This window comes from Gavia stellata, chromosome 3 (assembly GCF_030936135.1).
Source record: "Gavia stellata isolate bGavSte3 chromosome 3, bGavSte3.hap2, whole genome shotgun sequence".
In the NCBI taxonomy this organism is placed as follows: domain Eukaryota; kingdom Metazoa; phylum Chordata; class Aves; order Gaviiformes; family Gaviidae; genus Gavia; species Gavia stellata.
In genome coordinates, this window is record NC_082596.1 from 15,059,828 (window position 1) to 15,173,500 (window position 113,673).

At 38.6% G+C, this 113,673-nt stretch overlaps 2 protein-coding genes across 2 annotated transcripts; both read left to right on the plus strand.

Moving 5' to 3' along the window:
* Positions 1 to 10,509: 10,509 nt before the first annotated feature.
* On the plus strand, positions 10,510 to 24,654 carry DSCC1 (DNA replication and sister chromatid cohesion 1). Its single transcript, XM_059815514.1, has 9 exons — positions 10,510 to 10,679; positions 12,437 to 12,605; positions 15,061 to 15,195; positions 18,148 to 18,238; positions 19,571 to 19,709; positions 20,711 to 20,763; positions 22,603 to 22,760; positions 23,286 to 23,434; positions 24,515 to 24,654. Exons 1-9 carry the CDS (start codon positions 10,510 to 10,512, stop codon positions 24,621 to 24,623), a joined length of 1,173 nt encoding a protein of 390 aa, XP_059671497.1. The 3' UTR covers positions 24,624 to 24,654.
* A 3,229-nt stretch (positions 24,655 to 27,883) lies between these two features.
* Positions 27,884 to 90,620, plus strand: TAF2 (TATA-box binding protein associated factor 2). The gene is made up of 25 exons (XM_059836194.1): positions 27,884 to 28,327; positions 29,840 to 29,894; positions 30,712 to 30,872; positions 39,532 to 39,650; positions 41,003 to 41,144; positions 41,489 to 41,720; positions 42,920 to 43,104; positions 43,679 to 43,792; positions 45,096 to 45,195; positions 47,494 to 47,579; positions 52,218 to 52,353; positions 53,822 to 53,976; positions 56,201 to 56,315; positions 56,416 to 56,525; positions 57,317 to 57,382; positions 59,380 to 59,632; positions 61,604 to 61,744; positions 63,147 to 63,257; positions 64,929 to 65,122; positions 65,702 to 65,841; positions 71,699 to 71,768; positions 73,334 to 73,443; positions 75,822 to 76,051; positions 79,319 to 79,424; positions 89,578 to 90,620. The coding sequence occupies exons 1-25, from the start codon at positions 28,275 to 28,277 to the stop codon at positions 89,841 to 89,843; spliced, it is 3,450 nt and encodes a 1,149-aa protein (XP_059692177.1). The 5' UTR covers positions 27,884 to 28,274; the 3' UTR covers positions 89,844 to 90,620.
* Positions 90,621 to 113,673: the final 23,053 nt, after the last annotated feature.

The window sequence follows — 113,673 nt, forward strand, 5'->3', positions numbered from 1 at the left end:
CCCTCCACTTATCCATTATACCTCGAATATTTTCTAATTCCTCTTATGTCATATATTCAGTAGTTTTGCAATAATGTCTAATTTTGAGCATCACAAAAATATTCACCTGTCAAAAAGCACCTGTAAACCTGGCAGAAACCTTAATCTTTGAAGATTTCTTATGTATTTCCAGTAGTTCTTTTTTGGTTTGTTTTCTTTTTATTTTATTCTGCATTTAACTGATAGCAATTACAAACTCATTCAGCCTGAGCTATGTCTACACCATATGTTTAGCCCAGGTTGTAGTCCAGGGCTTTTGTAGTATACAGCTTAGCGCACAGGCTGGGAGGCGTGAGTCGGCTGGGAAGTGTAACTAAGACCTGAAAAGGAACTGCTTTCTAAACCACATCTCAAGTGTGAAGACAACACCTACTAGCTAAGTGGTAAAAGCCAGCTTCTTAAGCTGTCCCCCAGCTATATCTGTGTTAATGCACTCTGATGTCTGGTTGCAAGATCAAAAAGTTTTGCTTAAACCGCTGTGGCTTGAACTGACGGTTTGACTCCGCACTGTAACCAGCCCTGAACTCTCAGGCACTTTTCTTTTCTCCTTTGGGAGGCAACACCTAAGAGCTGAGATTCAGTCTAAGACACTGTTCCTTACTAGTCCTTTGCTACGTATTCCCGCTTCTCAGCCCGAGTTTCTGTTGACTTGCTCTTTCCACACTCCGTGATGCTCCGTGATGGAGCACACTCTACCTTAGGTGATCTTGCTCTTCTGTGCCCTAGAGTAAGCACCACAGCCAGGGTTTGGGGTGGGGGGTGGGTGCGAGCATGCAGTGTGCACGTATCTGTGGATATGTGGTTCTGGTGGCAGGAACAGATGCAAACAGTTTGACAGGATGCCAAACAGCTGCTGCTGTGAGATACAGAATCATACTCCCCTATGACTGATGAGGCTTTTAATAAAGAAAAACAGTCTTTGTCAAACAGTACTCTCCAAAGCAGAGGTTTCAGCATTGTCTCCATCCTTAACCACATCACAGCCTGTTGTTAAGTGAGGCTGTGGGGCACACAGACATCCCGTGGCTGAGGAACACCCGCCAGCAAAGCTGCTCCTCCGGCTGACAGGTCTCTCTGGGGCACAGTCGGCGGGCATGCCACATCGCAGTTATGCCACCAGTGCTGTGAGACGTCAGAAACGCTACAAACTGATGGCATCACTCAGCTCCACTGGGATAATCACCACCAGCAGCTACTCTGGGTCACCTAAGTCCGGTCTGTTCATGTCTGTGAAATAAACTGTTTCCAGTATATATGTGTTTAATCACTCTGCCACCCTGTGGTCCTTTCAAGAATTTTAAGTATGAAAATGCCTGTTAGAAAATCGTTGTGAACTAATGCTCGACAAAAGAAAAGGACTGTTAAATGAAGGGAATAACCTTTAGACAATATAATCTTTGCACAGATTTACAAACACAAACATACTTGACTCCATCATTAATTTATCTCCCCAGTGAACACCAAAATAACTACCTAATCCAGTCAAAATGAAAAATCAAAGCCAGTAAAATACTAGATACGTCAATATTCTCTTTTATGAAAGTGCTTTGCAAGGAAGTGTTTGTCTGGGACCTCCCAGGTTCTCAAAATATTTACGGCTCTCTTGGAGTGCTGAAGCAATGAGATAAACTCAGTAGAACATGCTTCTAAAATAAATCAGATACTGCATGGTGCTGAGATATATCAAAATAATCGGATATGACCAGTCGCTTTATTGAACCAGACAGAAGGTGTTTTTGGTGCTAAAGAGAACCAGTATTCTTTATGGAGAAAGAGCTTTGCTGCAGCTCTGCATCAGGGAAAGTGGGTGCCAAAGGATCTGGTGGAAGGAGGCACTAACAGACGCAACTGGGATGAAGCAGAAACATAGCAAGGTTTTCTCATAAGAACAACTTCAGGTCTCTTGAAATACAGAACCCAGTAACAATATTGCCAAGGCTAAAGTCTGGTGGGAACACTGTCCTGCTCTGAATGTCTCAGCAGAAAAAAAGCATCTGAAAATCAGTCTGCAGTTGTTGCGTCTGGGAAGAAAACTTCACCAAGGTGAGTACATCCAGATAAGTGGGGTGAAATGAGGAGAAAAAGGGACAGGAAAGAGCTGTGAAGAGAAAAGGAATGGGGAGAAAAGAGTCCCACTAAGAACAGAAGTGGGACTTGAGCTGAAGAAAAGAGGGGGAAAGAATCAGGAAGGGAAGAGAAGAAGCTGGAAGGAAGACAGCAGCAGCAGAGCCAGGCTGAGGTAGGAGATGGAAGGAATAAACTGTCTTTGTGATGTCCCTCAGGGCTTTTCCCCTCTGTATTACACTGTCTTCACAGTGGGATGCTGCCTGTCTCCACAGCAAGCAGCAGAGAGACGAGACCTTTCGTCCCTGCCTGCATTGACTCCTCTCTCTGAAGAGGAGCCCTCCAAAGTGCCACTCTTAAAGATGTTAATATAGAAAACTGGCCTGGAAGCATCTCAGGAGACCCGCTTACTGCACATCTCCACCATGGAATAGGATCAGCCACACCTGTGCTTTTCCTATAACCCAATTTGCCAGACCCCAGTGCCCACTCCCCCAGCAATGGGACTTGCACGGAATTTTTAAATAAAGATTTCTAAGTTTCTTAATTGCCTTTGATGTTTCTCTCATTCAAATTGTTAAATCTGGGGGGAAAACTCATTTAGCTCTCCAAAGAAGGCTTGAAGGGCAGTATGTCCCCTCAAGCTTCATACAGCATCTCTTCTCAAGCAGTTCACGATGACAGCAGACTCATCTTCCACTTACTGAACAATTTTTGGGGAAAGGCAATTCTGTCAGGTAAGGTCCACGCCAAAACTGGTGACCCAGCTTCCAACACCTAGAGGGGAGAAGATGAGAGGACAAGGATCTCTCCTAACTGTGCAGGCAATGAAGTTATTTTCCGAGTTGAGAGTCACTGCAGATCAGAGAGGCCAAAACATCCGATGAATGGAAAGATACTTCTGTTGTCCCAGTTATAGCTTACCACATGATGTCAAATTGTTCAGCATCTCAAGACATTGATATCCCTTGTCATAGACTCACTACTAATCATTACTCACAGAGTTGTAAGAAAAAAATTCCAGCTACTCATTGACACAGTGATTACAATGGAAAAATGTTTGGCCTCATGACAAGCTCTAGTATTCAGCAGCAGGGGGAAAAAAATCCTACAGATGGTCAGGATCCACACAGAAAAAAAAAAATATAAAAAATATAATTGATACAGGAACATTCATCCTTTAGGCATAGGGCCTAGTAATACCCGATGAAGGGGGTAGATGGAAATCTTCAGGACAAAGTGTTTCTTGCAGAGATGTCTGCAGAGCTTTTTGTACTTTCACAGCAAGCAGATGGTTTGGGGCTAAAAAGGACATGGGACTAGAAGGACTCCTAGGTATATTGGGGAGCAGGATGGGAAGGGGATAGCCTGCTCATCTAACCTTTCAGCACCATGAGGAAAGTTGAGAATGACAAAATTGAGCTAACTGGTAATTCTTGGAAGGCTCCAGCCTGAGATTTCATTATTCAACATGACTGAGGGTGAGACTAAAAGGCCCTACAAGCAGAAACAAGAGAAACAACTAGAATTTAACAGAATCAGGTATTTGTTCTGCAGTTTACAGGTCATGCCAACACTGGGGTTTTTGGACAGAATTTTTATGATGTGCTCATTTGTATTGCTGTTTTAATTTTCCCCTGTGCAAGGCTTCTGCTCCTTTTGTTACGTGAGCTTTTCTTATATTGGCTTCTTCATGGTCCTCATTCAAGTTTTCATCCTGCTATTTTTCACTGTCATTTTCCTGCACCGCTCTACTCCTCCATTGTATACTCTTCAAAAATAGAATATTTGATGCATCTTACTGATTTTTTTATATTTTGCATAATATGGCTATGGTTTTCACATTAATTAATTAATCTAGTTATTTATTTTAGAGTCAAACAGATATTTGCTGGGATATACTTGTAACGCTTAGCCCCGCAATGTCTCAAAAAATAGTAATATATTAACTGCAAAAAAACTTTCTGAGGTTTCTACTATGCAGATACTAGTTAATCAAGAAGTGAGACAATATGTTAACTTGCCAAATGACACAGACTGATGTTTAGTATGTCACTATTAATAAGGTCTCCAGTAAAGTATTGCTGTTAATTTTGCCAACTAGCAAAATCAGCTGAGTCTGAATTACAATTTTTGCTGTGGTAGAAGCACTCTGGAGGTCTATCAGCAAATGTAGATGGAGGAAAAGACTTTCATGGTGTACTCATGCATTAAATGACATGCATGCCTGTCATATACTCTAAATCTAAAAGGGACTGTGTCCCTGTAATTAACATATTATTGAAAAAAAAGTCCTGCTCTTTCATGGCAATGTTAACAGAAATCATAGCACCTTCCCACACGGTGTTTACACTGCAAGGACATGCTCTGTAGCTAAGAATGTCCTGGCAGACTGGCTGAAACCAGGGAGAAGCTACGAATGTAGGCTGGGTACCAGCTTGTTCAGGTTCACCCCACCTTATCATGACTGACATCAGTGTCGTATGACTGATCCTCTGGCTTGTTTGCCATTACATATACTGTCCTTGTACAGAAATGACATAACAACAAAACAGATATCTAAGCATGAGTCGTCTCATAAGCATCGGGCATCTGGGTTCTTGTTTGTCACAACTGTATACTGTGAAATTCTCAAAGTCATTCCCTAATTGTGTTGATGGTGTTTGTGCCCCGGCTATTTTGGCATGTGCTCTCCAGCTTTGTGCTTGAGTGTTTCTTCTCCACTGTTTCCAGCACAGAACCAGTTTTATGTCAGTGAGATACTCCAAGCTATTGTATAGCTTACACAAATAGTTAGGTTTGGTTACAACTGTTTATTTTCTCCTAATTTGCATCTCCCTATTGGCCTATTACGAGTGACAAGACAGCACTTATCTGAGGTAACAATTCTACTAATTGGCTGAAATTCTTCCTGTTTGAGTCTTGGACTCATTATCTCCTGCTTTGTGGTGCTTTGCTGGCTGACATCATCAGGTATGATGGTTTTACTGGGATATGATAATACAAATTAATCAATGCCTGGAACATAGAATATGCAAGCTGCTGCTTTTCTATTTTAGCTATTCGTTAAAAAAAGTAAAAGAAAAAAGTCAAAACATGTCTAACTCAATAACCAGCTCCAATGGAGAGCAGAAGAGCGTGTGCTCTGGTGATTTAGAGCATCTGAGTTTATTTAGGGTCCTGAGCTATGACTGAAACCTGAACATTGTGATTAACAGAGATAAGCACATTTAACCTTTATGAATTTGTCTAACTCTTTTGTGGATCGCACTAATTTTGACTTCTATCACATCTCACAAATTCCACAATGTGTTGCATAGAAAGGTCTTCTCTCCTGTTTCAGCAGTATTCCCCAGTTCTTACATTTGAGACAGACTAGACAATCATTATTTAAGATATGTGTGCACCATGGATTTATACAATGGCACAATTGAACTAGAGCTCAATCTGGCCACAGTCGTAAGAGATAAAAAAAAAAGTTTTTACAAATATATTAACAACAAAAAGAGAGCTAAGGAGAATCTCCATCCTTTACTGGATGAGGAGGGGGAACATTGCCACCAAGGATGAGGAAAAGGCTGATGTACTTAATGCCTTCTTTGCCTCAGTCTTTAATAGCCAGACCAGGTATCCTCAGGGTATTCAGCTCCCTGAGCTGGAAGACAAGGATGGAGAGCAAAATAAACTCCCCATGGTCCAGGAGGAAGCAGTTAGTGACCTGCTATACCACCTGGACACTCACAAGTCTATGGGGCCTGATGGCATCCACCCAAGGGTACTGAGGGAGCTGGCGGAGGAGCTTGCCAAGCCACATTCCATCATTCATCAACAGTCCTGGTTAACAGGGGAGGTCCCAGATGACTGGAGGCTTGCCAACATGACGCCCATCTATAAGAAGGGCCAGAAGGAGGATCCGGGGAACTACAGGCGTGTCAGCCTGACCTTGGTGCTGGGGAATATTATGGAGAGGTTCATCTTGAGGTCTTATGAAGTCTTATGAGGAGCGGTTGAGAGAGCTGGGGTTGTTTAGCCTGAAGAAGAGAAGGCTGAGGGGAGACTTATTGCTCTCTACAACTACCTGAAAGGAGGTTGCAGTGAGGTGGATGTTGGTCTCTTCTCCCAAGTGACAAGTCATAGGACAAGAGGAAATGGCCTCAAGTTGTGTCAGGGGAGGTTTAGATTGGATATTAGGAAAATATTCTTTACTGAGAGAGTGGTCAAGCATTGGACCAGGCTGCCCAGGGAGGTGGTGGAGTCACCATCACTGGAGGTGTTCAAAAAACATGTAGACGTGGCACTTGGGGACATGGTTTAGTGGGCATGGTGGTGTTGGTTGATGGTTGGACTTGATGATCTTACAGGTCTTTTCCAACTTTAATGATTATGTGATTCTGTGATAATTATCTTTTTTATTTTGTTTTTTTTTCCCTCTTTCTTGTTTTCCTAGGATAGAAATGTAGCACATTCATTGTAGACAGTTATTCTCCCAGTGTCCAACAGGAGTCTGCGACATGCTGAAATGGCATTCAGAGCTCTTGTGCTCTAACTCCAGGCTCACCTAGTGGTCCCGCTGCCATGGTCACATTCTGTGTTGAAGCACAATGGGCACATCCTTTGACAGGTATTTCTAGACAATGAGAAACTGTCATTTAATGGGTGAAAATGTAACATACATGCTAATTTTAAATATTGCAGATGTCATTTCAGCTGAAAAAATAAATCTTTGAACAAAGTTTTGTGAGGCTTTAATTAAACTGAGCCTTTCTTGTGGAATAATCTCCAAGAACTGTAACTGTGAATTGTGTAATTATCACCAGGCTGATAATGTGTTGCGGTATTCAATTTTCCTGCTGTGCCAGTTTTTCCAGTGCTGGCTTTATTATCTTTTTATTTTCACAGCTATCTACGTTGTGCTTTGAAGGACATTCAGAAGTTTCTAGTGTGTACATCTTTCTTTGATATTTGAACAACCCATTTCATGTAGTCCAATTTTCTCACTACATTTTACTGTAGAGGTCCCAAGCACTTGAATTGAAATCACACCTGGGAAGTCATCTTCCTAACATGCTGCCTGATGACTAGAGCCTGACACTGGTAATGTGCACTGTTATAACATATGTCATGTTATCTCGCAGTTCATTGTTTTATGTCTTAGTTGTGGAGCTTTGGTGTTATTTGAACTTCCTTTCTTTGATTTGTCACAGCTGCCCTTCATTTATTTTGCTGTTCACATCCTTGATGTTTGAGTCCTGGGAAACATTACACAGGGCCAGGAACTTCAAAGGCAAGACTATAATAATCGTCAACAATCCATTTTCTGTTTTGCTAACTTCACTCAACGTTAGTCAACCAGATTCCGTTAACATTAATTTCCATTAACATTAGTCAATTGAAAAACTACAGCAAAGCTTATCTTGCTTGAAAGTTAACTTCATTCCTGCCTCCCCTCCCCAGCCCAGCTGAGGATGCAGGCTACTTAGTGGTTCAGTCTACTTCTCCCTTATACTGAGACCTGTTAAAAGAAAGAGGCGTACCTCTTAGCTGTATACTCACAGCAGTCACTTAAAACCTCGTATGTGCACCTTGGGGGACTGACTTCAGCTGGTGATCAGTTACGTTGGGATGGCTGAATTTATTGCTTCCTCAACTCTTTCTTCCATTTTGCTGCAGGAGAGTTTCACCCCTGCTTGTACCATGATGTTACATGCTCCTGAACCCTGACAGTTTCATCACACCAGCTCAAAGTGAAAATGGTACTCATTCATGCTACAGCAACTCCAGAGCAAATAAATAATCCCACAGCATCATTATAAAATAATTTCAGGATCCTACCAAGTTCCCTTACGATAGCATGCATTTCCTTATAAATTGACAGCAGCATTGATAGTTCAGCATGTCCTAATTTTCTCTGCAATCCAAATTCATTAAATGATTTATCTGTGTTTCAACAAACTAACTTCATGGGTTCCTACACAAACCAGGTTTTGTCAGTTAGGTCACTGCTCTAAAGCATTCTCAGTGAAAACAGAAGCATAATACAAGTTGTTTCCTGAGAATGAGCCATGTTTCCTATAGATTTATGTCCATTTTTTTGCTGACAGGCCAGTTGGCTGCTGCCTCTCAGAACGGATCAGAGCTGCTTTCCCCTAAGTAGGGGTTCCAAGATATTGTCCAGCCACTGATTTCCACAAAACGTCTAGGAACTTTACCTGCCAAATTTGCCTGAACTTGAACAGCAACTTCCAGAGTGTTAAGTGAGGGACAGGCAGAGAAAGATGGCATGCAGCACAAGCATATGTGTTTCAGCTCGTTAGTAAAAAAGACAAAAAGCATCTACAACCATAACTACTAGGATAAACAAAACTGGTTGGAAAAATTAATAACCAGTACAAATGTTCCTGACCAGAGATCAGCGCCAACTCCTGAATAACATTCAGTGATTTTCTTCCCATTGGGTTTCTGTTACGTAGCAGAGCTCTTAAGATACAACTCCATGAATTCGTGCCTTGGATTCAGTTCCTTGGCTAGATCAGAATCTCTTTTTTTATTCCAGAGAATGAAAAGGAGAAGGAAGAAGCAGGCATGCAAGGTCATTGGGAAATTGCACAAATTAAGGTATAAATTAAAACCAGCATAATTAAGCTGCTATTTAAACAGTTAGTAACTGTGTGAGCATTTATTTGGTAGAACAGTGATCTTCTGGTTTACCTTAGATGTGTGCAGGAACAGATTTACATTAAAGTAAAATGTAACAGTCTCAGATAAGGCTGTACACATATCAGTTTGCACCTATACATTAGTAGAAACTAGTCAAAGTCAGAGTGCCTCAGATTTCCTGTGTACACAATGACTGTACTTCCACCTTCCAATAACTGAAATAAAACATGAAAATATGATAGATGGCTGAGTCTTTGAACAAGCCACTGCACAGGTGATAGAGGTAACTCCCTCATTACTTCAGTCACAGTTTTCTCCAAGGCCACTTGCCTCGCTGGCACCACTCAGGGAAAGGACCTTCTGAAGGCAGAAGATGCCTGACTCAGTCACGTATAACAACAGTTGCTCTCTGCAGGGCTGGGTACTCAACTGAGCTAGCTCCATCCCACCGGCTCCTCCTTCTGGTTCCAACACCACCTCCTTCTCTGGGTCATTTGTTGCAGGCTTATACCAAGCACAGAGGGACTCTGCAAGCGGATATATGCAACTTAAGAGCACAGAGTAATTACTTGTAGCTAATGCACACAGCAGGCAGCTAGGACTAACATGCTACTAGGCTGAGTATTAATAAGCCCCACAGCAAGAACTCAGCGAGCGTTTGGGGAGCTAGCTGTCCTGGATGAGGCAGGGAAGAGACATCCTGTGCTGCTCCTTGCAGAGGACTGACTCCCAGTGGTGCTGAGCCACTGTCTCCTGGGCCTCTGCTTTCAGGGTTTTTTTTTGATTTAAGGATGTCAGCAGACTTCCTCTTGAATCTCTGACCTGCAGACTATTTCCATTGCAATAATCACGCTTGCCTGTGGTTTTTACTCATCTCTGTCATGGCTTTATCTCAAGCACTTCCTCACAGCTTCCTCAAGCAGACAGAGGCCAGGTCAGGCCACAGCGCGAAGCTGAGCTGGGCCCTGAGTCATGGGGAGACAAACCCTTCTGTGGGGGCTGTGCAATCCCTTTCCTAAGGGTTCATGTGGTGACAAGAGGCAGCAGACACTTGCCCTTGGTTAGACTATCCCCACAGCCGTTGTCACAGAAGGAGCGGGGTGGGTGACGCCAGTGGGTGCCCGCCTGCAGGTGCATTGCCCGGTGTCTTCCCACCCACAGCCAGGCCCCGTAATGGCGGTTCTGACCATCGGCTTCCCTCTCTCCACCCTTGCTCTCATGCTCTGGTGTCAAGGAAATACCTAGAAGGTGCTGCCTCGGTCAGACCTGGGCAGGGACTCCCATATCGGGCCTGGTTTTGTTGTATTTTATAGACGTATCTTATTTAGGGCATTTTGTGGATTTTTATGGCATTTTATTGGCATATGGAGAGATTTTATTGCAGCCCAGCCTAGCTCTGGTGCAGCCGGAGAGCAATCGGGAGGTTTGTCCCGGATCAGACCCGGCGGTGGAGCGGCATCCCTGCGAGCCGGGCCGGGCCTCGCCGGGCGGGAATCGGCTGCCGCTGAGGAGAGCGACTCCTCTCAGTGTAACCCCGAGGTGCTGCCGCCCGCCCCGCCGACCACGGCCGGACGCCTCGCAGGCAAACAGAGAATCAAAGCAGCCTGCGCGCGCCGACGGCGCCCGCCTCACCGGCGCCCGCCTCACCGCCTCCCGCGCCGTCCCGCCCCTTGCCGCGACCGCACCGCCTCGGCGGGGGCGGGGCATAGTGTGGCGCGGCTTTCGGAGTGGGTCGGTCCGGCGGGCGCCATGCGGAACCGCGCGGAGGTAGACGCTACGCTGCAGACGGCCAAACTGAACCCGGCGGAGCTGCTGCCGACCGTGCACTGCCTCAGCTTCGGTCCGCAGGCCGGCGCCGGCGAGTGCTGCCTGCTGCAGCTGGAGCCGGGCCTCTGCGCCGAACTGGAGGCGGGACGCAGGTACGGGCCGGTGGGGCGCCCCCTGGAGGGCAGGGGCGGGTGTCGCCAAGGTCTGGGCCTCATGGGGCCGCAGACGCGAGGCGCGGCCCGGACCACGGCGACACCCCTCCCACCGCCCTGCCGCCGCTTAGGGCCTGGCGGCCGTGGTGGCCGGGACGGCGAGCCGAGGCAGGCTGAGGGGTCGGGGCAGGGCAGGCCCGCCCCGCGGCGGGAGGCTGGAGTTTTCCACCCTTACGGCTCGCCGCGCTGTGGGTGGGGGAGTGGGAGGAGCGGCGCGGGATGGAGAGGGGGCAGGGCTGCTCCGCCCGGGGCTGCCTGCTGTCAGGCCTGCGCCGTCCCCTCGTTAGTGTCAAGCAGCTGACATGGCTCTTAAACGTGGCCTTTTCCAAACTCTTATTCTTCTCATACGGTTTGCATGAAAATGTGGCAGTCCTTTAAACCTGCCTCAGTTACATTGGAAACTGAAAACTACTAACACCCATATGAAGATTTGGGTTTGTTTTTTTTTTTCGTATGGAAAAGTTGCATCTGAGGAGACTATTAGCCAAAACTGAGGAGAGTTTCTTGCCAGGCATATAAAGATAGATGCCTAAAAATTTGTGTTTAGGAAAGGAGATTATGTCTTTAAAAGAATCGCTCTGGCTTCTGAGATTTTCTTGCTGGAACTCTTGAGGTCGGGTGGATGGCAGGGTTCCTACAAGTTAGACAGGACAGCGAAGGACATACAGTATTAGCATAGGCGTTTGGTAGGATGGTTACGTGGCATCTAACTCTGGACCAAGAACGGTTCCTAGATCAGCTTTTGATACTCTTTTAAAGTTTATTCCTTTGCTGCAATACCAGTGACATAATACAATTGTTTAAAATATACAACATTGGAACTCCCTCTAAAGAAAATCGTCCTCAGAGATATATGTTATTAAGCCTGTCCATAATCAGTGCAATATTTATAGAGTGTCATCGGTTAGAGGCCTGAATCACGCTGAGGACCACTTGGGGCACAACTGAGCTTTGTTCATGCATGCAAGCTTTTGGAAGCAAGATGAGCAGTTTGATTAAATTAAATCTGAGTACTTAATTTAGTGTAGCCTGGGAGGAACTGAATGTTCCCCTGTTGTGGTCCTGCTTCGCTGTTATCATATCCTTACTAAGAATCGATATAATCAACTATGTGAGCTGAAGAGGGGCGTTTGCATTGATTCTTTGTACTGCAGTGCTCTACAAGGCGGTTTCCTTTCCTGCTTGGAATTACTTGCAAGAAAACGTGTATATTTTTGAGAGGAAATTATATGAAGGATGCTGCACAACAGACACAATTTCTGTTTGCTTTCTTGTTTCACATGGTCGAGTTTCAGTCTTCATTAAAGAACAATTCTAGTTTTAATCTCATTTCTAAGATTAGTGAACAAGTTCAGCCTTTAAGCCTCACCTAGTCAGTGTTTTAGCGGGGCGTTGTGCGAAAAGGCAGGCAAGGAGGTTTGACTGTGGTATGCATAAAAGCCTTGAATACTTGTCTTCCAGAGTGGGAAAAATCAAAAAGGTGAGGAAAAAACATAGTGTTAAGATATTTTAGATCAACTGACAATTACATCTTTATATTTTGGTATAGTGTGACTGCTGCTGCCAAATAGAACTGCGGTTTATAACTTATTTACCACTATATAAATGTGAAAAAATATCAGACAAGGTTAATAGGTATTCATCCTGAAATAGAGATAAAAATACATCTTTATTTTTGTGCTAATTTTTTTTCCCAGCCTAGTAATCCGTGGTGAAAAGGATGAACAAGCAGTGTTGTGCAGCAAAGATAAAACTTACGACATGAAAATAGCAGATACCTCAAATATGCTGCTGTTTATTCCTGGTTGCAAAACTCCAGAACAGCTGAATGCAGATCAAGCATCTTGTAATATTATTCATTCACAGGTATGTCTCTCTGGGTTTTTGTTTGTTTGCTTTAATTCTCTACTTTTTTATTCTTTATAATTCCTTGTATTTTATCCAAGTTGTGTATGTGAAACCCGGCTGCGATTCAGTTGCCTAAACATAGGTTTCTAATGCCATTTTAGATGCCTTGTGGTATTGGTCTAGCTACGAGCTGCCACTGCAGAAGGACGTGAGTCTCCTGTAGGTTCTTTGTCTATTCAACAGCCCCAGGAGGATGTCTTTATAAATATGCTTTATACACAGGGGGCACACTATACCTTAGGGTGTTCAAAATGGCTCTAGGGCCCTTCTTTAGGCAACTGAACTTTATCCATAATGTATGATAATTATTGTTTCTAAGAAGTTAAAACTTTGGTATATTTTCAGTGAATAGTAATTACTTGTGGTAGGTATTAAAAGCTTTCAGAGAAAATCTGATTTCTCGGTGTTAGCAGCTATTTTTAAAATAAGCTGTTTGCAAATTGATTCTTAGGAGTGCTTTCCCCAAAAGGCAGATTATACCATGTCATGCCTGAATATTATGTTTTAAATACAGAAATATATTCAAAGGTGACTCTCTTTCAACTAGCATCTGGAAAGATTTGTTGGAGTGAATGATTTTAGAGTTCTCAGTTTAAAGAATTCATTGTTCTCTGCTCTTCTGAAGCATAGTTAATAAAATTCTACTAAAAATAGTTAGGCAAATATTATTACTAGGTCATTATTTGCTGTAATGGCTATAATGATGTCATTGAGGAGTAATCCTGCTTGTTCTTAGATGAACATAATAATCAAAACATCATAATTTCTTCCATGAAGTCAGCAGTTCAGCTAATAGAAAAAGTTAATTCAAGCTAAAGTAGATTAATGAGAAAGTAATATTCTTCCATATTCTTTTTTTGCTATGTTTAATGATCTCACTAGTCTGTTGAAGTCACACATGTCAACATAATAGAAATGTGATTTGCTTAGGAATTATTTTTAGAGTTTTATTTGTAAGAGCTCTCTTAATATTTTAAAAAACGTTACATGGTGTATTGACACTACAAATTGTGAAACATAGCAAAAGATCCTATGTTTACTCAGTATATTGGGACTTCACTGCCCTTCTCCTGCAGGCTTGGTGCTGCTCTTTGTAGCACTTGCAAGGCTAATACTCACTGCCAAAGCATCTGACATTTTATTCACCTCAGGCAGACCAGCCCCAGTTATGAGCTTTGGATTATAAATTAGAATTATTTATTTTCTTTTCTATGCAGAGTACCTTCTTGTTCATTACCAAATTGCTCAGAAAAGAACTTGGCGTGAAAAAAAAAAATCTAACAATTAGTGAAATGCTATTTGTCATGGAGGTAAAAAAAGCTTAGAAGTTTATCAGGAAATTAGTATTTACCCGAATTTTGTGCCAAGCAAGCTACAGAATAGTTAGATTAAAAACTGAGAGCTTTCTCTGTATTAGAATCTGGATAGGACTTCTTCTACATATAGGTGGTTTGCTTATAGTTGATTTAAATGGAACATTATTTTAAAGTTTTGGAGGGGGGGTTGTTTTTTTTTAATGGATGACCTTAAAAAAAAAAGTAGGCTGGTAAAGCATTTAGGGTATTTTAAAGTACTGTCTGGGGGCTTTTTCACAGAGGCTTTTTTACAAGGGGCTAGTGGTTAGGTCAAGAGTCATGAACCTGGAGCCTGTTCTGCCTCTTCCATTCTGTGCCCACTTCTGTTGGTTTGGTAAATGGCAGAAACAATGCTGAAAGGCCTCCGATACTCTTTCCTCTTCAAAGAATCTTCTAGGAAGTCCAAGCTGTACCCCCTGAAACACCTTAGTATTACTATGAAGGTAAAGTTTTATTAGATTAGTGTTGTTGAATCAATTACATCTGAGCTTCCTGTTACACGCTTTAAATTTGTGTGTTGAATCAGAGTAAGGAACAGAGATGTCTTGTTAGTTGTGTGCAGGTATAACTTACTGTCTCGTTAATGTCTGTTTTACTTGAGCTTAGTGATACGATGATTCATTAAGGTGTAAAAAGACCATGAAGTAGATCCCAAGCATTGGAAGAAGTGGGGAAGATAGAAACAGGATAATACAGGAGGGGTTTTATGGCAGTAATATAACTTAGTATTAAGAGGAAAAGAAATGTTGATGAGGAGTCTGCAGGAATATATCCCATGATTATATTCTATCATTTTCATGTAGAGGTGAGTTGTTCCCTTTGTCATATGCACTGTGAACATATTTTTATCAACCAACCGTGGGTTTTTATTCTTCATTGCCTGCAGTAAATTTTTTAATTGAAAATACTGCAATGATTGTTTCATGTTTAATTGCCCTATTAATAAAGTCTTGTTCTTAGTGACTAGATTAATACTTTTTGCTGATAATTTTTGGTAAACTTCTTTGAATCCAAATGGTAGATTAAAAAGTTTTAAGAGTCGCTGTTTTTTCTTGTAGATTGCTGGCTTCTCCAATAACTATTGGGAATTAAGGAGATGTCGACCTAAACTGAAGAAACTGAGGAAGCTTTTAATGGAAGATCCATATGAAGGGCCAGATAGTCAGAAAGATCAGACTTTGACATTTTCAAAGGTAAATCAGCTACGTAAATTACTTTCTTGTAATTGCTAAAAGGGCAAATTAAAGTGAAGATACATTCTTAACTAGAAAAATACCTTTGTTCCCATGTTTCACAGTGCTGCTTTGAGTTAATTTAAGCCTATTGTTCTAAACAAGTTGGTAATTACTAGCACTTCCACTGAGTAGCAGGTAAGCAACCTTTTTTTAGTAAAAAGAGGAAAAGGAAGGACACTGAAAGAGACTGGGGATTTCCCTTTTTATGTGGGGAGTTTCTTGAAGACAGTCTTCAGAACCTTTTGTAAATTCCTTGAGAATTATATGGCTACTAAAGTATAATGCAGCCTTTCCTCCTAAGGGACTGTCATGTATGACATGTCATGTATGAGCTAAGTGTAAGGTCACAGGACACCCATGTACAATTCACTTGCCAATCAGTAATTTATGATGACAAGAAGAAGCAGGGAGTTGCAGAGAATGATGAGGATTATATAAGGCAGAGAATAAGACTGACACTACAAGAAAGGAAAACACAAATAAAATCGTGTCCTGCTGCCCTTTTATGTTTCCAGGAAATCCAATTCAGGATCTAAATAGTCATGGAGAGACCTGGACTGTGCAGCATATGATCTCAGATAAAAGGCTTATAAAAATCTTGGAGTTTTGTTAGTTTGGTTGGTTTTCCTTTTGACTTTAAAAAACAGAATTGGTTGCTCCAAAGTATTTTACGCCGAGGCTTAGTTGAAGCTGATACTAACAAACCATCTGTGTATGCTTTCATGTACAAACATAGATGTTGCTTTTCTCCCTTGGAGAGAAATGCTGCCTCTCTCTGGATGATTAACAGTCTAATTTCTGATAAATTTCAGAATCTTTCCCCCAGCATTGCCTTTTCCTCCTTTCATTTTTCCTACCTACTCTGGTCTAGGCATAGAAGGGCATAACAGCAAAATAAGGAATGGCAGAGGGAAAAAGGCTTGAATTGTCCACAAATCATAAGCATTGACCAAAGCTAGCAACACAAAAAGATGTCATATGCAATAGTATTTACTGATAATATTAAATGAATTTTATAAAAACCTGTCATTGTCTCCCCAAACATTAGTGCCTAGTTTGAGGACTGGTCTCCCCCATTTGTTTTGAAAGAGAATGTTTCATGTATCAGCTTACTAGAGAACAACTAGATATACCTGGTAAACGTAGATGAATCTTAGCTATGCCACTGGTGGAACTTTAATCTGAAAGCTCTCCATAGGAAAGCTCTCTTTCCTATGGGACTAATTCTCACTGAAATTCCAAACAATACATGTATAGTAAAAATTTTTGCTGTGTTGTTTGCTTACACTTAATATTTATTGGGTGCTGGTGGCAAATAAGCCATCTTTAATCTGTTTGAAAACAAATTACTATGTTTTGGTAGCTTACTGTAAACTTTTCATGGTTTTTAGTTGTTTGTACTGTATCATACACAGAGAACTACAGGAAAGGAACCATAAGGAACTATAGCACTATAAGGAATTACTGTAAGGAAGCCTGATGCACAGTGATGTGATTTAGCAAGCTACAGGAAAACTTAGAAACAGGCTAGCGTACAGCTTGCTCAGGATGCACCAAATTAAAATCCTGGGTTTTACAGTGAGATGGCAAGGCATATTCAAATGATTGAATGCATCTGAGTTAATGTATTTAATATGTTTCTTATCCTTATCTGGAAATTGCTGGTATGGGCATGATGCAAGTCAACCCATTCCATTTTATGTTTGCAAGGGTGATGCAGCTGATAAAAGCATCATAGCTGAGAGCAGTGATTTCTTACAAAAGCTGTTGGAGTGCTAGCCAGGCCTTAGAAATGCCAAGGACTCCTGTGCTGAATGGCAGTATCTAACTCCCAAACACACTTGCATGCTGATCTGGGGATATTTTTGCTCTCAATTGCTAGCAGTGTTTAGAGTACTGTATAATATGGTCATCCTGTGCTGAAATACTGATGCGAGTTCAATGTGCTTAGCTTGATGATGTTTCAACATACTGTTTAATAGGAATGGCATAGCAGGAAGAGGAGACCTTTCTGTATTTATTAAATGCTTTTTTAACATGTGGATGTTCCAAACTTAGTGTTGTTCCATTTGTGTTCCCATAGGCTAATAGATCTCAAGTACTTAGTCGATTTTTTTTTCTTTTTTGATAGGAAATATGCTATAATCAACAAAACTTTAAAATCAGAGTGATTAAAAAGGGTGTAAGGTAGATAAAGGAATTGATGATGCCCTATTTCCTATGGATTTAAGTCTGGTGTTCCTTCCCTTTACTTTACTCCTCATGATACCTTTTGTTCCTCCCATACCTTCTAAATCTTTACCACAGTATCCACAGTACCCTGCCGTCTCACCAAGTAACTGCTCTGCAAGGAACTGTGCTGTGGCTGGGTCTGTGCTACATGTCTGCTAATTGGTTAGCAGACACCAAAACACAACACATAACTGTTAAGGTCAGGCTGGAGCAGGCTTTCCCTCAGTGGAGGTACTAAGGTGGAGTTCTGACTTCTATCCAAAAGTGATAAGTGATTTTTGTTTTGCCTTTTCTTTGAATCTCACAGATTAAAATATGTGATTTAAGAAAGACAGAACATACTTACTTTTCATTCTTGCTGTGATACTTTACTTACAATGCCTACTTGGGCTAGTTTGACATCCTGGGAATACAGCTATATTACTTATGCATGGCACAAATTGTTCCCTGTAGTTAGGACTGGTTTTTATACTGAATAACCCTTTGAGAAAATGTTGTAAGTTACAGGAAAAGTTTCAGAGAGTGTGGTAAACCTTAGAAAATTCAGAGTCTGGGGAAAAAAAATCAATCTTCTTTCTTTCTTTCATTATATCTTATAATGCATTTAGCATGCTTGCTGAAGCAAGGGAGGAGTAAGGATAACCTGTTTTATTTCCTTCTTTTTTTCCCTTGTTGAAGTATACAACAGAAGATTTGTTAAGTCTGATTCAAGCAAGTGAAGAAGAAATACTGAACCAATTGCAGATTCTAGATGCCTGCAAAATTGAAGGTATTTATCTCTAAAGAATGTTGTTGCCTATGAGGAAATAACCCTGCTTTTTTTCCCCAAAATGTCTGTCTCCTTTTTCTAAGGCCCATTCCACATCCTCTTCTTTCAAGGTGGAAGTTACTTCAAAGTACTAAGATCTGCTTCCATGTTTCCTATATCCTCTGCTGCTATGAATCTGATAAAAAAGATAAAGCTGAGCAGGCATCAACCAGTCTGGCTCTTCCCAGGGTAATTGCTTCTACAAATACTGGCATCAGAGTATCCCACCCATAGCATGAATATTTTTTTGTCTGGTTGCCCTCTTCATGGATGAGTGGGTACTGCTTTCTGCAGTTCTAGAGGCAAAAATAGCTGATCCTTAGGGAACCCCAGCCCTTTCACAGTCCTTTCTTCCTCCCAGACTGGGTTTATCTCAGAAGTCTTCCTACCATGCGAGGCGAGGCAAGGCTGGAGCAAGTGCCTCACCTTGGGGCAGCTCCTACTTATCCTGTACTTGGCCAAGCCCAGACCCTCACCTGGACGCCAGGTGACAGCAGTCCTAGAGTCATAGAATAATATAGGGCAGAACCGAGCTCTGGAGGTTATCAGATCCAAACCCCTCCTTTAGAACAGGGCCAACTTGGAGCTGGCAGCTCAGGGCCTCGGCTGGCCGGGTTCTGAACATTTCCAAGGATGGAGATTGCACAACCTCTGTCCCGGCTGTTCCAGTGTTTGACTATCTGCAAGGAGAAAACAATTCTAATACTCAGCTGGGATTTCCTTTGTTGCAACTTTTGCTTGTTGCCTCCTGTCCCATTGCTGAGCACCACTGGGAAGACTTCTGCTCCGTCTTCTCTATACTGTCACATTAGGTAGGTGAGGACAATCTCAGAAATTACTTTCCTTGTCATTTTCAGCTGCACAGCACCATTGTACCAGATCTGTCCTTTGTCACATCTGGATTTCTGTGAACTTGGCTGGACCTGAACTGCCACTTTGCAGGGCCAGTGCAGCCAGTTCTGTTCATGCAGTTCTGTGCCTGAATTAATTATTAGTTTTTCCAGTTCTGATTCATCTTGGGATGGGATTTGTAGTGTCTTTGTATCTGTGGCAGTTAATCTCCATAAACAGTTATGAATAATTGAGATAATTTTATTTCTTTCTCCTTTACATTTGCTCTTACTATTCTGTTCTTTTTCTCAATTTTAATCCTGAGAAGGACAGAATGCTGTCGCTGTACTTTGTAAAGGTGTTACCTAAATGTCCAGGCTCCTGTAATGTATCTTCAGGGGCATAGCATTATGGTGTTAATGTTTTCCTTCTAACACTGTTTTGTGGTTTTCTTTTTGGCAGGATATTGGAGAATTCTAGAATTTGACTATGAGATGAAACTCTTGAATCACGTGATTCAGCTAATAGACTCAGAGTCCTGGTCTTTAAGTAAGGTTCCTTTACGTACCTGCCTTGAGGAACTTGGATCTTTAGAGCCCACGTAAGCAATTATTTTTAGTACTTAAAATTGTCTACAGTCATTATTAACTATTACTAATTACAATCATTATTAATTATTTATTAGAATTACAGTCTTACAACTCTAGATTCCAGTTACCATGGTCTTAATGATACATTTTCTTTGGCTCTAAAATATACATGGGCATTAGTAGTTTAGACAGACAGGTTAGTAAACTGATTTTAGGGTCTATTGGTAGTATTTCCATTGATTCAATAGTAGAAACACTACAGCTGAACAGAAAATGATGGAAGTTGCATGTACTTAAGCCATAAATTGCTGGTCATCTTGAAATACTTGTTCTGAAGCTATAGCTAGCCAAAAATGTTTAATTTACCTCTTGCATAATGTCTGAGATGGTGGTATATTTTCTGGTAAAATACTGAATTCAGATCTTTAGACTTGAGTTTATTGTACTGCCATTTGGAATCATGAAATAATTTAAGATTACCATTCAAACAAAGTCTGAAGTTTACAATATGTAGTATTTTCCATTTATTTGGCTTTTAGCTCAAAAGGAAATCTTGCTTTAATATTAGTGTCTGCAGTTAGACTGTAATTTTATGCCAGAGGTTTAGAAAAATGCCTGCTCTTCAGTAAAGGATAATTAACTGCCCAATCCGTGACTTGCGTCACTTCTCATTGAGAAGTAACATTGCAAGAGTCTCTTTTCCTTATTCTCCTTATGCCTTTTAGTCTTTGCTAGTTATAACTAGTGGAAGAGACTTTTGGGGATGACATGCTGAATTAACTCCCATCTATCCTTTTTGTCCCCTTTTGTCCTCTTTTAACTTACTTCTAAGTTTTTATCAATTTATTCATTTCAGCCATGAAGATGTGTCCCATCCTCCATTCTCACTGATTTTTTTAATTCACCTGTTCCTTCATCTTACTCTTGGTAACTGTTTCTGTGTTTCTGTAATGTCCTAATGAACAGTTTTAAACCTTGATTTCTGATTTTTTTATTTTTTTTTTTTTTTCAGAGAGATGATAGAACATATTCTTTTAAGCTATGGAAGGAAATACATTGATGATGGTAAGTTTGGGAAAGCATGCAAATTTTAATTTTGCATAAAGGAAGTAGTTATTCATGAGTAAATGCAGCCTTTGTGAGAATGACCCAAACAAATGAATTTGCTACAATGCCAGTAAAAGGAGGGAGCAAACAGTGAGCTAAAAATCTGTAAAATTGATATAGAAAGTTTCATGGGAAAAAGGACTATTAAACTGTACAAGACACTAGGGAAAAATTGGGAACTATCAGAGGTACCAGCAGTGTGCCCAGGTGTCCAAGAAGGCCAATGGCATCCTGGCTTGCATCAGAAACAGCGTGGCCAGCAGGACTAGGGAAGTGATTGTCCCCCTGTAGTCGGCACTGTGAAGCCACACCTCGAATACTGTGTTCAGTTTTGGGCCCCTCACTACAAGAAGGACATTGAGGTGCTGGAAGGACATTGAGCATGTCTGGAGAAAAGCAACGAAGCTGGTGAGGGGTCTGGAGCACAAGTCGTATGAGGAGCGGCTGAGGGAGCTGGGGTTGTTCAGTCTGCAGAAGAGGAGGCTGAGGGGAGACGTTATTGCTCTCTACAACTACCTGAAACGGGGTTGCAGAGAGGTGGGTGTTGATCTCTTCTCCCAAGTGACAAGTCATAGGACAAGAGGAAATGGCCTCAAGTTGTGCCAGGGGAGGTTTAGATTGGATATTAGGAAAAATTTCTTCGCTGAAAGGGTTGTGAGACATTGGACCAGGCTGCCCAGGGAGGTGGTAGAGTCACCATCCCTGGAGGTATTTAAAAGACATGTGGATGAGGTGCTTAGGAACGTGGTTTAGTGGTGGACTTGGCAGTGTTAGGTTAATGGTTGGACTTGATGATCTTAGTCTTTTCCAACCTAAATGATTCTATGATTCTATAATTCTATGATTAGGTGTCTACAAGCCATAATTTTGTGAGTAAAGACAGATCACTTGTAAAATTTAGATGGTATCTCTCTTTAGATACTCTAAGAGGTCTCGGATATCATGTGGTTAAGCAATTAATTGTGCTATTGTGAACAGTCAGTGCCATGTAGATCTCCCTGAACTCAGCTTGCCTAAAGTAGACATCTGCCTTAGTTCCCCTGAACAGCACCACATGATTCATTTGATTGTATTTACTAAATCTGTATTGCACATCTCACATATAGTATTTCAGTGCCTTAATCTGAATCTGAATTCTTTCCCACAGTTGCTTTCATCTCACCTTTGGCTGAAGTAGGAGTTGCATTCAACCTTAAAGGACATGGGAAAATACGTGTAGTGACACAGATTGTCTTAGTATATTTAGGCAGGTTGCACAAGGCACAAGTTTGAATTGCAGGAAGTCCAGATGACTGAAAAAGTGGAAGTGTTTATGCTGATGTTGTTCAGAGAATTTTAGCCAAGTCAGTGTGAAAGAAAATAAATTCTCGTTACTCCCTTCGTCATCTTATATTATAAGGATGATTAAGGAAGTGAAAGCTTTGTTTAATTGTTCAACCAAAGACAGCAAACACTTTAATACAAGCCATTCAGAAATAGGAATGAAAGCTGTAGGAGAAACGGTGTTACTGTGAAAGGGGAAAAGATGGGGGGCAAATACATTTATTGATATGAATGAATACCATAGCTCTGACAGCACTGTAAACACACATAACATTCTGCTTAATTTGTTTTTGAGAATGAGAAGACACCATCATTTATCCAAAGTCATACCAAGTCAGGTTACTCCCTGAGGAAAATTAAAAACAGGATACATGGTTTGTAGAAGAGTTTAGAACAGAATGGATATACGAGGCTGTTCTCTGTTCTTTTATCAAAAAACAAGAACATAAGATACACTGTTCTTTTGTTTCTCAGCAGGGGAGGTTTACTTTGAAATGCATGAAGACAAAATATGCAGAGCTATAGCACAAATGCTTTTGCAAAATGCAGTTAAATTCAATCTATCAGAGTTTCAAGAAGTCTGGCAACAAAGCGTCCCTGAAGGGATGGCAACAAGGCTTGATCAGCTTAAGGTAAAACTTAAAGGAGTATGGATTCTTTCATGAGTAGGCTGTTAACTGACTTGTGTCACATGTAGATTTTATCGATTAAGGGGGATTGATTGTGTTATTTCTGTCAGCATCAGTAGTCTGGAATCATGACAATTCAGGTTTCTGTAAGTCTGGGATGTTTCACTGTTTGAAGAAAAGTTGCAGCTGTACAGTTAATACTTGTAAATGTAAGTAGAACAGAAGCTGAAGCTATTGTCAAGCAGACTGTAGTGACAGCCAGTAGAGTAGCAAGCACCGTGGAAATCCTTAAGCTCAAAGGAGACAGATGTTGGGACTTAATGAATTTCCCCCTCCCTCCTCGTCATAAAGGAAATTATAAATACTGCCTGTAAGACAACTGCCTTTAGGATACTTTTTCACTTTGCCTCTAGTAGTGCAGTTTTAGAAGGCTTTGGAGGTGCAAAGGACAACTTATATGGATTGCCAGAAAGAAGGAAGTGTAATTGTTTTGTCTTTACTTAACACTTTCTCTCTGCTGATCTACAGGGCTTGGCTCTTGTGGATAAAAGCTCAAGACCAGAGACCATCTTTCTGCTAAAAGTAGAAGACTTACCTGAAGATAATCAGGAAAGATTCAACAGCTTATTCAGCATACGTGAAAAGTGGACAGAAGTTGATATTACCCCTTATATACAGTAAGGATATATTTAAGTATATATAAAAAATATATTTAATATGTGTTTTTTAAAAAAGACACAGTGAAGTAGAAGAATTAGAATATAATTAGTATTACATTTTTCCCCTTTTGCATGGCTGACTTCTTATCAGCTATGATTGCCTCAAATACTGTACTTTCCACTTTAAATGAATACGAATTCCATATAAATAGAATCCCCGACCCTGGGAAGCTGATCCTACTGAATTTAAATGGGAGGTAACTCTGTCTTATTTGACTGAGGCAGATTTAACTCAAAGGATAAACCTCCTGACATTTATAATCAGTCTCCACATTTAGAACTCAAGAACTATAGAGCAATAGTGCTTCCTGTGCTGCATCCTTCGTTCTTTTGGTGGTTAACACTTACACTATCTGGAATGCCCAGCCAGGATACATGTGAGCAGATATAGATGGTAACCCAGAAGTAACTGCATCAAACCTTTATGAGTGGCTATAAATTTACTGTAATATTATTGAGTAGTTCAAAGCTAACTGTTTTGCTAGACTGAAAACCCTTTAGAGAACAACTATAATAGATACCAACCAACCCCACTAAAAAAAACCAAATCCTTGTTTCTGAAGTAAATCATAGAATCACTTAGGTTGGAAAAGACCTTTAAGATCATCAAGTCCAACTGTAAACCTAACACTGCCAAGTCCACCACCTCATCCACATGTCTTTTAAATACCTCCAGGGATGGTGACTCTACCACCTCCCTGGGCAGCCTGGTCCAGTGCTTGACAACCCCTTCAGTGAAGAAATTTTTCCTAATATCCAATCTAAACCTCCCCTGGCACAACTTGAGGCCATTTCCTTTCGTCCTATATAATATATAAAATAAAGTAGTTTTGCCTGTTGCTTATATGTCAAGGCCAGTTCTAAACTTTCGGTAATTTAAAGCATTATGTGACAGTTACAGTAGTTCATTGTTTTTGTTGTTGTTTTTCCTCCCAATACCCTAATCCAGTTTATTGCTATATTTACAAGTATTGTACAGATTCATTTTATATGACAGTATCTCTAATGCCAATGTCATCTGCTTTATTTCCTCTATAGAGACTTATGTGCAGAGAAGCAGACGGTTGGTGCTCTTCTGACAAAATATGCTCGCTCCTCAATGCAGAATGGTCTTAAAGTTTATAATTCTAGAAGACCCATCTTGTAACAAGTATTGTTTTAAGAACTGAGAATACTGAATGGAGTAACAGTGAATGTTGCTTCTTCCTGCCTTCTGGGGAAAGGAGGTGTTAACTGATATTATAGAGTGTTCTTGAGTTCAAGAAACTTAGCTTCTTGAATGAGTTTTGTTTTCTGCTCAGCTAAGTAGAACGTGAGGGCACTTGCCTCGTCTCAGAAACTATCGTGTCATCAGCCGCCCATGCCCGCCTTCCTCTGCCCACCTTCTTTTTTCCTTTGTGTCTGCAGTTATGCCAGGAGTCAAGCTACTTCTTGAATACACTTTAGCTGTCTATCCATAAACTGAAGTCTGACATGAAAAATTAAAACCTCCTTGATAATAATTGAATCAATTGAATTGACTTCAACAGACAAATGGAATGCTTAGTCTTTTGCCCATTAGTGAGCATTCTTAAAGATTAAGATTTCGTTGCAGTGTTGACAATGTGAATACTGCTGACCTCAACAAGCTCATGAACAAATTAATCCTGACTGAGACTACATGAATCTTCATTTTGGAAGGTGGTTCTTCTTGTGGTCATGTCTGAGTAACATTGGCACAAGCTCTTGACGCTTTTAACACTTGGCAGAATTGCCTTTTAAATATTACAAAAACAAATTGCAGTCAAGTGTGAAGATGTGAGAGAATAGTTGGACACTGTATTATGAACTTCTTACAAACTGCCATTAGAATGTAGCTGATGTAAAATCAATGTTTTACAGAAGACTTTGCTTTTTAAAGAGTACTTATAAAACTTTGTAATGCGATTTATTATTTTTTAAAAAAATCTTTGTTATGGCAAATAACTGCACGTAGAAACTGTGCCTTAAACTTAGGGTGGAATACTATTCTGTGTAGAGCAATGAAACAGATTTTTTTGATATTGCCATAAAGGGGAGTGCCTAAAATTGACATTTTGTAATCATTAAAAAGAATTGTTTGCATTTGTCTGTGAACCAGAGTTTAATATTAGACATTTTCCAGATTTTTTTAAAATTTAACAATTGTAGGGGTTTTTTATACAAAAAGCATTTGCTTCATCAAACTCAGATTTCAGGTATGAAAAGCCCTGGAACTGCTAGCATGCCCAATGTAGGGTGAGCAGGGAGAGGAAAGAAACCAGAAGTCAAATGTAACTCTTAAGATGGATGTGTACATCCTTGGAATTTTGTTCTAGATAAAAAGCTGAATAAAAACTACTTTCTGAGCTCTGCTTATTTTTGGCCACTGATGCAAGATCAATTCCCTGTGCTCCCCATGTCAGAAGCATACAGGTATGGTGTTTGACCCAGCTGTGTAGAGACTCAGCTGCCTTATAATGGCTCTCTGCCTGGAAGAACTGCCTTGTTCACTCTCTGGTTTCAACAGCTGTCGTCCTTTTGGTAACACCAGAAGGTTCCCTCTCAGAGACATCAATGGTGATATGAATGCCAAAGCCTTGCATCATAGAAGGTTCCTTAGTTGAAGTACACAAGACAATTAATAGTCTTGTAGTCTGTCATACAACAGTGTATATTTACATTGGGTTTTGTTTGTGAAACAAGTAAGAATTTAAGTATTGCATGCATAATGCTGCACCATAGTGCTGAGGTAATGATTCAGGTTTATCTAAATTATTTTTGCATGTGTAATCATCCTGCATGTTCCCAGTGCTTCTAATTAGTTTTGTCAGACACTGAAAATGAGATCATGCTTTCTAAATTTCAAGAACTGTTGATGCTGAAAGGGCTAGCTCCATTAGCTGCTTCGATGCAAGCAATTACTTTAACATAGAACAGATGAATCAAAACTTGCTTGTAATAGAACAAATCTAGGTTATGAAGAAACTTCACATGGTTCATGTTGTGTCCACCTGATACTGTACCTAAAGATACTCCACAGCACACTCAGGGTAGGAGGCAAGAGGTCATTACACCCAATCTGATTTTGTGGCTCTGTGCCATGTTTCCAGTAGTGTTGTTACTGTCTTAAATCCTTTTTTGTTTCAGAAGCGAAGACTGATGTGTTTTAGTATATTCCTGTGAGTTTGTGTTGGGGGTGCCCTTAAGCCTGGCCCTCGAGGAAGTTCAGGTACACGCAGTTCGTGCGTTCCGGTAGATTTAAGTGTTTGTCAGTCACTGGACCTTTACTAGTGCAAATGAGGTAGTGAGAGGCTCACCCGTGCGTAAGGGTCAGTAGTGGGCACAGCCAGAGATCTGAGTGAAGGCCCCCGGCAGCTTAGCGGCAGCAGCTGGGCGTGTTACCGTCCCCTCTGCAGCAGTTTAAGAGCCCCACGCGGAGCAGCTCGCTGCCCGCAGAGGCACAGCCACCATCACGGTGGCCGCCGGCCGCAGCCTGTGAGGCCTGAGCTGCGGCCTGCGCCGGGGCTGGTGCTCCCCTCTCCGAGGGAAAGCCCCACCAACAGCGAAGATATCAGCTGAGGGCACTACCGCACTCGAATTAAATCCCAGACTGTAAGTCAGAACCAGTTATTTTATGGACCTGAGCTTTGACGCTACTCGAGGTTTCCGGACCGAGTGGCAAGCGGAGAGGAACGGGGCCGCCGACGCTGGCGGTGGCAGGGGCGGGGCCGCCACCACCCCCTTCCTGAGGCCCCGCCCCCGCCGCGGCAGGGCATGCGCATGCGGAGTCGCGGCCTTCGTGCCCCGCGCGCCTGCCTGCTGCTACGCTGAAGGCCCCCAGGACGCATGCGCACGAGGACATGACCCGGCCCCGAATACGTCTTTTGCATTATTTTGGGGGGTTTCTTTTCTTTTTTTTTTTTTCTTTTGCCTATGGCCGCCTCTGACATAGGTACACCACCTTTCTGAAAAACAAGATTCCAAAAGGCTTTCCATCCTTAAAGAAATAAAGATCCGTTAAACGGCCTATGACCTTTCAACCGCCAGGGGTCAAAGGTTAGTAACAAAATGGCGGCCGCTGCTGAGGGGGAGAGCGTTGGCGGGGCCTGGCGGGCGTGCTGCTGAGGAGGAGCTTCGCGCGGCCTGGAGAGCTTGCACCGTGCCGGTGGGCCACCCCTGCCCTCCATGCCGGCCGATCCCAGCCGACTGCCCCGGACCAGAACGAGCCGCGGGAGTTCCCAGCCCAGCCGCCGCTCGGAGCAGCGCCCGCGTCCGCAGCGACGTTAAGGCTGGGCCGCGCGGGGCTCTGCGGCGCCGCCTGCGCTCCCCGCTCCTGGCCCACTCGCCCCCTGGCACCGCCTCTCCCACCTGTCAGCGGAGGGTGCTGCCCCAGCTGCGTGTCCCAGAAGTGGGGACCCCTCGCTGTGCCTGCCCAGCCTCCCCGGCCACGGCCTTCATGATTTAGTAGCTCCCATCTCCACTGCCCGTTGAGCCGGTTGATGTACGTGGCTTCCGCGGAAAGGAAACACGCAGCGTCTCTGAACTGGTATCGTACACCCTGTGGAGAGAGAGGTGGTGTGCTGCACTCGTAAAAGGTTGTGTAGAAAGACTGAATGTTGTTTGTGTTATAACTATGGTGCTTATTCGAGCTGAAGACTGTTGGGAGTCACAGATCCACTGGGGAGATGAGTGATCAAGTACGACCTGACACAGGGAAAAATCAAAGGACCCACCAAGCGAGGATGATGTTCATGCCAGTCTGACGGTCAGCAGTGTGTGTTTAGTGCTGCTGTTCAGGATGAATAGGAAGAAAGGAGACAAAGGATTTGAGAGCCCAAGACCATATAAATTATAAGTATCCAATTTTTTTAAAAGTTGTTATACTTGAGACCAATGCATATTTGAAACAGGCCACAGGCTGATCAGTAATTATATGCTTGAGAAGGTTGTAACTATTGCTTATGGTGTAGCTTGCACTCAGAAAATGTGTGTTGTAGGTGTATGTTTTATTGTGTAAATGGACTCACTCCTGGACAGTGAGTCTGTCAACCATGCAGTCTCATCTTATATTTACACTGTGCTCTTAAAACCATGGAGATCTCTCCGAACGATATCAGCACTACAGACCATGCTACCATGTTTCATTATTACTGCTGTGTGAAACCCTTTTGACTTAAGGGCTTTTTTGTACATTAAAAAAAGTGCTTGCATTTGCGGCAAGCAGCTTTGTTAAGCAAATTGTCATTTTTACACATTCATTATTTTGGTTGTAAGAAGGCTGTAAAGCAGTTGGTTTTGGATTTCAGTGGGTCTTTATGTATTTTCGTTTATACCTCCTTGATTTCTTTATAAATCTGTAACACAAATGTATTTCTAAATAGAATCACTCTTGTTATCATTTATATTTTAATGTGTAGGTAATGTTTGAATCCATTGTTGGATACTGGATGTTATTCTCTTGTAGGAATTTTTATTGAACTTGCTCAACTGAACCAAAGTCACTTTTTAATGCACAGGGTACATGAGTATGTGCATATAATGTGTGATGTGGCATAGAAGGTGAATTATTACAAAGTTGTATCTTGACTTGTGAATAGCACTACTGTGAAGTGTGATGAAGATGCCACCTACTACAGAAAAAATACAGAAATAACTTCTAAAGTTTTAAAAAAGTTGGAATTATTATTTTTTCTTCCATTTTTTAATTGAGTTGTATTCACTAGGAGTTCTAATACATCATTCAAAATTTAAGCAAATACATTTGACTTGTTTAAAATACCTATCTTGATTGCTATATAAACATTATTTAAAATAATACATTTTAATGACATACTAATTGTGAAAGCACATATTGTATCTTTTTTCATGTATAGTACCTGCTTACATAAATTTTTAATGAAAGTCAGCTCATCAGGTAAATTTTCCGCAGGTCTCTGATTGGAAATGTTACGGCTGTATCCTGTTTCTAATACCGCACATCACTAAAATGTTAGAACTTGATTCTATGCCATTAGCAATACTATATTTTTACATACTGTTACATGATGATCAAAAGCGGTGTTGTTATCTTCCTGTATTACTAGTAATATTTATACTGGTATGATACTATACTTTGATTTTATTGGAACTTTTCTGACCTAGTGTGCAACTTCTATTCATTATTTGTTTTGGACCATGTAAGAGATTTAGACCGTCATGAATTCTCCTTCTATAAATATATGCTATATGCAGTATTTATCTATAAATACATCCATCCATCATGTATGAACTTTCTATTTTTTTAAATCGGGGTTAAAATATTATTTTAAATGCTGGCGTTTGTGCAAAACCTTACTTATTTAAAATTATTTTTTTTTCCAGCACAACTCACCAGGTAGTTTGTATCAACAACATAAATTTTCAGAGAAAGTCTGTTGTAGTAAGTATTTTTTAATAAAACGTGAAAGTAGAAATTAAAAGTCTGGGTTTTCTTCATGCTTTTAGAGGAAACAACTGCACACACAAGCTAATAATGTTCTTAAGCTTCTTTATATTTTATACTTTCTAATCTGATGCCTCTCATGAGTCTGTGATTCCTTGAGATGCGTCGAATAAAATACCTTCTAATTGTGAACACTTCAATCTCTGTAAGGAAAAGCTTTCTAAAAGAAAGTCACTGCATTGTAAATAATATTACAAAGTGATTTGCGTTTCAAAATTGACCTTCAACACAGTGTTAGCTGATGTTAGGGATAGGGTTATAGAGTTTTCTAGCTTATATGTGAGTTCACTGTGGCTTTGAAGAGACTTCCACGATTTTAGGCCTGAAGTCATTGAGGCTTTTTGTGAATTTAGATATCTGCCTAAATGGATTCTGCTTAGGTTTTAAAAATCATTGCCTCAAGCTCAGATACCAAAGCCTAAAACAGTGATGGGAAACATAGTGATGCTAGTAACTTGAAATCTGGTCAATAGAGGCAGATCGTTTCCAGTAAAACAAGCATGATTGTCTGTCACTTTGAAGTTTTTTGTTTTGTTTTATTTCACAGCTGGGAAAATTCACCTCTTAAATGATATGAAAGAAAATGTATTCTAGACATCTAAAAAGGCAAACCAATTTCCTTTTTAAATAAAAAATTAACATGTTTTTACTTAAAATTTTCCTTTGCAAGGCATTAGTAAGAGTTTTCTTTATATATCTCTACTTTGTGAATGGGTAAAGATTTTACAGAAAGTTTTGATTTGTGTTTTCATAGGGTTATGTGGAACTGACAATATTTCCCACAGTTGCAAACCTGAATAGAATCAAACTGAACAGTAAACAGTGCCGGATTTACAGAGTAAGAGTCAACGATTTAGAAGCAGCTTTCATCTATAACGATCCAACGCTGGAGGTTTGTCACCATGAGTCAAAGCAGTAAGTGATGTGTTTAAAACTCTGCAGATGTAGTGTCTTCTGTTGCTGTTAAGCATGACCTATTTCATTGTACTGGCAAGTTTTACCTGGTGATTTCCTAATGGTAACATAAGTTTCAGATAGAAACAGTTAACTTTTGGTTTGGTGACTTAATTTTGGGAAAGTATTTTGGCAATAATTTTGACTCCTGCTATTCTGCTTTAGAATTTCTTTTACTGACATTTCTTTGTATTGTTTTGTAAAAGTATCAGAAACTTTTTAGTAAGTTCTTTATGGGAAAAAAGTGGTGGATGCCAGTAGTGTTCTCAGTGCTTTACGAAACTGTCCTTCTCATGTGTTTTTACCCTGGTGAGAAAATATCTTTGGCTAAAATGTTTTATCTTTTGTGGACTTCAGGTTTATCTGTGCCCAACTTTTACGCTCATTTATTTAAAGAAAATTTTGTTACATTATTGTGGCAATAGCATTTTGTTTATATTCTTGTAGAGAACATTTTGCAGTGGTGCAACTACATTCATATGAGAGTTCCACGTGAGAGGATTGCCCTTAGTTTTGGGGTTTGTGGGGTTTGGGTTTTGTTTGGGTTTTGTAGTTTTTTGTGGCTTCTTTTTTGTTAGTTTTTTATTCCAGTATAGTTGGTTAAATCAGTTTGGTTGCATCAGTATGATATTATGTAGACTAAAACTATTATGTTCTGATAATTTGTCCTGCAAAAATTGTCCTGATTTTTATGAAGTGTAATGTCAGACTGGATGATCATCTTTGCTCCTTCCTATTTTCAAACGTAAGAATATTCATATGGTATCAAAGTTCTTGGGAATATTTCCCATTTTCCTAATAAGATTTTGTTGGAATTGTTCCTGATTTTATTAAATATGTCCAGATAGCCTTATATATAATTAGCTTATTACTTTGAAACAAATAATAAGGCAAATCATGTGACTGTATCAGGTTAACTATTGGACTACTAAATTAAGATGCTTATTACTGTCCCTCAGCTATTCTCTTTGTTGGAGTGACTGTGTGGTGCTTAGTTGCCAGCTGGGCTTAAACCCCGACAGTTCCCTTGGACAGTGATTGCTCCGAGAGATGTGCTAGCTGAAAAGACAGAGAGGGCTCAGTAAGCAGCTTCAGAGGTGATATCACCTTGGTTAACTCATGTAGCTGATGAAGGCAGATAAGAACTAGCTAGACTTATTCTGAAGAAAACTGCAGGGAGTTCATACAGTCCTGCTAGTTAGATTTGTGAGGATAGTGGCATTCTCAAATGATGTAGCTAGATCTAGAAGACGTTGTCTACCCGTTGCCTTAACGACTACAGCCCTTGAGATGTTTCTTAGCCCGTCTCAGTTTTCAAGTTAAACCTGACTTAACTTCTCTGACTGTTGTATGAAAACTAGAGTATTAAAGGGAACTTCCATTGTTCAGTTATTGAGATTCGAGTGCTACTTTTTATCTTAAGTTATGCGTCCCTGGATTTGAACTGTTTGTTTATGGCAGACACTCTGTATTCCTTTGTTCATCACTTATGCAGGAGTTTCAATCATTCAGTTTGCAAATACAATGTTCATTTATTTATATAGGGCACTGAATTGGATATCAGAGTTCTGAAATTTTGTTTGAGTCCTTATACTGAACCACTTGAGTCTATTAATTCTGTAATTCCTATCTGGTTTGTGACTTGATTTTATTTTTTTGTTATTGTTACTATTGCTCAGTAAGTCAAAAATTCAGAGTCCTCATTGCGGGTATTGTAATTGTTCTGAGGAGCTAGAAAGTAAAGCTTTTGGTCTTTCCTAAGGAATCAAACTTTCATTATTTATTAGCATTGTAGATGAGGGTATAAGTCCTAGAATGTTATCTAAACTCAATTTGAAAGGAAAAGTTTCAAATTTATTCACAATCTGGTATTAAAGAGCATGTGGCTTCCCACGTGTTTTGGGGAAATGATATGGGAAGAGACTTTGGAAAAAATCTTGTATCTGTTTTTCGGTAAGAGAAGCACCATGAGCAAATGTTTTCACTACGTATTCTCTTTTGATTTTACTGAAATTTATGTTCGTGTTCTGACACCTGGCTTGGCTGAATTTACAGTTTGCTGAATTGTTAAAGAACTTGTAGTGAAAGTGCTATACATATTTAACAGCGGATGATACGAAATCACAGAGTCCTTTATGTTGGAAAGGACCTATTGAAGTCACCTAGTCCAATCCCGCCCTGCTCAAGAAGGGTAAGCTAGAGCAGGTTAGACAGGGCTGGGTCCATTTGGGTTTTGAGTATCTCCCAAGGATGGAAACTCTGCAGTCTCTCTGGGCAACCTGCTGCGGTGCTTGATGATCCTCACAGTAGAAGAGCATTTTCTTGTATTCAGATGGAATTTCATGTATTTTAACTTGTGTCCACTGACAGGACCAGAAGCAATGGGCACAAACTGAAACACAGGAGGTTCCCTCTGAACATCAGGAATGACCGCCAGAGGTCCCTGCCAACATTAACCATTCTGTGATTCTGTAATAACTGAATCCTAAATAACCTGGAAGATGTGAGAAAGGAGCAGCATTTAAAATTATCAGAGTGAGCACTTCATTATGTTAAGAAAGGGATCAGGAGAGAGAATTCTGTCATTTCGTGGAAGAAGTGAATTTCTTTGTTTAGCGTCCTAGTGGTATAGTGGAACATCATCCTTCTTTTTGTATTGTCCTGTTTAAGAGCAGTGAACAAAACTTGAGGACAATGCAAGCAAAGTGAAATAACTGTCTCACACAGGGCAGCAGTGGCCTGTGGTTTTCACCGCTGCAGGTTTTCACATTGCTGTTCGAACTTAATAGAAAGTCTCTGTATTTCATAATTCCTGTGTTATTCACAGTTACAAAAGACAGAGGTCACCAAATATTCTTAACGAAAACTAGTATGCCTCTTGTTTTTATCTCAGAAGTCAAAGGCTACATGGGTTGCAAAGTGTTAGATGAGATGTGTATTTTTTCCATTGAAATACCTGGTCACACTTGGGTATCTAGCATGATGGTAGTTAAGTTTTGATTAAATACAGCATCTCTGCTCTTAAGGTAGGATTACAAACAGAAATACTAGAAATCTAAAAACTCTAGCATTAGTACTTAAAAAAAAAAAATCCGTAAGTGGGTTTCCTGTGCCCTTCCTCACAAAGAACTGCTTCTAGAAGCAGCAGTGGTTTGTAGTAGTCTTTATATCTAATCAGTCCTTGCTCTGCTGGTCATCTCTTCCAAGTCCTTGTTTGTTATGACACGTTTAGTGATGATGTCCTTTGTACTCTTGCAGCTGAACTAGGTATACCAATTATTTTGAACAGGATACAGATTAGTCATCAGGTTTTATTTCTACTGTTACAGGGATAGTTAAGCTTTTGCACGGTTTTCTTCAGTAGTCTGTTGAACTAGTAAATCTTAATTTAAGATGGTTCTTGCCAAACTGTTTATTTAAAATAATTTGTTTTATATCTTTACTCTTTCCTGTGGTGTTTAGCAAATAAAAAATTAGTTCAAGTTTTAAGGTTTTATATACAAACATTTTCTTGGTTTTGACAATGCTTTTGGTTTTCTTAAATTTTAGTTTCTGAAAGAATACATAAAGTATGTACGAAAAGTTGTTAATTTAATGGACTCTTTCCTACCTTTTTTATCAAAGTTAAAATATTTTAAAGACTTCTTACTCCCTTAGTTAGCAATAGAATTCAATTTAAAATGGAAAATTCTGTATTTAAAGCCACCATAATTATTTCTTTGGGAAGACTTGCATCCGTGACTTGAGAGGTTATGTTTACTGATAGGAGGTGAAGGTCAAGTGAAGTGGTTAATTGTTTCTTGTTTATGTTCTGCAAATTTTGGCATGCAAGAAAATGTAGTTAAGAGAGGGTTGAGAAGATTAAAGAGAGCTTTATCAATGAAAAACAAGCAGCACCAGCTGAAATTGTTTCTGTCTCACCATGATGTTCTCTGCTACTTCTTCGGTGAGATCTTCTGTCATATCAGTGCTTTGTGTTCTAAATTTGAACATTCAACTTGTTTTCAGTTCAAGTAATACTTTTTGGTTTTATCATCTACTGATGCAAAAATCATTGACACGTGTCTCTGTCATTTCACATTTTCAGTGTTGCAGAAAGTGAAACAATTTTTTTTGGTCTCGTATATTGTCACTTCTGCTGAATGGCAAAAAAAACCTCACTAAAAAGGTAATTAAAAATCAGTGAATTTTGTAGGAAGTGTTAGAAACCTTTAATTAGTGCATTAAATATATTTTCAGCTTTGATACCATTGCTAGTTTATCCATCAGTCCCAAACCATGATTTCATGTAACAACTGAAAGAACTTTTAAAGTTTTATCTAGAAATAAAGTTGATCTTCCATCTTGTAATTTCTTTCTGAGACTTGAGGACATCATAGCTTTTTCATATTGGAATAGATGGATGAATTTACATAACACAGTCACTTCCTGCCTGACTGAGCAAGCATCTGAACGTGCTGTAAGGTATAAAACAATTCACATCGTTTTACCATGTGTACACAAGGTGGCAGAGAATCCCATTTTGCTTATACTTTTAAGGAAGAGTTTGAAATCTTGCAAAGACTGCAAATAGTGTTGGAGAATGTCTGTTTGGGTCTTGTCTTAGGGTTGCTGTTGTTGAGTGTTACAGCCACCTCTGTCCTCCTCATCTTCCCTCTTTTCTTTGTAAATTGTTGCTTTCTCGATTCTGTCAATATAAGGGAAGTGGGATTTATTTTTCTGGGCTATAGTATGTAGAAGTTCCACAGTGTGTATTCTGACTACTGAGACAACTGCTTGTAGCTCAGCCCCTTTTGTGTTAAAATGGGCAAAGGAGATCTCTGTTTTCTTAATCCTATGGGTAAGATTGTAAACTGTTAAATAGCTGCAGCAACAGTTTGGAGTTTTGATGCAGTGGTTTGAGGTGTGGTAAGTGAAGTTTGTGATGATCCTGCTGTTGCCTGGTTATGTGCTTCACATGTTTGTGGAATAACTATGGTGCAGTGTTGAGAAGCTATTGCAATTTATTGTTACTTCTATGTAAAGGAAGATATGTTTTTGTATAGCTAGGTAACGTGCATGTAATGCTTTCTTGTGCATAGGTACTCTATTCAGCGTAATTTTAACCTTCGGCAGCGTGTACCTGTTCATTCACCAGTTCAGCTTTTATTGAAACCTGTAGTTTTTAAACATCAATATGAAGATGTTTTGATATCCTCCAACTTCACTGTTGCTTTAGTTACAAGCAGCAGTAAGCTGTGAGAGAGAGCAATGTGGTAGCCTTCAAGGCATGTCTTACAATATTCTTTCTTCTGAGAAGTCAGTGATCAAGCGTTTAGCCTATGCACAAAATAGAAAAATTACTGGTGCACTGAGCATGTGTTGTTTTACTGCAATAAATAGCCTTCATTTCCACTGCTTTGATGCTTATCTGGTTGTAAATTCATGATAGACTTTGTTAGAAATGAACAGAGGTATAGAGAACTTTTGAAGAAAGAGATGGCAAAGCCCTTAAACTTGGGCAAGAACGAAAATTAGATTTTCCAGTGGGCCAAAGATTCAGATCATTGCCTTACTAATAAATTACCTATATGTGTACATATTATATATATATATATATAAAAATACACTATATATAATGTATGCTATATCGTATATTGTGGGGTTGGACTCCAAGTGCTAATTGTATCTGGGAAGCAAAGTAGAATAGTAAATGAATTGCAAGTAATGAAGAGTAATGACTTACATGTGGCTCAAAGAACTTATTTTGTGAAGTTGATGTTAGGTACTGTAGGAAGAAAGTGTTTTATAGACTACATGTTTGGGCTGTGTAACAGTTAAGTAGCACCGGTGCAGCTAGTAGCAAGAGATGCTATGGAAGGTTGACATGGAGGTATTTGGAATCAATTAGTAGCTTTAAAAAATAAGTCTCTGCAGGATTGTGTGTTTCCAGTCAGTCAACAAGCACGCACTTGGGCTGTAATTAAGAGTGTTTTGGGTGAGTTCTGATAATAAAATGTATCTGTACCAGGAAAAAACATGAATGCGTATTACTTTTTCATTGTCAATCTACACTTTGCATTAGGAAAATTTATCTTTGTTCCTTGGGCTGTAACTTTTGGCATGTGCTCTGTTTTTGTTAAAATGGCCATATACAGATTACTGAAAATAGTTCAACCTATGAAAAAAATTAATCTGTGGTACTAAGCCTTTAATGGATTCCTTTTACAATGAATCACCCATTTGAATTGGAACACTTCACAAAAATAGAAATATCAGAATAGACTGTTTTCCATAAAATGTTAAGCCCTGTGGAGTCTACCTTTCTTGGTATAAAATCATAACTTTTTCTTGTCTATGAACCCATTGATGTTTAAAATGTAACCACAAGCTCATCACGATCCTCAAACTTGGAACAAATTCTCACTGATGTATTGGAAAGTGATCCCCTATTAGTAACAGAGAATTTTCAGAACCAGTTTAGATTTAAATTAAAAACTTTGAGACTTAACAATCTAACAGAATGTTACTGTTGTTTTTTAAAGAGAGTTTTTTCAACGGTATTTGTTTGCCTTCCTAGGATGCCATTTGAAGACAGCTTACAGCAACATGGGTTGGGGTGGTTATGATCCCATTGACAGTCTCCCATGCCTCAGTAGCAGTACTTCTTTGACCCCTCAGTATGTCAGATCAGGGAGCTAAACCAACGGAAAGCTGTCTGCAAGAAAAAAGACTTTTTTTTTCCATTTGGCACTTTCAGCTGCATCACCGCAGGGTCAGATGAACAGTAGTCTCCTTAATGAGTGAGGGAGTAGGAATGTGTGGCTGAGACTAGGAGACAGCACATCAGCTGGAGTTTAAGTTGGTTTGAATTGTTCTGGAACCATAGCTAAAGTTATAGCATATTCCAGTGTACAAATTCAATCTTGTGCGTTTAAAACTTTTTGGCATTATAGCCTATCTTTAGGTACACTTTAGCTATGAAAAAGGAAAAAATGATTATGTATTAAAACTTGGGATTTGGGTGTTTCTATGCTCATATGCTCCCATTTACTATTCACGTCCTATTTTCAGAAGCTTCCAAGCAAAGTAGACGAGTTTACTGGTCCTAACATTCTCAGTCTTGGTAGTGGTGCCAGGGAATTTGTGTGCTATTATTGCCAAAGATCAAGAACTGCATGAAAATATGTTCTCAATATGTTTCAGTGTTTTAGCAAAGTTTTTTAGATGTGGAAAGCTAGGAATAATACAAGCATGGTGTTTGACATATCTAGACTTATAGGATGATCCTGGCATGGTTAATTACCCTTCATTCTTCCAAGTAAGGTACTGTAATTTGGGTTGAATGCTGTTTTCTCTGTGGGTGGTGAATAGAGAATGGTTAGATGAAAGTAAAATCCTGAAATGAGATCATGTCTGCTTTATATGTGGCCTTCAGATTCCATGCAAGAGTGGAGTCCACAGCCAGAAGTTAATTTACTCCATTGTGGTGCAGTAATGCTGCAGCTAGCTTTATGCTTGATTGCGGCTCTGCCCCTACAGTGGTTGGATTCTTCAGTAGTACACACCTAAATGCTCGGAATTCTGAAAAAAAAGGTGATCAGTAATTCAAACACTCTCTCTTCAGCTGTAGAATTGTGCAAGCTTTTGAAGAACTCTGTGTACCAGAGGATTAGAATTAAGAAAGGTATTGCTTCTGTGTTTTACGGTTTAAAAATCCATTTTGAAAAAGTATAAAAGCTGTAGTGTAAAACCAAGGTTATTTTTGAACTTGACTGGTCAGTCCTCCAATATCTGGACATAATCACATTAAATAATAAGAAGATAGCATCCTGCTCGTAACCGCTGTAACAGCAGATACATGCATGTTCCTGCTCATTTCAGTAGCAAACAGTTAATCTAAGCCATAAATGAAGTAATGGTATTACTTTGGAATGAAATGTGCAGTCAATTAGTAGCTTGAACAGCTCAAACCTGATTACAAAAATTTGTGTCTGCATCTTAAATAAACAAATGATGGTATCATTTTAAAAAAAAATTGTTTCTAGGGACTAAAAAGTGTAATACGGATTTTTGTGTTTTAGTGCATTGAAACCAAAACTCTAGCATCTAGTATTTTATGTGGTATTTATAGCATAAAATAAAACTATTTCTATTCATCAAGCTAAGAGAGGGGAAAACACCATTGCCCAGCTAAAATCTTACTACATTTGGGAAAGCAACATAAAAGCGAAACTGCAGTGTATGAGGAGGCAGATCTTCAAGACAGATCTTTAGAATAAACATACAAACTTAAACCAAAATTTTCCAAAACAAGGATTTTTAATTGCTATTCCAGTAAGTGTAAATACTACTCTTATTGGGAAGTAAAGAGCACTGAGCATTTATCATTTAATTTACTGGGGATTATTACTGCGTAAGTCTTTCTGATCATAGAACACTTCTGGAAGAACCTAGTTGTAAGTACTGGTTTTTGAAATGTAATCTTTACTCTTCCTTTTTCCCTTCACTCCTTTAAAAACACAACAAAATGCTTGGTTGAACATGCACCGTGAAATTCAGTATAGAAATCCTATAACTTCAAAAGTTGTTTCATGTAGTTCAGCATGTACTTTAAGAATTAACTGGGTATTTCTGACAGGAGGAATCTCAACTATTTTTCCAATGCCTATGCTGCTGCAGTCAGTGCTGTGGACCCAGATGCTGGAAATGGCGAACTCTGCATTAAGGTTCCCTCGGAACTGTGGAAACATGTTGATGGTAAAGTAAAGAGACCATACTGAAAGTTTAATTTAAGATGCCATAGAGTTGTTAGGTACGAGTTTGCATAAGAAGATGGTAGATTTAAATAAATAAAACCAGTATTACATTATGAAATGGTGATTACTGTTCCCTTTTTCCTCATCTGTATCTTCCCAGCTGAAGTCTGAAAAATACTTGCACACTTCTTAGTAATATGGACGAGTGGTTGCAAAGTTTCTCAGCAGCCTTTACAAACAAACTCTTGGACAGTCGTGAGCCCAGAAGTATACGTGAGGATGTGGGTGTAATGGAGTATTTTGGGTGCTAAATTATAACTATTTGAAGCTGCTTACAATACACATGAGCCAACAAAGAAAAGAATTTACAAGGCTATGCCTATATATGTGTTGTTTAAAAAGCTATATTAATTTTATTCCCATCTCAGTTTCAAGAATGGTTGATTTAAAACTGATCCGATAGTGAAAAGTAAACTACTTTCTAAACTGGTATACTAGATCCTGGAACAAGTAACTTTTTTGATGAATTACTCTCCAACATTGATTATTTTCTCACACGGGTTTTATTAGTGTCTTGTATTGGTTTTCTTATATGGTTTTATCCGTTTTTCTCATGGATTTGTGAGGCCTGTGAGAGAAAAAACAACTATATCATGAAACTGACTCACACAGTGTTGTCACATACACCTTAATGGGAAAGACACTTTTGTTTATTTTAATTTTTGTTAAGTTCCTGTTGTGTTACTTGCAAGCCTAGAAGGGAAAATACTCAATCAGGTATAATTTTTCTTTTCAAAGTTTGAATGCCAAAATATGGTGAGACTTGTTGGATAAATTTCACCATATGCCTGAATTTCTTTTCTTGCCAGTCTATTCATAGGTGAGATTTCTGTGAAACTAAACCAAAGCAAAGACATTTCAGTTACAGGAAAAGCTTTAACTATAATAAGAGGTTTTAAGAAACTGCAAATGACAATAACATGTCTTTTAAGAATATGCCTGTTACATGCAGTTTTTGTAGAAAATTGTTTCAGCAAGGTACAAATGAGATCATGGTTAGGGTACAAGCACTGTATAAAGATTCTTTCCTATTGGGAAGTTGGAAGATGAAATGTAACTGCAATTGCAGTTTTTATGAATTAATAAAGATTCTTATAAATTTATATCATATAAGTTAAGCTTAAGAGGTCTCAGTTTTGTAAGCTTTTGAGCTGTGCTTTGTAAGTGGACCTGGAAGTCCATGAGAATGAAGTAAACACATAATCTTGAAAGACCAAGAGTCCAAAGATTATTCTGAAATAACTTTCATGTAAATTGTATGTATTTACTCTAATTTTGATCTTGGTATGGCAGAGTTAAAAGTCCTGAAGGTGCATATAAACTTTTCTCTGGACCAGCCAAAAGGAGGCCTTCATTTTGTGGTACCCAACATGGAGGGCAGCATGGCAGAAAGAGGGGCTCATGTCTTTTCATGTGGTTATCAAAATTCTACGAGGTAAGAAAACTATCTTTGAATGTTAGACTGTGTTTCCTATTTAATCTGAAAGTGTAGGAAATACAAATCATCTTACAATACATCAACTTAATTTGTGCTTGAAAGAAGCTTACCAATGTGAAGTAGCATCTAGTGATTAATAATTAGGATTTCTAGTCTTTATAGCTCAGCAGGAGGTAATGGCAAAGAAACTTGTAGTGCTTCGTAAAATTGATGGTAGTAGGAGTCAGTATGTCAACATGCCAAGTATTTAAGAATATAGTTTGGAACTTGAGAGAAAAATCATCTGTGAAAAAGAGAAGTATAATTGTTAACCATTTTTCTTCCAATCCTAACTTCCCTAGATTTTGGTTTCCTTGTGTTGATTCATATTCTGAGTTGTGTACCTGGAAACTTGAGTATACTGTAGATGCTGCAATGGTGGCTGTTTCAAATGGTGATTTGGTGGAAACTGTATATACCCACGATATGAGAAAGAAGACTTTTCATTACATGCTGACTATTCCAACTGCAGCTTCTAACATCTCCTTGGCGATAGGACCTTTTGAAATCCTTGTTGATCCATACATGCATGAGGTAATAATCTTCATAGAGGCCTCTTTTTTTTTTGCAAAGAACTAGTGACTATTTTTATGTTGCAACCAGTATATGTTGGTCAAATATGGGTATGTCTAGATATGACCTCCATTAGTGCAGTTAAATGCTAAAACTTGTCTAGTAATGCCTGTATTTAAATTTATTTCCAAAGTAAAACCTTTGAATGAGCAATAATTCTATTTATGCCTGAATTTATGGGGCTCATTTAGTTGGAGTTGGTAACAGCATATTTTTCAAAATAGCTTTAAACCCATCCTGTTGCTGGTAGAAGAAGAAAATTATTGCTACACACTTGAGTAGTCTTCTGAACTAAATTTGACATTGAGTTTTCATTCTTAACAGATTGTTGCCATAACGTTGAAGTCCACCAGTTTATATTTACATCTGTAGTTTCAGCTTGGGTAAGGATGGACTTGGCAGGCAGATTAAGTTACCAGTTCAGCATAAAGACTGGGCTGTATATTCTTCTTTTGAAAGCACGATAGGAAAATACTGGCAAACATCAGATTTTAGTCTTCAGCAATGGTATTCTGTTGACTTTTACTGGTGGGACATACTCACTAGTAAAACATAATAGCTGTTAAAAAAAAATCAGTTGTTGATATTTGAAAAACTCAAACTGATAAATTTCTGTAGAGTTTGACTTCTGTAGAGCTGACTTGAAGTTACGTGTCATTCTCAACTTGGTTCCTGTGTCAGCGCTGAAGTCAGTGTCATTGGCTGCATCTTAAATTTGTGGCAGAAACAGTAATATCAAAGGTTACTTGTAGTTGTGGCTGTAACAAGTCTTCTAAACAGTAGCACTGCTTGACTGATTTGAAAATAGCTAATTCTTCACTGCATAAAAGGAAAATATTATCTCCAAAAGAGATTGGATTACTAAACTAAAGAAAAATGTCATGTGTTTTTAAATGGTAGACATCACTAGGTAGACATTGCTATTGTGCATTGACTGCTAAAAATTATTTTCCTGTTGTTGCTCTCACAATTAAGATGGACAGCCTGGTGCACTTTTCTGCCATGATAGTAATTATCACAGCTTGAAAATGCTTTTTTCTGTTAAATTTACAGCAGCTATATTTTTGTTGTGTTGTTGGGTTTTTTTCTGTTATGTAATATACCTGTTACTTACGGATTTAAATACATTTGTCAGTCTTGTACCAAATTTTCCTTTGTAGGTGACTCACTTTTGCTTACCACAACTTCTCCCGTTGCTCAAACATACCACATCATACCTTCATGAGGTGTTTGAATTTTATGAGGAGATTCTTACCTGCCGCTATCCGTACTCCTGTTTCAAGACTGTTTTTATAGATGAAGCTTATGTTGAAGTAGCCGCTTATGCATCCATGAGTATTTTCAGGTTAGTATTTGAGAAAAAAACACCTTCTAAATCCACAGGCTTAGAAGCTCTAGATCCAAAACTATTGAGAAATACATGAAGCTCTTATTATTTATATAGCCTGAGTTTTGGGCTCCTAGTTTGAAAAGGCTGGCTTTTGTTGACATTGCAGGCTTTTAACACCATTTCCAATTTTATCTGCTACAAAGATGTTGGATTTGTATCTTCTGTAAGAAAAAATTGGCAGTGGTTTTCTTTCTGAATTAGAAACATCATGCATGAAATATTTAAGATCAAATTAAGTGCATAAGTTTGATTACGTTTTATTTTTCTTCAGCTGGGATAGGGTACCAGGAATCCGAAAGAGTTTCAGCAGTTAAAACAAACTACTTCAGCTCTACACAGAGAGTTGTATATAGATGATAATAGCAGGAGATCTGCCTGGATTAAGGGTATTAAAAAAAGATGTTACTATCTCATTGGAAGACCAGTGAAAGAATTACTTTATTTGCTTTGGCTTTTAAAGCAAGGTCTCTATTTTGTTTCTTTGGAGCTTGTGCTCATATTGTGTTGTTTTCTTTTTGTGGGGGTCCAGCACAAATCTCTTACACAGCGCAATGATTATAGATGAAACTCCACTGACAAGGAGGTGCTTAGCACAGGCCCTGGCCCAGCAGTTCTTTGGGTGTTTTATATCCAGAATGTCCTGGTAAGTATTTTACCATTGTACTGTCTAGAAAATGAGGAAAATCTGGGAAACTCAAATTTTAATTTGCATGTTGCATTTTATCAGACGAGTAAGTGAAATAGTAACTATAGAAGAAAGCAAAAAAAGTGAAAAAGGAAGAATAATAAAATCAGCTCAATAAATGAAAATCCATGAGGTGGTGGTTTTTTTTGTTTGAGAGGGGAATGTGAGATATAAAGGTTCCAAAGACTGTAGAGGTTGAACATGTCTTCTCTCAGAAGTTGTTGCTACTGAATGTTGTAGTGTGCTTTGGCACCTGGAAATTTAGAGGAGAGACTCTTCCTTATAATCAGTAAATTTCTGTCAGATATTTTGGATGAAGAAGTGTAACCTGCATGGGAAGTACTTGTGGAGCACAGAACTAATAAATTACAAGAAGTTCAGGGCGGGGAATGCAGAAATTGGTGTCAAATGGGCAAACTCATTGGGGTGGTAAGCTGCATATAACTCCATCCCTCAGAAAATCTCCCCCAACTGGCTCTTGCAGTTCTGATGAGTGTTTATTTTAAAGCCATTTTGCATACACTTTATGTATCAGGTACAAGGAGCCCATTACTTTTTTCATGGCAAAAATGTATGTCCCAGAGTATCCTTGGCTTAAAAAAAAAAAAAAAAAAGAAACCAACATCTTCTTAAATTGGTGTTTGTACTATTATAATTTCTCTTGCTCTCTTCCTTATTTCTAGTCAATTTTTTCCTCCCTCATAACGACTCCCTTTGTTTGGGTCTTTATTTTATTCACTTCATCATACTCTGTATGTCATTCTTATGTTTAGAATTCTATTTCATGATCATTTTATAGTTTTTGTTCATATTTTTCTCTCTTAGAATGTAACTCTCAAGAGGTGTTCAAATGGGTGTTCACCAGATTGTGAAATAGGTATTTTGTCTACTTGCTGTTCAAATCTTTTGCATTGCATTGAGATGTTTATCAAGAAATTAAGCTAGTACAAATTAGCAGTTTTTTTAACTTCAGTGCCCATTTCCTCTGTTTTATTGTTACTGTTTCAGCTAAAATAGTTTGGTTTTATATTTTCATCTGGGCTTCTGTGGTAAAAGTTCAGTTTTCACTGGCTTTTCAGTTTCATCAGTTCCATCCAGGTGCCAAGTTACATAAATGGGTTCACAGCTCATCAGACTCCTATTGACTTAGAGAAGTTATATAACCTGCTGAAATTTGTGGCTATTTTGAGCTGGTCAAAAATACCACGCCTTACAAAATACCTTCTGAAGTGCTATAATTCATGCTTCTTTCTTATTATAGGTCAGATGAATGGGTGCTAAAGGGAATCTCTGGTTATATTTATGGCCTTTGGATGAAAAAAACCTTTGGTGTTAATGAGTATCGCCACTGGATTAAACAGGTAACAACATAATAGTAGTATTTTCTATATCTTTCAGACATTTTACATAAAAGAAGGTGCTATATAAAACCAGAATATAATATAGTTTTGCACTGCAATCTAAAGAAATGTTTAGTAGTGACAAAACTTAGAGCTAAAATATTTTTACCAATTGCTGCAAGGAAAAGCACTGAACATATTAACCAAAATATGTTCCTGTGACTGCCTTATGAATAATAATTTTCATTGTCTCTCTCTGCAATTAGTTTTCCTCTTTTTGTTTGGGCTTTTGCACAAAAACAGAAAGAAAAAGTCAAAAAAGATTGTACTACTTTAAACACTTAGAATAGAATATGGGGTTCATAAGGAGATATATTTGGTGAATTTGTTATACTGTGATGGTCATCCATATAGCTCGGAAGGGCTCCAGTGTTAGCTTGGATCAATAGTGGATAAGGTATCTTTTAGTATCATTTAAGTCCTAAATGAAATAATGAAACAGCAAAAAATCCCTGTTGAAGGGATTTCCTTTCTTGGAAAAGAAATTTCTGTCTATACCTTACATTTTCAAATGTAATGCTCTGAGAGAGGTGCTTGCTAGTGATAGCAGCAGTGACTTTTCATTCTTTGTCAGTAACATTCATTCACAGAAAGAGGTATATCTTCTTCTTCCTCACATCCCACCCTCTTACCCTTCCTCTTCCAAAAACTAGATTACTAACCTCATGGGCTCCATTTACATCCCTTGCTCACATGGGGACTCAATACCATATCCTTATGTCGTGGTTTAAGCCCAGCTGGCAACTAAGCACCACACAGCCGCTCACTCACTCCCCCCAGGTGGGGTGGGGGAGAGAACCAGAAGAGTAAAGGTGAGAAAACTCGTGGGCTGAGATAAAAACAGTTTAATAGGTAGAGCAAAAAAAACACCGCGCGGAGAAGCAAAGCGAAAGAAGGAATTAATTCACCACTTCCCGTCGGCAGGCAGGTGTTCAGCTATCTGCAGGGAAGCAGGGCTCTATCACGCGTAGCGGTTGCTCGGGAAGACAAACGCCGTTACTCCGAATGTCCCCCCCTTCCTTCTTCCTCCCCCAGCTTTATATACTGAGCATGACATCACATGGTATGGAATATCCCTTTGGTCAGTTGGGGTCAGCTGTCCCGGCTGTGTCCCCTCCCAACTTCCCGTGCACCCCCAGCCCACTCGCTGGTGGGGTGGGGTGAGGAGCAGAAAAGGCCTTGGTGCTGTGTGAGCCCTGCTCAGCAGTAACTAAAACATTCCTGCTTTATCAACATTGTTTCCAGCCCAAATCCAAAACACAGCCCCATACAATCCAAAACACAGCCCCATACTAGCTGCTATGAAGAAAGTTAACCCCATCCCAGCCAAAACCAGCACACCTTATCTGCCTAATGTACATTCAGCTCACCAGTCGTGTGCTGTCTCTGCTAAAGGGTGCTACAGAGAACAGCAGAACTGGATGAAAGTCTACCTGAGAGTTCACTGCTACGTGCAGTAGGAGTTGCTTCTGGATATTAGTTGCTCATGTTCTTCCCTATGAGTTAGTTAATTGCTTCCACGTAGAACCAAGAGGTGCTGCTGTGACAGACTCCAGTTCTGCCCTTACTGCTTTGAATGTGTTATCAATATATGAAAGTGTGTAAGTTGATACGAGGTAATAAATAACAATACATATCAACATTTGGAAACTCCTTGACTAACATTGGGTTGCAGACAGACATCAATTCACTCTCCCTATGCTCAAGCTGACCCGATCTGATTCAAAAGCCATGTTGACTGGTGGGTGATAGTAAGCCTGTGCAAACATCCTGCCTTGAAGTGTGCTTGTTCACATGGGCACAGCACCACACAAATTCAAACTCATGTTCCAGTTCAGGGCCAGCTTCTGTCTGGCTTGTGCATGGGTCAAGGTGAGTTTCTATGTGCTGCAGTCTACTGTGTAGGTATACCCAGTATTACTTTTCACTGCAAAGAGATGGTGATCACCTTTATTTCTTTTGGTCAGAGACAACTTATTTATTGAACAGTAATAATCTTTAGATCTATTGTAGTTAAATATTGTTATGGGTTGACCCACAATCCATACCCATAACAAGTATTAACTGCTAATTTCTACTGGTTTATTATTGTTTGCTACGCTGAGGAACATCCCTGATTTTAAAATGCTCTTTGTGTTTGTAAACAAGTTTAATTAGGAGGTATGGCTTGAACAATGATATGAAAAGCTTTCCTGTCATCTTTAAATGATTTCTCTACTTTTCAAAATTATGTTTGCTTACATATGTTGTACTTTCTAGGAGTTAGATCAAATAGTGGCATATGAGCTGAAGACTGGTGGAGTTTTACTGCATCCAATATTCGGAGGAGGAAAAGAAAAAGACAAGTATGTTTATTTAAGCCGCAAGTCATTACAGGGTATGTTTTTACGGGGCCATTAATATATGCCTTGGGTGTGTTGTGTAGCACAAGACCAAAGGCTGAAGAACTTCAGCTGCGCAAGGCATGTATTACCAGTCTCATAAAGTACATCTTGAGGATATTGTATCATTGTTGTTTTGTTTTTCTTCACTTTAAATTTGAGCGGGAATTAAGTTTAATGATACTACTTTTTAGTAAGAGGATGAGAGAGAATATGGAGCCAGAATTTTGACCTGAGCTATTTCTGGAGTGGTTGGTAATCTTTAGGCTTTTTACAGTATCATCAGTTTTCTTTTTCTTTGCTCTTTTTCTTTCTACTCTCAGTTACTGCCTTGCAATCTTGTACTGAGATTTCCTATCAGTGGGAAAAAAAAAAAAGTATTAGATCAGTCATCTGTGAAGTACCATTGGTAACAGTGAACGGGCCAAGTTTGTATTTTCCCAATAACTGTAGCTTCAGTATTGCTAGCTTAGGAACTTTCCCTTTACCTCTTTTGTGATACTCCTCTACTACCCACTGAGTAGTGCTAACCACTGGAAGTAGAGAAGTATTACTAGAAGTTGATCCAGGTTTAAATGACAACCTTTTGCTGGGTTTTTCTTTTCTAATCTAGTTATTACACAGTCTCACAAAGAGTTGCTCTTTGGAAACTCATGAGCAGCGTGTGCAAAACTGTGAGGTTGAGCATGTGCAGGTGGAGCGGGAGAATATGTGAATTTCTTAAGTCTTTACTGCAGCAGAAGCCCCTGTATTATGAAAATACAACTTAAATTGTCTGCAGTAGTGGTTCTCTTGCTTTTGAGTGTGTGCAAATCCAGGTTTTGTTCATTTAAAATTAAAACTCTGGTTTTAGAACTGAATGAAGTATAAAAATAACTCATTTAAAATTTGAATAGTGATCTTTTTTGAGAGATGAAAAAAGAAGAAAGTGTTTTCTGAAATCAGGCATAGGACATATTGGCTAGTTTCCCAGCCAGGCGAATCCTCAACAACTACTGTGTATTCTGGATGTTTACAATCACAGATGCAGCTTGTGTATGTGTATGCACGCCAAGCCGTTACTCAGTTTTGCTTGCCTGCTCATGATGGATTTCGATTTATTTCACTGTCCTGTTCTTTGTGGTAGTGAAGCAGACCAAGTACCTAGATGCTTTTGTTAAACATACCTCTGAAAAGCAAGTTACAGCTAGCTGCAGTAATTTGAGGCATCCTGTTGGCGATGATGTCTTTTTTTTTTTTTTTTTAAGGAATTTGGGGTACTGAATTAGGTCTTGGCAGACTTTTTAATTGGCAGCATTACAATTTGGCAACATACTCTCCTATACAGAGAAGCTAAATTCAGATTAATAGGATCAGATGAAACTAGAGAAAAGGGCACATTTTAAAAAAAGGAAATTCACTAAAAGAAAAGTGTCTTCATAACTGTTAATTTTATTAGTTTTATTGCATTTATTCTAGATTTGGACACAAATAATTGACAAAATCCTGTTCTAATGCTCTTAAATGTATGTTTCCTCTATGTGATGTATCACTGTTAGACGCTATGTTTCTACGGCTATTTCACTACTTCATTGTATTACAGCTTGTTAATAATAATCATAACATCACTTAAATATAAATTACAACTTGCTGTTTCTTGTAGGTTGCAAAGTTGCAAAGTTCCCTTGTATGCAAATTAAGTATATGTTTGTGACTCTGGGAAATGATTTGTATTTAGGGAGGTATTTTCATAATGATGTCTAGAACATTTCTCTCCAATATAGTTTTTGCATTTCTTTGTTCTGGTTGTTATATGGTTTCCTGCCAAGCATATTTGCATTACAGCAGTCCCAATTAATAATGTGAAGAAAAAAATAGGTTAATTAGTAATCTCATTTTTCAACTAAATTAGAAGTAGAACATGGAAAGAAATCATTGGGGAAAAAACACTTTCAGACACATGAATTAATTTCTGTGCAAAACACAGGTCATGCAGATTCTTCCTGTTTATGTCTGGTGAAACACAAACACTGCTCTCCAGAGTACTTATTTTTGAAAGAAAAAAATCCCAGATCTTGGGAAAATGAAAGAAAGGAAACTGCAGGTTAACTACTGTATGGATGAAAGCTTCAAAGCAAAACTTTGTTTGTTATGGTTTCATTTTGTGTTCTCCCCTCTCAGATTTTGGTTCTCTTCAGTCTTTGATTATGCTGGTACCACCCTGTTGTAAAAATCAAAAACCTCAAGAAATTTATATAGATATATTTCAAATCGAAGAAGCATATTGACAGGTTTAAGTTGAATGACCAGAATGTGTTTGAGAGCATGCGCATTACAAATTTCCATGGAAGGGCTAGTTCAGTTTTCACTTTGACAAAGGTTCTAGGTCCATATTGCTAATTTTAATTCTCATTTGGTGCAATTCAGTAAAAGTTTTAAAAGTATAATTATTGAAGAAAAATATAACTGGAAGAAATGTATTAACATTGTATGAACTACAAAACGTAACTGTCAAATGCAAACTTCTCTCAGTTTTGATTTGCAGTTAAATAATGTAACCAGTACCAAAATCAATCAACACTTAGTAAATTTTAGAAGGCCAAGAATGTGGGTCCTGGCTTGGTTGTAATTTTCAAGAAAAGAATTTTACTGAAGTCAATCAACTGTATAATTTGAAGCTGGATAAATAGTTTTATACTGAGACCAAATTATTATATAATGTCTGAGCCACAACCTCAGTTTCCTCCTTGCATTTCAATTCTTTCATGGTTGCTAACCCTTCCCTACCTCAGGACAGAGAAGTGTCCAAAATAACAGGACAATTTTGATAAGGAGAACTTCAGCAATTGCATATCAACTAGAAACAGCAAGTAGTAAACCTAAGTACCTTCTTATTCATATACTCAGTATACCTAAGAAGGGTAGTACTTGCTTAAATTTAGAAATACTTTTCTTTTTGTATCTTCTTAAGATGTTTAAACAGACATTTTTGAGTAAAGTCAAGGGAGTCTCCCAGTAAATAGAAAGATGGAAAAAAATATTGAGGTGGTGCAGCTACCTTGATTCTTGCCATCTCCTGAAATCTTAAGAGATGCAGATAAGGAGCTAAGTGTTGGTGCTATCCTGGTAGAATGCTTCTTGCTGGCATAGGTCTTTCAACTGCATGTAAAGATCAGTCAAAGCTAAAATGGTTTGTTTAATAGGTCTTTGAAGGTTCTGGAAGACCAGTCTTTTCCTGAGATAGCTGGCATGAAAGATCAGGCTTATAGTGCTTACCTTTGATCATGACTATTCATGAATTGTAGTGTCTTCTTCTAAAGTCTTTAGACAAATCAGGTGCCTGGTCCATCTGCAAATGGTTTAATTAGATTATCTGTAAGAGAGAATCACAGGGGAAGAATCCAATTTTGAGCCCAGAAATTTTAAGTAGCTGGCATTTTCTGTATCGCAATGGCCAGTTTGTGATTCTCCACCAACCAGCATAAAATAAGTCTGGATTCCCACTTCTTAAGAAGTTGGCGTGACATGGTGTGGTTCCAGTTTCTTAAGATGTTTGTTATTGGTTCATCTAAAACTCAAATATCCTGTGAAAAGAACTAAAAGAAAAAACAGCACAACAAAATACAGTTGCCACAGACTTGGTTCATCAGTAAAATAAAGTCAGACTTCTAATTATCTCCACTTCTCAAATAATTGAAAGGGGGCAAAAAGGTTGTATTTTCTCGAGAGCTGCACAATTACAGCTAGTTTTCTACTTTGAAACTGGGCTGTAGGTCAGAATGTTTATGTTCTGAAATGTAAAACCCAGTGGAGAAAATTAATTTTAAAGCTCATCAAAATTAAGTCTTTCGGTGTTTTATTGCTATACAGCCACAAAGGCTATCCAGAAATCGGTTCTGTTTTTAGAAGTTTTAGGGTTTCACCATTTGTTTGTCTTCTGATATGGTATGAAATTAAACCATTTAAAATATTTTGCTTATAGACATGAAGGGCATGTGTGAAGGAGCACCACAGATAGTTCAAGTTATGGAAACAGTGTGGCAGCTGTAACATGATGCTCTGCCTAGTCTTCCTTGGCATGTTATCTGATTTAGAAGACATCAGTTTGCCAAAGTATTGAAAGCATAAAGTTGCTAACTAAAATAAAAAACAAGCAATTCCTTTGGCTCATTATATGAAGGTCTGCTGTGAATTTTAAAACTCTTATTTTCTTTAATTGCAACAATTATTTATTTAAATATAAAGTATTCACTATGTACCATCACTTTGAAATGGAAGTGGAGTAGGGGGAATGTCAATTCATGATTAATTTCCAGACTCAAGTCACAGATTCCTTGCTCTGGTTGCTGCTGCTACTACTGTCTTTACAGTAATACACAGCATATATTACCTGTTATTATTCTCTATACAGTGCTTGCTGTATGTCAGGTACATACACCCATGTCACCTTTCTGTACAAACATGCGGTCATTTTAAATATGTCATAATTTATAATTTTAAAGCAGTAGAAGAGATCCTAAATAATTGTTGGTGCAGCTATAATCTTGGTTGCTAAGGTATATTTTAAGTTTCACTCCATAAAATGCAAAATAGAAAGCTGGGGTTCTTATTTTTATTTTTCAGCCCTGCATCACATTTACATTTTTCTATCAAACACCCTCATACACTGTCCTGGGAATATTACACTATGTTCCAGTGTAAAGCACATCTTGTTATGAGACTGATTGAGAACAGGATTAGCATGGAGTTCATGTTACAGGTAGGTATTTAACTGATTATGTGGAATCTAAACAACTTTTTGTCTTTAGTTGCATTTCTATTCATTAAATGGCATTTATGAAAGAACGAAACAGGCCATCATAGGATTCCATTTGTATTTTCAGTTTTAGCAGGATAGAACAAACATAAAATGTAGGTCATTTGCGTTAGGATAAGTTTAGCTATTTTTCTTGTACATAACTTAAAGTACTTTTTATCTATTGCATAGTCTCTTTAATGTTAAGGTATTTCATTGCTTTAGATTATTGTGACTGGTTGTTAACAATGAGGACCTGTTTTACTTAACCTAGGTGGTGTTGCTGTGAGCTGATCTAATCAAATTATAAATAATGAAAGTAATGAGAATCCAGCTGCTTCTCTCTCCACTGTATAAAATTTTCAGTGCTAGAGGGAGCATAGATCTTTGTAGTTTGAAGAAGCAGTTGAATAGAAGATTGTCATTTTATTCTGAAATGCTAAACTTCTGCAGAGTTGTAGGTTTTTTTCTTTACTAATTATGTTTTGTCACATGCCTTAAAAAAGATAGGGTGCTATAAACAAACACCAAGTTAGAAACTGAGTGATACCTTTTCCTATCAACTTCAGGTTTCTGGATGTTTTTGTTAGTTTGTTTTGTTTTTTGAAGGATAACATGTATGTGCTTGTGCTAGAGCTATTACAAGCAGTTGTCAGGTTGAAAATACAGCAGATGCACCTTTTTTAAAGCTTTCCTTACCTAAATTTTAATTATTCTTTGCAATTTTTAAAAAAGAATAGCAAAGCAGAGGACTTGATGACTGTTTTAGTTCTAAAACACATGTATAGTCAGTGATCTGTTTTACTGTAGATAATTTTTGAAAGCTGATGGACTTTTAATAGATTTTGTGTATGTATATGTAACTCTGAGGAAGTTGGTTCTTTGAAAAAGCTCAGGTGGAAAGAATTGATTAAAAACGCACCCTTTACCCTCTGCATTATAATTTGGTAAATAAAGGCCACACCTGCTTGCAGTGACTAACCTCACAAATTATATAGTTTTGAAGTATAGAGGTGCTTAGAACTAGCAAATGGATGCCAGAAAGTGTTTCTATATTCCACTTTGAATTCAGCTGTTAAAAAGCTGCATGGTAAGTTGCACCTGTAGTAGGGATGGGCAAAGAAAACATTTTCAGTTTAATTTTGTTACCATTAAACATTTCTCATGTTAAAAAGCTGAGGGTTCAGAGCTTTTCGGAGCATCGTGAATGGTTTGCCTTAAGTAAAAATACATTTGTGTCTGCAAATCACAATGTCTGATATGGACAAGCAAATAATTTTCTGAAATGTCTTTATTTTGCAAGAATTTTTGAGACCAGTTTTATTTTGCCCTTTTTATTGGCCTTTAGTTGCAATTCAGCTGCAACTAAACGGAATAGCTTATTTTATATATTGAAGTATTTAGTGAAAGTAATAACTTTTTATCATTGTAGGTTTTCAACAAGTTGTTGAGTCTGGCCAGCACTGCTTCATCTCAGAAGTTCCAGTCACACATGTGGAGTCAGATGTTGGTTTCCACATCTGGGTTTTTGAAATCTATCTCAAATGTCTCTGGCAAAGACATCCAACCTTTAATAAAGCAGTGGGTGTATCCTTTTTATTCTTGGTCTGGATTGTTAATAATGGAGAATGAATTTGTTTTTTAATTGGCACTATTAGAGGAATGTGAAAAAAGGTATGAAATATCTTTACTTAAAACAGTTAAGTACATTATTCTTTAAATTAGAAATAGATGTGAGCCACAGGTTAACACTCCTTTCATAGTCATTTAAAGTATGCTAGCTTTTTTGTGTGTTCTTTACTAGAAGGGATTTCATGATTTTAAGTTTTACTTTGAAAGAAGCACAAGAACTCTGCTGGAATTTAAGGCCAAATTATACTAAAGGGATTCCAGAGGACACTGCCCATAGAAATATGCTGAAGTCTGACATGGAAAATGCTATAGTCTGATGCATTTAAAGATGTGATTTCCAGTAAATCACCATGAAATAAGTAACTTAAAACTCAGTTTGATAGTTTGAAATACGCTAACATTTAATAGCTTGTTACCTTGTGTTAATATTACAATTTCAGGTAAAATAAACCTCTATGTGTTGATTCTTCAGATTTCAGTGATGTTAGTCACAAAATAGGTTTTCTTATTTTGGATTGATAGGAGGGTAAATTTGAATTTGCTCCATTTAACAGGTTTAATTGGTAGTTTTAATTAACGCGACTGCAGCCTAAAATCATACATGACTGCAGCAAAACCATACCTTACTGTTCTAACAGAAAACAAAAGTAGGTATTTATATTTAGACACTATTAATTTGAACTGACTTAATAATGCTCATGCATCTCAAGAGCTAACTGAAAAACATTGTATAATCAAATATTTATAGAGTAGTACGAGAAGTTAGTATTTTATCTGAATCAAAACTATTCATAAAGTATAAATACACATCGTTCTAATTTCCATACTTAGCTGTGCCAAGCACTTGAGGAAAATAGGTGTTCTATATGTACATACATTCACATTGCATCTATACCTAAACGTCAGCATTACGATCTGAACTGGGTGAATCTTAACTACTTCTGTTCTGTAAGCAAGGAAGAATTGTAACTCTCAGATTTGGGAATTTTGCAGCTTCTCTGGAATTTGGCCCCGAGGCTGATCCTGTTGACTGTAACTTGTGTTTAATCCTGTGGTTGCAACCTCCCTGCCATGTGTCAAACACTGTTGCACCTGTAATAGTAGATTTTCCACCTTGTAAGACCACAGCAGGTCTTTTCATTGTTTGGGAGGGTATCTTACTACTATTAAATAGCTCTATCTTATGCTATTAACAAGTGCTGTGTTGGTGCTGAGTTTAAACCTTGTGCTGAAGAAACCACTAAAAATGCCTTAAGCTGTATCTGATGACAAAGTCACAGACCTTTATGAAGGCAGCCACTGTGAACAGAACCAGTCTGAGGTATCTAGCCAAATGACCATATTTTGGGAGAAAAGTTAATAATGCATGCATGGTAAGAAACCTCTTTGAATCTGGCAGCTCCTCCCTTAAATGTCAGGACATGAAAGAACAGTTTTTCCTTCCCTGCTTTTGTGTTGTATTGTCAGAGACTTGTTGCGAGCGTGCACTGAACTAAAATAACTTTATTCTAGTGTTTTAGTTTTACTGAAGTGTAGTAATGGCTGTCATACAAATAATGAATCATGAAGTTATTCACAGGAACAGTTGACTTGAAGATGTCGTCGTCTGGGATAAAAATGCAGAGAGAGATCATTACTTTTTAATCAGTCGTATTGTATACTCTCATGTATATGTGAACTCATATATACACACACACGTGAGTGCTCACAATGACCCAGTTTGAAAAACTGCAATAAAATAATTGAGTTAAATGTAGTGTGGGTAGAAAACAGGAGATAATGTCTACATTTTCCCCTGAGTTTTATTTAACTGAAATACACAGTAAACCAAATCGTATTGAAATTACTGATGTCTTACTCAATTACTTTCTCTGAGAGCATGCCAAGGACATTGGATGTGGTAGGGTCCAATATAGTTTTTCATAATGACTTTTTTCTTACTAGATAATTTTTGTTGCACTTCAGTTTTTCTCTGTAAGGTACGTGATTGTACCTTAAAGAACTGTTTAAAGAAAAAAAAAACTTAAATTAATGAAGTGTTTTCATGTCCTGATTTTCTTGGGATAGGGAATTTTAGGAATAAAGAAGCATAAAGCAAATGTGAAGAGTGAAAATATTGAGAATTATGTATGTTTATAACTACTGCATTGTGCACTAGAATTCCTATACTGCTTATTAGGGATCAGAGTGGAGTCGTAAAATTTTATGGTAGTTTTGCATTTAATAGAAAACGGAATGTATTGGAATTGGAAATAAAACAAGACTACACGTCTCCTGGGACTCAGAAATATGTGGTAAGGTCGCTTTTCCATATTTTACATCCTCATACAAGTATGATGTATACATTAATAAGCATAATTTTCATGTTAATAACAAAATCTTGTGAACTTGAAGGGTCCTCTTAAAGTGACGGTGCAAGAACTTGATGGATCATTCAACCATACATTGCAGATTGAAGAAAACAGTCTTAAACATGATATACCTTGCCATTCTAAAAGCAGAAGGTAAGAATTAAAATACAAAGTGCAAGTGTCTTTCAGTATGGCTATATGGAAACATCTAGTGCATTGATGATAAGTATATGCTTTTTAAATTTTGTGTTTATGTTTTGTGAATCTTAGTGAATAAGATTTACCTGTGATGTAAGGGGAGAAAATAGAATTTACTACTGTTTATGGACAGCAAGAAACCTTACATTTTATATGCCATTCTTAATTATAAGGAAAGGTCTTAAATTGTATAGAAGTTTTATAAAGAGCTTATTTATATAGAACGAGTTGAACCAAGACTCTAATTAATCAAATTATTCAAAATGCCTTTGAATGGGAAAGACAAATTAGAGGGAAGACAAATGTAGGCCAGAGGGGTACCTCAAGTGAAGATACATGAATGAAACGCTTGCATAGTTTTCCTTTTCTGTTAAGAGTTCCAGGGCTGTTCACTAAACCTAATGAGCAAGAAAAGTAATATACTTCCTGAATAGATTCTCTCAGTTTCCTAATGCATTTTAATAACTACTTTGACCTCTGCTTCTCAAAGTTGTATGCTTATGTGTAATTGTAAAAATGGTGGGAGTCAGGTTTAAACCAATGTAAAGTATTGGTGATTATTATTTGAACAAAACTGATGCACAGCTTGACTTCTTGAATATTTTTTTCTAGAGAGAGCATTGGTTTTGGGTGTGGTGAAATACACAGAGTACTTTTGCAGGGTTAAGCTCCATTTATAAACATATCTTTGCTAGTATGGTAATTTTTTAATACATTTTTTTTTCTATTTTCTCTTTTTTTAATAGAAATAAGAAGAAAAAGATTCCACTGATGAATGGAGAAGAGGTGGACATGGACCTTTCTGCTATGGAGTAAGTTAGCTTGTTGGAGTTTCTCAGTAGGAGACTGAGCCATGGTCCGCTTGTCTGAAGCATGCTATTTTGAAGGATTTGATAGTAATGTTGTACTTCATCATATGACTGGCAAATTTCAAGACTATACCACGTTTCTTTGCCTTCTTTGAGACTTTCTTCTGTAGCTGGGAAAACGCTGGTGAAGTGTGAAATGTATGGGTTAACTGCTGTAATAAGTTTAAAAAAAGTTTTTAGACACGATAAGGTGATACAATAAATTACTTGATTCTTTCTTAGACATTTCTAATGATATCTTTCAGATGAGTTTATAGGTAAAATGTAAACAAGAATTTGCTTGAAACAAAGTTAACAGCAGTTTTTGCTGGACCTCAGTGAAGACCATTTAACTAACACTGAGATAGGCAAGTTCCTGAAATCTGTGGTTAATGCTGAAAGAATCCTTTTAGATTGAAAATAAGTGATGAAATGCTTCATACTGAAATTCGTACTGGCATTGATTTTAGTTGGAACTGTTTAGCTCTTTGGAAGCAAATTCGTGCTCGATGTAAATACCCACTTTACCCTCCCAGAGTTGGAGGCAGTGGGGTTTTCAGAAATACTGAAGGTGTTGGTACCTTGTGCTGGCTGAGGGAAGTAAATAATCTGCTCTTGAAAACTGATGGTGTCTTTTTGAAGAAGGATAGATCGCTTGTCACCTTCAAAATGTTGGAGATTCTCGTAAATTCAAACTCATCTAAAATATGGTGAGAAATAATTTTGTAAGGGATATTTCTATTAATCAAGTAATTGTCATGTCTATATGATAGCTGACATATGAATAAATAGTTTTTTAATTGTATCTAAGAGCAATTAGCATAAATATTTGTGAGTAGTTCTGATCAGGTATGTTCAGGTAGCTATTGCATTACACTGAGCTGAGACCATAATAATCTTAGAACTACCTTTGAACTGGTATATGATTTTATGCAAGTCACTTATGTTTTGTTTATCTGCTAACCTTCTAATCTGTGATGCTGTCATTCTTTTATCCAGTTTGGACTCCTGTGCTCCAAGCGTATATGATAACGTTCATTCTTTTCTATTCTTCTAAACCCTGTGTATGCACTCTTTTTTTCACTATCCTTTCTTCTCTAGCTACTATCTTGACAGTAATTCCAGGTATTCTACAAACGTATACAGAAGTACGCGTCGGATTTATAATGATGCTCTTTTCATCATTCCAAACTCTCTCCTAATTCCATGTCTATATTTTGCTGTTATCAATCTTATGTGGAACACTGAGTAAAAGACTTTAGGTAGTTTGTGCTTGTTGCTCCCATAAGTGACTTCTGCAGCCACAGTGCTGTATGAATACTAAAGTATAAAGTGCTTCTTTGGGTGGAATACACCTGAGTAATTTTATCTGTAGGACTAAAACTTTAATCCTGTCTGTTGATACTTCCACTTTTATCATAATTTGGCTTGCCAGTTCTGTGCATTTGCATGGTTACCCTTGTCAGCTTTCAATATCATAGCATGTGTGTGTTTGTAAAGTGCTTCCACATCTATTGATAAAAAACAGTATATAAAAAACTGGGTGTTTACCACCAGATTTTCTTTGTTGGGTTTTTTTTTGGTAGTCTTAAACTGTATAAGGTGATAAAGTGCTGCTCACCTATGAAAGTTATGGTGTCTGAGGAAGTAGAATTAAGTATATTGAGATTATGCGGTAGTTTACTGTGAACTCAGGACTGTAGGTTAAAAATGCTAAAACGCTGTATTCACTTTGACATATTAGAGGCTTGGACATACTGCCCTGGGAGGCTATAGAATTGCCATCCTAGAAACGGGAGATTGGACCAGATGACTTTCAAAAATCCCCTCTAACTTGGATTCCTTTATGGTTCTTTGATTCTAAATACTTTAAAGATAACTCATAACAAGTTAGAACGTCTTTTGAATTAATGTTGTCTTGAAATGTTGTAAGCTATTAATGTTTTTCATGTCTGTCTTAGTGCTGATTCCCCTTTGCTCTGGATAAGAATAGACCCTGATATGTCAGTACTGAGGAAGGTAGAATTTGAACAATCTGATTTCATGTGGCAGTATCAGCTTCGATATGAGAGAGATGTGGTTGCACAAGAAGAAGCCATTCTGGCATTGGAAAAGTTCCCTACTCCAGCATCACGGCTTGCACTGACTGATATACTAGAACAAGAACAATGTTTCTACCGAGTGAGAATGCTGGCCTGCTTCTGCCTTGCAAAGGTGAGGTTGTGTAGATGGCAGTAAGGGAAGAAACCCGCTAGACGTTGTAAACGTTTGAAAATGGGTCAAAACTCATCACAATTCTTAAACTGGCTTGATATTTAGCCTCTTAGAAGTGTTTGCCAAGTATTTTTAACATGACTGATTTGAAAGGAAAGCTGTATTATTTTAGTCTGTAAATGGAGACTGCAGAAGGCTTTCATAATTGTCAAAATTGAGATGTCAGACATGAAAACCACAAGGGCTTTTTCCAGATTTCATTAAGTGGCAGAAATAAAAGGCTTTTGTTTAATCTTTTTCAGAGCCAAAATGTATTTTTTATTTTACTGGGAAGTTCCTTGGCCTGTCTGTTGAGAACTCTGAAGTGCTGAAATTCATCTATATGTCTAATGTGAATTCAGATTGCTGCTCAATATTGTTTCAGGTTGAATAGGGGCACAAAATAAATGTCATGTTGGTCTACAATTAAATACTATAAACCCAAATAATTGCCTTGAAAAGGGAAGATCTTTTTTGTTTAGACACAAAATTAGCATTAAGAATGAAAATTAGAGAGCCCTATAAAACAACTGGGTGGAAACACAAAAGAATAAGAATTCCTGAAAAGGCGTGTTATTGACATACTTTTATGGACGTAAAGGCATACTTAATGACAATTTGTAGAGCTCAGATTATTGGCATATAGCTTGCTTTCTGCTGTGTACCTGTTGAGAATAATTCAGTACCTGTACAGAAATAAATCCTTTGGCCATATTTTGAAAATCAAAATCCAAGAAATGTTTGTGACAAAGTATTTTAATATTATGAAACACTGATGTAATACTGCCAGTATCTGACTTAAAATATGCATGTTTCATAATTAATTCACTTAGAATATTTAAAAATGCATATTCCACAGGTGAATATTGAAAGAGCAGTTGTTACAGTGTTTAAATGCAATACCTTTTTCTGTCTTTACTTTGAATTCTCAGGCAATTGGGCTGCAGATAATCATAACCAGTTTTGCTCAGTTGTAACTGTATGAAAAGTTTTGGGTCTACAGATAAGGTTGACTTACAGGAAAAAGATTATAAAGCTAAACAAAAAGTACGGCTGTGACATTGAATTAACGTGAAGGAGCAGGGCAGGACAGAGTTGTAGATATGTTTATCTAAGTTACCTAAGAGGAAAGTGTAATATATTCTATTACTAATTCGAACATCAGGGTGTTAGTAAGAATCACTTCATGTTGTCATTAACTCAGTTTGATTTTCACAGCTTGTAAATATTCAGGATTTGTATTCTTTATTGGAAAAAAGCCAAGTCCCTCATGTTTGTTAGGGGGAGGGTTCTTTTTTGTATTTAAAAGAGTCTAGTCTGACTGCAGTATTTTCTCTCTGACTTTCCTTTGAAGCCTGACTTAGTGGGAAAATGGTTTTCAGTAATAAAGGACCCATCTTATGTAAGAGCAATGGTGAAATGGATTGCTACCCATCTTCAGATAGCCTCTTGTTTTTCTTTCTCTTATTGCATATGTAATACCCTTTGAAACAAGCTAAATAATTTAGAAGGAAATCATCAAATTAATTTTCTTCTGTGTGAAACCAGATTTTTCCTTAGTTTGTGGTGGGTCTGTAAACTCCTGCTACATTGTAGGGTGCATTGGCCCCATTTGTTTGCACACACATATGCACTCTGTCATCAGGCTTAATCTGTCATCAGGCATAGGTGTTCTTGTCTGCAGCCTTTCATTGCTCCATACAGCAAATGTATGAAACCCAGGATGCTGGGAAGGCACAAAAGCAGTTTTTTTGGCAGTGAAAACTTAGCTAATATAAGATAATACATTGATGAAAATACATATCTATTTGAAGGACAGTATGTTCTTGGCAATTACCCTTTTTGATTATGGGAAATGTGTATTTTTCTAGAGCCAAACTAAACTTGCAGTGGTGATGTTAATACGATTTCCCTTCCCCCTTAATTATGCAGATTGCAAATTCCATGGTAAGTACGTGGACAGGACCACCAGCCATGAAATCACTCTTTACCCGAATGTTTTGTTGTAAGACTTGTCCAAACATTGTGAAGACCAACAACTTCATGAACTTTCAAAGCTACTTTCTCCAAAAGGTAATATTTTTTTTTTTCACTGAATGTTTTAAAAGAAATGTCAAAATACAAAAATGTTGCTATGGTTGACAACTACAGAAATGTGGATAGCACAGTCGTGCTCTACCCCTTCATAAAAATCCAAAATAACTAGTTCTTTCTCATATGGCATCTGTTTGCTCCATCTTAGTCAAAAATCAATTAACAAAATTTTAGCAATTTTTTCCGAGTAGCTGAAGTTAAATTAGCAGTTTCTTCAGAAGAATGGAGTACATATAATAATTATTTGTAAATATTTGTGAGCTTATTCTTAAATAGAATTTATTGCACAGTAACAAAGCTACTCATTTTATCTTCTGGGTGAATTCAGCAGCTGTCTTTATTCATTAATGGCAATGATATCATACTGCAAATAAAATCTCATAAATCTTTATTTTATCTTTAATCGGTGTGCTTTTTTTTCTTTATTTTATCTTTAATTGGTGGGCTTTTTACTTCAAGGCACCACATAATCCTTCTTGCCCTCTCCTTTCTATTAGCTGTCAACATCATGTGTTGCTGCAGCTTATTTTGATGTTAATGCAGGTTTTTTTACTGGGACGTGTAGTTGTTAGTTGTACAGTGCATAAAAAATGGTTGACAATTCTTTTTTCTCAAGGTTCATTTTATAATTATTGGATGATTGAGTTCTTATTTCACGGATTTCATATTCCTGATTATGGAGAAAACTCAAATTTTGTTTTGTTACTCTGTCCAAAACTGCTTCATCCTTGTCCCCACCAGTCTCTTTCTTGGACCTTTTGTATTTTTCTGCTCTTTTTGTCATTGTTCATTCTTTCCCACTAAATCTTACACTTTTCTCCCTTTTAATCCCATGTCTCAAGTTTATAGATCTGTAGTAAGATTCCTAAATCTATGTGAGTGGAGTCTAAGAGAGCTGCTTAGCTCTTTCTAAAACAAATACCTAATCTAGCCAATACCTGTCTGGCTAATAATTCTTTAGGCTTCACTAACTGTATTGGAGCTATACGTCTCAATGGTAATGGAAGCTTAGACATCACGTTCACGTGAAAATGCCCAAATTCAGTGTCTATCTCAGTATTAGTTCCATCATCATTTTCTATGTTTCATTATTTTTCGTTTGTTATCTTTTTGATAGTGCCTTGACTTGAGAGTCTTGGATATACAGTTTTTTCAAATGTCTGCACTATGACTAATTATTGGGCAATAATTACATAGTTTATTTGATCTGATAATTATATAGCATGTGGTACGACTTTCAAAAAGCATTTAAATACAACTTTTCAGAGATTTGCTATTGTAAAATTGTTAATTGTTCATTTTCAGGATGTAGCTCATTTTCAGAGTGTAACTATCATTTCAGTAATGTAAGAATAATGTTACTTTTAATTTTATTACACAGACTATGCCTGTTGCCATGGCCCTTCTGAGGGATGTTCACAACCTCTGTCCTAAGGAGGTTTTAATGTTTATTTTGGATTTGATCAAGTATAATGATAACAGGAAGAATAAGGTAAAGAATGTGTTTATTTTAATCTCTCACTTCTTTGTTGAAAAAAGTCTTAGTTAATATACTACACAATGTTTTATGCCACTAAGGTAAATAGCTGGCTAGGAGAGTTCATGAAAAGGTGATACACTAAACTAAACAGTAAATGTTACAGAATGTTCTGTAGCTGACATTTCTGTGGCAGCATTTCTTGGATGTTTCAAAGCTCTTTGTGCTTGTTGACTTACTAAGGACCTGTCTGTCTTCATTTGCACGCATACTTTTCTTCCTTTACTCTTTTTCATTCAAAAGACCCATGTGTTTTGAGAAAATGTGCATGAGGCTAACATGTAGCATGCAAAGTTAAGCACTGGTTTGTTGGGGGTTTTTTTGACCTTGAGAAGAGTATTTGAAAGAGCAAGGAAAGGAAATAGTGTTTTTTTTAATGATATACAGGACTCTCGGATTCTGGGTTCTGAATGTCAGCTATAGTGCACAGAACTAGATCATCTGCGTCTAGTTACAGAACAGCTGAAACCGGGGTTAATATTGTTCCATCACTAAATTGAAATGTCTGAGTTGGAAATGTTGTCATTTAAAGTTCCTTCCCACACAGACCACTTCTGAAGGATGATTAGAGGACTTTTAAGATCCTGAGATGATACAAAATTCCATCTCCCTAGCTACAGAGGAAGTCTACAACTGCTAGGAGCCTAGTATAATCTTCCCAATTAAGTACCCAAAGTTACGTGGAACATATCTGAAGCCTCTTAAGCCTCACTTTCTTGTGTGTAGAAACAAATACTGTTACAAGACACGTGTTGCAAGATTAATGAAATAAAAGGATAATAGAGGGTGGAGAAGTAGAGAGTTAGACATGTGAATGCAAGCACCAGTAGTCACAGAATGTGATGAGTTGTGCTAACATCTCCCCACCACCAAAGGAGAGATCCTGCCTTACTTTTCCACACGTCCCTCCCATGCATGTATTTGACATCTTCTGCTGGATCTGACAGATACTGGGTTTGTTTAGATTAAACTAAATAATATTCAAATCTGGTACTTTTTTCTGCTTTTTAAATTTTATTTTTATACTTTCTGCTGCTTACTACATTAACATGACCAACAAATGCAACAGCCAGCACAGTGGAAGGGGTGAAACTGTGAGCCCAGGTAAAATGAGCGAATGAAGAAGCAAGATTTTTCCTCGCTAAGCAGCAGTAAGCCCATTCGTTCACCTCAGAAGCTTGTGAAGTTGCAATCTAGATAAACTGTCTGATTTTTCTGAGGTGCTAAGCACCCATTAACCTTGGTAACCTTGGTGCTGAATATAGAAACAGACAGTTTTAGATGCTCCTATTTAGAAATAACGGCTTTTATTTTCCATATCTGGAAGATTTTCAGTGCCTGATTTTTCCATTTTTATAAAACAATGTATTACTATTGATACGCTCGTATTACTATTAATACGCTCTTATTACAGAGTGAAGATTAGTGATTGATAGTATGTCTGCTTGCTCAATCTCTCACAAATCCATTTTCAGAACAAATTTATTCCTGTTTTGCTTTCTCATGCAGTTTCTCACATGGTTTTTGTTTTAAGATCTTGTTCTGTAACAGTGCTTCAACATTTCTTAGCTTTTGAAGAATGGATATTCTTATATTTGTTTATGCTTAAATGCTGTTTTTGTCTAGTTTTCAGACAACTACTATCGTGCTGAACTGATTGATGCCCTAGCCAACTCTGTAACTCCTGCAGTCAGTGTGAACAATGAAGTTCGAACATTGGATAACTTAAATCCTGATGTTCGACTTATTCTTGAGGAAATTACACGTTTTCTAAATATGGAGAAGCTTCTTCCCAGTTACAGGCATACCATTACAGTCAGGTGTGGTTTAATAATTGTTGTACACATGAAGAGAGCAGCCACGTTAACACTACTCTTTTGGGTTTTATGTACCCTTCTGTAGTTAGTATTTGAGAGTTTAGCTTGCGTGTCTTAATCTTAAATGTCAAATTCCTTCCAATTTCCAAAAGCTGATAGTGCAAGTTTGTCTTGATAGCTTTAATTTTCAACTTTAATTTCTATCAATGTAGACTGTTAATAGCAGGCATACATCCATTATGCTTGTGCTTCTTTAAGAAGAGCATTTATGAAAGTTCTGCAAAAGGTAGCCTTGTAACAATATCTGTAGAGTACACAACATAATCTGAGCTGTGTTTTCTCTGTAAGTTAGTACAGTTCTACTGAAACCAAGCAACGAGTAGGGAATTTTGTTTATGTTTCTGCCTAATTCAGAGGTAATGAGAGCTATGTGTTAATGCTGTGAAAGTAATTGTAACGTGTTAATTTGGATAATATAATTCTAGAAAAATTGCAGAACTTGATTTTGAAGAAAGTAATTTTATTATTCTTGGCTGGCATTCCAGAAACCTAATGTAAATTTCCTCTTTCTACCACATCTAGCTGTTTAAAAGCTATTCGAGTGCTTCAGAAGAATGGTCATGTCCCAAGTGATCCTGCTCTCTTCAAGTCATATGCAGATTATGGGCACTTCGTAGATGTCCGAATAGCAGCATTGGAGGCTGTTGTTGATTACACAAAAGGTACTTTTCTCAAGTATTTTGACACCTTGTAACACTTGTCGTATAGTAGAAAAGTGTAATATTTACCTCATTAATACTAGGTTGAAATAACTGTCTACCAGAAGAGCTTGTGATGACAGATGTATTGATAGGAAGCTGAGATTGCTATTAATGCTTTGGCATAGAGAATGCAAGTTTTATGATGATGTGGTGAGAATTGTTTCTCAGTGTCTTGCAAATTGAATCAGAGACCTAAGTTTCAAAATAATGAGTAGACAGCACAATGACTAGTGGTAAAGGGTTTTGGTAATTTCTTTTAACACTCCATTTTCAGTGATTTTGATTCATTTGAGTTCAGCCATAATTGCTAGTCAAAGTTTTTGGTTTTGCTTTACCTTCTTGCTAATCTCTTTATTTTGCTTTTTGCATGCATCTTATGGTTATAAATTCTGGAAACTTAGATTATTTTAATGGTTATTGGTTGATTCTGCTTTGCCATTCCTTACATGTAGCTTATGTTTGTGAGATGTTTCTATCCTTTTAATACTATCTTTATCTTAGTTGGCTGTTGCAGGTTCTTTCTTCAATGCCATTTGAAGTTGAAATTCAATCCTGACAGATTTTCTAGAGGCAGTTAGAAATTACAGCCTCAGTGATTTGCATTTTATAAAATGAATTTAGTACTACATTGGCCTGTTCATTTGTTTGGATTAGTCTTTCTCTGTTCAGCAGATTTGTGACAGTTCTTGTGTTTGAAGGGTCATGCCTATCAAAGTGACCAAATCCTTCAGTTCTTCCTCTGTGAGTAGAGTGGTGATTCTAGACTTCTAATTATTCTGCCTCAGATTTCATGTTTTCATTTTCAGAGTAATGGAGAGTTTCCTTTGCTTTTTACATGAACAATTGTTTTCTCTTTTTTGTAAGGGCTTTATTACTTTGATCTTACTGCTGTCATTCTGTCCAAAGATTTCTCAAACTAGGTAGGCCTTGGGAGGTTTTAAGGCAATTGGAGTCTTTGAGTGAACACATCTGGCAGAATTCGGACATATGCTTACAGACTGAAACCAGACTGTCATACAGAAAAACTAATAACTTCAAGGGAGGCTGTGCCCTGCCTGTCACTCTCGGGCTCAGTCCTCAGTCTTGTAATTCATCAGGCATTCTGGATCTATAACCCACTGTGCTTGTACTATTTGGTGACCCTGTGAGTGATACCCACCTAGAATTCAGAAGTCTGCTGGTGCTGTGCATCTCTCTCTCTGTTAGGCTGCTCGCTTTATTCCTCCCTTCATAGAGTGTTAGTGGAAAGATTTGCTGGAGAATGGAAAGCTTACTCATCAGCCTACTTCCTTGAGAATAATCTCCTCACTAATTCATCCCACCCTTTGGAAAGACAAACTGATAGAAATAATGTTTTCTCATTAAATTCTTGACCTTTTATGGATGGTGTTTATAGTTAAGACCTGACCTGGATAAGAAAGTGTTTGTACTGCAAAGTAGTATAGTACCTCTTTCAAACAGCTGATCAAATGGGTTGCTGTATAAGCAAGATAGGGTAAGTTGCTTGAAATACTCTACAGGAAGGTAAAACTTGAATGGTAGAAAGTAGTAGAAAGACTACTTGAAGAAATCAGTGATTGAGCTGAACATCATTCTTGACTGAGCTCACTGTGAGTTCTGGAAGAGTATTACTGTACCTAACTGCCTTGCCCTTTGCCAATGACTTTTTCTCTGATGCAGAGGTAGCAGATGCAAATATCTGTCTGCTATGAAGTCACTACAATACACAACACAGCCTACTATCTAACTGGTCATCAGTATCATTTCTCAAATACAACCTTCCAGCACTGAACACATTAGCTTCTGCTCCTTCTGTAAGACTGGTAAGTTTTTGGTGGAGGGGTAAATCCGGAAGCTCAGCATGCTGACTGACTTCTTCAGCTACCCATATAGAAGTTAGCAGCACTTGTCTCTCAGAGCCCTAAACCTGGCTTTGGAATGAGAAGTGATTGGCCATCTATTGCCAAGAGGTCTGATTCTTGTTGTTCCCGGTTACCTGGTTTCCAGTTCATACTGGATGTAAACCAGCAGCTATCAAATGCCTGTTGCTTGTGCCAAAGCTGTCTTTTTAACAGTTCTTGTAAAGGAAGCTGACAGATTTTGTAATTTCCATAAAAAGGAAAGTCTGTATTTTCTGGGGCAGCGTGTAACTCCCATGTTTTTCTATCAACTCTCAGGGTAGGAATAGCACTGCCTTTTTTTAAGTTACTTTAAAAGAAATAATTTCTCCATGGAACCACGTAAGTTGTTTTCTTTGCTGTTAATAGTAAGGCTTTTTTGAGACACGGTAACTCTGTAAAACACTTGAGGCAGCATATAAGGACTTGGACAGTTGATGTAAACTGGCTTGAAGTGAACATAGTTGATTAACTTTTTTAAGCTAGCTTCTGATAGTTATATATGACTATTAGTAGTTATGTATACAACAAAGCAGTTTCATATTTATTAGAGGTAACAACAAACCGTTCTAAATAAATATCTATCATTATCTAATCTCATGAATGTTACAGTTCACGGTCTCAGAGATGCTCTGCTGTAACTGAGAACTGATACACCATCTCTCATAATTTGAAAAAACCTCAAGAGGATTTTTACTTCAGAAAGCAATCCCTTGTTTTTATGTCTACCAGAAGTGTGAAAATGTACACATCTTTCTTTTCCCACAGCTTTCTCCTAGACAAACTGGCAAGATACAGACCACCACAGGATGGGTGGTCTGTGAGATGGGTAGGAAATTGGGTCATGGGCTGCACTCAGAGGATGGTGATCAATGGTTTTTACTCATGCTGGCAGCCTGTCACAAGTGGGGTCCCCCAGGGAACATCTTCATAAATTATCTGGAAAACAGCATTGAAAGCAGCCTCACCAAGTTTGCTGGGTGGTGAGGTGGACACATCAGAAGGGAGAGCCATCTTACAGAGAGACCTGGACAGGCCGGAAGAGAGGGCTAGCAAGAACTGTGTGAAGTTCAACAAGGACAAGTGCAAGGTCCTGCACCTGGGACAATGTAACCAAAGAGCCCAGTACAGGCTAGGATCTGTGTGGCTGGGGAGCAGCATCTCTGAAAGGGACCTGGGGGTCCTGGTGGATAACAAGCTGACCGTGAATCAGCAGTGTGCTGCTACAGCAACGAAGGCAAATTGGATCCTGGGCTGCATCTGCAGAGGGGCATTACTAGCAGAGATAGAGATCTGATCATCCCACTCTACTTGGCACTTGCCAGGCCACATCTGGAGTCCTGTGTCCAGTTCTGGACCCCACAATTCAAGAAAGATGTGGACAGACTGGAGAGGGTCCAAAGGATGACCACAAAGATGATCAGAGGGCTGGAGAACCTGCCCTGTGAGGGAAGACTGAAGGAGTCAGGTCTTTTCTCCCTGGAGAAGAGAAGGATCGGGGCGACCTCATCGCAATACTCCAGTACTTGAAAGGCGCCTACAAATAGGACAGAGGCTCTCTCTTTACAGGTAGCCACGTGGAGAGGATAAGGGGCAAGAGGTGCAAGTTGCACCAGGAGAAGTTTCATCTTGATATTAGAAAGAAGTTTTTTACAGTGAGAACAATCAATCAGTGGAACAACCTCCCCAGAGATGTGGAAGAACATGGAACAACCCCATTGCTGGAGGTTTTCAAGATGCGATTGGACAGGGTGCTAGATAATCTCATCTAGGCTCCCTTTCCCATGAAAGGTTGGACCAGATGATCTTTTGAGGCCCCTTCCAAACTGGGCTGTTAGATGATTCTGTGATTCTTCTGGCTAGTAAGATTTGTTCTGCCCAAGGTCAGGTTTAATTTGTCATTGGTCCCCAAAATGTTTCATAGTTGCTATATAAATTTGAAGAGCAGGTTAAATGCATTATTAGCAAAGCTTTGGAAGTCTAGCAGGCCTAGTTTACACTATAAGGCAAACAGCAGGGAAGACTTATTTTATTTCAAGCACAAGTAAGTTTAAGAAGCAAAAAAGCCTTTTTTTTAACCACAGAAGTATGGTGTTTCTTGGTTCTGTTATCCAGTACTATCAGCCGAAAGGATTCATCTCCTAGACTTCTCTTTTTCTAATCAAAAGCCATTTTAAAATCCCTTTTGTTAGCAGTTGAAATAATTGCAGCTTGCTTATGATTGTGACTTAATGTGTTTGCTGTGTTGTGAGTCTTTGCTGTATGATTATACAATATTATTTTTCTTCCATGCAAAACAACTTTTGTATGCAATGTTCTAGCTGCCTTCTATCCCAAGCAAGGTAGCTGCCAGGAAAAGCAGCTGTGCATGGAGTTGAGCACAGGCAGTCACTAATCCCTTAAAAGTATGTCCTAGGCATAGGTTTTCTAAGTTTTCTCTGATTTTTAAGGCAAATCTGAGATTGCAGTTCTTGTCTGTATGGATACAAATTTGCTCTGCCATCATCCAGGACTGTGTAGTTATAGTCCAAATGGTGCGGAATGTGAGCTAATACATTCTGCCTCTAAACTGGGCTTATCAGCCCAGTTCAGTGTCTCACCACTATAACTAGTTCTGTTCTGGTTGGACTGTAGGAAGAGCAGAGCTGACTTCCAAGTGGCCTGCAAAAGACTATTCAGCCATCTTCTAAGCAATACTATAACGTAGTTTTTAATCGCTTGGCTGCCTCCTGCCAACCCAGAAAGAGATCTTATGCTCTAGTTGCCCAAAGTATTGGAAGAACATATAATAGAACTGAAGTGCTGATTCTCTTAATGTAATTTAAATAATTGCCTGTTCCTTTAAAAGCAACTTACCCTAATGAATAACAAGGGAATAATAGGTGTTAGAATTGATTGGACTATAAAAGTTGTATTTAAAAATTGTTGACTGAGAACTGACTGAGATCAGGAAGGAGAGTTGAACTGGGGTATTTAGAACTGAAAATGCAGTAGGCTTGGGGAAGAAAGAAACACGTTGCTAGGACCACAAAGTGGGAAGCAACAGAAATGTTTTTGGAACTGTTTCTACAGGAATGATTAATACACCCCAAATTCTGAAGTAAAGCAAAGCCTAAGCAAGCTCTTCATTGTTTTGACGAAATGAAAAGAGAATACTGCTGTAAAATCTTACAATTATGCACCTGAGAAAAAGATTACATAAAAATTCTTTCATTTTCTGTGTAATTGGTGATGATGATACCCTGTGTTGTTTCCTATTTTGCAGTGTTACTCTGACAATCAAAGGAATCTTGTAATGAAATTTAAATTTTAAACTAACAAGCTGATTTTGTTTCCAACATTGTCAGGCAGCGATTTTCTGAAAGCATGTGCTGATAAGTTTCAAAATACATTTTAATTACAAAGCATACTGATTTAAAAAACTAAGGAAGGCTACTGAGAGGAGTATGCTTGAAGTTTTGTTTAAGCTCTGCAGTTTTCCTCTTTCTATCCTATTTATAATCTTTTCACAGATTCCTGTGTATAAGAATTGTATATTCTCTATTCCTTATAGGAAATATTATACCTCTGATTGTTGAAAGGATATTTGAATGTGTTCATTTTAGGAAGCACCAATATCAAGATGATCATTTACTCTGTGATCATCCCAATCAATGCTCACAAGTGACTGAGTTACCTGCTAATAGTAAAGTTGGTGGTTATTGAACAATTGAGGCATGAAGGAGTTTCATGCATGTTTCTATTTCAGTGCAAATTCAAAGTAAAAGGTAGTCTACTTTACACTATAATTAATGAAATTCCTCTTCAGTTGCAGTGGTTCAAGCTCTTTGTGTGCTAATTCAGGAGCTTGTGATTGTCTTGATCAAAATCCTTCCAGTTTATGTATATTTATAAGCATTTTATTTTATTTTTCTTTGCAGTTGATAGGAGCTATGAAGAACTACAGTGGCTGCTTACTATGGTTCAGAATGATCCTGTACCCTACATAAGGTTAGTGAGTTAATAAAGAGCCATTTTTACGAATGCTGGTACTACTAAATAAATTCTTGGCCTGGAATAGCTAGAATAGATCAAATGCTTAACTGCTTAATACTTCTTCACAAAACTGTTTTTTCTGCTTGTTATTTTATATAAATTAAAGCATGTTTTGATGTTTCAACAGTTCACATCTCAAAAATTAATATACTCTGTTCTTATTCTCCATTATATTATTTTTGTCTTTTATATTTTACCCTTGTGGTGGAAGTCTGAAGTTAGAGGTCATTTTCTGATCATAAATAATGTATGTAAATCTGATATTGCATATGGCAAAAAGACTTTGTGATATTTAGAAAAAACAAAGGTTGAGGCATAGTGTACACAATGTTTTGCCGGCAAAGAGTGTAAAGCAATTGTTAGACTGTAGATGGGGTGAAAGGATAACATGTGAAAATATGGTGTAATTTCTAGTATTGCCTGTTTCAGCTTTGTTTTCACCAATGAGTGATTGGATGTTTTAGCACATTCATTATAAACCCTTGAACACTGAGCTTCATAATCATTGTTTTTCCCTAACATGTTCTTCTTATGGCCACCATTGAAATACTGAGTTTCAAATATTAATAGTATTACTTTTACTCTCTATAGGTGATTTCTTACAAAGATCATAGCTGCAACATTGTTCTCTATTTTATTTCTGTCATTCTTGTTAATGAAAGTAGATACAGTTAGAGTCACTGGAGGAGATTTAGCTTCAGTCTAGGAAGATTTCATTTGATTTGTATCATTTTAGAGGAGTTTAAATTTTGTATTGAGTGCTATATGTAAGCTTCTTCTAAAAGAAAAGAAAAAAAAAAATCTGTAAGAGTTTTCTTGTCCCAAATGTGCAAGACAGCAAGGGGAAAGCTGGCTATACAAGGAAAATAGTTAAAATAATAAGTAATGGAATAAATAATTATTCTCATTCATAAAATGTTTTCAAGGCCAACTTGAAAGAAATAAAGTGGGGAAAAATGTATCTATTTTCAGCTCAGTGTGTAAATATTGTAAGCAAACATGGTAAGTGCAGAATTTTTATACACCAGTGTAACTTAAGAGGTGACAGTATTCCTTTCCAGAAGGATGTGCAAGTCCCTGGTTTTGGTCCTGTCACTTTGTATCAGTCATAAACATTTAAAGTAACTTAAAAATTCTTTGGTGTCAGTATGTAAGAAGTTTATTTGCCAGTGTTGCTCCTTCTTTTTAATTATTAAATCAGTGTGCAAAAAAGATTGTTACTAAACAGAAGAGCATAATGTAGCCTACAATTTTGTACCTAACTGTTAAAAACTATGTTTAACAACATCTTGCTGCTTTGCACCTTACTTTCTATCTTTAAGTTATATTGTTGATGGTAAATCTGTGTCTATGCATATTGTGGAGGGAAGGAAGAGCTAAAAGCATAAAACATTGGTTAAAATTTTGGAAGAAATCCTGTATTTGAATAAATCTAAGAATATTGCACACTGAACAGACTTTGCATTCTTAGTGTATTCATTTGGATTTAATAAACATGGTCTCTTCTGTTTCTTTTTCAGGCATAAGATTCTGGATATGCTGACTAAGAATCCACCTTTTACCAAGAACATGGAGTCCCCTTTATGTAACGAAGCTTTGGTAGATCAGCTTTGGAAACTGATGAATTCAGGTTGGTTTCTAGTTTGTTTGTTGTTTGGTTGGTTGTTTGGGGTTTTTTTTACTGTAAGGTTTTTTGAAATAAGTGTTAAAGACTTGCTTCAGAATATGCCAAGAGCTCTCTTAATTTCGATAGTTAGAAATTGAAAATTCAGTCTTAGAAGGTCAATATCACGTATGTACCCTTCAGAACTTTCTCAGTGACACAGGGTACCAAACCTCCTTGTTTTTCATTGTTTTGTCTAGTACTGTAGTGTACTGTGATGTACTTTGGCATAGAATGATTCTTTGACCCAGGTGTTCAAAGCAAACGTTTCCTCAAAAGATGGTGTCTGTGTTACCTTTTTCTTTATAGTTTGCTTTAGATTAGATAGTCTCTCTTTGTCCTCTTTTTCTAAACTCTGAGAGAATATGAGAGGATAACATTTGTATATATAATTTAAACAAGATTTTTAGAAGTGTATTATAAACCTAAGACTCAATTTGCCTTGTGTGATTAGGAAAGATCCTAATGAGAGAAGGGCTTGCATCTTTACCATTGACCTGTTTTTCATTACTGAAGCAGTTTTATCCAGTCCTGACAAACTGCCCTTTAACATCTGGCACATTAATACATAGATTGCATATAAATGTTTATATAGCTTTTTTAGGTCATTGAAGGCTGTCTGTTCTCTGTGTATCGTTATTTTTAGTGTTTAAAAGTTTACAGCTACACTCCAGGGGTTGGAGTGAGGAGACTACTAGTAGTTAAGTTTTGTAGGATTTGCCAAGTGTCAGACACAGAAAATAAACAATTTTGATGTTCCCATCAGAGAGTTTGTTTTTCCTTTTTCTTGAGAGAAGAGTGTGTGCAGTGTTACTTACAACCATTACCTCTTTTTGCAAGTAACAAATAGGGTATACATTTTTATTATGATTCATGGGGCTTTAAGTACTTAAATTTCTACACATCAAGATGACATAATGTTTCAATTTATTTTCTGTAAGGGATAACTGTAGCATTCCAGGGTGCCTTGAAAAAATGTTTGTTAATGTGAGACAAGTTAGTAGCCAGGTTTAAAGCTGCATGATTCTAGAATCATGAGTTGCTTTCATTTAACATAAGCACATGCAATAGGAGGCAGACTCTGATTGATATGTAATCTGTGTTAATCTGCATTAAATTGATAATGCTCACAAGTTCCAAAGATTGCAGAGAAATTCAGCAACCAATTGTATTTAAGCTTAGCTGTTCCACTGGAAAAGGAGAGAGATACTGAATGGGGATTCATCATATCATTTTAAGATGTACTAGTTTAAGAAGTTGAGTAAATTATTTAAATATTAGAATAGTTTTAAAATTAATATTTGTGAATGTTTCGTTCTCTGGACAGTATTTTAATGTTAGAAATGTCCAGATTAATATTGATGCAGCTTTCACTTGTAACTAGGTAAGTGTGTATACAGCTAAGCTTACTCGAAACACTGTTTAGCCCCACGAAACTTAATATTTACAGGGGTAGGTCTTGTAATTTTATTTTGTGCTAAGTCTTGCACAGCCACATGAACATGGCAGTTGGCACATCTGTGTCTTGTTTGCCAGATATAGTTCTACTCCTGCTGTGGAACAGTATGTTCAATAAACTTGCAATCAGTCAAGAGCTGGGCTGAGTTAACACCAGAATCACTGTATTTGCAGTGTTGCACCAGATGTCAGATGTCTTTCTGTTGTGATTGGTGCCAAACGTACTTTGACCATTTGTGTATGAAGATACAAAAGCAGTACATAGTTTTCAGTGAAAAATGAAATCAATGAAGCATTGATTTGTGCAGTAAAGATACGTATCTCCAGTATGAATACAAATTAAAGTATTGAGTATCCAGTGAAGTACGTGACATAGTAGTGACATCAAAAAGCATGTTTATGCATTGCTGGTTTGTGTTCTATATCAGTGTGGTTTCCAGAGGGTACAGATCTCAGTCATGCTTAAGGTTCCTACAACATTTCATGGAATACATAGGCAAGTGTGACCAAATCCATTGATACGGGAAGCCAGTTTGGTAACAAAATGTTCTATTTCATTGTCCAATAGTAAAAATTAAAGTGAAACTTTAAAAATAAAAGCATATGGGTGTGATTATTTTCCTTTCATTTTTTATTATATTATTATAGCACTTAGTCTTGTTCTACTAAATATGTCCAGCTTACAACCCAAAAAACTTAAAGCCTTCCTTTTAAACAGAGTGTGGCAGGTGAGTTTGAGTCAATGAAAGTCAGGAATAATGAGGGAAGTGTATCTTAAGCACAGAAAATGTCATACTCTGGTGGATCCAGATCACTTAAACTGTCTGATTTGTGGGGGAGGAGAAGATTGTATCTCTGTATTAACAATAATCTCTTTTGGATTTTAGGAACTTCACATGATTGGAGATTACGATGTGGTGCTGTGGACCTCTATTTCACACTTTTTGGCCTCAGCAGGCCTTCTTGTTTACCATTACCAGAGCTTGGACTTGTTCTTAATCTGAAAGAAAAGAAGGCTGTACTTAATCCAACGATTATCCCTGAATCAGTTGCAAATAATCAGGAACCTGTGAATAGTACTAACAATCATGGACAGTCAGTAGGATTTCAGAACACCGTAAGCACAAACCATCTGCATACATCCCGTTCAGCTGGCTCTGAGTCCTTGCGTTGGTTGCTGATTTATTTTGCATTGTGTTCAAGTTTCTCATGCTTTACCTAAGCTACCTTTATAGCTTGTTACTCTTTATTCCTTCCCCTTGAAAAGCTGGCATATACCATAACTTTTTTGACTTTTTTAACTGTTTTGCATAGCGTATGCAAGCTTTTTACTTGTTTTTTCTAGTCTCATCATTTGAGTTCTTTATAAAACTTTACTTTTTCTATATTGCTTGTGAGACATGAAATGATTCACAGAAATGTTTGATGCTGTGATGAAAACTTTTTTTATTAGACCAAGAATATTGCTTATAGGCAAGTTTTGCAATTTTACAAAACAAAACCTTTTATCAGTAAATTTATTACATCTTAAAATACATAGATATATCTCTTTTTAACAACTTCAAGATGTGAAAGTTGGAATTTTAACACATCTTCATTGAATGCTTGAATCTGACTACTTATAGCACTGTGCTCTGAAGGATTTGTAACAACTTCTGAAAAATTGTATATATTAAGTTTGATATCTTTCTGGCCTAGGAGGCTTCAGTCCTAACACATAATCCATTGTGTAGTTAGAAAAAGGATCTTACAAGCTATTCAAGTCATACTTTTCTTAAAAATAACAGCCACTGCTGCAAGTCTAAGTAATTTTGTTGGACAAATCTAATTATGAGGGAAAAAACCTCAACAGGCATGGAAATAATGAGTAATTTTCTTAATGGTTTCAAAAACTACATTTGATTGAAACTGCTTAGGAGTAAATCCTGAAAGAGAATGTGAACATGTCATTAGCATGTTTGAAACTCTTTACACCCTTTTGAATGGGATGCTTTACCCTTACTTTATCAATCCCATAGTTAATTTCTAAATCATTTTTATTCAGAAGTATACTGAGAGTGCAAATTATCACAGTACTTTGCAGGCTGTTTCCAGTAGGGGGAGAGAATGATGGTGGAGTCAAATATCATTAAAGCTATCCTGCATATTTACAGAACATGTAATAAGTCCTGATTTGCTGTGCACAGACATCAGAATTAAATAGCAGGAGACATTTTGTTGGCAGATTTTTAGGCTGCAGTTCAGTGAATATCCAAACTTTTTTAGCAGCCGGACTATCTTAATCAAAAAATCTCATCTTAACTCTTCTTTTTCCTATACTGTCCTCTCCCTTGTGCTAGCACAGTTGTTTTTGCTGCATAGTGAGCTGGATCAGGGGAGGATCTGGTTGAAAAATACCTTTTTTATGAACAGATATTTCCTGCTGGATCAGTTTCCTGGTCCAGTTCATCATGTAGTTATACAAATGTTTGTGGCGGCCCAGGACAGAAATGTGTGAGGAAAGGGAAGAGGCTGCTTCTTTCAGCAGCAATATTGGCTTACGCTAGTCTGAAAATGCAGCATTAATGTAAGCCTCAATTCACACTTCATCCGTCATATCTTCTCCTATGTCTTATCGCCATTGTCCTACCCCTTACTTTAAGGTCACCGTTTTCACTGTAACTTGCCCAAAATTCAGGGAACTGATTTTCCTTTTAAAAAAACCAAACCAATAGTATAAAGTAAAGGCAGCCTCTCACATCAGCCAAAGTTTATCCAAAAGTGTTTCACAACAGCAGTGTGTTGAGTTTAATAGGAATGTAAAAAGGGAAATATGTATTTAAGGGGGGAAAAGAAGAGTTAACAGGCGATAGAATACATTGGATTAACTAGATTCTTTAAAGCAGACTGTATATTCTGAGAGCATAAACATGTTAAAATCAGTACTAATAGACTTCTGACACTGAATTTGCTGAGGATGGTAAAAATTACCCACTTCATAAAATTGAATTTGAATTCTTCAGCACAAGACTTTGCAGGGCTGGAGTGCCCTTTGTAGGACAGAGGAAGAGCAGTTCAGTGGAGCAACATACACTCTTGAGAGTCTGATACGGCTTTTACCCAGTTTTTAGTGGGCTTTTAATTATGTTTACTTCTGTGGGTACTTTATTTTCCCTTCTATATTTTGTGTATTGGACTTCTTGGAACACCTGTCTCCTGTTTTAATGACTATATGTGTAACTTTAAGTAGACTCTCCTGCTATTTTCATATTCCTTTGACCCTGTTTTTGTTGGTAATCTAAGCAGTAATTTACAAAACAGTTTAACTCTTTTTAATAAATATTGTTGTGAAATCAAAAAAACCCCCGAAGTTATAAGTGCTCACTACGATTTATATTCAACAAAGTAAGCATTAGCTTTTAAAGCTAACTAAAAGAAGATTTAGCTAAATCCCATGTGTAGATCAGAGGCTATCAGAGTTTTTCAACTGAGATTTGGGCTGAGGAGAGTCTGCGAGGCACAGATTTATAGAAAGGCTATTCAGAGGCAGCAAATGTTGTTGCACACCAACAGTACCATGATTGTGAGAAGGGACAGAAAAGATGCCAATGCTAGATATGCAGAGGGAACAGGGACAGAAGTAAAGAGAAACTATGTTTGTAGAAGAGGTTGGCACAAATCCATACAGGGTTTTAGAAAATACTTTTTGCCAGAACTACAGGGAAAACTTTGTTCAAATCACCCACTTTACTCAGAAGTGTTTTCAGCTATCAGGTCTCTTTTAGGCTGAAACATGGCTCTTGCTATCTACTAATTTTGGTCTTTTAATGCTGCTTCAGGAGGATGATCATCTTAATAAGGAAACAGCATCCAGCATTTCTGGTCATCAGCAGGGGGTGAAGAGGAAGGCTGATATGCCACTCGGGTCTCCATTGGAGCCAGGGCAAATACTAGAGAAGAATGAAGACAGTAAAGTCAAACTCAAAATCAGAGTAAGAAATGGAAATTCAACTTGCACAATATGTAGTGTATTCAGAATAACAGCAGTGACTTCTGCTGACTTCCCTTAAAGCTGTGCTCGAACAAAAGACATGTTGTGTATATGTGTACAGTAGTTGTTACACTTACTTTGGCAAAATCATTTCCCATCAGATTCTTTATTGGCTGGCAAGAACTGAAGTTGATGGTTAATGCTCTTGTTCACGCAGCTTCACAGTAAATTAGAAAGAAGAAAAAGACACTGACCCTTTTTAATTTTATTGAATTTTTATTCCTTTGCAGTGGTAGATATCGCTTCCTTTTCCTCTCACCCCCAGTTTACCTCAAAAATAAAATATTTTAAGTTCTATTTAGTGATATTCCTGTGAATTATTAGCATCTGCTATTTTTTTCCCTGATATCTTAGTTCTCAAACTCTCAAGAAGAGGAGGAAATTGATATGGACACAGTTCATGACAGTCAAGCCTTTATTTACCATCATTTGAATATGTTGGAGAGACCATCCACACCAGGTATGTGTAAATTTATTGGCAAAATGATAGTATGAATTTTTCAACTATTTCAGTTGTGGGGTTTTTTTTTTGCTACTGCTTATTCGCATACATACAGTGCTAACATTATGTACCCTTTACACACTTCCTTTATCTTCCAATATATTTATAAATAACTGTGTACATGTGTATTTTCATACATATCTAAGTAAGGTAAGTATGTATTGTGCTTATAAAAGTGAAAAGCTAAGGAATTAATAAAATAGCATAAAGCTGAAATAGGACCCTATAGGCAATTAGGTAAAACTTGTTTTGCCATAGATGTAATTTAAAAAATAATAATTGTGAAGATTAACTTTAAAAAAACCAGCAAGACTATTCAGGTTAAAAAAAAATCTCTAATCTTAATGATTTATAACTTAACATCAGTAGTTAAAAAAATATGCAAGCCTCAAAGATGCTTGGAAGGACTTTTCAAAAAAAATTGCATCTATGAGTAAAATGGTTTAATTTCAAGCACTTCTTCTACTACTTCTCTTAGTATCTTTTTCGTAAAATATTTGGCAAAATTACTTCTCAAAGAATAGTGTTTCTTAAAAACCTTAAGGCAGGCTGAACTTCATTGATGAACTTCCACCTTCTTTGCTTATCTGTCACTAGCAAAGAAATTCAATGGTTAGACTCATTTTCCCAAAATATTTTAATGACATTTCTTAAGTTTAGTTCCAGAATGTGCCAGTGGAGCTAAGCTGAGGTAGTGTGACTATGTAACAAGCATTTTGATATCTCTTCGATACACATCCAAAACAAGGTTTTAAGGTTGCAGTACCGCGGAGTGTAAAAGTGAAGTATTTGGCCTTAGAAGGAGGGTTCAAAGTAATTACCCTCTTGCTTGTTTTTCTGTTTTTATCCAGTGGTTGCCTAATGTAAAACAGAAGTAGATCTTAGCAGCAGGATCTGGAACATTGGTTCTGTCCTGAGTGCCCTAGGTCCTGAGCTATGCTGACAGGCGACCTCATCTGCTTTCCCCGTGACCTGGCAATTTAGTGGCCCTGTTTAAGAGAAGGGCTGGTGAATGTTCCTGCTCTAAGTATCCTGCTGAGGCTGGTGCCTTGGTGCTGGCCAGGGCTGTGGAAGCTGTAGGCTCATACTCCCTTAGGGCCTAGGACTTAAGTTTTTACTTCCTTGGCAGATGCTCTAGCCACTAAGGGGTTTTGTTTTTTTTTTTTTATAAAAGGTAAGTGCTGTCATTGCTCAGCTAACAAATTAAGTTCATATGGGGACATAAAACACAGGGAGGTCTAATTTCTGGATTCCAGATGGCCTTTGCTTAATGACTTGTGCCTGTACAGCCAGCTCCACCAGGATGGATTTGCTGTTAGATATGTAGAGTAGCAAAACTCCCAGCTTTTTGCCTAAAGCATAGGCATTTCAGCAGAGTAAAAGGGAAGGCTGCATATAGGTTGCTCTCATGAACTTAGGAGCCTAATTCCACACAACCTTTACTTTAAATCTCTCAGACCTGTTTTGAATTTTGTCCTCAGTGTTACGGTCAACCATTGCATTTTCTGTTACGGCAAAGAATGACACATCCAGGGCCCGAAGTGCAAAACTGATCCGCTGAGGATTAGTATTTATAACTCTTACATGATATTTTGCAACAAATTTTTTTACTAGGTTTACACACTCTATGGAATATAAAGTCATAAACAAAACTCTGCCAAATACTTCACAAATAGGGCTTACGGGACCCTCTGTACGCCAGCTCTGTGCTCCAGGACTGTTGCATATTAAGTTTGCACTAGAGTTCAGAAAGGGTAAGGTCTGGTCAGGAGCAGGGTAATGGCCAGTTGACTGCTGCTTTTGTAGACCTACAGCTGACAAAAGCTACTTCGAGTTTCACTTGTGTGCTGAATGACCTTCTCACCTCTGCCATTTAGGCATTCAGCACACTAGAATACATTTTCTTTTCCTAGGATGAGACAAATGCTGTTCTTTGCCACAGAATTCATTTTAAATAATAAGCCATTGAAAAGCATTATTTTGAAACACTTCAGATTAATTTCGTTTTCTTTGGTTTGTACAGTTCCACTTCAGATACTCTTTGCATCTAAAATTTCACCTGTTTCTTATTCATAGCATTTTTCTTAAAAGCAGAGATGTATGAATTTCAGACTGAGTAAATAAAGACAGTTCAATCTTTAGGAAATGGCATACTTCTGAGAAGAAATGCCAAACAGATGGGGAAAAATAAAAACATACGTAAATAAAATTGTTCACACATAGGAGTGTTCTGTTTTACAAAAGAATCGCAGACAGTATTTCCTGAGGGCCTTTGAGTTTTTGCAGCAGTGACGGAGGATGGGTGCACTTCAGTGAGTGGTTATTGTGAAATAGCTTGATAGCAGGTTCTGAAATGGTCTCAGTATCTTGTTAGTAAATTTGTAAGATTTTGTATTTGCCTCAGTTCTGTGACTCTTACTTGGAAGGCAGCGAGCTCTTAATCCATACTCAGTTTTCCTCTCACAGCTGTGGGTCCCCACATGTCACATGAAGTGTTAGGTCATCAGCCAAACACAGCCTGTGAACAGCAGCTGCCAGGAGGAAGTTCATGTTGGGTCTAAATCCTGCCGTATCTGTGTGTTCTTTTTTTTTACGCTCCCCACACCACCCCGAATGATAATTTGTATTTGTTCAAGTTGATGTAACCCCCATAAAGCCAGGAAAATACTATTTTCCTTTAAGAGCTTTTTTCCTATGTGTTTCTGCTCATGGATATGAAAGGTTAGGGTTGAGACACTCTGCAAGGGCAATAAAAGAAGTCTTGTACTACAACTCTTGCAGGATTACAGGTTTCAGTACTATATAATTACAGCACCTTTAGTAGTTGTTCATAGAGAAAAAGTTTCAATCCTATTAAAGCATCCTGTCTGCGATGATAGAACTGTGGACTCTGGGCAGGGATTCTGAGCATTTTTCAAGAAGTTATTAAAACAAACGGAACATCAGTTATGAACTGTCTGAAGAACGCTGTTGTGTTGATTATTCATCTGCCCTAAGGACTACAAACATGGTAGCCTCCTTTGACCCTCTAAAGCTGTGCAAGGTCATGTTTCTAATGCGAGAACAGATTTTTATTTGCTACTAAATCATCAAGAATAGTAGTAATGCTCCCTACTCTTATCTTAAGATCAAAAGAATTTCAAGATCAGATTTTCTATAAGTAGTGGATTTAAACTCTCATTTCAGACTGTAAGGTGACTTGCCATGCGTTGCTGACTTCAGTGAAATCAGATTAAGATACCCTTCTCCATTTACTTTAGTATTTCACTCATCTGAAAGTACAATACTTCAAAATTAACCTTGGAAAAGTTCTGCTCTATGGATATCGATTGGCGTGTTCTTTTCTGCTTCCAAAGTAAATGCCTGGCTGTAGCCTGCGTGATCTACCAGTAAAGTTACATATCATTATGGCTCAACAAGACATCACTGATAAACATTTAATTAGAATTTTCCCAACTATTTTGGTAGTTTGATGGTTGATACAAGGCAGCATCAAATTCTTTCTTGTCTTTAATTCTACAAAATAAAAAATAAATAAATACAGCGATGTTCTCTTTGTGCACTGGCAGTTCTTTTTCTGATCACATTCAGGAGCAGCGGGCTTTGAGGACATGTCCTGAGCATTTGAACTCAGATCAGAAAAATCCTTTGGCCATTCTATTAATCCATTTGCTCTTTTCCAGGATAATCAAACTGGAAATTTCTGCTGCTGACCTTGTAGGTCACGCTGTTTACCATGTAGATGTACATGAAACTTTGAAGGTCTAGGCCAGACTCACACATGCTGATTTGATTGTGGTCTTGTTTCTCACAGTTACTGTCTGCAGTTTCAGGGAATAATGATTTAGCTGGATTGAATTGTTTCTGGAGCGATTTGAAACTGGGTACAGCACATACTGCCGTAAAGTGTAAAGGGAAACTACTGTAGTCATTGTGTTTAAACAGTACGTTTACAACAGTAGATTTGAGCCTGTGGTGCAAATCACCACATTTCAAGTGTGGATACAGTAGTTAATAGGAATTCAGTCTGAACTATATAAAAAGCCCAGTCCTCTGCAGCTCATCGGAGTTACCAGAGTTACCTATAAGAGCCCCAATACCTCAAAAGTTTAGCCATTAGGTAGTGGCTCCCTGCCAGGAAGGGTTGCCGAAACATCAGCACGCAGACAAATATTTAAATGAACACCTCTTGGAGAAGAGGGCACCACTGACAATGATGAATTTTTGCTTTACTTCTAAAGGAGGGAAAAGCCGTTACAACTGTTCTGTTAGACTACCCTTTAATAACATAGAATGTTAATATAGTATCTGTTTGATAGTATCCGTTACACGTATGTTGACTTTATTACCTAAAAAATAACTGCTTCCAAACTGGTAACTCACAGGCCTTGAGGTTCTGTAGATAATTTGGCCTCACTGAAATAGTATGTGGTTAATTATACGCTTCACAAGCAAGGGTGTCTTCAAGTGCTTTATCCTAAAGTACATGAAAGCAGCTTAAATAGAAACATAAGCCCTGAAGAAAAAGTGACAACATAAATGAGAATTGCATCAGTGTGTGGCTGCAGTGTGTGAACGACATGATTTAAGAAAAATAACATAATATTGCAGCTGTGACTGTCTCTGAGAAAAGAACTGATCATTCTCAAACCTAGAAGATGGATAAGACTAGCAACTAAATTTTCAAGTGAACTACCTGAAACTGTTAGAGGCACAAAGTACTCTGAGTTGACTTACTGATTGAAATGTTCTTTTTCTCTAGAGTAGGGAATATTCTAGAATTTTCTACAATATTAAAGTAAATGTAAAAATAACACCACAGTTAAGCTATTATTTTAATGTAAAGACAAAGCAATATAGTTGATGAATGAAAGTCAAATGAGGAAATTAATAAAACAGTTACCAGTTAAAAGTATATTTTAGTTAAATCACCAGCTGATCTTTACAATACTTTAGCAGAGGCTATCCTTTGGTGTAGGTATAAGGAATTATCTGTCTGGATATAAATCCCACTAAAAAATATGAAGTCAAATGAATCTGTAAACTGGAAATAGTTAAAATTTTTTATGTTGGAGCCAAATTAACTGATTTGTTTAGCACATCCTCAGAAAACTTTTGGGTGGTTTGTTTTTTTGTTTTTTGTTTTTGTTTTTTTTTATTTAGATCTTTACTTCTCACTCTCAAACTTCACATTTTTTCATACGATTCTTAACACTCTATTAGACAGAAAATTGATAACTCTTTTTTTCAGGAATATATAATTTGAAAGTTCTGCTGCTTAACAGAAATGGCAAGGCACTTGCATTCTGGAAGCTTGGAATCGTTTACGCTTGGTGACTTTTTTGTGTGTACTTTGGTGGTTCAACAGATGCATAAACACAGCATTAAATTAAGAAATAGTGTATCTTGGATGTTTCCAGGATAATACTAAAAGAGAAAAGCAGAAATAAGGAAAAACAAGGTAATTGTCAAAACAGTTTTCAAGATCTTTTCAGCTTTTTTAGTGTTCCTCTTTAGAGAAAATGCTAGCTAGAGCTGCAGTTCAACTGCTAGGCAAAGAGAGGGCATTATTTTTCTCATTAGCAAGCTTTCTTTGGGTTCTGGGAGAAAAGTATTAAGTGCTCAGATGCTTGTGTTGGTGTTCCCTTCTTCCGAGAGGTGGTTGGTGTCAGGTTCTGGAGCACCCACCTGTCCTCAGCTGAAACACTGGACCTATGGGCCTTACTCTTTGCTGTGATTTGTGAAGATGGTTTCTTCCTCTCTGACATTTAATAAATCAGGGTGCAAAAGGGGTCACTTTTAACAAGTGTCAATTTGGAAAAGTCCTACATAAGCCAGCTATTTTAAATAGATTATACATGCAAAGAAACAGAAACTCTAAGTCTGTGGTGTCCCACCCTCTTCACACAAAATCAGAAATACAGGAGAGACCATATGGAAGATCTTATGAAAGCTTGTTGGCCTGTTAAAGTCTCAGGTTACACGTTTCCAAATTGTAAAGGTTCAATACAAAATAAGAGTAAAATAGGTAAAACACTGTACCCAGCAACATTGTTGAGTGTTCATGCACCAATGATTCTTAAAACCAAAAAAACTTACCCTAGACAATTGATGAACAGGATGTTATAATTATCTGACAGCGATTTTTATTATGACAGAAAACGTTACTTTAAAGCTTATCAAGATCTAAACCCCTGTCATTCTAAAACTAAACTACAAGATCTGTGTTTTCATATTTTATTCTCTCTCATGATATCTGCAGCATTTGTGTCAGTCCCTGTGACAAGGTGTGCGCACAGTTTTTGATCTTTCTCCCATGGGATAGTAATCCTGTCTAATTTTAAACACCTACCCAGCTAGCTGGAACACTGCGAAGCCAATAATTACATTGGAATCTCCACATCCCAAACAAAAGGAGGTCCAAGTGGATAGACACATGTATGTGTGTTTTCTTCCAAGGAATGCTACTAACCACTTCAGAAGCGAGCTCCTGAGCTCGCCCTCCACTTACTGTGTGTTTCTGTGATTTCAGAAACCCGGGTTCCAGTCTTGCTCTCTCTGCCAGGAGGAAGTGGGTTCCCTGCAGGAACAGGGAGTGCTCCGTGCCTCCTTGCAGCAGTCCTGCTACCCTTGTTGATATGAGGATGATATTAATGCCCTGTAAAGTAATTCCTATATAGCCTTGCTTTCCTAGTTTGGCAAGGTCCTGGCAGGGCTTTAAGTAGATATTAATTAAAAAGAATTCAATGAAGAAAAAGTGTTGTTCAAGTTTAATGGTGAATTTTACAGTTACAAATGTGTAAAATTTTCTTATAGAGCTTTTACAGGTCTGTCTATTTTACAGACAACTGAGTTCAGTAGTCTGCATACCTCCTTTCTGAGCTGTCGTCCAGGATCAGTATATTTGATTCCTGATTTCAAAGCACTCTTTAACAGCATGAGGAAATTTTCTGGATAGTTGTTATTTTTGCATTTAAAAAACCAAGAGACTATAGCTGTTATTGACCTCTATGAAGAAAATGCATGTGCACTCTTACTACTGGCTCAGTAAAACTAGATTTTTGTAATGAAATTCTTTCATCTCTTATTGACATTTGTGCCAGATTACCAATGTTGACTGTCTCCTTAAGCATCAGTAGCCTTTGAGTTGCGGTTGGATCCCATTTTTCCCTTTCCTGAAGATCTTCCTGCCTTTTTCAGTTTCTAGGTGCTCATCACCACCCCTTCAGTCCTGTTGGTTTAAGCTACTGTTGTATTTGCTCCTGAGCTTGCTCCAGTCAATGGTGTTTAACTGCTTTAAATAGTAGATTTTTTTAATAACCTACCTGAAATAAGTGAAGAAGTGATAACGCAGACTGTTGCCTTAGCAGAGCTGGTAGTTCAGTAAAGAGCAGGAAATTTGCACAAGTGGCAGGTAGTGCAACAGAGTCAAGAAAGTCTGTTTGATTGCATCCTTGGTCTTAACTGGCACTTGGCACTACTGCTACATCATCCCTGCAGACTTAAGCCCATGTCCTTATACCAATTATACTGGGTTAAAATTCTTAAAGCTCGGAGGCATAGCTTTGGTTTGAGGTTGTTACAAATGTAGTGTCTAGACTTGCAGGTTCAGTTTCCATATAAAAATAACTTCACAATTGGGATCTATTGGAGCTGTGAAGTTTTAAGGGTTTGTGTGATGTGTGGGGTTTTTTTGTTTTCTTTCAAGTTGACCTTAGTTTGCCCTGTATATTTTAATGTACCATGTGCCTGTAGCTTGAGAACATGTGAGAATGTGTTCCATACCTTGGATAATCTTTTGTACATCTTTTGTGGATGAACACTGATTGGTCGTCTTCAGGCTTTTTGCCACGACCTGTGTTACTAGATGCTGTGTTTGTGTCACTGCCACAGTTTACCTTTGACTGGTGTAGCCTAGTTTAATGGTGTCAAATACTGTGTGCTTTAGTTTTCTGAGGTACAGCCTCCTTTTCTAATGGCCCAAGTCAGATATGCTCCTTTTTCCACCGTTCTGTCTTCTGTTTCATGGCTGGTTTTGCATCCTTGCAGCTGCTAAAGAAAATTTTCTTACTTGTCTAAAAGCTATACGCTCTAGGGGAATGAACTCAGGTTATGGGGATAGATTTAAGTACAGGTGGGAGTTCCTTAAGAAAAATATAGTTAGAAATTGTTAAATTGCGAAGCGATCCTGTATCTTTTTGCATCAAATACAGTATACTTGCATCCTGTCTGCATTGTTGAGAACTGCTCCAGGTAACAATGTAAAAAAGTTGTAGTAACTGTGCATGGAAGTCAGAAAGTGGAAGTTTGAATTTGTGTGCTTATCTTCTATTTGCCGTAATATACATAAAGTCATTGTGAGTTCTAACAATAAATCTTTGTATTGATAACATGAACTTACTACTGCATAGTTCTGATGAAATAAAAATTAAAGTTTTTTAAATACTTCCATACTAGAGATTTTAAGTCCGTAGGAAACTATTGTAGTCTAGTCTAGCCTCCTTTGTAACATCAGCAAAATTTTATATTGCACCATATTCACATCTTGTGGTCAAGCCCAAACATATTTCTAGAAGACATCGCTTTTGCTGTTTAAGACTTTAAGCAATAGAGATTCCACCATGTCCCATAGTAAGTCATTGATTATCCTCACTGTAAAAATGTTTTGTATTTCTATTTTGACTTCTAAACACTGCTTACAGATGTAGATTTTGTTATTTCCAGCCATATTTAAAAACAAACAAAAGCCAGAACAGCTGTACTGTCTAGAAACTTTCCTATATATGTGCTTGATTGAATCAGTTCTTAATCTTTTGGATACGGGTAGGAAGATTGCATGGAAATCTTTCTCAATGCCTGTTTGTCATACTACAGGGAGCTGGCTTTTCAGATTTCCAGGAATCATTACCATAGACAAATCATTCTTGCCTTTAAAGATACAAAACCAACCAACCAGCCAAAAAGATGTACTGGAAAAAACCACCATTTTCAAATATACAGAAAAAAATAATTACAAAGTATATAACGTAATTCCTTGTGATTTAACAGGGATATTTTCGCAAAAACTGGAGCAAAAAAAAAACCCACAAAACATGTAAAGCAACTGTGAAGAAAATCCATTCTAAGTAAAACTTAAAGGAGTAGTTGCCTTCAAAAATCCGATGGTGCTTTTCCACATTTGTCTAGTAGTTAAAGCACATTCTTGCAATGTGAGTGATTTGATTCAATATCTGCCTAGAGGAATTCGAGTCTTCCTACCTTCCAAGTGTTTCCGCTCGTTAACAACGTTATTCTTAGAGTATTGTCCTTTAATCCCTGCTATTGAAGCTATTGCATTTTTGCGTGAAATAATGAAATATTAAATGAGCCAAAGAGAGAATGAGGTGGTGGTTCAGGAGTTGAGAGGTCATGGGTCAGATTTTCTCTCCTCAGATTCAGAGACCAGGCTTACTCAATATGTAAGTAGTTCTAGTGTATTTGTGAAATATATACTAATAAAAATGGTGTAATTGTCTTTATTGGAATTAGTTTTTTGTTTAGGAACAAAACTTTGTATAAACTTTCAAATAGGCTTAATTGGTTGTAAGATACAATTTTTGGAAAAAGCAACTTAATTCTTTTTTTCAGTATCAAGAGGTTTGTATGTTCTTGCAGAGAGCTTTAGCTCCTGACTAAAAGGAGTTCACGTCCCAAAACTGCACTTTAATGTATGCCAGTCCTGCACTTTATACGATACTTTTCATACGCAGTTGTATTTTCATTATTCATTGCATAGTGGCCTTCTTACTCTGTTTAATAATGAATTTCTGGAAGCTAGTATAACTTGCAGTTTGTTAGCTCTTTATAATTCCTAATTGCCTGGGATACATGGATACTTTTGAGGGAGGAAGGAGTTCCTCTGTAAAAATTGCCAGTAGTATGGGAATGCTAGTGGCATGTTCAGAACCTTTTCTGAAAAAAACAGAAAGCTGACGGTACAAGTGTAGTAACAGATTCTGTGTTTGCATGTTTCAATGATAATGTAGATTTGATCTAATACCTCAGAATTTCTTAAGTTTGAAAACTATACAAGTTAAACATTTATGAATCTCATTATATCAATTTCTTCTAGGTAAGGAACAATCTTTGGGTGAGATGAACATGCACCCTGTCTCAGCAGCTCCACTCTCTGTGTTTAGTAAAGAACCCAACTCCTCAAAACATAGTGATCATCATCACCATCACCACCATGAGCACAAGAAAAAGAAGAAGAAACACAAGCATAAGCATAAACATAAACATAAACATGATAATAAAGAAAAGGAAAAGGATCCCTTTGCTTTCTCCAACAGTCCAGCCAGTGCACGATCAATCCGTTCCCCGTCACTTTCAGACTGATACTGATGGCTTCTCTGGAGTTCAACTTGCAATATTCTCTGAATACTTAGAAGGATGTATATAACTATAGCCTCTATCTTTTTTATGGAAATAAGAATATGTGAATTGCCTTAGCAATTCAGAAGCTCTGCCACCGTCCTCGTTTGAAGCCTTCTATTTGCATATGCGGTTGTTGAAATAATCTGATTCAAAAAATATGTTTTATGATTCTGAGTCATTTTGTATTTCACTGTTCTCCACACCTCCCACTCTTTTTTCCATTTTAAACAAAGAAAACAGCCCTTTATGTAAGGGCCCCATGTCCACTGGCAACCCCCTGCACATCATGCTGACCATGTGTACTGCCAGAATCAATTATGTTTTAATCCTTTGAAGAATGTTACGAGGCAGAGTATGTTTTAAACAGAAGTCAATTGCCAGAGCTTTGGTGAAGTGCTGTTTCCAGAGCAGTATTGTATAACCAAGTGTAGACCTCCTGAGAAGACAGGGATTTTCTGTAGTTTTCAACTGAGCTGTTTCTTGCTTTAACCATTGCAATGTAATGTTAGAATTTTAAGAACAGTATATGGAACATTTGCCTTTTTCAGATAGATACTAAAACTCTTAAAAAATTCCAAGCTGCTTTTAAGCTGCAGGTATTTATTATGGACATGACCCTTTGAAGAATATAATGACATGCTGCAATTATGTTTTTGGAATTTTAGCAAAATGCTTAATGCATGTTTTGTCCTGTAATCAGGCTTTTAAAAATCCAATAAAGTTTGCAAATTATTTTGACAGAGGCAGAATTTTTTCTTCAAGCTTGACATTGGAATATGCTTTTAAAAGATGGCTTTGCTAAAATTAAAAAAATATTTTTGAAAAGCTTAGAAATTAAAAGATTGAAAAATACATGTTTCCTCCTGCTGAAGGGTGGTTTTTTTGGAAGCATTCTGTACGACCAGCTCATGAATCCACAGGAGAAATGCAGTAGTAGATTAAGCTAGGTCTGGGACTTTAGATGATGGATACATTTCAATTTCTTCAGCTGTGTTTTATGCAGTGTACTATTTACACACAGCAAATGTTTTATTTAAAAACTTAAGGTTTTAGAAGTTTTGATAATAGAGATAAATAATCTCTGCCACTTTTTATTTTCTTTATTTGTATGTAGAGGCAGAGGGGTTATTTCCATGTACTGGTTGACTTCTGTTGCCCGAAGCTCACTTCACATTTGGCTTTCTAGAAGATGGTTGTATTTGGGTTAAATATTTTCTTAAAAAATTTTCCCAAATTCCTGTGAGAGACTGATTCTCCTTCTTAGGACAAAGAGAGAAAGTTCAACAGGGACCCAAGAAGATTCTTTTTAAGCCATATTCTGTTTCATGAAAGTTAATAAATACTTTTATATTATATACCTGCTGTTGAATCCTGTAGTTTTTCTAATACCAAATTATCTGTAGAATGGAAAGATGATAGACTCAGGTATTTTGTAATACACATATACTTATTTTATTATTCAAACACCATATCCCTTTAATACTGCATGGATAGTTGTGCTAATTGTTGTACTCAGAACACATGTTAAGAAATGTTTGGGCTGAATTCGGATGTGATGGACCTGGGAAGCATCGCAGCCTCTCTCCTTGTGGGATGTGGTTCCCATCTGCTACCACGCCAGCAGCTCTTTGCACTGGGTGAAGCCCACCTTGGTGTGATTCATTTCCTCTCTAACAACAACTGCAAGCTCTTACAGCTTAGATGAGCTAAAGGTGCAACAGGAACAGGAAAACACCTAAGTGTGGGTAGAATGAAGTACGGGGCATGTGTTGGGTAGACCAGCCGTGTGCACAGCTCAGCTTGCCACCTCTCTTGAGCCAGCAAGCTGTTACGTTAGCATCATGAACTGTGAATCACAGGGAGAGGTTGGAAAGCTATAATAATACCTTGATGGAAATATTTATAGGTGTTTTTTCCCTTGGCTAAGGAGTGAGGTAACTGTGCCAAAGGTGTTTGTGGGAGACCTGGGCTAATAAGCAATGAAAGCTGGCATTGTTTGGGAGAGCGAAGGCAGATGCATTTATGTTTTAAAAATGAGGTCATGGATAATTTAGGCTGGTGTAGTTTCTACTTTTGGAGACATGGATTTACACTCTTACGCTGAGGGGAAACGAATTGTTCAGTGATACGGGCACAGAACTGAGGGAGAGCTGTAACATGGTAATTCTAGCGTCGTATTTGGCTGTATGACTTTAAGTGTCTGTATGCTAAGGAAATATGGTAAAGACACCATTACTAGAAAATTGGAGGGAAAAAAATCTAAAAAATACTTTTCCGGTGCAATTTCTGAGGTTATGTCATGGCCCTGGTTCAGAATATCCATTAACGTGTTTGATGGAATACAAAGTAAGTTTGGGGTCTGCAGGGGTTACTTCATGGACGGGCAGTGCTCACAGACTGGTAGGTGTGCTCAGAAGCCAGAATAATTAGGCAGATTGCACAGGTGATCCAAAAGCAGCAAGCTAAAATTCAGTAGGAATGAATGTGAAATACTGAACTTGAGGGGAAAATGAAGTGCATGAAAGCAAGCCGCTCCCCCCATCTTGCAAGATACAGTGAGGAAAAAAGGAAAGCATCGGGTTGCACAGAGTTGAGCAATGTGATACGATTGCTAAAAGGAAAACTCACTTAAGGATTAGCAGGAATTTTTTATATACAATGTGAAAGGAGTTATTCTATCAAGTGCCAGTGATTTTGGGGAACACATTTGAAGAAATAGGTGGGCAAATTCCCCTAAATGGAAACAATAGATAACATCACATATAAAAAAAAAAAGTAAAGGGAACTGAGTATTCCCAGCCTACAATAAAAGAAGTCTGAGGTAGCAACTCTCCCTTCTAATACCTAAAATATTGCTATGACAATGTTTATCAGTTGTTCTTGATATTTCCTGTGGGAAGGAAAGGATTAGCTTTATTTGCAAGAAAAAATATTTTTTTTGAACGTTAAGATGGAAAATAGTCTAACAGGCACCTAATGATGACGTGAAAGCTTTTTTCTTGTAGGTTGTAAGCAGCAGATTGGCAAACATCTGCAGGGGATGTTTATGGGATGCTTTGCCCTGCCTCAGTGCGTGGACCTTGTTGCTGTAGTTCGTTTTCATGGATTCTTTGATCTTCCTTTTTTGTCGGTGAAATTACCGCGATGGCTCCCTGGATGTGATGGCCACTTGTGGGCGTCTTAGGAAACAGAGGTCCTTGCCTGCCGAAGATCTTACCGATTGCAGTTTAACTTGGGTTTTTCTTGTACTGAAAAATCGATGACTGTTTCAAAATTATAACCTGACATCAATTCAAGTTAAAACTCTGTATTTGCATGGTGGACTAAGCTCTTTATCCTTGCCACCTTCAAACCTCGTAGGCTGGCTGTAACCTATGCAGTTGATTTTGGTTTGGGTTCTCATTTTGGTTAAAACTTGAGTTTATAGTGCACTCTCCTTGAAACAAAAGGAGAAATATTTGATTTAGGTGGGGTAGTATCCAAATACTGGAAGAATACACACTACGCATATAAATTAGAAATGTATATGTTCCTGAAAATGTGCAAAGAGGTCAAAGTCTGGAGAATTTATTTTGACATCTCAGTTTTTAACATGAATTCCTTTGTTTTGTTCATTATAAACATTATAATGCACATAAGCGTAGGGAAAGTATGTAATATTAAAAGACCTATATGCATTTTTAATGCAGACTTTTCCTTTATCTTGTTTCTTTTCTTTATTTTTCAGCATAATTATAAAGTGTCCACGAAGTAACTTCTGCATCTCTTAGATTTGTAGGCAGGCTGAAGTCTCTAATTAGGTTATAGCTTCTTTCCTTAGGTGTCCAAGTAAGCACACCTTTCAGCTTTGATTGGTTCGCTACCAGGCCCTGTCGGTCTGTCCTGGTGCTGTGGAGGAAGGACAGCAGGATGCAACTTCTTTGAGTTCTTGGGTGAGCAGATACCATCTTTCTACCATAAACTGCGCAGTCCCCTGAAGCACTCCAGCTGGCGTTAGGGTTTGTATCAATGGTCACAAGGTATCCTTACACTGCTTAGCTTTTAAGGATATAAAAACTGTTAGTTTTAGTTGGTTTCATATTCACAGAAACCTGATAATTTATGTAAATTTTAATACAAGGAATTTTTAGTCATGTCAATATTTTTAGTTCCTTAAGACACTTATGCCACAGAAAATTAGGAACCTGATTTTTAATGCAGCATCAGTATTGCACTAGGGCCCTTAAAATACGGTAAATATAATTAAATCTCATGCAAAACTTTTATATATTTATATACATGTATAAAAGTATGTATTATTCATAAGATATATATTTGTTTCCTGCTTTTATAATTTAAATGGCAATAATAATATATGAGTGTTTGCACACACATTAAGCCATGGCAGCTAATATATAAAGTCTGTGTTATTCCATAGTCACCTGATAGCCTAAATATAGTTTTGCTAAACGCATTTCCAAGGTTTTCTTTTATTATCATTTTTGTCCAGCTAAATCTGCAATGTCCATAGTCACCTGACATCCTAAATATAGTTTTGCTAAACGCATTTCAAAGGTTTTCTCTTATTACCATTTTTGTCCAGATAGATAAATCTGCAATGTTCATGACCTTTCTTGATGTAGGTAAGTCATGATTTCATTAGAAAGACTTTGTATTTGATTGAAGCATACTTCACCTAGTATGGTGCGTAGGAAGAAAAGCATGAATATTTTTGTGGTAAACATCATAAAGTAACAGCAAAATTTGAAAGCCTATTTAGCTAATTTTTTTCATTTCTGAGTAAAAGTGAAACCGCAGAGCTATGCTTTGGGCTGATCTAGCAGCTTGCCACCACTGCAGCAAGGAGCTATTTCTCCCGCTAGCTCCTGACCCCACAGTCCCACGTTGGACTTTCTGGGTGCTAACCAGGCTCTTCTGGGGCCCGATACAACGCTCTAACCTGCGAACGAAATCGGGCTCATTCTTGCTGCATTAGCGAGCTGAAACCTTTGGGCAGAGGCTGAGCAGGCAGCGAGGCTGATGCACGGCTTGTGGAGCCGAGGGTGGAGTGGGGAGAGGGAGGGAGGGAGGTGCGAGTAGGAGCAAAACCCTCGTTGGGAGCAGCAGCTGGTTCGTTTGGCTCCACAGCTCCTTGTGACTTCACTCGGAGAAAACAATACGATAGGGTGAATTCAAGTTTTTACATCTGCGGCTCTTTGGGAGTCTTAATTTTGTTGCAAATTGGTTGAGTGAATGTTTTGCATCAGGTTCATTTTGGAAATTTTGGAAGGCTGGAGTGAGATGAGCTTACGTGACTGGCAGTTATTTTTTTCTTTACTGTGTTAAAAAGGGAATGGTCTCAACAATAAAGGGCAAATGAAACGCTCTTTAACAATTACTCCAAAGGTCATTTCAGGTCAAATAGGGGGTTTTTAATTATTTTTATTCTTTTTTTATTTTAGTCTATTTTATTTCATTCTATTTTGCTTTTATCCACAGAACTGAATTTCAGAAGAGTGTTAATATGAAGCATTTCATTCTGAAAATGCACTTTTCATTTTCTAAATGTTCCTATAAATAAATCATACTGTAAAATGTAAGTAACTGATAAAACTTCTAAATGAAAATATGCCCTAAAAAGAAGGAAAAAGTTTGAAAGCACATTAGGAATGAAAGAACATTTCAAGACCTGATTGACTCTTCCCCTTTTCAAAAACTTATTTCAGGAAAAAAAGTCTCTTCTGGAAGTTACCTGTTCCTCACCTTTCCAGGAAAAGGAGGGATGAGTCAAACTCGCTCACGATTTAAAAGCTGTTTGAATTTGTGTGAGTAACCCTCTGTTTCTCGTGGGTGCCGGAACGGCTTGTGCCAAGCCTTGCTGTGTCTGCCTGGGTATGGGTTTCAGCGTGGGACCCCAGGGGACGCTGTGAGAGCAATGGAAAGGTGGCCACAGTCTTCAGCACCCAGCTACAGCACCTGTAGAAGCAGTCCTGGACCTGTTTTACCTTACACTACTGGCTCTGCTGAGCTTCTAGTCACTTATTTTGCTAAATCTTTCAAGATTTTTAATGCCTTAAACTTCGGCACTATAGAAAAGACATTGGTCTTTTCATAGCTCATCTCCCATCCAGGAGTGGAATTGAAGCATATGGGGGACAAAGGCTTTTTCGAAGTTTTGGAAATACTTGAGTACAGCTTTTCAAGTTGATATGGTGGTCATGAAAGTTGTTGACAGTGTGTTATTGTTTTGCTATTTTTAGTCTCTTAATTGGTAGTTTTTCTGTACGGTGCAAAACTGGAGGCAGGGAGGAAGGAAGAGGAGGGAGTGAGATGGTCTGTCACCACAGCGAAGAGAGACTTGGAGAGATTAAAGGTCTCACATCAGTTCTATCACTCACCTTCCTAAGGCAGTCTCTGCTGCTTTTAGGTATTACGGGTTCACCCATGGAGCTGCTGCCATCTTCACTTGTTTTCCTCTACTATTTCTTTACCTTCAAGTCTTCTTCCAGTTTATTGTTCTAATAGTCATCTGAGAGATGTCCAAGCTTCAAGAAAGACAGCTCACTCAAAGACATCCACCAAAACAGAGGGTTTAAGCTGCTTTGGAGCAGGATGATGCCCTGCACGTGGGGGTTTGAGTCTCTTGTGGTTTTTCATGGTCTGTTCCCAGCTCTGTGGCCACCAGGCTACTACAGCTTATTTCTTCTCTTTGAGGACCAGGCATAGATGTTCCTTGTCCCTTACGGACATCTTACAGTTCCAGAGTCTGTGCAAGCATCTTTCTGATGTTTGGAGCAGTATGTATAAAAAACGTTTCTCTATCTCAAATGCTTTTATCAAAGGATGCAGTCATTTTTAAATGTTGGAATTCATATGTTTGCTCTTGAGTACTTGACTAATTTCAAAATACTGAACACTTTCAGTTGCTTTAATTTTAAGACTCAGGTTTTTAAAAATAGATGTTTGTTTTTACAGCACTGAAAATCTTCCAGGTGCTTAATAAAATACTCAGCACTTACAAGCTAGGACAAGACACAGAGGAGGAGAGAGAACAAAGCTTTTTTGTACATCTCTTCATGGAAGAGAGAAATGCAATTAGGTTGTAGGAGAATTGATAAAGGACTTCAAGGAACTGGTTGTTGACTACTGCTATGATGGAGGAAATACGAAAACCTCGAAATAAAATAGTGTGGAGAGGGCAGTTGAAAACAGTACTCTTTTTTTCAATAAAAGTTCAACAATTTAATTGGAAACAAATGCATTTATAAAATGAAAACAAGACACTGATAATGTGTATAACATGTAACAGCTGCTTAATCTTTGACCGTTGTCCTTGAGTGCTGTATTCCTTGGTGTTAATTGAGAACCTAGCACGAGTTCCATTTCTTTTCCAGAGTCAAGTAATGTATCATGACTGAATATGGGTCATCTAACTGAAACTAAATGCTTGGATTTTGTCTTCTAATTTTCCTTTAATGTTTTATGCTATCAAGAATAGAGAAAGCTTCTAAATATGTGGTTTACAGTTGTCTTACAAAAATCAAATATACTTTGAACCCGATTTACCCGTTCTATAATTACGTATGTAATGTGTACTTGGGCTGCACAGAAATACAGTCAGGAATTGGCCTTTGTGCACAGAGGAGCTATATTTTTATCAACATGTATTGCTGGTTGTGGTTCTGAGTTGAGGCAATGACTTGTACCTGCCCCTAGAGTCTGGGCCAATTTCAGGCAATCAGTGTCACCATTTGCAGCAGATATTACAAGGCCATTGAGAGCCCCTTCCAGGTTCCCAAGTTTGAGTGCTGTTTTTTCTTATTTACCTTTCTTGTATTTAAATATGATGGAGGCTTCACCTGGGGATGACGGGAAGATTCAGTCTGGGAGGATTTTCAGACTGGGATGATCCTGCTCCACATGCTGGGCTCCTGAAGCAACTCCTGACAGTTACCCGTCTGCTGCAACAAAACAGGGAAGCCATAAATCTTAGGGCATTTTTTTGAAACTCTTATTTAAACTAAAGATGAATTAGTATAAGGCATCCATAGTGTTATTACTGTTAAAAGAAGCTCCAGGTGGTGAGTTGTTGCATGTCTAATACCTAATATTCTTCGGGCTTTGACATTCATCTGAGGGAGATGACTGTACCAGCTTTTTGGATACTGGTATCATTAAGGCTTTTCTGAGGTTTTTTTGCATCTGCAGAGTTCCTCTCTGTGAAGGCAACATCTCTCTCTTTCTTCAAATTACTGCTCAAGTCCTCTATTTGCATGCAAATCACTTCTCTGCCCTTTCGGGGTGGCAGGATAAAATAGACAAGAAATACTTGAGCTCACCCGAGCTGCAGTCATAATCGCCAGGACTTTTTCTCCAACCCCTCCTCCTGCATGATGACCAATTTGTTCATCGGCCACATCTGCTGTTTTAGGTGAGTTGTTTAGGACATTTCGTGCAGCTGCTCATGCTGTAGCCAGGCTGGGGAAGGGGGAGAGACTGGAAGGTGAACCGTTGTGTAGCTCTCACAAGGTGAACACACTGCACAAAAAAGGGTCACCTCACACTCCATCAGCTCTCAGGGTCCTTTTCTTCTCCCTGGCCTCCTCCGCTTGCTCTTGTGTCTCTGTTCTTCCTTCTCTCCATTTTCTTTTTCTCTACTATTTTTTTTCCTTTTCTACAGCCTCAGACATGAGCTGCTCAGGGTGTCAAGGTTTCAAAACCCATTGGGATGAGGAGCAGAACAAGGAGATGGAAATATTTTTATGCAGAAGGCATCCATACATGCCACCAAATAGTCTTTCATGCCCTTGAGACAATTACAGAGATGGTTAATACTGTATGTGCATGTGTGTGGGTGAGGGCAGTCTGCTAATTAGCCACTGTCTACTCCTATAGCTTGTTGTTTTACTTTTTCAGAGGTTTTTGACTTTCTTCAGTGTGTTTTCTACTGCCTGGATGGATAGCGTTCTGCCCTTGGCTGCCTGGCACAGCTCTGGTATGGTGGAGCCGACTGGGGAGAGGGGCAGTGCTGCTGCCTGGCATGGCTCTGACTGCTGGGCTGAGGGTCACACTGGCACTCCAGCGGCAATAACCCGCTTGTTTCATCAAAACGTAAGCAGCGATTTACCTCCACACACAGCTCGCATCCAGCACCATGTTTACAGGCCAGCCTGTAAACAGGCAGCTGAGCAGCATTTTCAACTTAGAGGAAAATAGGTAGTTTTGTTTAGGATTGGGTATTTTTTTCTTTTTCTTTTTAAAAGGCTAGCCTTCTGTTAAACACATTAAGCATGTGAAGTTGACCTAATCATGTACGATGTCCTTTCCATTCAGAGACTGTAGATTTTTTTTTTATATAAAATTTGTTTTGAATGATTGCAGGATTTTTATATAAATTGACTTTATATGGCATCGATCATGTTCTTTGGAGTTAATAATGTACATATTAAGGCTTGATTCTGAAATATAGCAAAACCTCAGTAGGGCATATGGAAATGAGAGGCCCCGTTGTGAGCTAATGACCTCTGTGAATGAACGAACATGTCAGCACCGTAAAATGAGATACACTTAATAGCTTTTTACAATGGATGCTTGTACACGATACACATCAGCGTACTGTGAAGTGGCTTGTTATGATAAGACCATAATATAGAACTTTTCTGTTGAAATGGTTCTCTCTCCCTACTTCTTGGGAAATATTTGTTCAAATAAATATGTGGGTTAGTGAGGCAACAGATAGTTATTTGTCTCTCAAGTGTGAGTAATGTAATACGAACAAGCATTAATGACCTAACTCCTTAATTCAACAGGAGATCCTTATTTTTCTTACACGCTAGCTTATTTCTTAATATTTTGGAATCCATTGCTCAGTGTGTGTTGTGTGTTCCCAGGGGAGCTGAGTGCAAGCTACAAGTTTTGGATAACTCTCAGTTCTGCTCAACTTTATCATCTTTTGGACTCTCTCTTGGACTTCTTCAGCTCAGTGGCTGGCAACTATGTGTATCTTCTCCCTCAATCATCCACTAACATCTGCCCGAAATACTGAAAACTGCAAGTCTTTTCATTAGACATGAGAGGTAGAATTGGCCAAACCATCCACGTGATTTAGAAGTCTTTGCCTGATTTCCAGAAGAGACTCCAGCATGGTGAAATCGAAGCCCTGTGAATTTTTGTGAGACTTACCATTTTGATACACAGCTGAAGCAGTTCACAAAATTGCTGCCCCCAGGGCAGAGGCAGCAGCAGGGTATGGGTGCTTCAGGCTCAGCCATTCCAGAGTGAAGTCTGGTGGTTTAGACTGAACCCTGATGAAGGTGAGTCAAATGTGAAATAGAAAGTTAAGTTAGCCCAGGGAGTGAGGGAGCTAAGTGAATGGATCAAGAACTGGAACAAGGAACCAGTGACAGAGAATAAAGTCAAAGGAAGATCTGAGAGGGAACAGCAACAGGGACGAGAAGCTGAGCGTCAAGGGACAATGGGCAAAAATGACAAGACAAAATCCCCTCCAGAAGCTGGGTTGTAACCAGAGGTTCAGGAGTCTCAGTGCTCCTGGGCAACAGGTTTCATAGCCGTTTGCTAAAATGCATGCCTTATTCCTCTGTAGGTATTAGTTACCAAAAGGATGGCGATCTACACATCTACAACAGCCCTTAGTTGCTAGTCTCTTCCCTTGTGCGAACCTGATGTTTTCCAGTGCTGCTGTTGAACCCCAGAAGAGTCAACATGCATCACATCATCAACACACTAGAAATTGCTCTTCTTCAAATTCAATCTTTAAAAAAAAAAAACCCACAAAGTATTCTCTTTGGAGAATATGATTACGGTTACAATTCAAGTGGGCATAAGAGCACCTGGGCAACTTTACGCAGCTTCTTGGCATCAATGTATGATGAGATGATCTCAAAGCAGTGTCTTTGGGGACAATGAGGCTGCAGGAGGAACCAGGTTATGCTCAGATCAGCTCAATCTTGTTCTGGAGGTCTGAATCCTGTTTCTGTGTCTCCATAGGCAGAATTATTATAGGATGTTGCCAGGCCATTTCAATTATAATTTTCAGAAAAGGTCATTTATAACTTCTCTGTTCAGCACTCAGCTTGAGATGCCCAGCTCTGATTAGGAGAACTGCTGAGTCTTGATGGCTTCAGCTTGAGATAACAGGGGTCTGTGCTGCACACATCCAGTACAGCAAGTCTCTGGTAGTGCCTATTATAGACTGTAGTAGTAGTGCTAGATAATGCTATGAATTCTAGAAACTGGGATTCTTGAAGTCTTAAGGCAGGCTCTTAAAATTAGTGGAAGTAGTTTTTTAATGTCTCTGTGCTTCATCTGAAAATGGTGATAATGCTGCCTTTACTTCAAAAGAGTGTTGTCACAATGTTTTGGAAACTGCTTGGACACTACTGCAAGGACATCTCTTGATCATCTTGTCCAGAGAACAGTTTTGAATGGTGGTCCATAAATAAAAAGTCAGGAATTAGTATGCAGTGACCATGCTGGGCTGCTCTGTGTTGCTGTTGGTATCACTGGCAGCACCTGGAAGATTCAGCTGGTCCTGCAGCCCCAACGTGCAGCTATGCAGCATATGAACAGCAAGGGTGTGGTACTGTGCCCCTTTCTTCTCGTCAGCATTTAGCATTGCAAAATAGATCTGACTGAGAGCAAGCTGGCTCAAAATTCTGGTCTGGAACAGCTCCCTGACTTGGTTTGCAGTGTGGTGTTGATGTAGGGAAGCAGATGGAGCAAGGGTGCCGTAAGACCATCTGCTTGTTGCTGTGGGTGATGCAGTCTGAAACAAGGGTCTACAGCACCAGGACCTGTGCAGAAAGCACCTGAATAAACAGGACACACTGGAGTCAGAGCGGCAGAGCCATGAATCAGTGTCTTGCCAGAGGACAAGCACCAGTGGGAGTGGGAATCTACCCTGGCTTGAGTGACTTGGAGTACATTTTCGGTGATGTATTTTGCGTTTAGGTGACTGTGCTGATACCTCTAAGAGTATGCTAAAGCTGGTTGTTGCAGAGATATGGAATACACTAAAAAGTGCAGGAGAAATGTTGGTCTATGTTGGTGTCTTCTGCCACAGAGAATTGGTCACTGTCTTGATCAGGTCCCCAGCAGCAGAGAAACACACAACCAGCTGGGAGCTCCTTCTGTAGCAGGCAGGAAGCTGTCCCTCAGCCATACTGCAAGCTCCCTTCCGCCTTGTGCTGCATGTTGAACACCATGTGTCTTCTCAGTATTTGATCGCTATTTGTATTTGACAAGTGACCTTGGAGCTGGGATGAAACACAGTTCACGTCAGTGGCTACTTGCCATCCCTTGTTATATCTGCCTGCTTTAAGGTCATTGCAAAACATTAGATGGACTTCTGGTGAAAATAATTGGTTTTCTCTTTGGACAATGTTCCAAATTTAGCACATCCTCTCTGAAGCTTAGCAAAGCACTTTCCTGGAGCTGCATCAAACCCCAGTGTTCAGTGTTTAAAGCTTAGTGTTAATGCCTGTTGGAGATGATGTTGTAACAGTTAGAAGCCCCTGTCACACTTTGAGTGATAGTCTTGTTTTCTGGAAAGCTCTCTAGCATCTTGGAGATGTCAAATTTTGGAATCAAACACTGACTTTAATGCAGGAATGTTCCTCGTGGGCCCTGACGTTTTATCCAAAAATCCAAACCTTTGTATACAATCGTTGCTGTTGATTTCCAGTCTAGGGGATTGTCTCAAATTGACCCCCAAGTTTGATGTCACCAAAAAGCTGACATCTCTTTGCAGCTAATCAGTGAGAAAGGCTAGGCATTAGGAGATCATCTGAGTTTGAAGATGTTGAAGGAACCCTGGATTAGTAGCTCCGGAGCTGAAGATTTATAAAGTGATGTTATGTATTATATTCCTTTTCCTGGAGGGACTGAATCCCTCTCTTGACAAAACAAGGCATCTCTCTTCTGCTTCTCTCCATTCTGCACAGTTCACAGTTCCCAGGGATGGGAGTAGTTTCTTCAATGAAATATAAACAAAAAAATCAAGATTCAGTTGCTACATGGAGAATAGCAATTAGCATTTTCACTGCGGATGTTTAAAACCCTTTACATGTTTTAACCCTCTTATTCCTGTTTTCCAGGTGAGGAAGTCGATTTGGCTTAAAACTCCCCAGAAAGGCCTGGGTAATCCCGTCACTGAAACACAGAATTTCTCTGTGTAGTGGATAGAGCATGAGTTTGGGAGCCAGAAAGTGCCAGCTCCCGGATTGTTTCCTCAAACATTCATAATGGATATGGATTCATTCAGGCAACCTCTCGGTTTTGTCATGAAATGTGAACTCCGCCACTACATTGTTGCACCTCCAGCTCAAAAGTATTTTGATGGAAGTGAACCCCACATAAAGTTTATATCCAAGTTGCTTTGTGGTATCATGCAGAGGGTAAGATTTAGTGTCAGGTAGAGGAAGGAACCCCTTTTCTGAATGAACGGCCCAGCTGTGCATTACTGCTGTGCCTGTTGCTGTTACTTCTGATGAGGCGTGTTTACTTACTTTCACCATGACTGTCTGGAAATCCCATGGCAAGGAGCGTCAGAACATTTGCCAAATCACTACTTCACCCGTCAAGCTGATTGTTTCATGTTATTCAGTCTGGTTCACATTAAGGTTTTGCTCCATTGCTGCCTTTACTCTTTTGGGGTATATTGATTACTTGTGGTGGGTTTTATAACAAACAGCCCTTTTTGAGGGATTACTCCCCACTTCTCTCACTGAGCCTGTAAATATAGTACTAATCTCTTCTACTTCAGACACAGTCTCTCTAAGGCAATTCATCCAAAGAAATCCATAGCAAACTCTTTCCACTGGTTGATTATTATAATGTCTTTTGCAAAGCAAATGAGAAAGAAACAGCATACCTATAAAATGGAAGGAATGTAATAATACTGAAAAAGGCTTAATTTCTTCTCCTGACAGGTATCTTATTTTTCCATACACCAAAACTGGTGTAAGAAAGAGAAGTCCTGCAAGCAGAGGGAGGCCGGTGCTGCTTGAGAGCCAACTGGCTGGATGAAGGGAAAGTCTGGCAGCCTGGCGGTCCGGCTGGCTGGGGGCACGCACCGCTGAGCCCCCAAGTGCCAGCACCACCGGGGGGGCTGAAGCCTCTCCAGGGGGCTCCTCTGGAGCGCAAGAGGAGATTGATAAAGACAGGCCTGAAAGGCTCTCTCAGATCTGCTGTCTGCAGTCCCCGTAAAACTCTGCAGTGGACAGAGGGGGCCTTTCACAGCCCGGGCTTGGAAGCCTGGCGTACTCCCCAGCCTCTGATTTAACAATTTCGTCTTACTTCCAACCGTAGATGAATGGCGAAAGCATAAGGGATCAGAGACAGAAGACTGTTGCTTTGGAAGAGAGAGGCAACACCTTCTTGGAACCCTTTGCAAGTTATATTATTGCTGCTCTTATTTATTTGCACAGTTCCACATTGATCCTGCTGTTTTTACCTATTGATGAAGAATGAGCTGAATTAATAGAGGGGCAAAACACTGCTGGGGAGTATGTGCTCCAATAATAAGTTTTCAAAATGGATTACTTGTTTTATTTGTGCTATGCATGTTTATACGTAAGTTGGCTTTTTATTGTGCTTCAAGAATTCCTGAGTGTTTTGCAGGTAACTTGAGAAGGAAACAAGATAGGATTGTGCTCTCAAATCCTTTAAGATGTAGGAAGGCACCTTGAAAAGTTGTCTTTTAAAATATATTTTTGGTTTCATTTTACTTCTGAAATTCATATGGGTCCCTTGGAAGACCTGTGAGGACTGGTAGTTCAAACAGCAAAATTCTACTTCCATACTAATTAAATGTTTTCTGAAGGTGATGGGAGCACTTTGTAAAAGGTAAAATGTGATTTTTGCACCAAGGTGTTTATATGCTAAACATTACAATGCTAACGGAAATTACTGTTAGTGGGGCAAGAGGAGAAAGTGGAAGAAGGACTGGTGCTGTCACCTGTTAATTTGGGTCAGGCTTCCCTAGGCTTGTTCTATTAAATGCTTCTCTCTCTGAAGTGATGAATTTACAGGTGGGATGATAATGAGGCACAGCTGGCTGAGCCTGGAGGTGTTTTCACCCTTTCAGCCAAAAGGAGTGATAAGAATATTAACACTTGTGCTAAGAATAACAGACCTGGAGGAATGGAGTTACTGAATCTTAGAGATGAACCAAAGAAATCTAACCTGAAATTAGGCTGTGATGGAGAGTTTTTTGAGTTTTCTGAGTCAGCTCAACAACTCTTAATTAATCAAGTCTGACATACGCTTATTTCAATATAGTGATCCATAACAGCAAACTCCAAATGGAAGTGAGAAACTTGCCTGAATACAACTTGGTAAGTTGCTGTGGTGTCTGAGGTGTATGTGCTTTTTTGGCTTATGTGGATATGTTGCAGAAGAGGTTACAACAATTTACAACTGGAAATGCTCAAAGCCCTGATGAAAGCTTTGATATTTGAAACATGGAGGAATATTATGCTCTGGGCACATGCCAGAAAAGGAGAGGGAGGAGCTGACACCACCTTACATGGATTTGAACTTTCATTGGCTGAGAAGAAATCAGCTGGGAGAAGACCTGAGGAAAAAATCCATCTCTGGTCATAGGCAATTGTATATTGCTTAGACCTTCCACAAGGACTCCTTGCCATGCTGTCCCATTCCCCAGCATGCCTGTCATGGAAGTGGCTAAGACCTGTCAAGAAACACAGTGCCAAGAGACATCATATAAGGAAAATATGGGTGTTCAGCTCTCACCTGCCCCAGGTCTCTTCCTTGGCATCTTCTCACAAGCCCACTGCCTCTCTCTGTTCCAGCCTTACAGAGCCCCGTCCTGTGTATGTGGACTGAAGAAAAAAAAAAAAGAAAAGCCTGGAGAAATGGCTTTCAAACCCTTTGTTTAGTAAAAGGTGTCTAAACAAGTCAACATGATCACCAGCTTAAATTCACTCTATAGGTCCTTGTCTCTGCTGGGAAGTTTGGGAGTCTGGTTGAAAACGAATTGACAGAAGTAGCATTGATGGTAAGAGATCCTGCAAGAACTAAAGCAAAACCTCAGGACATGCAAATAAATATCAATTTCTTGCTATTCCTATACACTTAATTGCTGCTGCTTGTGAGCAGCATGGCACAGTTAAGAAATCTAATCTCATTCCTCAGGTCCTGCTTACTCTTCGCCCTCGTAGGAAGGGATACGGTGCCATTGACTTGCCTCCTTCGTTTAGACCATGGTTCTGTAGTATTTCATCTCATCATACAGTTAATTAAATATGCAAGCACTTATTATAAATTATGGCCTATCAGTGGGAAAATTCTGTCACAGATAAGTCTCCAAATTTGCTGCTGTAAATCTTGAATGGCTCATTGATGGGCAGTTATAACACAGCTGTAAATCTCTTTGTGAGACATGCGGTGAGGAAGGAAACACACGGGGATTTTTCATGACAGCAGTTACAAGGAAAAGGCTCAGAGCTCCTCATTGCTGCCAATCTGACTCCATTGGTGTCTGAAGTAATTAACAGATTCCTGTTTTTGTACCATGGCTGGAAAGTGATAAAAAGAAACAATCAAGTCGCTTTTACCTTGATTCCTGTCACTGAGAAATACAAACACCCATAAAAGCCTTCAGATGTTTTTACTTGAGTTCAAGTCAAACATTGCGAAGTTTACAGTTCCCAGCCCTCACTTTTTGATCTGGAGTATGATGTAATCAAATCTTTAACTTAAAAGTAGGTGTATAGCTAACATATACCAGCTTTGAAATATGCTTAGATGCTGCTGAAAATCTGTCCAGGTGCAAAAATTGCCATTGTTTTCAGGAAATCTACACTAAAATATTTTCTCATATTTTTGTATTGTAAAACGCAGACACAAAGGAGAAGGTGCGTGGAGATAGACTGCAGGAAGGATACATGGAGCTGCCGCTGTCTCTTTCCCAATTAGGGTATGATTCTACAATTAGTTAATCTAGTACTGCTGAACGTGGTGGTCCTGCCTTCCTGTCCTCGTCCCACTCCACTTCTGGGGATTCCCATGCATCAGCCCAGAGGCTCGCCTTGATGCGATGAGTCAGCTTGCTAAATCACCAGAAACCAAATCCAATGAAAATCAGGAGGAAAAAAGTGTTTTGTGCCTTTTGGGGACCTAAATTAAATCCCCTGGGGGCCAAGTAAGGGCCAGAGGCAGTACAAGGAGGGGCAGCGGTGCCAGCTGGGGGCTGCCAGCCCCCAGCCCTGCTGGGCTGCGGATGAGACCCTGCTCTTGGGACCCAGTGGGGACTGAAGCCCATGGGAGTTGCTTGGTGGTGTTGAGCACTCAATGGTACTTAGCAAAAGGTGGCTCTGTTGTGTAAAGGACAATGGCGCAAAGCTGTGAGCTGGAGGCAGCCGGGACACAGTGGATTTTGCGAGCAGGTTTGGAAGAGAAAGCCAGCGTGTTTGGGAACTACAAGTGGGAGGCTGTTCCCTGCATATAGTGCGGGGATGCAGCTATATGAAAGGACGCATTAATCGGGAGTGCGGCTGCAGCGCCAGTTCAGGAAAGCCATTCGGTTCTCGCTTACATCCCTTCCATTCCATCAAAGCTCGAGCACTTCGCTGAATAAAGGCATATGGGACCAATAAAGCAGATTTAAGGAGATGGAGTCCAGGTGGCAAAAGGCTATAATGGGAATTGACTTATGGGAAAATGTTGCATTCAAAACTCTTCTGTTGGTTTAGGTGACCCTGTAAATCCAGGCCCTGCTTTTAGTCAATGGGACTACTCATGAGAGCTAAATTGCTTATGTTGCAGGATTGAGCCTACTGAAAGGAAGACTTTTCAAGGAGGTCCAAATAAATGTTGTAACTCATGCTTATAGTGCTCTTGTTTTTTAGCACTAACCCAGTTGTGAACACAGCCAACCAATTTGCCATAATTTGTATATTTGGTTGGCATGTGTTTACAGAGGGGAGATCTGGATTTATTTTAAAGAACTACTTTGCCCCTGGTTTCCGTATCCTTACCTTAATCCCGCTCCACAAAAGAAGCTCAAACAAAACCTCCAAAACCTCCCTCCCCCCCAGTTAACTGAAAACTTGAAAGCAAACCCTGCACAGTGTACCTTTCATATGCACATAGGTACCTTGCAGCAAAATGAGAAACAGCAGAAGATCTTTGCAATAACCATGACAGAGTGGGCAAGGAAAAAACAAAAATTCTTCAGTAAAATACTGCTTTGTTAGATCTTAATAACAGAAAAAGTCCCCCTAGAAATAAATCCTCAACATGATTCTCATATGAAAGAGAATCCTTCCACGCTGAAACCAAATGTTCAAAAGCTCTGTGCTTTGTTTTATTAATGCCCATAATTTATTCTTCTTAGAAAACACCCCTTGCAGGCTGCCAGAGCACTCAGTGTGGTGTACATCATAATAAAAACAACTCAGAAAGCAAAAATGTTAGAACAAAAACAAAACTCTGAAAGCTTTAGTGAATAAAACCATGCAGGGGGGTCTGGAAAAAGGACACAGATGTTGTGAGGAATCAAAAGCAGAAGATAAATTATAAGCAGGAATATAAACCAAGCTTTGCGAACCAACTGGAGTAATTTTAGAAGTCTCAAGTAGTTATATGTAAAATTAAAGTCAGGGATCATTTGTGTAGCCCCAAAACCTTCACCGTACAACGGCTCCTCTCTGTAGCGTCCAAAACCTAACAGGACAGTTTGGTCTCAGTTTTTTCCCCAAAACTGAGTGCATTTCGTTGCAGGAACAGCTGTCACCATGATTGATACCCACTCAGTCTAGCACTCAGAAGGCCCTAATCCACATTGCAGTTGGGCTTGTAGCTTCCTTTCACAATGGGTTATCTATGGGCTTCTCTCAAAATGCTTGGGAATGCAAGGATGAGTCAGTCGTTCATTCAATTGAAGTATCTTTTATACCCCAATCGTAGGCAATAAGAAGTAAATTATTATTCAAAAAAAATCAACCAATTTCTCCAACCCCTGAAAGACTGAAATGTTTATGTTCTCTCCAGATTATAACTTTCTTTTCAGGAAGACGAAAATCCAGGCACTATAGTAATGGCGGCCAACCTGCTGGTCTTGAAATACAAATGATGCATGAACAACCCAAGTCATGCTACGGCTGTTAACCAACAGCTTCTTGCTGGCTCAGCAGCTGCTGGGTGGTCAAAATTCCTCACTGTGCTTCAAAAGCTGGTCTTGTATGACCTGCACATCCATCTGTGTGTCCAAACCCTGTCCTGCAGTGGGACCCCTTGGAAGTCGTCACCCCTTCCTCTGTAAGCCTTTTCTGGAGTTTCCTGTCTTCTCAGTTCTCTAGGCTATGTTGGCTGTATTTGTGGCTGTGTTTGTTGGCTATCTTCACCTATGGATCAGTGTTACCTGGTGCATTGCTCTTTGATGAAAAGGGTACAGTTTGTGGGGTGTTTGTAGCTATGCCACTGGTTCATCCATTTTTTTAGATTTTATGTACGTATTCCTTATTCCTAGTGAAATATCTCTTTGCAAACCTTTACAGCCAGCTTTCAACACTGGATTTTCTGTAGCAGGTAAGAGCAGCCTTGAAATTTGTGGTGTTCCCTTTTGGGGCATATGTATGTCAAATTTCTTGAAAGATTTTATTAACTTGGTCCCTAGTTAGAATTTTTTAGTTACTGTTTCACTTAAGAAATTTCTACATCTTGTTCAGAATGTGGAATTTGGCATAAATTGTATATATTGTACAAGACCAGGAACTTTCAAATAAGGTGGAGCTGTATCTGCATGAAATTACAGAGACGTTGTTTGGGATAGGGCATAAGGATTGGCTTAGGGCAAGAAAACCAGTAGGATAAGAGAAGGATAGGAGGTGTAGGAAGCAATGTTTTAGTGACATGCAAAGTAGATAAAGGAGTCGTGGTGTCAGCCCTCAAGCCAAGGAGCAGGATCTTGTGTGATGCTGGTAATACTCTGCTCTCCCCTATGGCCCTTTTCTGGCCTTATCCAGGATCTGGAGTGCGATGTGTGATGGCCCAGGTCATAAAGCTTTAAGCTATCTTAGCAAGTTCATGCTCTGTCAGTGGAAACCTTCAGCTCATGCAGTGCCTTTTCATGCTAGTCAGGGAGAACTGAACTTTAGTTAAGATCTTTACAATTCTTCATGTATCCATGCTTTGCCTCCCCACACACGTTTACCCACAACTCCAGTTTATGGCCATTTCTCTTCCATCCCAAGCTCCCTGTGGCAGATACCCTCAAAGAGGTGGATCCTGCTGGTGCAGGTTTGTAAAGCTGTGCTATGCTATAGCTGCTCATAGCCTGGTACACTGTGGTTAGCAGCGCTCAAGAGACGAGGAGGAGGATTAATTTTTTGACTGAGGGTCTTTAGAAGTTCTGGATTTGATGGCTTTTCAAAGTGAAGATATGTTTTCGCATAAACTAAGGATAAAGGATACCATAACATCCCCGCTGGTGGTCAAAGTCTCTTGGAAATAAAACATTTCATAGCAGGAAAAATGTTGAACAGGAGAAGTGGTAAACCTTTGGAGTTTGAGCAAAACTGTTATCCAACCTAAATACTGTAAACTAAGGGTTAAGAAAAGGAAAATATGTCAAAGCAAAACCAGAGATACAAGACCACATCATCCGTCCGGACTGCAGAAGTGGTAACTTCAGCCATGCCTAGAAGGTAGCCGGACAAAGTATGTTTTTTCCATTAGCTCAGCTCGTGCAATTATGGTTGTACAGAATTACATATTTCTGCACAGTTCTGGCCACAGAAGCCATTTCTTCATGCTCAGACCTGTTTGCAGGAGGTGAAACTGAGCTGGGACATTGGAGCTGCGGAGAAACTCCTAATGAAGCAAAACCGCATGAGGTTGTACTTTGCAGGGGGTGGATGGTTGGATTAGGCGGTATATTAAGTAATCCCCCGGGATATTTTTCAACTGTAATTCACGTTCAGTCATCAAATATGAAACAGATTAACAGGAGGAGGGGTTGTATATTTCTTGTAAGTCATAATATTCTTTTATTCATGACTATCTACAGTGGGATTTTTTTTGAAGGACTGTTTTTTATGGTTGATTTTAGTGCTGTACTACCCATGGCGTACTTAACTGCCAGTATAATTTTCCGATGAATTTATTTGCAACAATACTGTTTAAAAATGAATGCAGAAAATGAAGGGATTAAAAGAAGTAATGTTCAAAAGGTCTTTATTTCTAGCAGGCTGAGGCATCTGTAAACACAGCTTTTAAAAATAGGATCTTAATGTTAGCTCCGGAAATCCATATATAGGTGCTTAATGTGTGGCCTGCTTTAAGTACATAGCTACTCCCTCTGATTGCACAAGATCAAGAGATGTTCAGATTTCTGATTCTGATGAGGAGAACAGCTGCTTTAAAGCTGAGCCTGTATAATCTTTTTTCCTATGTGTCTACAGAGGTTCACTCTTACCCACTATCATCTCCTTAAATTCTGAATATTGAAAAAGAAATAATATTTTTTATTGTTTTAACCTTCCAGTAGTACAGCCTGTCCTGTGCTACATATGAAAGCATGAAACTATACCCCTCAGTAAGTCTTCGTCTTGGTGCATTTGTTGTAAAATCAAATTTCTGAATACTAATTTCTGAACGTAGCTTATCTGGAAACTTGCCATTTTGGTTTTCATTAAACTGGATGTTTTGCATGATTGAAATAGGACTTTGGTGGATTTTTAATTCCTTATCCAAGACTTGCAATCCGCTGTCTGTTCAGCTGAGCTGCTCCTTCAAATGGGAAGTAGCTGCTTGCCACACCTCGCAATTTCCTAACTGCAGCAGCTATATTCCTGTGCATGTCCAGCCCTGTCCTGGTCTGAGCAGCCTATGCCTTGCTGCTGCCTGAAGCCAAGTCCAGAAAGCAGATCTGACAGCTCCAGCCATAGCTTGCAGGGAGAGGATGTTTGATAAAATGCAGTGATGGCCACAGTTTGTAAGAGTGGTGGTGGCACTGCACAGACCTACTCTTAGGGGTCTTAACTGACTATTTAGATGCATACCTATAAAAATGATGTGCTTATGGGTAGCAATCCATCCCTAAAGCCCTTCCTATGCCGTTTGGGCCCTTACAGATGGGCACGGGCACAACACTGGCCCCTTGCAGTGCTGTGTGCTCCTCTGATAGTGCCCTGCCCCGGGCCGCTGCCCCTGCTTGAACTGTGCGAGACCCACTGCTCCCCATGACATCTAGCAGCATCTGTTTTGCTAAAGAGCTTGAGTTTGTTTATACAGAATGAGAGAGTTGACTAAGATTTATTTTAACTGAGTATGACTTGAAGAAATCGATAGCGGTATGACAAAGAATGCTGTGGTGTTAAACAGGGGTAAATATCTACCAAAATATTTTTAGATTGCAGTGAATATATTGGGAAATACTAGATCATGCTAGTTCCTGCTAACTGTGCTGAAGGGAGACTAAGTGGGGAAGCTTCTGCTTGCGTCCATATATAGGTAATATATAAACTCTGTAAACATGGAGAAATCGTTGAGTTTGTTATGTAAACATGTCTTTATTCAGCAGAGCACTTGTGAAGATGAGTTTAAGCCCCTCTGCTCCAGAACTGGTGTATTTTTCTGGGGCAACAAATAATTAGAAGTGATAAGCTGAAATTAAAAAAATGAGAAATTATATTAAAGTCAGATGGGGACCAAAGGATAAAAAAATTGTCAACAGCACAGCAGCCTGCACATTTGCTTCTAAGGGAAGTAAGAGGCATCTTCTTTTAAATGGAACTCAAACAAGTATTAGGGAGCACAATGCTAGGAACAGCCTGCTGTGAGGTGGGGACATCTTCTGTGAATTTGCTAATTTGTTTCTTCTTTGGTGCTTTTTTTGCTCCCTTGTGTTAAGATGCTCAGATATTTTACTTCTAGTTATTGCAGAATATTTATTTTTAAAAAAAAAATGCTTGCATTTAATACTTCTATAACTCTTGACTGGGTTTGTGTCTAAAAGTTATTTGACCTGACATGCAAAAATCCTGGCATCATATTTTAGGATTTCTAAAACAAACACTTGAAATCTGTCTGCTTCTATGGTCTCTGTGCATTATCACATACTTCGTGCTGTCTTTCCAACAGCAGCCCTGTTTCATTTACAATACAGGACCCCCCACCTATTCAGCATCTCCTCAAATTTGATTTTATCCTCCTTTTCAACGTTCCTTCTCTTGAAGGACTGATGGTGAGGGAGAGGGCTGGAGGGAGCAGGGGAGTCAATGGGGAGATTTCTCAGTGGGGTTTGCTTTTGTCTGGGGGATGGGGCAGGATTTATTTCAGGACAAGGAATCCCCTTCCCCAGCATACACAAGCACACACATTTTACAGGCGAGATGTGGGCTCTGCGTGCAGCTGTGCTGGTGTGCAGGGGTGTGTGTATGATGGACAGACGGAAACGACCCCACTCCTGGATCCTGTTGTGACTGTGAGCACCTTTTAAAACTCCTTTCCCCTGAAATAAACCAACAGTGTGACCCATGGTCTGTAAAAGGCTCAAAGATACCCGGGGAAGATGATGTTCAGAGAGTTCAGCTGTTAAGTGTGAGCAAGTAGCACATGGTGCTCAGTATACACAAAGATGTCTTAAAGATTTATAACCTGACCAGATCTGGATGGAATTTGGTAGGCATGGATGAACATATTCACTTAACAAAGGCCATTCTTTCCTGGCCCCCAAAATCCAATCTGTTGCTCTAGGGTACGTAAGCCTGAGATCTGTTTATAGAAAACAGAGAATTTTGTTTAACATCAGTATAGCAAAGTACAC

Coding starts and splice junctions, on each gene's coding strand:
- DSCC1 (XM_059815514.1), top strand. CDS start 10,510: ATGCGGAACCGCGCGGAGGTAGACGCTACGCTGCAGACGGCCAAACTG. Junction 15,196..18,147: donor AGACTTTGACATTTTCAAAG/GTAAATCAGCTA, acceptor CCCTTGTTGAAG/TATACAACAGAAGATTTGTT. Junction 19,710..20,710: donor CTTGGATCTTTAGAGCCCAC/GTAAGCAATTAT, acceptor TTTTTTTTTCAG/AGAGATGATAGAACATATTC.
- TAF2 (XM_059836194.1), top strand. CDS start 28,275: ATGAATAGGAAGAAAGGAGACAAAGGATTTGAGAGCCCAAGACCATAT. Junction 45,196..47,493: donor ATCGCCACTGGATTAAACAG/GTAACAACATAA, acceptor TGTACTTTCTAG/GAGTTAGATCAAATAGTGGC. Junction 57,383..59,379: donor ATGGACCTTTCTGCTATGGA/GTAAGTTAGCTT, acceptor TGTCTGTCTTAG/TGCTGATTCCCCTTTGCTCT.